The sequence below is a fragment of the Puma concolor genome, chromosome D2 (genome assembly GCF_028749965.1).
Source record: "Puma concolor isolate L17-30 chromosome D2, mPumCon1.1.hap2, whole genome shotgun sequence".
In the NCBI taxonomy this organism is placed as follows: domain Eukaryota; kingdom Metazoa; phylum Chordata; class Mammalia; order Carnivora; family Felidae; genus Puma; species Puma concolor.
Genome location: NC_141677.1, coordinates 947,988 through 1,092,166, shown reverse-complemented (window position 1 = coordinate 1,092,166; position 144,179 = coordinate 947,988). Strand labels below are relative to the sequence as shown.

The 144,179-nt window shown below is 42.3% G+C and overlaps 1 long non-coding RNA gene across 1 annotated transcript; it reads left to right on the top strand.

Annotated features, from left to right (window-relative positions):
- Positions 1-827: 827 nt before the first annotated feature.
- LOC147575733 (uncharacterized) lies at positions 828-6,800 on the top strand. The gene is made up of 3 exons (XR_015241957.1): positions 828-969; positions 4,672-4,821; positions 6,087-6,800. It is a non-coding gene; the product is annotated as an uncharacterized LOC147575733 (long non-coding RNA).
- Positions 6,801-144,179: the final 137,379 nt, after the last annotated feature.

Genomic DNA, 144,179 nt, shown 5'->3' with positions numbered 1-144,179 from the left:
ATTAGTGCTGGGGTGTGGGAGTGGGGAGTTGTCTGAATTAATCCAGTTACAAGTTGGACTGTGTGGGGCACCTGGGTGGCTCAGTTAATTAGGCGTCTGACTTCAGCTCAGGTCATGATCTCACCATTTGTGAGTTCGAGTCGTGCATTGGGCTCTGTGCTGACAGCTCAGAGCCTGGAGCCTGTTTCAGATTCTGTGTCTCCCTCTCTCTCTGCTCCTCCCCGCTCATGCTCTGTCTCTCTCTCTCTCAAAAATAAATATTAAAAAAAATTAAAAAAAAAGAAACAAAACAGATGGGCATAGGGGAAGGGATGGAAAAATAAGATAAAAACAGAGAGAGAGAGAGAGAGAGAGAAACCATAAGACTCTTAAATACAGAGAACAAACTGAGGGCTGATGGAGAGGTGTTGGGTGGGGGGATGGGCTAAATGGGTGATGGGCATGAAAGAGGACAGTTGTGATGAGCACTGGGTGTTACATGTAAGTGATGAATCACTAAATTCCATTTGGAAATCGTTATTACACAATATGTTAACTAACTTGGATTAAATGAATAAATAAATAGAGAAAAAATAAAAGCATATTTTAAAGGAAGATAGTGTGAGCATGGAGGATTTATTTGGAGGTAGCTCATAAGTACAAATTGGTGATGAAGATCATGACCACAACCATGATCAGGACGTCATTACTCTGTTTACCTTTTGTCACTTTCCCTGCTCTGTACTAAGTGCTTTACATACATGAATCTATTTCATTTTCAAGTCTATAATTATTTCCATTGAGCAGAAGAAGGAAATGAGTCATGGAGAACTTAGGTAACTTGGCCAAGGTCACACAGCTGGCAGGTGATGCGATCTGAAGCCAGAAGAGACCGGGTTCTGTGCGGTAAACCACAACGCGTCAGGAACAGTGAAGAAGGTCGGGACGATGAAAAGATAATTTCCCGGAAGACGGTAAATGGATATCAAGGTAAGCAGTCTGGCTTGGGGAGATATAACACCCTGATAAACCAGGACTAGCCCTGGACTTCCTTTTAGATATTTTTTTGGCAAGCCTGAAAGCCTCACTACTTAGGTATATACAACCTTAGGCAACTCATTCATCCACATTTGCCCTTTTCTGTTCATATTTGAAATGAGTTAGTTTGATATAATGATCACTAAATTATCCCCCGAATCTTAAATTTTGGAATTCAGAATCAGAAGCTTGCAAAACATTCTTACCCTAACACTGATTTTTTTAATTCATGGAGAATAGTGTAAGGAAATGTGGAATTATAATGAGTAAGTATGCAAAGGATTTATTGCCCTACATCCAGAAATACATTTTTAAGGAGCCATAAAACAAATATGTTTTCCTTTCTTGGTATAGTTACGTACCAGATAGTAAATTATTACGAGGACCCAACAAAAAGCTAATTTCCTCCAAATGCACCTACACTGTGACTTTAAAAAAAAAAGTCACAGCTGACGTTAATTAGTTCAGAACCACTAAAGCATGAGTTGAAATTTGGCTAATGATGATGCATTTTATTTAATTCAGCTATTCCAAGGTTAATTTACAATCATCTCTTTTAAACACAAGTGGTGTTTTGCTGGATTCTTCTAGGGAATTGCACTGAAGTCAGGAAGTCAGCACTAAACTGCTTTATGTCACCTGGGTCAGGTACTTATCTCAGAGCAGGCGTGATCAGACCAAGGGGACTGGATAACACAACTTCAAATGTTTAATATTCTATCAGTCAGCTTCTGAGGCCCTCCGAGCAGTAGAAAAACTCATTTCGGGTTGCTGACATGTTAATTCCAAGACAGCAGCTAAACCTTCTGAAAGCTGGATCTGGAAAACTCATATCTTAAAGCCACTTACACTGGATTAAACTCAAAGGGAGTTTTGAAAACAGGTGGTTGCTTATTAACAATGAGAAAAAAGATGCTACTCTCTCCTTGTTGTCTTCATTTTCTTTCATGATTGATTCCTCCATATGTTGCTACAATGCCATTGGCTGAAAAAATGCTTAAGAAAAGCAAACTCTGATATGAACTTCAGCTTTGTATCTGATCTGAAAGGGGCCACTTTTGGTCTTTCCTTCATGAATTTTACGGTACAAAGAAATGCATTTTGCGTATATTGCCGTGAGACACCACAGGATACCAACATCTATTGCTCTCCAACATACACCATGTGGTTTACAAAAGTTCAACTTTGTTGGGAACCTGCCCACTTCCTTTTAATTGGGCCAAGTACTTTAAATGGTCATTAAAAGGCAAAATTTTCTGTATTCTACTTTCACTGACAATCTAAGTATAATTTTCAGGAGAATGGTTCAGCATGTGAAATAGTGACGGGAATGTGACGAGTAAATAGAGTCTGAGCTATCACCTACATGAAACTTCTATTTTTTGGTAGTTAGGACCTTGGGCCAGGAGAGAAGAAATAAGCAGAACACGATGATCTAGGGATGCAATGGCAGAGATGGAACTCAGGACGGAGTCTCTGTCCTCCAAACCCAGAGATCATGTCCATCCCCTACATAACGGCTCATGTCAAAATGTCTAGAATGACACAGCAGAATTCCTAATGCAAATATCACTGGGTTAGTCATGTTGTGAACACAGAATGTGTTTTATTCACATTGACTGCTTGGCCTCCTCAACTGTGCGTTATGCCAAATCAGCCAGTCAGGTGACTACCCTCAGCCAGCCCCTAGTTCGGTAAAGCCAGAACTACTCACACAACAGGGAGGAGAATGAAGGAGACAGCTTGCTGGTAGCCATGGCAACACGTCCACATCCCTCCTGAGTCCCCGGAGTGGACTCCTGGTCATAGCCCCAGCACTGTCTGCGGTGGGCGCCCAGCTCGAGCTTACCTTGCAGCCACTGGGTTAAAGCATCTTTGGAGCATTTGTCAAACTGATACATGGCACGAAGACTGAGGAGTCCTCGGAGAATACACTAAGGCTCAGGAAGGGACTCTCCTTGTTTGAGAGGCTTCATTTATCTTTCAATTTACGTGGATGCTCAACAAGCATTTACTAAGCACCTACTATGTGCCAGGCACTTCCCAAAGAACTGGGGATGCTGTGGAAAAGAAATGCCTCTGTTCTTCTGGGCGATGGACAAGGCTCTTTATTGTTAAAATGCTGCATACTACTCTCCTGGGGGAATCTCCTACAAAACTAGCTTATGCTCAGTACCCGGGGTTATACGGCTTACTGAGAGTCCTTTGGAATGCACAGTAGATAAAAACTTGGTTACAAATATGTCTCTGTTTAGGGAAAAACAAGGTGACGAGGGGTTAGGATGATTGTAGTCGGAAGGACAGTATTAGTTTCCAGTATTTTCTTCCTTTCTTTTTTTTTTCCAAAGATGAGAAAAGTATCTGAATCGATCGAACAATATTTGAATATTGCATTTGGTTGATGTGTCCAAAACCAGCACAGTTATGGACTTATATTTGACAAACACTACATCAGCCGTACTCTGAAGTCCCTTCACTGTGGATTTGTTGGTGGCACGTTCAGGGGGTTATTTAACGTGCTCCCTTCCACCCCCCGCCCTGCATTTTCTGTGAACTAGATGTTAGATGAGGAGGCTTAGATTTAATTAATATCAATTTTCTGGCAACACATGAAAATCTCCAGAGAAGTTATTTATTTTAATAATAAAGAAACTTGCTCATTTCCAAGGCATTATTCATGAAGCCTAGACAATAAATATATATTTATGACTGTTTCTTATGCAGCTCAGCTCTTACTAAGCTTTTTCCCCCTGAAGATAATGCTGGCGGTTATAGTTTTTTAATATTAGGTATCCCCTCCAATGGAAAAACTTCTAACACAAACAAAACTGGAGTAAATAGACAACAAACCCTTATATACCCATTACCAAGTGACCAAAAAAATCCAGTCTTGTTTTATATTTCTAAAGTGGATTGTCTTGAAGTAAATTCTACAAATCCTAACACGTTTCTCTTGAATATGTATGTGCTTATTTTTAAAAGAAAAGACCCATTTCAAAAACATAAATTCAATAATATTTTAAAACTAAAGATAAAATATAAGTGATTAATACCATGAAATATGCTGCCTGAGTTCAGATTTTCCCAGTTGCGTCCAAAGAAATTTCATGCACCAACATCTGTTGATGAAATTCTGTTTTAACTTATTTGTTAAAGATCCTGGATCATCTCTCCTGTAGTGTCCCTATGTTCTGGATTTTGTCTATTACATCCCTGCAAGAAATCATTTATATGTTCTCCCAACTTTGCATTTTCTCTAAACTGGAAGTTACACTTTGTTCCTTTCTACTTTTCTCCCTTCCTTCCTTCCTCCCTCCCTCCCTTCCTTCCTGCTTCCCTTCCTTCACTCCCTCTCTCCCTCCCTCTTTCTTCCCCCCCTTCCTTCCTTCCTTCCTTCCTTCCTTCCTTCCTTCCTTCCTTCCTTCCTTCCTTCGTTCTTGATATACTGTGTCATTCTGATCCTGTATGTATCAATCAAGAGGTTAAGTATTATGTGTGTTTCATTTTTGTGATGCTAGGGCCCACTGAAGATCATTAGCTAGTTTCATTATTTCACTAGACATTGAAAATAGATTTGGTTCTAATTCTATTCATGCTAGTTTTATCCCAGCGGCAGAGAAAAAGCAGTGAAAATTGCATGCGCATCTCCCACAGGGTGTGCTCAGACTACAGCACCAATACCGACCAGAAAGGCTGGCCCTTGCCCTTCTCATGCTGTCAGGAAGTCACCACAGGCCCCCGGGACCTTGCTCGAGTCTATCCTGCACGGATGCCATCAGAACGTCGGGCAGTCGTTAATATGTAGTAAGTACTGAGTAGGACCCAAGCTCTCTGCTAGGTTGTCGGAATGCAGCAAGCAATCAGAGAGACAAAGTTCCTGCCCTCATGCACCCCATATCCTATTAAACGATTCCTGAAAAGGGGAAGGTAAATAACTTTCAGTCCATTAAACACGGAGAGAAAATGTTGAGTTACTGATCAGCTTTACAAAAGGTGATCTTGTCTTTCAAGATATGTTCTTGGACCTTGTCTTGGTTGCCCAAATCTCTCTGAAGTATCATGGGATCAGAATGGAAAATCTGGTGTTGGTTTGGAACAAGTCTAGACAGAAGGGCAGTAGCTGGTCTGGGTTTAGGATTAAAGCAGGACGTGTGGATGAATCAGTTATTTGTACCCGACTCGGATTGCTCACATCCACCAGCTATGCCTACGATTTTAGGAGCAGCGATGTTCTCACACAGCTTTCCAAAACTCCAGAATTCTAATAAACGTAATTAGATGGTAGATAAATAATGATTTAAGCCAGTAAGCTCTACTAGATCTAGTTATAACAGCAAAGCATATAAAATAACTAGATATGCTTTCGAAAAAAGTGTGTGTGCATGCATGTATGTGCACTTGCTTGTGTGTGTGTGTATGTGTGTGTGTGTGTGTACACATGCACAATGCTTGCAAGTAGGAGGACCCTCTCCCCCACACCAAAAACAGAAGTCGGGCCTTCTTTTCACTCCTTGCCCATCACTCAAAACCACTCAACCCTCCCAGAATCCATACACTGAGGGCAGGAAAAGGGCAGGTTGGGAAGTGAACTGAAGACTTTCGAGTCTATTTTTAAGAGTCAAAATGTTATCAGAGGGCCTTGAAAAATAATTGGGAAACTTCTTCTCATAACTCAGGTACTTGAAGCTCCATAAGTGCATGAGTCAGGGTTCTCCAGAAATACCAAACCAACAGGATGAATACAAGCGCAGACATGTGGAAGAGGGTGTTATTATAAGATTGAGTCCGGCGGTTATGGAGACTGAGAAGGGCACACTCCGCCCTCTGTGAGCTGGGGAGCGGGGAAGCCAGGTGCATTCAACCCCCGTCCAAAGGCCTGAGAACTGGGGGTGTGTGGGGAGAGTGGAAGCCCCAGGCCGAGTTCAAAAGCCCCAATTAGGAAGCCTGGTGTCCAGGAGCCGGAAGGATGCACGACTTATCAGGCAAAGGAAGAAGTCACCAGCCTCTGCCTTCCCGTTCTATTTGAGCTATCCACAGATCGGCTGATGGCTTTCTAATGTCTCTTCTAGACGCGCCCTCACACACACGCACAAGCCACGGTCTACCAGCTGTCTGAACATTCCTCAGCACAACCAAGTCAACACACGAAATTAACCATCACGGTAAGTATTCAGTCAGGAGATATTGGCTCTTTTTTCTGCTGAAGAGAGAAAATTCTTTCATTAATCTGTGTTAATGACACATTAATACGTGTTAATATGTGTTAATATGTGTTAATGACCAAATATGAAATATCTTCTTTTTATTATTAGCTTATACAAGACAGTGAGTAAGAGCAGAGGTTTGGTTTCATAAAAGCCTTTTCTGTTTGACCGTATGGTTCCAGGCGTATAATTTAGCAATTGTAGTTCCAAACATTTCATAAACATTCGGAGCACCTGCCCAACCTTGAGGGTCCCGGGTGAGTGAGAGTCCCTCGCTTATACCATGCCAACATGTCCCTGCCGTGAGGAACGAACTCTCACAGAGGAGCCAGTCCCGGAGAAAGTGACTTATGTGGGGAGCCCGCCTTGGGGCCTCTGGAGGAGCACAGAAACTGCACAGCACCTCCCTGTGCCTAAAACGCCCCCAGACGAATTAGCACAACCACGCCCATTTGCATATGGTAATGCTGACTCACACCCAGCAGCTGCAAGATAAGAGAATTCTGGAAGTTTCCTCAGTCTTTATGCCGCTGATATTTACTGCTTTAACTCTTGACATCCAAAGTATAAAACTCATCTGCAGGGACTTATTATTTTTTTTATTAAAGGAAAACTAGCTAACCATTTAGTTCCGTGGATTACTTTTCCTTTCTTTTGTTTTTTTCTGAGGTTTAAGAACACCACTGACGGTTGCTATAGTGATTAGTCCATGATTAGGAACATTATCTACAATACACCCTTTGGGTGTGTGCGGCGGAATGGTTTTCCTTTTTGTCCCTCAAATAGCCCTGAACGTCTCCTAATAAGAAACATAAAGAATAAACCTCTCTTCTGTCTTCAAAATAGTCAATGAGAGAAATACAGCATTTGGACTATAGTGTTAAAAAGAAGACAACAGGCCCACAGTAGAGTCACTTATGCTAAACCCAAGACCTTACTTTGGTTCTGGCTGTCCCAGAAATCGGATTTTAGGTTGCTTGACCAGCACTGGGTGACACGTCTGCCATGCCCTATTAGGACAGTGACCCTGCAATAACGAACCTGCTTTTCATTTGATTTGATTGTTTTGCCTAGTATAATTTCCTTGTTTCTGTTCCTGTCTGTCTATAAAACTCTTTCTTTTGTACAGCTCCTCGAAGCTCCTTTCTAGCTGCTAGACTGGATGCTGCCCAATTCAAGAATTGTTGGGTAAAACCAGCAAGATCTTTAAAATATATTCATTTGAATTTTGGGTTTTTTTAACAGTGTATATTTCGCTTAATAAGCACTTGCTATGGACTAAATTGTGTTCCCTCAAGAGTTCGTCTGTTGTAGCCCCAGCTCCCAGTGTAGGGGTATTTGGCGATTAGACCTTTGCCAGGTATTGAGTTTAGCTAAACTACTCTACAACATTGTCACCTCAGCATCACTCTGAGTGGCCTTGAACTGTCACTGGACCTCCACTCAGCTCATGCCCTGCATATGAGCAAACAGAGTGACAGGTGAATGTACGCTCCAGATATGAGCCCACCAACCACCATTGCGATAATCCCTCCCACCTCCTCCTGGGGCTCTTCCCTTATATGAGACCACTATGATGAACCTTAAGAAAACCCCTCTCTTTTTGGTTTCATTTGACCAGTTTGGCCTTAACCAGACTTCTCTATTTCAATTCCTTTGTGTTATTTTTTGAACCCTGGCACACCATCTGATACCCCAGGGCATTACCTAACAAATGCTAATTAAACAAAATCACAACAAGAGGTAATTGGGTCAGGAGGTGGAGCGCCATGGTGGAATTAGTATCCTCACAAGGAGAAACCAGAAAATGTGCTGTCTCTCTCTCCCTCTCGTCTTCCTTGTGAGGATATAAGAAGGCAGCCCTCTGCAAACCAGGAGGAGAGCTCTCGCCAGACCTTGACCCTGCAGACACTCTGATCTGGGATGTCCCAGCCTCTGGAGCTGTGATAAATACAGTCCCATTGTGTAAGCCTCCCAACCTATGAAATCTTGTCACAGCAGCCCCAGCTGACTATTACCTCACTCAGTCACCAGTGAGCCCAACCCGGAAGCCAATCATCATCTCCCCGAAGCTACACACATCCCACAGCACCTACGGGCCCTCTGGGGGCCAAACTGACCTCGTCAGGGGCTGGTCATGAGTTAGAGCCTGTGCAGTTTGGAGAGAGAGCCACGTCATTTCAGAGAATGTTTCCTCAAGGCATATTTTTAAAGTAATTTTGTCAGTTTTGTATCTTTGTCATTATACAAGTCATGTCTTCAAATACCCACTCAGTCACCTCCTCCTGAGAACTTAACCATCATATCACCCTGCCTACTAACACATTTCTCCATGTGAATCTCCTTGGTTTGCCCAACTCTACAGTGTCACATGTCTCAAAACTATGCCTCTCTGTCCCTTTTCACAGAACTCCCCCTTCCTCGCCTGGATTTACATTATTAGGAAGCAAATCATTTATAATGTGAGGCGCTCCTCCTGCCCAATTCTCTCAACCCTACCAGAGGCATTTTAATCCTAATTATAAGAATATATAAATAAATTTTACAACAGATGTTTGGAAAAAGTAGTTTTAAAACTATTTTTTAGCTTGGCAATTTTTTTATTCAAAAAATCTTACACAGAAATAAAACATACAAAATACATACAATCCAGGCTGATTGCTGAAGTGAGAGGGAAGACATCGGAGAGATGTCGTAGAGAACTTCTCAGGGGCCTGAGTTGTGTTGTCTCCCCGAGTACAGCCTCCTTTGTGGGGACAATGACTGAAGTCTGCCTAGTCAGTGAAGGAGAGGGGAGTAGGCAGAAGTTCTAATCACCACCCTGCATCCCGGAAAATGAGCTAAGATTTGCAAATACACGCACCCTATTCTCACCCACCATGGAAGTCCTTCGTGCCCACAGATGTTCTCTCAGGAGACAGAACCAAGAAGAGATCAGCATTAAAGGCCTTTCCATCTACTCGGTTTTTTATCTGAACTTTGATGCCTGAAGGATTTCTATGAATTTTTGACCTACTCCAAAAAAGAAGTCAAGAGCCACAAATAGACAAGGGCATTTTATGATATAAAATCCATCCAGCATCCAGCTGTATAAAACATTATCAAAAAGTTGCTTAGATGATGGAATAAATCAATTAGATTAAAAATGATACACGGAAAGTTTTTGGAAGTTTTCTTTTGAAATCCCCTTCAAAGAGCCTTTTGTTTTGAAGATCCGATGCCTTCAGTCATGCCAAATAGCTTTTCTTTCATTAGTTTTAAGTTGGGGAATACAGAAGTCACACATAATAAAACATAATGAATAAAGGAAACGCAAAAATACTGTTGCATTGTGGACCAGAGAAAAATTTGTCAGATGGCAAACAATACACTCCAGTACTAAGCTGTACAAAGTATAAAGTTTTTAAATAGTTAAAATAAATAATGAACATGTTTTGGATGTATGCCATTGTATCATTGTGATTTTCATAAATCAATTCTTGTGATTTTCACTACACTCATGTAATATTTACATTAACACTCTCAATTAAATGTTGTATATTGAGACACAGAGAGGTTAAGTAACTTGATGCAGTAACCCCAGTAAACCACCATTTATTAGATCCTTATGTGTATCGATTCTGGGCAGATGCTGTGACTCACTTTAGCCAGTATAATGCCCCAACAGAAAACAGACCCAGAGATAGTTCAGTTATAACATTCAAGAAGACCTAGCCGCTTCTGATTTTGCACTCTGGCGAGTCCTGCAACAGATGGGAGTGGTTCGGCTCTGCTACTGGAGACCCTACATGGAAAGACCGTGTGAAAAACCATCCTGAGAGAGGAAAGTCCAGTTGTCCCATGGACAAGCTAAGCCCAGGTTTTCAGCTATCCCATCAAGGTACCAGATGAGAGCAAAGCCATCTTTAATGTTATTCCTCCAACTGCCTTCTCACTAGACCTGGAAGGCACCCCAAACACAACCAGCAGAAAAAAAAAAAAAACACCTCAGCCATAGCCAACACACCAAATCATAAGAACTAATAAAATGCTTGCCATTTTAAGCCAGTAAGCTTTGGGGTGGTTTGCTACACAGAAGATCACCAAGGCACATACATATGGTCACTTAGCTAGTGATTGCAAATGGGATTAAAACCTAGGAAACATGGCTCCAAGTCCTGTGCTGTCACTCAGTAAAACATCCTGTGTCACGATAAACACATACTAGCACAGGCTTACACAGCACCAAAGAATGGTTGTGGGTTCAGATGCATGATGTCAGGAAGAGAGGAATGCCAAAATATCCTCATCTACCGGGGCGCCTGGGTGGCGCAGTCGGTTGAGCGTCCGACTTCAGCCAGGTCACGATCTTGCGGTCCGTGAGTTCGAGCCCCGCGTCGGGCTCTGGGCTGATGGCTCAGAGCCTGGAGCCTGTTTCCGATTCTGTGTCTCCCTCTCTCTCTGCCCCTCCCCCGTTCATGCTCTGTCTCTCTCTGTCCCAAAAATAAATAAACGCTGAAAAAAAAAAAATTAAAAAAAAAATAAATAAAATAAAAATAAAAAAAAAATATCCTCATCTACTGAATTTTCTACAGCATTAGACTTTCTTAGTCGTAAGTCAAAACACTGAATATTCTGAGCAATTGAATTCTGAATTCTGAACAATTCTCTAGAAAGGTGGACATATTTAAGTATTCTACTTATTATCCCTAATTTGATATCTAATAGCATAATCAACACTTAAAACCCTAATTCATTCTCTGCCAGCCCCGAAAATCTCCTTTCTTTGGAGTCTTCTTCATCTCAATCAATAGCGTCTTAACAATGCCAACTACTTTGGACAAACATTTGCAGTTATTCTTGATTTCTCTCCTCCTCACACCAATAATTCAATCTGTTAATAATTATTATTGGTTCATTCTTTGAAACGTATTCTAGAAGTATCTGTACCTCTCTATCACTGATCAAAACCACCAAGCCCTATGACCTGAACCACTTCAATGCCCATCTTGTACCCGACTTCTAATTGTCTCCTCTGTTGGTCTAATCTCAGTGGAAAAGACAGAGTGACACTTCCAGTATGGAAGTATAAATTCCCTGTAAACCAACACTGTACCAGATAACACTTATAGATTCTGGAGAAATCTGAGTATTCTAGAGAGTAAACAAAAGCAGGTTTTGGGGGGAGGGGAGTCAAACTGTGGAGAAGTAGTTAGCATGTCAATGATTTCTCCTCTGCTTTTTGGTCTTTGCCCAGAAAGCAGGCTGAAGCTATGTAGGATGTGACAAAGGTTGCTAAAACTCTGATAGAGCATCTGTTTTCTAGAATAGATTTTCTTCTTGGCTAGAAGTAAAGCCAAGCAAAGAAGCCCAGGCAGCTGTGGCTGGTTGCCAGAGTATAGGGAATGCTGGAGAGATAAAGCTAGAGAAGAATCCCTAAACTCTGTACATAAACACCCCACAAGTTTCTGGTTGGTCCTTGGACCATGTGCTTCACAAAGGCTTCCATGATTAAACTGAGGTTGGATTTCCATCCACAACAGTGGGAAAGATGGAGCTTCATACAAGTCTAGGCAATTACCTGCTAAGACGAAAACATCAACACTCTCCAAAACAATGAAACAAGATTTAGAATCTTCACAAAATGATATCCACAGCGCTAAGGATATAAATTCAAAATAACCTAACACAAAACAACAAAAAAATGTGACCCATTTCCAAAGAAAAGGGTCATCAACAAATGCCAATCAGATGCTATGTATTGGAATGATCAAGACAAGCCTTTCAAACTCTATCATGAATACGTTTAGTAAAGAAAGAAAAATGCTGTCAAAGCAAATAAAGATGTAAAACTTCTTCAGGGAAATAAGATGGAAAAAAAACTAAAATAAAATTTTAGGAATGAAAATTAAATATTGAAATAAAAATTGCAGCATATGGGCCACTAACAAATGGAAATAGTAGATGAAAGTCACTGAAGTAGCCGTAGGTCAACAGAACTTACAGGAAAAGAAAGAAAAAAAAGACACTAAAATAGGAAACAGAGGCTTGGAAATGCATGGAATGATAGCAAATGACTTAATGTCCAGATTAATAATTAATGAATCTCAGAAGAAAAGGAGAGTAAAAATGTAGCAGAAAAAAAATGTTAAAGAAATAATGGCCCGCCAATATTGACAAATATCTGAATATTTATGAAAAACATTTTCTTCTTTATTTAAAATATAAATGTTTACAAATAAAAATTATTCATTGTATTTTGCGCTTTAAAAGTATGTAGATACAGTGAAAGATGATGGGGTGATTAAAGGGACACATATGAGAAGTGGTTTCTGCTGTTTATAGAAGAACATTAGCTCTAAGAAGATTATGAAAGTTCAGGAAGCATATTTTAATAACTAAAATTCTAAAGACCAATATAATGATGTTCACACATACACATACAAACAATAGAAAAATTAAAATGAGTATTTTTTTTTTTAAATACTGAAATAAGTTAAAAAGAGTCAGGAAAGCATACAGCAAAAATTAGACAAAATGATAGAACTAAAAAGACACAATGGCAATTACATTAAACATTAATAGTCTAAATACAAAAATTACAAGTCATAGATGGTCAGGATGGATGAGAAAGCATCACCCAATGATCTGCTGCCTACGCTAGACAGACTTTAAAAAGTTACAAGTAGGGGCACCTGGGTGGGTCAGTCGGTTGAGCGTCTGACTTCAGCTCAGGTCATGATCTCACAGCTCATGAGTTTGAGCCCCACGTTGGGCTCTGTGCTGATAGCGCAGAGCCTGGAGCCTGATTCGGAGTCTGTGTCTCCCTCTCTCTCTGCCCCGAGCCACTTGTGTTCTGTCTCTTTCTCTCTCAAAAATAAATAAACATTAAAAAAAAAAGTTATAAGTAAAGGGATAAAAAAACATAAAAGGGATAAACAAACATGGAGAAGGCAGGAATGGCTATATTGATAAAACACACATTACAGTAATGAGACAAAGAAAGATTTGCCACAAAAATAAGATTATTTTCTACTCTGCCCAAAGCCTTACAGCTGCTCAAAGGACACGGTCTGAGTGATGGCTCACATAGTATGAAGTCTCTCCTGCTCTGTTATTTCTCCAACATGCTCCTTTCTGACCCTGGCCTCTCTGAGGCCAGCTTCGGTCACACTGCCATGTCACCGCTAGTCTAAGACATCATGCTTGCCTAGGGCCTTGTTGGGACCATGCTGTGTCTTAGTCAGGGTCAGCTACTCGGACAAAACACCACAGACCAGGCGGCTTAAGCAACCAGAACCCACCTTTCAGTTTTGGAGGCTGGGAGGCCCAAGGTATTTACAGATTAGGTTCCTGACAAGACAGTCCTCCTGGCCTGCAGAAGGCCATCTCCTCGCTGCACCCTCACAGTGCAGCGAAAGAGACAGTGCTGGTCTCTTCCTCTTACAAGGTTGTGAATCCCACCCCTCTCATGTCCTCACCTAAACCTAACTGTCTTCCAGAGGCCCTCCTTCCAAACATCATCACCCTGGGGTTTAGAGTTTCAACACAGGAATTTTGTTGGTACTCAAAGTTCTGGTCATATATCCCAACAGAAGATTAACATTGGAAACACCATCAGGTGTGGGTCGGTGCTGCTTTGAACACAAGGTCCCACTGCGGTCTTCTGTTCAGTACTGCATGGTATAGAATTCTATTTTGTCTTGAGGTTCACAACGGGACGAGACTGTGGAGGGTCCAGGGCTGTAAGTCACAGTGCTCTTTCAAGGCTCTTCTTTCCTTCTACCTGGCACACTTGAAGTGCATCACAACCACAAGATAGAATCCAAGTGGGTTTCTGTTATTTGCATTGCTTCATATTAAAGTGAAAGGTTTAAGCCCTACCCACAAAGTCGGTAGAGAAAAAAATCATTTTCTTAAGAGTTATGACTCCATATACATGTTGTATGATGATGTGGAATAAAATGCATGTTGCAGGACATTTTCTTAAAAAAAAATCATGCAGTCCATAACATGCTGTTTCTTCTGCCTGAGATTTACTTATCCCAGATACAATCATACCTGGTCCCCTCCCTCCTTCGGTACATTCTCAAGTCTCGTTCTACTGACAGTGACAATGCAAGTGCCTCACTCAACTCTCCCTTTCTTTCCACTGGGATCTAATTTTCCACGGATCATTTATAGTCTGGGGTACTACAGGTTTCCCTTGGGTTTTGTCCCTTGTTTGCTAGCAGAATGGAAGTGTGCTGATGGCAAGAATTTGTGTTGTGTTAACTCCCCTAGTCCCAGACGACAAGTTCAACGATCATTTGTTGAACACAGGAATGAGTGAGTGAAACACTGATGAACACCAGGTCTACCCCAGACACCCTACCACTCCTGGGACACAGGGTCATTTTGGGAGTCGGGGCCAAAGAACTGTCTGCTGGGCCCTCCAGGTGACCTAGGAGTGTGCTCAGAATCTTACTTTGGAGCCTCTCCTCCTCATTGGGCATCTCTGCTGTCCATTCATTCTTATGGGGCTCCGGGGTCTCAGAGTCCACAGGGTCCTGCTCAGGTAGGCCAGGCCAAGTGCAGTAACCCAGCCCTGGAAGGGAGTTGCTGAACCCACAGGGCAGTCACTTCACCGCTGGGGGCCCTGCTAGCGTGAAATGTCCCGAAATGCCTGTCTGAATACCAACACTGAATTTTCTTGTTTGCTCCTTCCCAGCTTTCCCCCTGCGTGCCGGGTGCCGGGAGATCTAATAATGACGGAGCAGGTGTCTAACCAGGAGTGTGCAGGTCATGGATGGGCAGGCTGATAACCACAGGAAGTGAGAGTGTGTCCCTGGGGCCCAACAAACGTGATTTTTAAAGCCTCCTCTGATTCCTTTCTGAATCTTCCGAGCACAAGGTCGGAATTTCCGAGCTATGGGGGAAATAGGAACCAACCTTTGGTGAGGACACAGGGTGTCAGACATGGGGAAAGTCCCTTATTAAAGCAGTAAACTTGGTTACTATGAGCTAACATTTCACTGTCCCTTAAAAATCAATGTTTCCCTTTGTAAGAAAATTTATTATTTAAATAGGTTATTATTTTACTGCATAGATAATGAAGGATTCGTAGGCCTATAGCTCCCACTGGTGGGCGTGTTGAAAGGGACACTTGAATTTAAAGGAACAGATTTCTCTGACTCACGGGATCAGCACAGGCATCTACTTCTCCTACCCAACATCCACTCCCAGTAGCGGAAACCCAGGATCAGACTCCCTAAGTGATGGACATTTCTTGAGATTGTATAACCCAGATCTGGGTCATTGCATAGACCCTACAAGAATCCTCAGGGAGGGGACTTCTCATTTTGGAGAAGGAATGGAGCTTTAGGGTGAGGGGCTTGAAGAAACGGTAGCTTAAGAGATATGTCCAAACTGAAGACAAAATTCAGGTGAGGATAAGGAAAATTGTCCTCAGGACTCAGATCAAAGAAAGGCCAAGTTAGCTAAAACCTTTGCCTTTAACTTCCTGCATTATATTCAGGTCTAAAGCTGTTCTAATCCTTCAGCAGAGAAATGTTGTTATTTCCAAGTATTATTTACACTTACCTTTACAAGTGCAGTCAAACCACATTGTCCAAATGAAGAAGGACAAGGGTTAAGCTCCACATTCAGCCAAAGCCGAGACTGAAGCAAAATATCGCCATCACAGAATGAACATCTGAGACACCAGAATGAACCAAAAATGTGTCTGAACACCATGAAGCGGTGTCACAGTGTCATTATTTCAAAGTGTGGTGGCGACATTTTAGAAGTTTGGTATTAAAGGCAGAGGAAGCACAGTCCAGCATCGTCTCTTGCTAATGACTTCTGCAGATGCCATCCTGAATGCTCACCGAACGGGAGCACAGGAAGAATTCCGGCCAGCCCAAGCTCTGTGGGTTCCTTGTTGCCCACACGCTCTCACTCCGATGAGGGCCACCAAGCTAAAGGTCAGAGTACAGCAAGCTCTGTGACTCCTGGTCAGAACTGACGTGCAGTTCCATCGAGGCGACCCCGAATACCGACCTCGTGCGTTTTAAGAAGATGCTTTCTATTTCCAGAAACAGTCTTGTCCTCACTACTTAATTTTTCTCACATTCTCCATGCATTCGCGGTTTCAAACAATTATTTGAAATTTTGTTCTTAAACCTCAGATCTGAATGGTGAGCATGCAGGCATCTGAATTTCCAATTGCACCTCAACTTCCCTTGCATGAATACCAATCTCAACCTTTTTCAGGTGCGGGATGGAGGCATCACGGGAAAGTCCCTGCACTCTCAAAATTGCCATCGTGGTGACACTTCAGCAGCTTTTGGAAGACAATCTCTATTCTTTAAAGCAACCAGCGGTTGTTAGTGTCTACGCTGGCACTGCTACATTATTTGGAATATCTATATCGGTATCTCTACCTGCAAAACATGGAAATAAAGTTTTCTTGAATTTTGAACGTCTTGCATAAATAAGTACGTGATGACGAGGAGGGTCCAAAATTCCTTGCGCATCATATGGTTTGCCCACGGCTGAAGAATGACGAGGGAGGCCCACCATCTTCCCTACCCCCACATGCTGTCTCGTGCCTGCTCTCCAAACACACGACTGAAATGCAGGACTAAGATGTGGCAGGACTCCTGTGTCACTTATACCCTCACCACCCCTGTTCTACTATCAGTGACACTTGTACAACGTTGAAGTATCCAGTCATTCATCTTGCCAAAGGCCAAGGCAGAAGGCACTGCAAGCTAGAGATTGTATTTTTACATACTGTCTATTCCTGGTGTATGCCTGCGTAGACACTGGGATGTTTCTCCAGTGGACATCAATGGGATTGACGTGCAAAGGGAGGGAGAGCTGGGCCACCTCATCTCCTAGGCCACAGCAGAGAGCAGTCTCTCACCTGACAAATATTTAGTGGTTCAGGTTCCCAGGCAGCAGCCAATCCTAGCAGCGGGGATCCACGGCTGAACCTACAACAGTACGCACACTGCTGAGAGGTGATTGTGGCTTTTGTAGCCATCCTGCACTATTTTCTCAAGGATATTTTTATAGCCAACATCCTTGAAAGACAGGGTAGCATCTCACCTTGGGTCAGAGAGCAGATTTATCTCCTGACCAGAATAATAAAAATGCTGTCTTCTTCAGGGACAAAAATTAAGCAGATCTGGGGAAGCTCATTGTAAGACTGGTGATTTGCTAACCTCAGTGATCTCAGCTATGATGCAGATCCAGTCTGCTGAACATTTACCTGAGCCTGTCTCCTTGTCAACTCCATAGGACCTGAGGGGCAAAGGGAAGCCATGGAAAGTTCAGGAGGTGTGCTATGCTAGTGAGTGATCGATTATCCAAGAGTTCTTTGTTTCCTTCTCAATTCAATTTATGAAAGTCTGACAGGTAACGCTAACAGTTCTGTTGTTGCTTAGGGATTCCTGGAGCACTTGGCATGCTCGATGGACATTCCAGGGTTACCCTGTCAAGAAAGAATGTAGGGGCAAACGTCCTGGTTGTATCCATAGGCCAGAGAGAGCTGTTTCCTCTATGAGGAAGAAAGAAAACAAGCTGGGTTTACTTTATTTAAGCTGTAAGTTCCCTGAAATTAATTGTCCTACCTATTGTTTATGGGTGTATGATAACAACTTTGCAATGAAAAGAAAGCAGAATATTGATACTAATGCCAAATAACTTCTCTTAAGCACTTTTTATTTTGGTACTGGAAAGAAAAAGAAAAAGAAAAAGAACGGTCAATTGAGCGTTTGACTCTTGATTTCGGCTCAGGTCATGATCCCAGGGGCACGAGATCCCCATGTTAGGCTTTGTGCTGAGCGTGGAGCCTGCTGGGGATTCCGCCTCCCCCTCTCCCCCTGCCCCTCCATCTAATGCCTCTTCTCTGGGCACGCGCACAAGTGCATCCTCGCTCTTACAACAAAAATGGCAGCTGAAATTGAATGTACTTAAATTTCATTTCTCCAGTGGTATTTACAGAATTGCTGTATACGTTTTCTTCACACAGATATGTATTGTTTCTTAAGCACATCACAAATAAATTCATTTTTATGATAGAGAATTTAGAAAATATTGACACCTAAAAAAGAAAGCTAAGTATCCTTCATAATCCCAGCACCGAAGTTAATCACTGTCAACATTTAGGACATATCTTTCCAGTTGTTACCTAAAAAAGAAAGCTAAGTATCTTTCATAATCCCGGCACTGAAGTTAATCACTGTTAACATTTAGGACATTATCTTTCCAGTTGTTATATCCATGATTTATAGCAAAATAGTGTATGGTTTATTTGAAATTCCATAATATTTTCTAAAATTAGCAACCTATCATTAATCTATTAACAATCATATTACTAATTTATTTCTATTTTTCGAACTCAATTTAATTGTTACATAAGTGTGCGGTGTGTGTTTAACAGTGGAATCATGTACATGTAAAGATGAATGGATCCAGAGTGTAGTAATGATCCAGGTAAAGTGTACCCTGAATGATGTGGTCATTCCTGTTCTTCTTACTGAAAGCTCCTGAATGTTTTCCCTGTCAATGGTAGAAGCTTCCAGTAGTCCTCTGCCGGAACTCTGCAGGGAGCTCCATGTGGTGGAATTGTGAGTTGGTGACGCCCATCACTCTCCTTGTTCGCTACCCTCCTCCTCTGTCGGGAGCAGAGCTATTGTAGCAACTCAGCATCCCAGCACCCAGTATGCGGGGACAAAACCGCCCAGCAGAGACGGAGTCTCTTAGCTGTTGGGTGTCCCCGTGGGACAGAACTGCATCGACAGACCCTTATCACTCACTTCAGTACTGTTTTGAAAGAGAAATGTGCCTCTTTGTTCTTTGTGCTGTATTAAATTGCATCCTTTTCTTACAGCAGCTTTACCTTAACCAGTACATTTCTTTTTTTTTTTTTTTTAATTTTTTTTTTTTTCCCAACGTTTATTTATTTTTGGGACAGAGAGAGACAGAGCATGAACGGGGGAGGGGCAGAGAGAGAGGGAGACACAGAATTGGAAACAGGCTCCAGGCTCTGAGCCATCAGCCCAGAGCCCGACGCGGGACTCGAACTCACGGACCGCGAGATCGTGACCTGGCTGAAGTCGGACGCTTAACCGACTGTGCCACCCAGGCGCCCCAACCAGTACATTTCTTACTTACAGAATTGTATATTTTTTGTAGTAATATTCTTGATTTCTTAGTTCCCTGCCCTGTAAATCAAGATACTTTTTTCATAATCACATAACTTTGGTGCATACTAGAAACCTGGAAATTTACAAAGGAAAAATATCTTCTACTTATAAAAACAGAAGCTTTTTTTTTTTTCAGAGTTGTCAGATTTGTCTGATATTACATAGGATGAGACTTCACTGTCAGAATGCTTAGTAAAATAATCTTACTAGTGACCTAATATAAAGTAGCAAGCAAGAGGAAGACATTTACCTTCAACCTCAACCATTATGACCTAAAATTCTTAATGGTCTCTGAAATTGTATTCTTCCCTCTTGTTACCTCTTCCTAAGGACTCTTGTACTAAACCGCATTTGACAGTCCAGATAGTCAATTGAGTTCTGCTAGACAGATTTATGCTCACTCATTTAGTCAAAATGGTTGTGTGCCTGAAATAATAGTGTGCTGCTTTTTCCAAAAACATGGATGAGAGAGGCTGAAATTTGTAGACAGCAATTTTCATATGGTGTGATCATTACAATGGGTCATATGTGATAGAGTGTAAAAAATAAGGCATTATAGGTTTTGTAATGACAGACTGTAGCCCAGTCTTAAAAACTGTAGAAAATTTCCTGGAGGAGGTAATGTCAACACTCAGTCCTGAAGAATAGGACATATCCAGATGAAGGAGGCAGGGGCATAGAAAAGACAGTAACCAGTGGTATAAGGGAAATCTAGGAGAGGACCCATATTGTCTTCCCCCTAATCCAATTACTATTCCAAGGAGCAAGATGGTACTTATCAGGATAATGGAAAAGTAAGTTTCTATTCTTTTTTTGTTCTTATTTACCTCATTCTAAGCTGGAAAAAAAAAACAACCTTCATTTCACATTTTTCTTCTACCATAACATTATCATTCTCTACAAACATGAAATACATATTTACTTATTTTTTTTTAAAGATTTTAATTTTTTAAGTAATCTCTGCACCCAACATGGGGCTTGAACTCACATACCCAAGATCAAGAGTCACATGCTCTCCCGGCTGAGGCAGCCAGGCATCCCGGAAATAACATATGGTCCAAATCTATGGGCTTTCACCCATGGAAGAGCAGGTTTTGACAGAGCTCTCGGTGGCTCCTTAGAGATGGATGGAACATTCAATCATTCATCTAAATTTGTGTGTTTAAAGCTAACGAAAGTAAATGGGCCTTTAGTGTGGTCTCTGGGTCACGTCAGCACATTATTTTTGCAGTCTCTCAGAGGGCTCTTGATTGATAGCACAGAGCAAATGACTTCAGATGCTGCTGGCCTCCCCCAGTAGGTGTTAAAATAGGTGTTCAGGTCTGTTGCATTTTATCAAATGTTTAAACAGTCACTAATGGGACTTATGTTCGAGGTTTTGTGATGAAATAACACGGTTGCTTATTTCATATGCCTTCAAATTTTCCATAAACTTTTAGAGTCATTTTATAGGAGTACAGGGTCATTAAATAAAGTACACTTGAAAATTCATACATACATAAAATACATAAAATGATGATATACAACATATATAGGAGGTCAGTACAAGGGAAACTTCCTTTAAAGGATCTATAAATCTGATATTGAAAGTCCGCTGAGGGCTTATTCTTTGGGATATTAGATTTTTGCTGCATTTTAATCTGACACAACAAATTTAAATCAATAGTTATTAGCCATAAACTGTGAGAAACTTCTATATATTTTCATCCTATTATTATATAAAATTATAGTAATTACAAGTGCAGTACAAAGGAAAAATACCCTGAACAGAGAGGAAGGAAATTGTAAAACACTCATTAGCGTTAGGAAAAAACTCCTATTTTGCATAATATGAAAGCAGAGATAAAAGAAAGTACATTTAGGTAATCCAATTTTAACATTAAAATTTGCAAAATATAAATCTTACATTTAAAATGCTCTATAATCCAAAGACGTAGCTAACATAATGATGGAGTTCTATGAGCAGACATTTTCTGTTTCATGAGAAATTATGAGTTTAAAAAAAAAATCTTGAAAAGGGTTAAAAAGTAAAGGCTTCTTTTTGTAAAAAAAAAAAAAAAAAAAAAAAAAAAGTGAGAAAAAATTGTGTCCTTTCCATGGCTGTGTCAGGTTACCTTTTCTATTGGGTTGTGCTTTTGCCTCAACTTAGTGCTGCCATTTGATCAAGGCACATTGTTATTTAGGAGCTTAACAGATTCACCATTTGTTAAAAAATTAACAAAATGGCAATAAACCACCATATATATTTTTTGTTTTGTGTATTAACGCATAAAAACAAGAAAGGCAAAAAATAATTGAGAAGTCTACTGTGTACTCTAATGTGTACTTTAGAGGTACTTTGACCCAGTCTGTCAAAGATTGCTCTCAACTAGTTTAAATTTTTTTATAATGTTATTTATTTATTTTTGCGACAGAGAGAGACAGAGCATGAGCAGGGGAGGGGCAGAGAGAGAGGGAGACACAGAATTGGAAGTAGGCTCCAGGCTCTGAGCTGTCAGCACAGAGCCCGATGCGGGGCTCAAACCCACAGACTGTGAGATCATGACCTGAGCCGAAGTCAGACGCTTAACCGACTGAGTCACCCAGGCGCCCCTGCTCTCAACTATTTTAAATGTCAAATCCAAATGTTGCAATTTAGGATTAATAAAATGTTGCTTCTATGTGATAAATTTACTCATTTACCTTTAGCCTCACCAGCCTAAGTCTCTCATTTTACCCAGTGACTGAAATGTAAGTGAATGCCATCCTCAGGATACGTGCTGGGGTATTTGAAGATCTCTACTTATATTCAGCCCTCCAGAAAGTTTCTCAATGGTTGAAACTCTGCAACGGTTAGGACAGACATTCCAGAATGAGTAGCCTCACTAAAAAAAATTCTGAGCACTCACTTAAAAAAAATTATCCATAAGCATTAGTGCAAAATTTATCCTTTATGAACTGTACGATTTATTGTAACTTTGTGATTAGAGTTATCCGATTTAGTAAATAAAAATATAAGACATCCAGTTAAACTTGAATTTCATATAACAAGTGAATATGTTTTTAGTATAAGTATGTCCTATGTAATATTAGAGATACATCTACCTACCTTTCTTTCTAATATCTGTCTATCATTTATCTATCTATCTATCATCTACCTATCATCTATTTATCATCTATCTATCTATCTGACCATTTATTACTTGTCTAAAATTTAAATACAACTGGGAATCTTGGATTTTATCTGGCAGTCTTCTGTGGGATGTTGTTTTAACCCAGGTCATTATGCAGCTTCTTGTTCTAACATCTGTCCTTTCTCCCAACTATATTTTTTTCTGCCCATTCTGGTCAGAGTCTCTGCTTACATTTCTACTCTTAACAACCATGTGGTACCTCTGGCCAGTTTGCTGGTTACCCAGAGTCAATTCTTTCTCTGTGAAACAGAATACTCTCCTAGGCTTAAGCCCCTCATCTGATTCATTCAGTAATCTCAGAACCAGCTTGTTTTCTGTTGTACAATCTTTTTGGAAGTTTGTCTCATTACGTATGGTTTTCCTGGTCTCTTTCTGCCCTTTAACAAGGAGCTAAATGATATCACTGTCTTAGAATGACATTTTTGACATGACAACATCTTGAGTAATTAAAGGAAAATAATTAGTTGTTACCATGTTCAGTTCTTAACCCAACTCCTAGAAGGAAGTATAGAGGAAAGGGTTCTTGACATCAGTCTTGACAATGATCTTTTGGATTTGACACCAAAGGCAAAGGCAAAAAAAGAAAAAAATAAAGAAGAGGCACTTCACCAAACTAGAAAAGCTTCTATACAGCAGACCAAACCACCAATAATAAGAAAAGGCAGCCTACTGGGTGGGAGAAAATATTTGCAAATCACCTGTCTGGTAAGTGGCTAATAAAACTCATACAACTCAGTGTCAAAAATAATAATGATAACCCTGTTTTTAACATGAGCAGAGAAACTGATTGGATATTTTTCCAAAGAAGACACACAAATGACCAACGGGGACATGAAACTGTGCTCGACTTCACTCACCATCAGGGAAGTGTAAATATCACCTCACGCCTGTCAGAATGGTACAAATAAAAAAGACAAGAAATAACAAGAGTTGGCCAGGGTGTGAAGAAAAGGAAACCCTTGGGCACCGTTATCGGGAATATAAATCAGTACAGCCTCTGCGGGAAACAGTGTGGAGGTGGAGGTTCCCAAAATGTTTAAAAATAGAGCTACCGTATGGCCCAGCGGTCCCCCTGATGGGTATTTGCCCAAAGAAAATGAAGACTGGAGATGAGAGAGTTCCCTGTACTCACATGCTCACTGCAGCACTGCTCACATGAGCCAGAATATGGAAACAACCGAAGTGTCTTAACAGATGAACGCACAAATAAGATGTGGTGTGTGTGTGCACGCGCGTGTGTAGTGGAATATTATTCAGTCATGAGAAAGAAGGAGCTCTTGCCCTTTACGACAAATAGGTGGACCTTCACGGTATTGGGAGAGAAAGACAAACACTGTATGATATCCATTATACCTGGGTTCTAAAAAAGCAGAACTCATAGAAAAGAGACCAGAATGGTGGTTACCATGAAGCAGGGGGAAGGGATGTTGCCAAATCTTCTCACCCTGTTATGTGACATGATGCAGGCTTTAGCTCACACTATGGCACTAATCATTTTATAATATATGTGTATTAAATCAACACATCGTCCGCTTAAACTTACACAGTGTTATATGTCAACTCTATTTCAATAAAGCTGGAAAAATTTAACTCAAATGTATTTTAGTATCTGGTAGAATTATTCTTCCCTGCCCCCTTAGAAGTTAGATGCGGTCATGTAACTTTCCCCTCATGAAATGTTAGCAGAGGTACCCCTTGTGAACAGTGAAAATTCAAAGCAAGACTTACCACCCCTCTTCCTACGGCTGCGTGGTTCTGGAAGGCATGTTTTTAAATGGAGTGTCTGAGTGACAGATTAGCAGAACCTCCTTGGTGACCCAGTTTGGACGCACAGCCCTGTAAGAAAGAAATGTCTTTCAAAACTTTAGGGTCATCAGTATATGGAATAAACCTACCTCATGCTGATGCACATAGCCACTATAGATAATCAGAATCACAGAATCAGGCAGGCTTATACATCTGAGAGGAACTATAACTAGTCAGTCACTGCCTCCTTTATTTCGAAGCACTGAACCAAAAATTAAAGTCGTCCATTTAATTTTAAAGAGAAACTACAGGATAATTTTTATTCATTTCAGCTGGAAAAATACATGAGATTTTATACTCCAGATCTCCATCTTCTCTAAAATAAGGACACAGCTTTTTTCATTTCACGCAGATCTAAGAGGACATAACTAATTTTAGAAGCATCACTCGACTTACTATCCCATGCACATTTGTGGCATTATCTGCTAACCACCTATAAATGAGTCTGTCTCTGATAAATTGCCTATATACTAATTTAAAATTAATAATCTACACAATTAATTATATTTTATTGGATGAAAGCCCTCAATTTCTATTTACACTAACAGTAATATGACATTCTAAATTACCATGGTTGTTATTAATAAAATGTTAGCGCACTCGTTTATGCACTTTAAGAAAAAAATTAATAGGCTTGTGACCAAATATCTAATATTCAGACCCTTTACAGCAGTCTACATTACATTTAACCAACATGATCCCTTTGAAACAGTCTCAATTTGTTTGACTTATTAATGGCTAGTGGAAAAACTCATTACAAGAAAGCATCACCTGTTGAACGTACTCACAGCAGGAAAAACACATTGAAATCCTCTGCTGTGCTTATACCTGTAACTTAGTTTCTCTACGTTGGGGTTTGGCACTTGGATCACCATTTCTGATGCCTGATGCCTGTCTCACTCATCTTGTTTTCTACTACGTATTTTTCTCTCTTAGGTTTCAGAGAATTTTCCTCGGTTTTCATAGTCTAATATAATCTCTCAAGTCCTGTTAGTATTTCTTATAGTTTCTCTGGGTTCCTTCTCAGTCGCTTTTAAAAATCTTAAAATACTAATATTTGAATGAAGGCAGTGAGGAGTCAGACATGCACAATATCCTTAAACACATATTTATGCCGTATGCAATCTTTAAAAACTGACACAGGTCTAAGTTTACAACTGGTAATCCTAACTTTCATCCAAAATGAACAACTGTGGAGAAATACAGGCAGTTTTTACATTCAGTCACTATCTCCCGCTCACCTCTCAACATTAACGGCTGTGGGATTCATGTGGTCATGTTATGCCCAGAATTTGTGATCCCCAAAGACCACTAGGGAGCCGAGTTCGATACAAAAGCAAAAGAGCCTTTATTCAAGCTAGCTTGAGCTCAATTCCCTACCTGCACCGACGCAGCGGTGAGATACCGGGGAGAGAGAGCCAGTTTCAAAAGCACAAAGGTTTGGGGCGCCTGGGTGGCTCAGTCGGTTGAGCGTCCGACTTCGGCTCAGGTCATGATCTCACAGTCTGTGAGTTCGAGCCCCGCGTCGGGCTCTGTGCTGACCGCTCAGAGCCTGGAGCCTGTTTCAGATTCTGTGACTCCCTCTCTCTCTGCCCCTCCCCCACTTGCATTCTGTCTCTCTCTGTCTCAAAAATAAATAAACACTTAAAAAAAAAAATTAAAAAAAAAAAAAAAAAAAAAAAAGCACAAAGGTTTTATTGGGGCCTAGGGGCAGTTGGTGAGGTAATGGCTGTGGCCTCAGCCGATTGGCTGGGGAAGGGTCGTGGCCTCAGCCGATTGGCTGGGGAAGGGTCGGAGTCCTGTTATGCAGGTCGCTGGGCGTGTTTTGATCAGGAAGTTTGAACGGGTGAGCGGGAGGTTACTCAAGGGGAGGAGGCGAGGTCTGAGGTTTCTGCGATTTTCCCGGAAAGGGGGTCATGTCGGAGACATAGTCACTCAAGATGGAGGACACAGAACAAGATGGAGTTGGCCGGCGTAGGCCCGCCCTTTCAATCACTGGAGGTATGTGTGCAATTTTTAACATATCAACTTTGCACACTTGAAATTATGTGAGTTTACATGCATCATCTTTTCAAGGGAAAGGAAAATCCCACATTCATTCCCGCATCCCTTGTATCAGAAACCAGTTGGGAAAACTCGGAAGTTTGATGAATGTGTTTTGAATGCACGTTTGCTTTGGTATCTCTGTTGTGCTTCAGTATAAATAGGCACAATACTTGAATTTAATGGAGGCGTACTTTGGCTCTTCATTTCCTGATTGTTTCCTTTTATTTTCACACTAGTTCTTGCATTTTGTGCAAACTCATTAATTCTAGCCTCTTTTCTCCTGCTTCTGTATAAGGCTGGGCCATATCTCCTGGGCTGGCTTGGGTCTACCCACTCACAGGGGGTATAAATCACCTTGCACCTGAAAACAATGTGTGAAAAGGGTGTCTGAGCCTCAGTTCCTGAGGCAGTTCATGAGGTATTTCTCCCTTTATGGAAACTTTCCAGTTACTATGCAATTCTAAAAGCAGGGCATGAACTATTTCTCTAGATGTTGAAATATTTAGAACATATAGGTGGTGAGAGTCACATATTCATTTATTTAGTTAGTCATCAAATATGTATTGAGTATTTACAATAAATAATTCAATATGTTCCTTAAAATGATTAAAGCATGGACCCTGCTGGAAATTAGCTCATCATTTATGAGGGAAAATAAGACAACTGGATATATAGAACAAAATTAGATGCTGATAAAAAAAAATACCAAGAGAACTAAGTCAGAGCAAAGAGAGGAAACAGGAAAGCCCGTTGAGGAAGGGCAACTCAGAAATGAAAGATGTGGCATTTGAAATAGACCCCCGGAGGTGGATATGACTCTCACAGGCAGAGATGAGTGAAGGGATCAGAGAAGTACATTCGAGGAAGAAAATAATAAATGTGGTCAAGCACGCAGAAAATTTGGGAAATGCTCTACTATATGAATGGAAACATGGCTGTAGATGCTGAGCCCAGAAGAGGTTGAATTTCAGTTGAAATTTTCTGAGATGTATTTATAAAGAATTGAGAAGTCACTGAAAGGGATTTGGTCAAGAGACTGGCATAATCAGCGCATGTTGTATTGTTGTAAATCTGTCGACAGTGACAGAGTAGGGGGAGGGAAGAGAGAAAGAGAAGTTGAGTGTTGCAGGGACTGGGCATTTATAATTTCCGAGGTGATGACAAATCAATAAGTAATGGTAATTAACAAATAATGAAGACTTGACATAAAGTAGTGGCAGTTTTACTCCAAAACTGTCGATAGATTTCGTTACACTAGGGTTTCATCCATACTGTTGTTTTATAGCCCAACTCACCTGACCTTCTGACAGAAACAATCCCTGAGTTGTTCATGTAAATGACTGATTAGATCGTTTTCATCTATAATCTTGATGCCACGGTTCAGACTCCATCTCCTCCCATCCCACCCCCCTCACCTCTTCCCTGGTGGACTCACTACTTATCAATATTCCCAAAACAACCCAGCCCCTCCTCTAACTCCTTTTCTTGCTTTGATATTTGATATGTGAATGTTTTCAATCTGAGTGTAGTTGGCACACAGTGTGACCTCAGTCTCAGGTGTACGACATAGTGATTCAACATCTCTCTGTGTTACGCTGAGCTCCCCACAAGCGTGGCTACCATGTCACCACACGTGACTGTCACAGTACCAGGGACCATAACTCCTCTTCTTAATTCATGCTATTCTCTTTCTTCTCCACTTGACTAGCTTCTACATCAGTGCATCAGTTTGGACATCTTAAGTTGTAGAAAACAGAAAACAATTTACCAGCTTAACCACTAATGGGAATTGATTGACTCTTAGAGCTGACAGGTAGGTTTCATGGCTGAGTTAATTTACAAGCTCTACGTGGACAGTAAGGACTGAGGTTTTTTTATTTTCTTTTTGTCCACCTAAGCAGAATCTGTAGCTATCAACATTATTCCAAATTCACTCCTGCCTTCTAAACAGGTTCTCTTTTTATTATCTCTCCAGTGTCCGCATTATCTCAACAGACTTACCTGATTTTTCAACACACCACCACTTAACATAACAACTTTAATAACAGATGCTCTATAATAACATCAGCAGTCACAAATAGACCATATTAATTAGGGGGAAGTCTAATATCTCATAAAACCTTTGAATCTTCCAATATCTGCCTTTCTTGTAAGCCCTCTAAGAATGAAAGCCATAAAGAGTAATTAAATATTTGAATAACATTTTTTCCTTCTGTTCTTTTTAGTGCCCCCTAGGCTTTTTTAGACGGTCCCGATGAGCTCTCAGCTCTCAAGCAGTCCCACTGACCACTTTATGTACCGCCATTTGCGAAGCAACATGCTTTGGTGGAAATCTGAGTCTTTGAATACCTAAGGGTGAGTGAAGTTCCTTGGACAATTTAGGATCAGGAACACCTTCTCCCTATTATTATTAGTTATGGGCACAGCTGCAACGGTGGAAAGAGACCAGAAGATTCAAAGGAAGCATGTGAATATTTTAATCTTTTGAAAACATCTCTCTGCGGTGGACTGCAGCGGGACGCTGCCCACACCCAGTGGTGCTTCATAGCACTTCCTAAGGCTCACTGGCCCCCAGTCTTGTTCATGCTCGACGCTTGCTCAGAAACTCCAAGGACCACAAGTGTTACAGAAGACCTCTGGGGCATGGGTCCCACTGTGATTTGTCCAGAGGCTTTATCTCCGGAGGCGGTCAGTTCAGCAGCGTGTATTTACTGTGTTTCTTTCTTCATACCGCTTGTGTGTGGGGTAGGGATTGTGACTCTCTCCCCTTTCCTGGTGACACAGCTGAGGTGTCTTAGGGCTGAGTCGTCAGCCCAAGTCAAAGAGCTAGTGAAATGAAGAGTGCGGGATTTGACCCTGATCTGTCTGAGCAGAGCTAACACTCACAGGCATAACCTTTTCATTCATTCATTTGATACTTGTGGATCATTCTCTGCATGACGGATGCTTCTATAGAAGACTTGGAATAAGTGATGGGTAAGAGAAACATGAACGTGACTCCAAGGATTGTACCGAGGCTGGCCTATAAATAAATAAATATGTACATACTTAAAAATACGGTGAAATAGTATATTGTGTGTGGAGAATAAGGCAGGATGATGTGCTAAGAGGGAGGAGACTCTGTGGGCAGGGAGCCAGGGAAGTCCTGTCTGTGAAAGGGTCGTTTTGACAGAGCTCGGAGTGGGAAGGAGTCAAACACCTGGAAACTAGGGATGAAAAATTCCAGTGGAAAGTACGACCTTGATCCGAACAAGAGGCTGAAAGTGAGATGGTGTGGCTGGAGCGGGGTGGGGTAAACAGGGACAGGAAGGCAGAAGCCTGAACAAGTTTGAGTTTCGTTCTAAATGCAGCAGGAAATCCCTGGTGCCTGTCGGCAGGATGGTGGACCCCAGGCTGCTGTGTGGAGCGGGTGGTGACGACGGGGTGGAGGCCCTGGGGGAGCAGCACCGTCCAGGGGGAGAGAACAGAGGCTGTGACAGGTGTTAGCAGAGCGGATGGAAGGAAGTAGATAAATTGGGAACGTGTTGGTAGTATTGAAAGGGCTATTTTACTGGCTCCCACCAAAATGGATATTCTACAGATCATCACAGGATACCAAGAAAACACTTGTCACTTGTGAAAACATATTTTAGTGACTTCACAAGTAGCTGCTATCCCATTATACTTATGCTTCAGGCTGTAGAAATCCCTCCTGTATGTGTTGTCATCATTAGGCCATTCAATGAGAGTGTCTGTAGTACTCACTCATTCTGGTGTAAATAAAATGAAAGAAAAGTGAAATTTTAAGATCCTTATTATAGCTGGAGAAATAGAATTCTTAAAATTTATAAGACCTCCATCTTATTGGATATACTTCATAAGGTACCCCCTCCACATTTCACTATATTATTTTAATTTTAATCATAGGATTAAAAAAGGAAGCTATTCTTTCTTAAAATTGAATGCAGAAGTATATTTTGATATATATATGTGTATGTTCTATAAATTCAATTAAGTGATTCATGTGAAGAACTATTCCAGAATTCTTGCTCTTCTTTCCTAAATGTTTAAAAATCTTGTTTTCCTTTATAGTCTCTCCATGGAGTTTAAGCAAATTGAGTCCCAAACAAAAGGATACATTTTCAGTACTATCATCTGAATTAGGGAATCAAATAGTTTCATATATCTCAGACAAAAATGCACCGTAGGCTCTGGGATATGATTTGACCTTATTTACAAGGTAATAAACTAGCTTAGTATAGTTTCATGGATGCTGGCAGAAGACACGAGGCTCCCGGGTCAGAGACCAAGGATGTTACTACTCATAGCAGGGTAAGTAGTGCATGCGTAACGTCTGCGTTGAGGCCCACTGATCCTCAAGCCCCATGGGAGTGATGCAGAGGGGCCCCGGTGGATGGTGCACTGGCACGGGGTGCGTGTATCATAGTTCACTCCTTTTTATTGCCAAGTGCTATTCATGGTATAAATGTACCAAACCTGGGAAACACTGAGATTGAGGACTCATCCCTTTTATAGTCATGGCTAAGAGAGTCTGCTGTTTGCATCAAGGAAAGGCATCATGTCACCCCTCAACTTTGCATGTTGCAAGTACAATCCTGAGAAATGACCTGGGAAAAGGTAGTCTGAGCCCTGCAGTCTTGATATAGTCAGCAAGAACATGGCTTAGGGCCCACAGCGGATGGCTTCTACCAGCAGCACATCCATACTTTACGTACCTAGGATTCAGTCTAACAGGAATATAAATAAACCATTTAAGTGAATATAATTAGTGAGAGCCAATAAATTGCAACATGATTTATAAGATTTCTAACTTATTTTTGTCATTACAAAAATTGATGAAATAGTGACAGTGTTTTTGCTCACCATAGCCTAGTATTCCCTGGAGTTTCTACCTCCTTGGTCTTAAATTTACTTCCACTGCAATGTCCTTCAAACTTTTCCCATTTATTTTGCTGAACCTGTGAGGTCTACAGTAATTAATCTTAAAAATTTCTGTGTTATAGTATCTCCACTGGCACCCCTGGATTGCAAATGCATGAAAGTAGCCTTGACCTTGTAATCCAGGTATTCAGTTTATAAAGACATATATCCAATATAGTTTTGATTTTTATTGATTTTTCTATTCATCTCTTTGCTTCTGAAAACTTGGGCAGTTTGGGGATATAGTCATAGACTTTGAGAAATTTAAACTGTAAGATATTTTAATATTGTTTGGTTTTGTTTTCAATTATTTCATATGACTCTGGGAAATCAAATGGTAAAATGATCCAAGTGACTTATAAAAAATAGAAATCTACTGTAGAGATTTGGCATTAACTGGTAGGGAAAATATTCAGGAAGACTGGGGACCAAAACCTGGCCCCTCAAAACCACAGCTATGGTCATTGGGCTACAGATGTAAGGGGAGTGCCAGGTGAACTCTGTTGGTCTACATAGGATATCCTCCGTCCTACGTTTCCTTGTATCATCTTCAACACATCTCTTCTAAGACATTTGTACAGTCTATTTTCCCTACTGCTGACACTGGAGTCATTGTAAGGCCCAAGTCCTTATAAAAGGCCAGCATTCTTCTTGTGTAACATTTCAACCATTTCCTTAGGAGTTGACCACTCAGCCTTTACTTAAGGATTTCCAGTAAAAATCACAATTGTATAATGGGCAGTCATTCATTTATCACATAAACTTGGGTTGAAAACTGAGACTAATCTGCCTCTCCAAAATTTTATTTTAATAAGTTATTTTTTATTTTGAAATAACTGCATATTTTCATGTAGTTATAAGAATGATACAGTAGAATCCTGTATACCCTGTCCCCAGTTTCCCCCTATGGTAGCTTCCTGCAAAACCATCTTACAACATGATGACTGAGATGTTGACCCTGGTCAGAAAATACAACCCTGTGTTCACCATACAGGCTTCCCTCACATACGCAACCCCTCTCTCACCTTGACAATCATCTGTTTTTCATTTCTGTAATTTTGTCACTTCAGGAATGTCGTATCAATGGAATCATATGTTACGCATTAACATATGAATTAGTTTTACTCACATGGTGTGTAAATCTGGGGATTCATCCAGACAGCTGTGTGTATCACGTTTAGTTCCTGCTTGTCCCTGAGCGCCATTCCATGGTATGGATGTAGTTTGTTTAACATTCACCCACTGAAAGGTTTCTGGATTGTTTCCAGTCTGGAGGCTGCTATGAGCGGCTTTGTACAGGATTCGGGGTGAACATAATTTTCATTTCTCTGGGACAAATGCCCAAGAACACAATTGCTGAGTCATATGTTGGTCGCACATTTAGATATGTTTTTCCTAGCGACTATGCCATTGCACATTTCCACCAGCAAAGAGAAGCGATACAGATTTTATGAGCACTTGGTGTCGTCAATAGATTTTGCTTTCCTCACTGTGCCGGTTGTGTAGTGATATCTTCTTGTGCATTTCCCTAGTGGCGGGTGATGGTGAACGTATTTTTATGCACTTATTTGCTAACCGTGTATCCTCTTGGGTGAAATGTCCATTCATGGATTTTGTCCATTTTCTAATTGGATTTAAAATTTTTTACTGTTGAGTTTTGGGGGCTCTTTATGTAGTTGAGGGATGAGTTCTTTTGGCTGAATGTGTGATTTGCAGATATGTTTCACCTGGTTTAGCTGGTCTATTTTAGCTCTTATCAGTCTTCTTCAGAGCAGAAGTTTTAGTTTTGATTAAGCCCAATTTAGAAAAATGTCCTTTATGGATCAGGCTAATGGCTAAGAAGTCTTTACCGAGCCCCCAGAAACTTGAGATTCTCTCCAACTTATTGTTTCATTCCCCAATTTTATGTTTTACTTTCCAGTCAGTGATCCATTTTGAATCAATCTTTGTATAGGATTTGGGACAGGTTGAAGCTTAATTTTCTGCCTATGGATGTCCAATTATTCCATTGCCTTCTGTTGAAAAGGCTATAACTCCTCCCTTGAATTGCATTTTACGTTTGTGAAAAGTCAGTTGGGCATATTTTTATGGGTTTATTTCTGGGCTTTCTATTCTGTTCCATTGACTGAAATCTTTTTTTGCCTCTGCCAATATCACAGAGTTTTGATTATTACAGTTATAAAATAAGTCCTGAAACCAGGTAGACCAAGTCCTCCCACTTTATTCCTCTGTTAAAAAATTGTTTAGCTATCCTGTCTCATAGTCTTTCCATATTAATGTTGCTGTGATTTTGATGGGAGTAGCGTTAAACCTGTACATCCAACATTGTACTGAATCTCTTTGATTCTGATGGCCAGATTGATTTTAGCTGCAATAGTCACACACACACACACACACACACGCACACACACACGCACACGCACACGCACAGAAATGATGGTCATACTTACAGATTAGCACAGCCCCTTAGTATGAGAACCTTAGGCCTTTAAATACCTTTAAAATCGACCCCAAGAACTGACAGATGGGAGTCTTTCTGTTCTTTTCTGAGGCGGTCCCTGTGCTTGGGAACCCGCCGACAGCTACCTGACAATTGTTTCTCCTTTGCACAGAGGAATGAGAACTTCTTTGTCTTCTAGACCTGCTGACTCCCTGATGGGAAGTTATTTCTGGAGGACCTGTGGTGGATCTTCTCTTCATGGCGCACTTGAGGCCACTCTCATGTATCTGAGGCAGGCCGTGCCTCCTCCCGCACCCTGACCAAGGTCAAAGCCAGGGATACACCAAAGTAGCAGTGCTAAGAGGTGGGTTTTTAGCTTGTGGAGACAGTGGTTTAAAGCCCCAGGCTTGCCTGGTCTCTCTGGACTCTGTTCCCCCTGCATCTTTCTTCTTTCTGGCTCTGCTTCTTAGTTTTCCATTGAAAGGCAGATCATACTACTCATCAGTCTTCACTTGCCTGTCATAACCCTGAAGAGACAACTGGGCGACTCAGAGAACCAGGCCTGAACGGGGAGCACGAGCTAATTTGCATTCAGGGCCAGCCCAAATCTGCTTTGAGCACACGAGGCAGAAAATGAGGACAGACTCTTGGATCATAACTGAGGCCACGTCACTTTTGTCCTAAAAAGCTAAACGCGTGGTGTGTACTATAAAGTATCCAATGTTCACAACAACCCTGAAAACACCTCATCCTCTTTGCAGAGTCTTTATTTACATTGAGGATCAGACGGTTTAAGCGTCTGCCCACCAACACGGCGCAGGAGGCTGACCTGGGATTTGGAACCTGCCTCTGTCTGGTGGATCTCCACGGTGACCACTGAGCCCCAAAGCACATGCTGGGCATCCACTCTGTGTCAGAGGATGTGCCAGGACCGGCCAAGGGGATGCGGTTACAGAGGACGCACCGTCCAGGAGAGCAGAGGAAATGCAAGCATCGTGTGTGTAAGCGCTGACGTCTTTCTGGCAGCGCCGTGGTGCATCAGGGACCTGGACAGAATGGAGGCTGGGGTTCAGGTAAGGGGCGCACCTTGGGGGGTTCAGAACCAAGACCCAGCGAGGAGGAGGGGTCCACGTGTCTGCACTTCCCACAGCGCTGGCTCATGTCTCTCCTCTCCCTCCGCCCAGAGGCAGCTGCAGGAACTACACAGATTGTGCCAGCTCTCGCTGCCTCACAGCAGAGGTGACTTTGCATCTCTCCTCCGCTACATCCACTTGTGTTTCAGGGAGAAAGACGTGCAGGGCTTCGGAAAGTATTCTGCAATGATGTGAGAAGGTCCACATGTCAAAGACAATGGGGTTCCGTGGAAAAGCCCAGGTGGAAGAGAAGAACGGAGCAGATTGAAAGGAACAGTGACTCCGTCCCAGCAGCAAGATGGGAAGGGAAGATGAGCCTTCCGGAGTGCTCCCTGTGAATGTGAATCCCAGCCGAGCTTCGCCTTAGGGATCTCGCTGCAGGATCAATGCATTTTGATGGGTACAGCTTTGGTTTATAGCCATTTTTTAAAACCAACTTGCTGAGAAGTTTGTATTTCCATGCACTTTGTTCCTGTGCTAATCTAAGATGTTACAAAAAAAGCCTGGAGGCATGAAATCAATCACTTGCCACTTACATTTAAGACGGATTTTATTTTAAAGCACGATTTGTTTTGGACACCAAAATGGTCACACAATGACAAACGCACACTCACGTGGGTAAGTCGGATACACCACAGGGCGGCCTGGGCCTCGGGAGAGTGGTGGTGTGTCAGGTGACCCAGGCCAGGGGGACACCGCCTGTGGTGTTTGAAGGTGCAGCGTGTCCATCGCACAGTGACCACGCATGTTTTAGTGCGTATCCTGTGTCTCCCAAGAGAAGGTTGAATCCAGCTGACAAGGCCTCCTGGCACCCACAGCCTGAGCTCCTGGCTGTAGCAGGTGTCTTTGGTTGGTTTGTTCATGTCCCTTCTTGGCCTTCTCCACGCAATTCCTTTCACCTTGAAGTTCCTTTCACCTTAGAGGCAGCTTGCTTCACGCACACTCTACCTCTCGCCACTTAGTTGACTCTCACTCATTCTTCATTTTCCAGTTTGGATGGTGTGGCCACTGGGACACTGCCTGGAGATGCCCACTGTGGACCCAGAGCCCTCCACCTCCTCCCTTGTACCAGTCCTCTCTCTCCAGTGCTCTCTCTCCCTCTATTAGTCTATCAACACTTGCAACTGGCCATCCACTGTTGGCCTCTCCATCTGGGAGGTGTGCTTTAGAAGGACCTGAGCACAGTCCCTCCTCTCCTCCTGGCTTCCTCCTCCCCTGCAGGCTCCCTCCTCCCCTACTCGTTCCCTCCTCCCCTGCAGGCTCCCTCCTTCCCTGCAGGCTCCCATGTCTCCAGAATCCAGCACAGTGCAGGCCAAGCTGTGGCTCTTCAATGAACATCTGTGAAATGAAAATGGAAGTCCCCCTCCTAGAATGAATTTATGCTCCATTTTAGGTTTTCATCTTCCCCCAACTACCAAGTTCAGTGTTTTGAACAATTTGTTGTATTAGGAGAATAATCGCGTATTTGTTTCATTTGATTTCCACGTTGCTTAGTTGATTTTCCTCACCTTTGGTACCAAGCATGTACCTAACTGAATGAGGGCCTCATCCATGTCTCCTGGATGCATCTGCTTTCTACCTCTCTCCAGGATATCCTATCGCTTAGGAGGAGGAACTACTCTTGGGGTCTAAAATATATTCTCAGTATATTTTTCTTTAAGCAAGTTTCTACAATCACCAAAATGATGATAGTGCCTATGAATTACTTTTTGAGAAGTCTTTCCTTGTGTATTATCATGGTTTGATACTAAGATTGTCAAATCATACTAATACATTCACTTAACCTGCATTTGAAATCATAAGTTGATTCCCCCAAAATGATGAAAATTAGCATACATATCTCCTCCACAAATTAGAAACCTCACCTCTCTCCCAGGTAGGCAATAACACCATAAGAAAGCTGTCTGGTGTATGGGACAGTAGGTAGACATCTAGGTTGAAATTCCAGGTGTCACCTAGAATCTACATATACTGGGACACATTGCTTTAAAAAAGTCAGTTTATTCATCTATGAAATGGAATAATAATGCTGACTTTAGAAGGTTTGGCATGAATTACAAATATCATGTACCAGTCACTCAGAACAACATTTGAGATCTTGTTAAGCACTCAGTAGGAGATAAAGTACGTGACTGATGCAGGTTAGGAGTAATATCTCACATTGTATTAATGACATGTGCCCAAAAATATTTCCTAAATAACAATTGTCTGTATTGAAAAAAATCCTTTAATAATACCGGCCATACTTGGAAACTTTTATCTCTGGGGGAGAACACTTTGGATATTTTCAAAAAGTGAAAACGTTTAAGGAGAAAAATACGATCGTTTTCAAATATAATAGAAAACGTTCAAGCCATGAGTGATAAATATGAAGAAGCTGATATTTATGACTTTTATTCCTGGCACGATAGCTTAAGGGTCAGAGTAACACACTCACAATTTAGCTCTAGAGGATCCACTGAACTGAAATATCACCTCCTCCCATGACCTAAGTAGGCGACACTATATGATTAGACCAACGTTCAACGGAACTATTTTCTATATGGCCAATGCATTTTAAAGGGCGCTATGGTAAGATAATTTTAAAAAGTAAACCATTCTAATCATTGAGAATGCCTTGCCGTGCTTTTAAGGTGCTGGTTTCTTTTTTTAGGACATAGATTTGGTCAAGGAATTGTTAGTGGATCTTTCTGACTGTACTACTCTCTGATTCTTTCATCTGATACCAGTGTGACAGGTTAGTAATCAGGAAGTTGCTCACCACATTTTGCCACAAAGCTAAGCGTTTCATGAAAACTAAAATAAAAATTATGTCCCAAGACAACTGTTCAGACAACATTAGTTGTCTGGAATGAAGGTAATCTCTATGGCCTAATCCATTTTATACCAACAAATCCAACGCTATTTGGGCAATTATTACCTATTTAGTTTTCCTGAACAGTATAGAAGCACACACATACATAACATGGATAATATGTCAATGAAGATTTAACAAATGAACAAGATTTTATTTCTTTGAAAGAATAACACTAGCTGAATTAGAATTATTTCATTGTCTTTCATATTCTTAAAGACAATACAACTGAAATAGAAAATAAATATCCTCATTACTGGGTAAATGCTTAACTCCACACGTCCTTTACAGCTTTCCACTGCAAGAGACCATAGAAATTTCCAGGTCAAAGACTTTGTCATTTGAAATAGGAACATGAGTCTCAGACAGATTAAGTGACTTGCCCAAGGTCACAACGTACTAAATAAACTCCTGACAGAACAGGGGCTGACTCCCAGATTCATGCCCCCCCACCCTGGGATCCTATGCAGCCTTCGGAGGTTTTTCGAGATTCTAGACCTAATAGTTTTCTGGGGTAATTATTTATTTTAGAAATAACACTTCATGTTTTGATCGGTTTATAAAAACTGCCTGCACCATAGGCTTCTTTTTTAGCCTACGCTGCAATTTAAACTAAAACTGATCTTTTAAAGAAGTAAGTGAGCTCATTTTACAAAACACTTTTAAAAACCTTCTCATCAATGCTCAGAAACAAAAATCAAAGCCTCCAAATAATCTGCACTTTGCAAATTAAAACACATATTAAAACATATGCATTTATGGGGCACCTGGGTGGCTCATTCAGTTAAGCGTCTGACTTCAGCTTGGGTCATGATCTTATGGTTCATGGGTTCAAGCCCCGCATTGGGCTCTGTGCTGACAGCTCAGAGCCTGGAGCCTGCTTTGGATTCTGTGTCTCCCTCTCTCTCTGCTCCTCTCCTGCACACACTCTCTCTCTCTCTTTCTCTCAAAAACAAAAAGAAAAAACATATGTATTTACTCAGCAAACCAAGATTTGTTAGTGTTCAATAAGCAAGGACAGATGCACATCCTTCCACTAATATGTGTGTCTTGAATGTAGCTTAGCCAAAGAGCAGGTCTCTATAACCTTCCAAAAATACTTTATAAAATCAGCATTATTTACATACTTAACAGCACTAAGTAAAAGGAAAAACAATTAATAATAATTTCTTTGGGCTTGTTGATCTAAGGAATCTAAGAGCTGTGCACGTTAATGTCTTTCATCCAATGTGCTTTCAAGGGGGAATCAGTTCAGAAGTAACAGCATACTTCAAGAGGGGTTACTGGTAGGATATTGTCACAGATCTTCCTTGAAAGGCAGTCAGGCCCGAAAGGACAGTAGAAGTGGGAAGCTTTTCTCTAATTTGACTTGAAGGTGCAACAGAAATGGTATTGTCTTTGTCGTTACAGGCCAGGGTTCAAATTTTAAGAAATTCCTGGTTTACCAGCTACGTGGCTTTAAGTCCATTATTTCAAACTTCTACATCCTAGTGCAGAAAGAGATACAGTGAGACCTACCAGTCGAGTAATTGGTATTGAATGAGGTAATAGGTAAAAACATGTACCATTGTTGAACATGAAGCGGCATGTTATTATGGACGCAGTTATTGTTGACGACGATAGTGACGGTACTGACAATGATGGTGGCAGTGAAAATGTAGTAATTAATGGTCTGGATGCTGATGATGGTGATTCACTTCACCACAGAGGCACACCACCACTTACTTTCCTCATAGCGGATGGACTTATGGGTAGACTCAAAACAAGAGGACGTTTTTCACAGACTCTCGGACCAACTCTTCTATTGGCACACAGTCTGTGATGATGGTGGACGCTGGCATATATTAACTGAAATTTTCAGGACCTAGAGGGCATTTTATCCTGAATTTAGGGAGACAATACCTTAGACTCCCACCTTTAGTGCTCAAAATAACCATCCTTCAAGAATGGTAGCGCCGAGTCTACCTGTTGGCCAAGTTCCTACACCTCTGGAACTGGCAAAGAGCCTTCGACAAAGTCTCAGGTGATTTTTCTGAAAAAGCAGCAAGGGCTTTGTTCACAGTGTTCATTGAGAGCCAGAGGTCCACCTGTGTTAGAGAGTAAAGAATAAATTGTTGATGCAATGGAGTAGAGGGGAAGAAAATACCTTACGATAAATGGTGAAAAAAGACCCTACTTTACCCTTTCCAAGTTTTGTCTTCAAAAAGTGTAGAATTATAGTGCTGATTTATGTCCCCCCTATTTCCTCTTGCTCTTGCTTTGTAGAGTTCTTTGATCTTACAAACAAAAGTCCCCAAAGAGCGAGCCCAAATCTGGTCATGTAAGTAATGAGAACTTTGTGCTTCAGAATCTCAGGTTTCTGGTTAACTGAAACAAGATAACATGTAAAATGCCTAGTTGCACAGTGACTGACATACAGTATCTGCTTACTAACTGCTTATTGTTTTTATCACTGTGGTTATCACAATAATAATCAATAACACTGTTGCGGTGATTAAAGAAGATGATCTTTTGTGAAGCATCTGGAAATGTGGGTCACAAGGGACTCAGAATGACTTAGCTCCTTGCTACGTTAAGAAAGTTTGAAGAAAATATCTCTTGGATCAGTGTCATGACCAGTTTGGCTGACTACAATCTTGGAGAACTCTTCCCAAGAAAAAATGGGAATCAAGTATGTGGTGCCTGGTGAGGTCTTATAAAATTATTTTACATTTGACCAACTTGCTATGGATTTTGTGCGGAATGAGTCGATGTAAACAGGTTTCATATAAACAGATGCAGAGCTCTTCGATGTGCAAACTGGGAGTCATAAATATGAATTTTATTGCAGTTGAAAGCAAGTGTTTTCTTTTGGCTCTTCCAGGCACAGAATTTCATAAACTGTGATTTTATCTTCCTGGTCAATGGAGAAATGATTCAGTACACCCCAATTTTAATAAAGTCCTCTGATTTAGAATAAAATTTCCTTTTAAAATCACTATGGAAGAAAGATTCTTACATACAAAAGAGGAACTTTATTATAAATATTTTATTTCTATCTAAAAAGAGAGAACAGGGGCGCCTGGGTGGCGCAGTCGGTTAAGCGTCCGACTTCAGCCAGGTCACAATCTCGTGGTCCGTGAGTTCGAGCCCCGCGTCAGGCTCTGGGCTGATGGCTCGGAGCCTGGAGCCCGTTTCCGATTCTGTGTCTCCCTCTCTCTCTGCCCCTCCCCCGTTCATGCTCTGTCTCTCTCTGTCCCAAAAATAAATAAACATTGAAAAAATAAAAATAAAAAAAATAAAAAGAGAGAACAGTTGAATAGCTGCAGAAAATAAATGAATTCCTTCTCTGTGGGATCTTCTGTCTTCCAAAACTGCCTTGTGTGGGATCATGGTTCCTCTGAGCAGGGGGAATAATGCAGGACGACCCCACTGAGGATCCTGGCTTCCAGCTGCTGGATCTGGACACGGTCAGGTGGCTTCCAGAATGCAAATTATTTGGTGGCTTGGATTTTTGCTTCTGAGCATTGATGAGAAGGTTTTCAAAAGTGTTTTGTAACATAAGCTCACTTACTTCTTTAAAAGATCAGTTTTAGTTTAAATTGCAGCGTAGGCTAAAAAAGAAGCCTATGGTGGAGGCAGTTTTTGTAAACCTATCTTCCAGCCCTCGCTGTGGAAAGTCTATAGAGAAGTGCTTTGACATTTTACAGCAATTAAGAGTGGTAATTGCTATAGGCCCCGCTTTGCCCACTTCCTTTCACATTGAGAAATGGGGGCTCACCTTGCCTCAGCCCCTGCAAAGTGTCTGAGGGCGACACTCCACTGACTCCAATTCGACAGAAGCTTCTCCTCTTGCCCTGCTGCTCTGGGCTACATCCTGTCAGACAGACAGATCCTAAATAACAGTCACTTCTAGAATTTCTGCTGGGGAGTGCGAGCCTCTGAAACAGAACTGGAGGGTCTAGTGCCTCTCCCACCCTGACGTAGGACAGCTGGGGTCTGAAACAAGACAGTCAACCCTTGTGCCTCTGCACTCACAAATTACTATTTCTTCAATATTGCTTCCAGTCCCACTTTGGGATATAAAGAGAGATGGTGAGATCTTGCAAGTAAAGCCTGTGATTTACTTTAATTTACAAATTTAAATGAAGGTGAAATAAATGATGGTATATTCAGAAAATAGGGGAGAGGATATATTTCAGCCCTGACAACCATGTTTGCAAGGGATTTTGCTGAACAAATCAGCACTCATAATATAACCACTGTTATTCTTGTGTGTGTTTTGTTTTTTATTTTACTTTGTCTTCTACACATTTAGAAGAAAGTGCACCAAAGTGATAATAATATTTACATCTGGTCATTTTTACTTTCTTTTTGCACTTTTCTGAACTTTCCAAATTTTTCACAGTGAATCAGTTGTTGGTATGAACAACCTAGGCATTTCTGCATGTGCGGGTCTCGAGATCTACACCTTTACAACGTCTTTGTCCTATGTCTTCACCTAAATTCTTACGTTCAAAACACAAACCCCCGGAGAATAATTTTCTTGGCTCTTTGACGTATGGAAGATCTGAACGCAATCATTTCTAGAAATATTAAAGAAAGAAAAGGTGCTTTTTTTCTTCGAAGAAACAGAGGAAAGATGTGAGCCGCTACAACACTTATTTGGAAAATACCACATCCTCCGACTGAATATTCAAGTTCCTTTGAGCTCTACGTGCAGCTCAGGCAAGGGCACTCACTGAGAAGACCTCATCACTTAAAATGTTACTTCAGAAAGGAACATTGTCTATCTCCACTAATTCCTACTTCTGAAAACTCTGTAAATGGAAGCTGAACCTGTTCCAGGTACATCTCCCAGCCTGATCAAGGTACCTCAGAACCTGTTCTGGATATGAGCTGACAAGCCAGAATATTGGACAATGTCCCGACAATATGGGAGAGAAGATTCCCTCCCCCGGGATTCCTCAAATTGTCCCACGAGAAACGGTGATGCAAGAACCAAGAGGCACATCCTGAAAGTGAGGGTTCCAAATCCAATTATTTGTGGAAACAAGAAAGCTAAGCGGGCTCCTTTCTTCCAGGCTTCCCAGCGCGGATATGACCAGCCGCAGTGCGGATGTAGAAAGGGGAGCATTCCTCAAAATTACTTCTGGAAAAGATTTACCCAAGGAACCTTCTCTGTTGGTCCCTACTCACTGGCCTTTAGCGTGCTTTGGGAAATGTTCTAAGGAACAGAACTGGATCCATTTGCAAGATTTGAAGGAGGCCTTTCATCTGGGTCATTTTGTGCCTTGCATTTCAGTGTGTTGTGTGTTTCTAGAATGAATCAGAGAGCCTGGCCAATGAGAGCTCACACAGAAGAAAATAGTCAGAGGTGACAGGACAGACAACAAGTCAGGGGTAAATAAAAGTCCTCTGCCTCTCCACAACTTTGTGTGTTCACAGCAGTTGGTGCTAATGAGGGAACTGAATGCCTGAAAGAAACCCTCCCACACGCCAGCCTCACGAGCTGACACGCTTGCCTCCTGACAGGGGGTCAGCGGCTAAAGAAGACCCTGTGATTTAGAGGTATGAGGACATCCAAGGGGATCCTGGACCTGGGTTGAAGTTCTGGTCCCACTGTGTGATAAGCAGAGTCATGGCGTCTGAGGTACTGTCCACGTCTCGATCCCAGAACTGGTGACTGCACTGTCACACAGCAGAGAAGTAGCAAGTGGATGGACAGCTGACCTTAGGACAGGTAGCCCACCCTGGATGATGGGAGTGGGGCCAGCGTGGTCACGGGGTCCATGAAGATGGAAGGACTAGCGGGCAGAGGGTAGAGACGAGCGGCCTGGGGACAGCCAGACAAAGGGCCAGGCCTGCTGTGGCCGTGAAAGCCCAGGAAGGGGGCCCAGTGGGGAGTGGACGTGGCTCTGGGGGCTGTGAATGGCAAGGAATGGCCCACCCGAGAGCCTGTTGAAGGATGCCCCTGCTGACACCCAAAAGTGCCTCGGAAGGTGTATGGGGACTGAATGATCTCACTCGGGGTGTGCAACACACTGCCTGTGACGCGAGAAAGTTCTCGCTGTCGTTCCGGGAAAACCACTGACCAGTCTAATCTCCCCAAACCTCAGGTGTCATGTGGTTAAATTAGGATGATTGTCCTCGGCTTCCTGCGTTTGCAGTGAGGAGCGACAGATACCGTCTGTGAAGCAGGTCTTGAGTTCCTGCAGCACAGATGGTGGTAGTAGAGGAGGACACTGTGAGGACGAAACGCAGCCGCCACCGAGCCCACGAGGGTGCGGACTTACAGATCTGTTGGAAGGGAGTGCAGTCAGCACGAGTCATCTCATAAAGCCCACGGCGTGCATCCCCACACGCTCAGAAATGCAGCGCTAACCAAATACGCTAGAGCGAGGCGCATCTATGTGTTTCAGGAGGCGGGCCCTCACACGTTCACAGTAGCAATTTCTGTATTACCAAGTGGAAAAAAATGTCCAATGACAAGAAAATTGATAAATGCGTTGTAGTGTAGCCAGATAATGGAAAACTCTGTCCCCACAAAAAGTAATAAAGTAATGCTTCACTCATACACATAAATGAGTCTAAAAACATAATGTTGAGCGGATAGTCATAAAAGCTTACGTAGTGTTCAACAGACACTTCAACAGAAAGAGAAGCGGAAGGCCAATAAGTACATGAAAACGTAATGTACAGCCTTAATCAAGAGGAAAAAAAATTAAAATCATAATTCAACATTGATACGCACTCATTAGATTGGTTAGTATTTTAAAAAATCCAGATATTAACAATATTTAAAATGTTGATTGGAAAGTGGAGGTGTTGGAACTGCCCTGTCTTGTTGGTGGATGTAAAATGCTACGATTGTTCTGAAAGACAGCTTGGCCTTTTTAAAGATTGTTAGGTGTGCTTCCTGTCCAATACAGAAATCTCACTTCTGGGCTTTTACCCAAAGAAAACGAAATCATATGTCCATAACCTGACTTGTACTAGAAAGTTCACAACAACTTAATCCATAAAAGCCCCAAACTGGGGACAACCGCAAGCAATTTGTGGCAGAATTATGCAATGTCATTCTCCTCATCAGTGAGAAGAAACTAAGGACTAGTCCACACAGTCGGATGCATGAATCTTAAAAGACGTCAGACACAGAAGACTGCACTGTGTGTAAGTCCGTTTGTACGAAGTTTCCAGAACAGGGAAAATTGGTCTATGGTGAAAGAAACAGAAGTGTTGTCTGGGGGGCTGAGTGGAGTGGGGGTGTGTCCCTGGTGGGTGCGACCACAGTAGGTGAGACCTGATGGGCCCCACCGTGGTGGGAGAGACTATGGGGGTGGGACTGTGGTGGGTGTGACCATAGTGGGTGTGACTGGTGGGTGAGGCCTTGGTGGGTGTGACAGTGACTGGGAAGGGCCAGAGGGCATCTCTGTGATGTCAGATGCTCTGCATTTTCACAGGGTTGAATGGCCTGCAGTGTTTGCATTTGTCAAAACCCATCAATCAACACGGAAAAGTCTTAGCATTTGTTAATCTGTAAATTGTAACTGAAAGAAACTTTGAAAAAACATATCTTACACCTGTGCACTTCCGCATCTGTCCGCCACTATTTCCTCCTTTGTGCTTCTCTCCTAACCCTCGTGTGACCACGTCATATCTGAAAGCTGAAAATTCATCTGCAACTTAGTCGATAAAGGCATTTGGAAAATGTTGTCACTGGCCTCAAAGGGAAAGTCGAGTACTCTGAGTGCTAACTGACCACTCACAGCAGTGTGTTTGCTCTCCCTGTGGACCAGGCGGGTTCCATGGCCGCTGTACCATAAATAAGGAAGCAGACCACATCGAGGAACACAGGCCACCCCTAAATAGGGCAGTTACACAGCTCCAGACAATTGCTGACATGCAGAAATTCAGATACAGGGTGCCAGATTTCAAGATTTTTCCAGAGAAAATAGACATCTGGGCTTTTAAGACGTGAAATCTCCAACTTCAAATATGAGCTCAAAATCTTAAGATCAATTTCAAGTCTGTTGAAGTTAATGGATAACAAACCCAGAGCATTGCATTGCAAGCAGGAAAATATATGGGAGCCACCTGTTTTTCATGTGTTCCCTGTGAACTTCCATGCTCTCCTGCCAAGGCAGATCAGGAACAGTCCTGCTGAAGGCACAAAAGTCAGGGAGTTCTCTTCCTATCAACTGTCCCCTTTCTAAATGGAAGGTTTTGGTGACAAGGCAACAGACACGGAAAGTGTTGGGAACTGCATGCTGACACATAGAAAGTAAGGACCTGAAGGTTTCCTACCCGCTTGTCACCTCCTCTTCTGCAGCACTTTGCAGTGTCGGCGGCTGCTCTGGCCATCCGGCCTCAGCCTGTGTCGTGACCCTCCTGACTGTCCCCATGGCCAAGGTGAGGCCCTAAGCACCTGCACACTGCCCACTCCTCTGTTCCCTCAGGCTCTCTTGACAGACTGCAATTTTTCAAGTGCAACAACAGCTCTATTCAGCTAATCCCCACCCCCAAACACCTGCTGATTTTCCAAATTATTTATTTGAGAAGATATTATCTTTGCTAGGCTACAATTGCCCCCCGTTTTGTCCATGCCATGTTAGCAGAGGGATTGCCTTCGTGGTGTCCTGTTGGGACATACGACCCTGCAGGGTAGAGACGGAGCCCTCTTGTTCACTGCTTCATCCTCGGCACTTACAACAGGGTCTGGCCCTGAGGAGGTCCTCAAAAAGATTTGTCGCATGTTTGAGCCAATGAAAGAACGAATGACTATACAAAAACTGGAGCTGGGCAGATGCTCATTTAATCTGGTCCAAAGAAGAAGTAGGTAAAAACTTAACTATTCCCAGGACAGTAAGGGAGTTTTAACCTCTCATATTCGCATTTGTTGGTGGTCTCCTCACTGCCAGGCTCTGCGTCAGGCTCTTGTAAGTTGTTAGCTCCCAACAACATCACACACAGTAGGTGTTTTTATCCCCATTTCACAGATCAGGACTCTAATATCCAGAGAGTTTACATAATAAACTCCATTTCAGAGAATTCTAACCTGATCCTTCCCAGCTCCAAAGTATATGCTCACCTTAATGCTACCTTTATGCCAAATTAAGCCCGATTTCCTTTCGATAAAGGCATCGTGGGGATTGGAAACAAAGGTGTTTTCCTGAGCCATGTGATCTAGCTGCACTTCATTTCCTTGTTTTCACTCACCTCTCTCCAGGTTGTTCTGAATTCTGCCTTCCCCCTCTCAAGGCCCTACCACCCCGACCGCCCACCCAGTTGACCACCCACACAACAGACCCAGCGGCTTGGTGAACTCGTCCTCCTGGCCCACACTCATCAACTCCTGCTGGATCCACCTCGAACGAATCCCCCAAATCACTCCATCTCTATTGCAGTGTTTCTAACATGAACCTGAATCAGTGTTGACTTCGATTCGTCCAAGAAACATTTTGTACTTTCTGCACATCTGGTAGCTTTTTCCTTCAGTTAAGCGTCTACTCTGACACGGTATGTGCCCTAAAATGCAGATACTGCCACGAAAGAAGGTGCTCAAAGCCTTTCATGGACCCCATTGCCAAAAGGACAGTGACAGTTTCCTTAGCAAGGAATAAAATGCCCTTCAGAGCCTGTACGCTGCCTTTGTTGATGGAGCGACTGTGGCCACTGCCTGCTGACAGCCCAGAAGCCCGGGATGTGATGAACGTGCCACACTCTTCTGCGTGTTCGTTGCTTTGCCGCTACTTGATTCTCCCTAGAATGTCCTCCCCTCCCAGCTATCCTCCAATGGAGTAAAATCCAGTACTTACACATCTGATTTAATAGACACAATCAATTAGCAAATAAAGATCTGTGTCACGCAAATGTGTTTGGCCAAAGAACTTACCACAGGCTACCTTTTCCTTGTATTTTTGCTGTTGCACAGAAGCTTTACTGAAGCTTAATTACATTCAATACATTCACTAAGTTTAATTACATAACTCTGTGAGTTTTGACACACGTATTCAGTCATGCACCCACCATTGCTATCTGGACCTCAAGCACACAAGAAGTTCCCTTGTGTCCCTTTGCACACATTCTCCCCCAGAAACCAGCAACCACTGACCAGCTTGGTCCCCATATGTCTTCCATTTTGCATTTTCTCCTCTTGTTTCTTTGAGTCATTGAGATCCACTTGCACAAGAGGCACCGTGTCAGGCCAGGATGGTCTCCAGTGTCCTTCACAGGAAAAGACTGCAATGCATCTTTTTTGAAAAAAAGTCATCCCTACTTCCTCCTCTAGGACATCCTCTCTTCCTCTCTGAGGGTGAATTTCCTGGGACATCCCATACGTAGTCTATTATTACTTTGTTTTGAAGCTTCCACTCACGAACATGCCCAGAGACATGTCATTTATTGCCCTGAGGCGAGAATGTTAGTGTTGTAAAAATATTTGCTCCAATAAAACCACCTTGTCTTCTTCTAATAATGAATAGCTTTGGGCATCAAATACAACCGATAGTAATTATTACATCTCTCTTAGCTGTCAGCAGCTTTTTCAGCTCTGTGCTGCAGTTGGCCCTGATTAGAACTGACATATGACTGTGAATGAAACATGCTCAGTAGGGACAATCCCAAATAAGAGGCAGCTCCCTATACCCACTTCTTTTAACGGAAAACAGAGTAAAGTAAGGAAGTGCGGAGATTCACAACTCTAGCAGCAAAGAGGGAGAGGTGAGGGAGGAGACTCCTTGGAGGCCATCACTTCAAATCAGTAGTCTTACCCGGGGCACCTGGGGGACTCAGTCAGTTAAATGTCTGACTCTTGGTTTCAGCTCAGGTCATGATCTCACAGTTCATGAGTTCAAGCCCCGTGTTGGGCTCTGTGCTGGTAGCATGGAGCCTGCTTGGGATTCTTTCTCTCTCTCTCTCCCTCTCTCTCTAACCCTCTCCTATGCATGCTCTCTCTCTCTCTCTCTCTTTCTCTCTCAAAAATAAATGAATAAATATTTTAAAAAATCAATACTCTTGCTAATGTGCTCTTGGGATAAACAGTCAAGGCATAAGCAACTACATGTGCATATTAAAATAAGATGATGTGTCATAAGCACAAATACCATTGACAGCCAGCTGGGATACAGAACAGGAATGAAGAACGGTTGCCAACCACATAAGCTGTTTTATCAAACAACAGGCAATTGCATAAATAATTACCAAACTGCTACACAGGTTTATGACACACTGGGTGCTAAGGATTTAAAAATTAAATTTAAAAACCACACTAAGTCTCCCTGCTTCCACACACGGTGTTACTCCAAGGCACTGTGGAATCTACTGGAGAAAAGGAAGACCTGACAATGTGGCCTCCTTCCAATACCACTAAGCAGGTCATCTACCAGTGATGGGTAAATAAATACGCAAACAAATACAAAAGAAAAAAAGATAGTTTCATCCTGAGATAGAACAAAAAAACAGAGGAGTAATCAAAAACAATAGAAATGACAACGCCAACAATAACAACAAAAACAGGGTCACCTTAATGATTTTTGGTTTCAAAGTAACAAAACCTTAAATATGTTCCATAAACCGGGACTCTGGCAGAGACAAGCCCTGATGATTCTGGCTTTGCAGCTGTCTAGAGACCCTTGGAATGACCTCTGTGACTATGACCCACATGTTGCAGCCACTGGGTCCCAACTGGAACAGACAATCTGGTGACCTTAGCAACATTTCCATTTTTTTTTTCAAATACTTGTAATTTTAACCTGGCCAGCCAGTCTACCTGTAGGCTGACTCACATGCTTTACACGTAAACTTTTAATGTTTTAATAAACATTTTAAAAAGCTAAATGCCTCTGTGTCTGAGATGCTCTTTGGTACCTCACTGAGCAACATCACCTCCTTCTTTCAACTCGGCCCCTGTCCTGTTTCCAAACTCCCTCATGTCTTATATACAGAGTAACACCATGGTTATGAGGCTAGGCTCTCGAACTAGACTGCTTGAGTTTCAGTCACACTCCAACACTTCACGGTTATTGGCACAAACTAATAGTGATGATAGCTACCATTTACTTAGCACTTACTATGCTGTCTAATTCCTAAACAACTCTATGAGACGGGTACCCTCATTATTCCTATCAAGAAGCAGGAAGAAAATTCACATCTGCATATGAGGCCCAGAAGAGCTAAGTGACCGGCCTGAATTCACTTACTAATAAGCAGCCAACTGAAGATCTGACGTGGGTTTACTGGACTTCAAATCTGTGCCCTTAATCCACCTCTCGGTGTGAATAAAGTGGTGGAAGTCTTTGAAACTGCTTGGATGGCAAGACAGTATGCTTATCTTCCCAAGAGCGTGTAGATAGCAGTAGCTGTGCACAAGTGTTTTTCAGAGAAATAGAGCTTTCTCCGTTTCCTTTTCCAGTGCAAATCAACTCTAATGGTAGGGTGTTAAATATTAAACTGAGGCCTTTGGTAAGAAGAATAGAAGATACTGTTGAAGAAAAACATATTTTCCTTAAGTGTGTGTGTGTGTGTGTGTGTGTGTGTGTGTGTGTGTGTGTTTAATTCTCTGGAGCGTTTTGTAAAACATCATCTAAATACCAGGACAGCTGTGAATTATCTCCTGGTGGTAAACTACTGAGTGTAAAATGCCACTCGGTGGAGCCCGGCCTATTAGCAAGGTTCTTACTGGAACATCCCTTCAGAGTTTTTGAGTATGGTCTCTGTGAGACCGCTGGAGAGGCAGTGGCTGAGTTGCAGAGTCAAGTGCTCCCAAGAGTATTAAGCAAGGAGCAAACTGGACATGGGACCTCTTCCCACATCATCACTAGTTATTATTTTGTGCAAATTCCTGCCTCTGACCAGTGTTTCTCTCCTCTCTTTTCTGGGAGGCAGAAGAGATTCTCACAGTCTCTCTCCAACTGAGGAGTCTCTGAACTAACCACCCACACCACTTCATGTGTCGTATGTACAAAAATAGGACGATGAGGGAAGAAGCTTCTTTCCATGTCTTCCCACATTCTTGATCGGCACACTCTGTGACTCTTGGCAACCATAGTGGGTCTGTGGATTGGTAAAGACTCAAAGATCAGTTAACATGTGAAAGGGAAAACTGACTGCAGATATGCTGATGTTTCATCACCCAGATGGAGCCAGGTTCTAAGTAAAGCGCAGGGCTGAGACTTGCATGAAGAAGGAGGGAGTGAAGGCAGGGCTGAGAAGTACTTTCCTGAGGGGATGGTGGTGGCGAGGGGAATCTGCCTCCTTTCTTCCTCTCCACCAGGCCCCCGCGCTGCATTTCACCGAGCACGGCCCTGAGGGGAGGCAGGCAGTGTGGAGTTTGTGGGCACTGTGTGGGCACTGGGGCCACGGACAGCTGGACGCTTGCCCCAAGGGTCTCCGGAGCCTGCTCACCCTTCTGGAGCACACACACATGGAGGACGGAGCAACCCTCTGAAGTTCACCCTGAGTCCAGACTGGCTTCAGACTCATCTGAGACCGTCAACGGTAACCACCCCAGGTCAACACGCCCTTTTTAAGGGCATAGATTTCCCTTTACTTCTAATTAGATGACTGGTTTTTAGTTGTACTCCCGGTATTGGGGGTAGTGCCTCATGTTTCAATCACAAATATGAGAGAAGTGGCCCCTGGCTCAAAGACAGAATAGTCCAGGGCTGAGCCATGTGGCCCCTCACCTGAGACGACACAGGCAAGCCCCACGAGACCAGCAAGAAGGTCCCCTCTGTGCCAATGGTCCAGGTCCAGCTTTTTGATACCATCCACCTGATCTATAAGGATAGTTTTTATTATTCCTTGCTCATCACAGGTCTGCCATAAAGTTTGGTATTTTGAATTGGCTTTATGAAGTTACAATCATTAAATAAGTAATTGTTCCCAGGCTTAAGCAAAATTGTTATGGAATTTACAAGAAACGTAAATTTTAAAATTAGAATTGCCGATGTCCATAGAATGTTTGAGTTTCTAGAGGCCAAGAGAAGATTTAGTGGAACCCATTTATTTTATATATACAGAATGCAGGTCCCACATCTATTGAAACTTGGCTTCTTAAATCTGCATTTTAACAATTTATTCATGTGAATAATCTACTGCAACATTTTTGAAAACTGCTCTTATAGCACTATTTTTCTGTATTTTCAAAAATATTCAATCTTACTTGCAATAAAGATTTGCCCTTGAGGAAGCAAATGCATTTTAATACAATAACAAGCAGCTAGGTATCTGAGCTAAGTTATTAATAAGTAAGTTATTCCAATAAATCTTTGTCCACACTTTCTGGTCCCTCAGCTTGTTTATTTCATTAGCAGTATTGAGCAGTGAAGACAGAAAAGAAGGAATACAATACACGAATACACATATATAAAAATTTACAGTCCTCCTAAAATACCTTTCTCAGACGATGGCATTAAACAGCTTCTACAAGGGAGAAAGAATTCAGCAGTATAAAAAGGATTCTCATTAGTTAGGAATAACTTTGCAAATCATTTTCCCTAAATGTAAAAACACAGGAAAAGTTTGTTAGTTGCCAAAGGAAAAGTCAGTGGTGAAATAGAGAAAGGAAGTGCTATGGGTTAGCAAGTACTTGGCTTCTGGAATCCCAAGGAATTCAATTAAAATTCAAATGCAGTTGTGAGTGCTTTGTTTCACTAATGTGCTTCTGGTAAATGATTATTTCTGATACCACCTAATATATTCATTGAAAGGGAAACCTTACATTAGAAGGAACTGTTTTGCTTATCAATTTATCATTATCACCACCTCTGTTTGCTTGGGTAGAACATATATGCTATTACTTGTTCAGTAGGGAAGTCTTTGAAAATAAGCATTTATAAGTTAATTACCAGAACAATTACAGTAAATGACTCCTTAGGAATTCTTACAGTACAGCACAGTCATTTTTTTGAGAAATTGCTAAGAAAATTAATTTTATATATATGCTAACATGGAATGAAATAAACAAGCTATATTATAAGATAAAATAATTTGTAATAAAAAACTTATTACAAAATATTTGCCTCATCAACTTTAGCTCTGACTTAACAAATTATTTCTTGTGGTCATTAAAAGCACAGAAGTACATCAAGCAAAATTAGATTATCTTTATTGATTTTTGTCAATAAATTCAATATTAGAAGCCTAATTTCTGCTCAGTCAGAAATAATTTTATTTTTATAATTAACTCATTTGGAGAGGGAATCAGGGCTATAAAGAACTGATCTAAATGGATGATATCATTACTGTGATTTATGGCCATTTATTAGAAAACTTTGTTGATTGAAAACTTTTTGTGTGGGGAAATCAAACCGAATAAATTTCTCTCTCCCCTCTCCCTGTCAAGAAGAAATGGAGAGAGAAAGAAAAGCTCAAAGGCTATTGTTATGCAACTTTCCTGTGGTTTGCTGTCAGCTAATAAGTGGGTACTGAGCCCCTGGGTATAGTTACTCCTTGGCTGGGATCTTCTCTGAAAAGATTTCCTTTTCCCTTATTTGTGTATTTATACTATGACCACGAGCTCAGTGGAGCTGTGTTCTCCTGTATTCAGCAGGTTGCACCGTGACCTTGTCGTTGTCCTGATGCTCACGCTGTGCTAGATTTGTTCAGGGTGAGCCCTTTTAGGATGGCTTCTCCATGCCTCTTGGATACATTCCCATCTTTTTTGTTTTTTGGTTGTTTTTTTTTTTTTTTAAGTATTCACGTCCACCACAAGATTTTCCAGGTTCACCTTGCACTTTCCACGTTCATCCCTGGAATCAAACATTTCTCCAAGGAGACTTGAATTCGTCCAGTAGAGTTGTGTTTCTTACTCCTCAGTCATGAAATGGAAATGGCCACAGTGGCTCTACTGCACCCCTCCTGACACCTGCAGTGTCCTTCCATCTGCCTTCCTGCCTCCATTCACCTCTCACCCTGTACCAACCAGTTATTCTTGTAACAGCCAGAGAATCTTTACAAAAGTGCATCAGAGCATTTCATTCACCTCCTTACACTCTCTACGTTCTTGGTTTTGTACTTTACTTTTAGAAAGGAAGGGAAGGAGGGAAGGAAGGAAGGAGGGGAGGAAGGAAGGAGGGAAGGAGAGAGGGAAGGGAGAAAGGAGGAAGGAGGCATGGAGGGAAGGAGGGAGGGAAGAAAAGGACAGAAGGAGGGAAGGAGGGAGGGAGGGAAAGAAGGAAGGAAGGAAGGAAGGAAGGAAAGAAAAGCTATTCTGCAAGACCCTCTGTGAATCCTCCATCTGGGATTGTATCTCCTGTGATTCTCCATCTGTCCCTGTGCTGTAGCCACACTGATCCTCCTTCCTTTCTGCAAACACCACACACAGCCCCGCAGCCTCTGTCTTTGCTGCTCCCTCTGTCTGGTCTCCACAGGTTTACTCCAGTCTGCCTGTTTCCATCATTCAGGTCTCAGCTCCAAAGTCAGCTCTCAGAGAAGCCTTCCCAATTCTCCTTATCTAACATTGAGAAGCTAATATAACACACACACACACACACACACACACACACACACACACACACACACGAGATTTATTCCACATGTGCAAGACTGTTTCAACATCTAAAAACCAATCAATGCAATTCACCAAATCAACAGATTATGGGCCAACAATCATATAATCCTATCAACAGATGCAGAAAATAACAAAATCAATACCTGTTCATGATAAAAAGTCTTGGCAAATAAGGAGTACAGGACGACTTCCTCACCTAAAAGAAAACAAAAACTATAGCTAACATAAGTAAGTGTGGGAGATAGAATGATCTCTCTGTTAGATGAAGAGCAAGGCAAGGACCTGTCTCCCTGCTCTTGGTCAGCATAGTGGCGGATGTGGAGTCAAAGCAAGGAATACATAAAAGGCACACAAATTAGGAAGGAAAACACAAAACTCTTTATTTCCAGATGAAATGGTTGCCTGTGTAGAAAATTCCAAGTAATCTACAAAAAAACTCATAGAATTAATGAGTGAGTCCAGCAAACTGATAGAATACAAGATCCACACACAAAAATCAGTTGGATTTCTGTATTAACGATGAACATGTGGACACTGAATTATAGTCAGTACTGTACATGCTCAGAAACACAAAAGAAGGTTCCAATAAGCTAAAATACTTACAGATGGAAAGACAATATTAGAAAGATTGTGGTCCTCCCCAAACTTATCTAAGATTGCAATTCCAGTCAAAAATCTCTATGGCATTTCCGACAGAAGTGGGTATGTGCAAAAATAGTGAAGACAATGGTCAAATTATTGTATTATAAATCACAGTAATGAAAGTAATGTGACACTGGGATAAAGTCGGATAAATAGAAGGACCAGGTTACATGGTTTGGGTGTGAACGTGGGTGTGTGCGGCTACACTGTGATTTTCGTACACAGTGACTCTTAGCTTCCATTTAGTGGAAACAGTGGACAGCTCAGGAATGGTGTGGGAAGACTGTTTATCTATTCACTAACATAAATTTGAGACTGACTAAGAAGTGCGTGTGTGTGCCTGCATTGCACACATTCACCCCGAGAGGTATTTATGCACCTGCACAAAGAGGTGTGTAGAGGAAAATTCATCTCATGATTATTTATAATAATGAAAACCGAGAAACAAAGTAACTGTCAGAGCTGGGATCCGGTAACAAATTATGGCATATCCAGACATGAAATGCTATGTAACAGAAGAATAAGGTGAACTATATATACTGACGTTGAAAAATTTCAGAGGTATATTGTTGGGAATACAAATTAAGTTGTAGAAAATATTTAATAAAAAATTACTACTTGTAAATTTCTTTAAAAGAGCCAAACACCCACACATTGCTACCAAAAAATGATTTTCAGGAAGTCTCAGAGCGTCTGTCTCTCGACTGTCTCTGGGTTCAACCGTGACCTCTTCGACAAACTTCCATCCAAGATTCTCTCTCTTAAAACAACATGTTTCAGAACAAGATAGAAAATGTTCTTCCACATCGGAGTCACTCCATTCTGAGGGAGCTGCTTTGAAAGATGTCAGGGTAGATGTTCATCATCACGGCCCCCTCTGAATAATAGAAAAGAGGCATAGTTTCTACAAAGTTAGCAGCTCTTTTGAAATATTGTCGAGGGATTCTGTCCCTTGTAAGACTAAAATTAAATAATGAATGTTCCCTAACATATTTAGGCAAGTAGGATATATGAGAGAGACAGAAGAGACAATAGCTGGGATCCTGAGCAATGATTTCTGACTTCCTTTATCACACCTGTTTGAGCCTGCCCGACAGGATAGGCTGGGAAGATAAAAACCCTGGGTCCCTAGAGATTGCCCTGTTCTTTACCAGATTGGGATAGATAAAGGCCCTTTATTTCGGGGGTTAAACTCTGGGGAGAACAGTGATTATTCTTACTTGTTTTGCAGGGTGTAATTTCTAGCTTCATTTACTAACTAACACCTCCGCGTGACATTCATCCTCTCTCTCGACCTCAAAGCAAGAGTTACAAAGGGGCAGGTCCTGTCCTGCCAGGTCTCCAAAGACCAGACATGGGACCATCATGACCGTCCTAAGTCCCGTGGCCGAGGACAATACCTACTGGTGTTCTTCCATAGAACAGCTCCTTCCCTTCAGGAATATGGCTCCAGGCTTTGCTGGAGTGAGGGGCGTACCCCCCCCCCCGCCCCCACTGCCACCACCATTGAGTCCTGTCTGGAGACCCAGCCAGCCAAGCTCTGTGTCCCCCCACCCCACCACTGTGCTCACGGGACCCAAGCTGGGCCAGCGTCCCACTCCTGCTGCTTGTGAACCTTGAACGCAGACACCAAGGGGACAGAGCAAAGTGAGTAAACCCATCCCAAAAGTGTTTCAGTGCCGAGACTGAGGACGAGCTTTCACCGTCCTGGGGTCGGTCAACCGCCCTGCCCTTCTGAGTCTTGTGTTTGCTTCCCTCAGTGAAACACGTCCAAAATCCCCCATTTCCTTTCAGGGGGGAGAATCCGTCTCCACTGCCCGTAGCCCATGAACACCCACAGAGACGGAGGGCCTGTCTGAGCTCCACGAGCACCGTGTCCCCACTGACAGAAGAGCTGCACAAGGACTCGCGGCCTCCCCCGTGTCTCTCCATCACAACCCTGCTTCTGGAAGAAACTGGCGGAGTTGTTCACACGAGTATGTCCGAGAGCAGTTGGCCTCTTCCATCCAGCATGTCTCATTCATATCCGGCCACACGCGTGGGGTTGTCCTAACACTGTGGGTGCAGGAGGGCACAAATCAGACCTGTCCCCGAGCCGTGGGCCTGACAATCTGCCAAACCCCAAACCTCCCTAAAGACAGGACTCCAGATCCAGAGCAAGAGACGCTCGGGGGATGAAGGGGCCTCTTTCCCAGTCTGAGTCAGGTCAGATCTGAACGCGGAAGCCTTTCTGGAGGACCCTGTTTAGGGAATAAAACCACGCGTAGCTCAACAGTGATGAAAACACCAGTGGCAGGATGCCCGCTTCTCCACGTAGCGTCAGACACCGGCCGCTCTGCCCTTTCCCTGCCCTGTATCCCCCACCCCACCCCCCCATGGCCCTGCGGGACCCTCTCCCCCCATGCACAGCAGAAAATGCTGCCGGACTTAAAGCAGCCTTCACTGGGGACACTGCTCTCTGAAACACTCTAGCTAAAAAATGAAATGTCTAAAAGTATCATTTACTTTATTACTGTAATCATTTTAACAAGTAACTTTAGAAACATTAGTACATTTAAATAAGCAAAAATAAGGTAAAACACACACACACACACACACACACACACACACACACACACACACACACACCCACCATCCTACAAAGGGACCACCACTCCTAATAGGTCAGCCTCTGTGTTCTCAGCCTTTGTGCATCTGCGTCCTGAATGGCACAGCTTCTTCAGAGACGTCAGCGTTCAGAAAATAGGGGTTGTGTTTTACCTGTCTGTGACTCGTGAGGGACAGTGTGTCTGAACCAGAACAGACAGCCCACAGAGCAGAATGATAGGGAGAGTCACAGAGGTGGAAAGGTCTCTCACTGGCCTCCCGACCCCTCGGGACTAGCCACAGAGGCTCAGCTCTCCCAGCCAGACCTGAACCTGCCGGCCACTATCAACTCCCGCCATTCCAAGGCCATGAGGAAAACACCTTCAAATAATAGTAAGAAGTAAAATAATGATGATAAAAAGCTTAGCGCCCCACAACAGGCTAAAGATGTGAGCTGATTGCTCACCCCTAATAAACCACCCAGTATCTAAATTCCCGGGGAATGAGCACTTTTCTTAGCACGAAAAGCAAATGCAAGGTGTTTTATAAATGCACGGGATTGGAATGAATTTTTGAGACCGTAGCATCTTTTCCACAACGCCTAAGACTTTACTGAGATGCCCCTCCACTGCACATACCAGCCTTCAGAGACTCCCAGCCCCTGCGCCAATCCAGCCCTTTGGACTCCCCCGCTCCTACCCCTGTAACAGCCCTGAGAAGGAGCCTCCACATTAAAAGCAAAAAAGTTCAAAGTTTGACTCTAACACAAGCATGAACATCTTATTTACTGACTAGAGAATATTATCTTATTTTCAAGTGACCAGAATTTGATAGACCAGAGGAAGAAAAACTCAACAGAGAGAATTTTAAAAGTCTCTCGTATATCCCTCCGTGTGCCATGCTTCTCCAAAGACGCACTTATGAAATACGTCATACAGAGAAAGGCAGATACCATATGTCTTCACTCTTAAGTGGATCCTGAGAAACTTAACAGAAGACCATGGGGGAGGGGAAGGGGGAAAAAGTGACAGAGAGGGAAGAAGGCAGACCATGAGAGACTCTTAAAAACTGAGAATAAACCGAGGGTTGATGCGGGGTGGGAGGGAGGGGAAAGTGGGTGATGGGCATTGAGGAGGGCACCTGTTGGGACGAGCACTGGGTGTTGTATGGAAACCAATTTGACAATAGATTTCATATTAAACAAACAAACAAATGAAAAAACCAAAGACGCACTTATACACAGACTAGAGGAGCATTAGTGAATTTTATCACCACTTTCCCCGTGTTAGCACCCTGCACATGGGGGGTGCTTATCCATTCACTGGGCCAGATATTTATTGAGCAACTGGTGAGCCGCTCTGTTTCATCCCTGGGGTTGCAGAGGCAGCAGCGAAGTCCCGTCCTCCATGAACACCCAAGTGCAAAGGGTTAAGTGACAAGAGACATGAGCACTGCGTGAGCATGAAGTCCTCCCTGGGGTGGGCCGTCTGCCAGGTGTCACTGGACGGAGATGAAGTGGGGCCCCCATGTGCGGGGATCTCTCGAGCTCCTCACGGCATCACTTTTTCCACTCTCTGTTGCTACCTTGCGAAAGCATCTGAGTCCAGAGGAGACAATTGCTTTGGGGAGAGCTGAGCAGCGCGGCACAGGTCAAGGACGCCAGCTTCCCATTGCGAGGGGCCAGGCGGCTCTGGAAGGAAGATGTCACGGCCCTGCTGGCTCCCAATGCATCATCCCAGCGGGGTCCTGGACCCCATCATCGTCAGGCCTCCTCCTGGACCCTGAGACCCCTCCCCACCCGCCTCACTGTGGCCTCGGATACTTCAGGGGCCATTACTCCTTCGTCCATCCTGAGGTTCTCTCCTGTCAGCATGAAAGCATCCTTGGAGAGGAAGGAGTCTAGGGACTCGTTCTCCTATTTCCTCAGGACCTGCTGTAGAGACAGGGAGGGGAGCGTAGGAGTTCCCGGGGTACCGAGGGAACTGGGTTCACCAGGTCTGGTAGGAAATGGACAGGAGATCCAGGACAGGGGCTGGACACAAATTCTCCTGACGCATTACCTTGCTCGGTTCTACTAACTTCTTTCTTCCAATTTCTACTACTGCTTTCTTTTGAAATTGCCCCATCAGTGACCATCTGTCCCCTTCCCTCCACATTTGTAAATTCCCAAGCCTCCCCTCCAGAAAAAAAAAAATCGATTTAAGATGTAAGAAGCTCTTCTAATGATTTTAGTTTTCCTGCTGAGATCAGTTACTGGGCGGTCAAAACCAAACCACAAACACCAACCCTCAAAGTACCCATGGTGCGCATCGGCCCCTTCCGCTCAGAAGGGAGCTCGTGTGCACCGAACAGGGGCGCATCAGCAAGCATCTCGGCTCAAAGGAGACACTGCGCATGACACATGCTACGTCCCCTGCACGCTTTGGAAGCAATTACATCTAGTCTTGTAGATCCCTGGGCTTTGTTAAGAGGCCAGAAGTTCTCCGTTTCCATCACAGAAGTCTCCATGCCAGAGAATTCACAGCTATCCTCCCTGACGACATCCAAGGGGCTGGTAGCCAAAGTCCCCTCCACAGGCAAACAATACATGAACACGTTCCTTTACTCAAAATACATTTCCTGGGTGCCAGGAAATGCACTTGGCAATGGGGATAAAGTGAGGGGTGAAACAGTGCCAGCGTTCAGGGATCCCAAAACATTATTATTTAAAAGGGATGGATGGGACTTCTACGTTTTCAAACAGGGCCCTATAGACTTACTGGAAAGGAAATTATTCACCTGGCTAGGCAATGTGTCCTTCCAAAAAGTGTGAACTATTCCTTGCCAAAATCTCAACAGAAGAAATTGTCAGCAGTGTGATGCCTTTAAATAGCCCTCTGTGTAAAGTCCTCTGGTGGCAGGTGTTTCTGTGAATCCCAGAATGGGCTCTCCAGTGGTGGTTTCCATTCCCCAAAGCACAAAGGAAGCTGTATCTTCACATCAGGCCCAGTGTCCAAGCCTAGGCCACGTGGTTGGGAAGACAGCTGTGGCGCAGCTGTGGCTCCCAGGGACAGTCCAATCTGAGCATGTGTGTGAGCATGCCACATTTGCTCAACAGTGAGGATAATGATGAATTAAATCCATTAAGGCCTACTATATGCCTGGCACTGCTTTAAGCTATTTCTTATAGTATTAACATTATTAGATCTGTGAGGCTCCTAACATTAGTCTAATAATATTAGTTGCGCCCCCAAGGTATCGATGAAGTACAGAGAGGTTTACCTACTTGCATCCAAACTTGCCCCACTTATTTTTTTAAATTTTTTATGTTTATTTATTTTTGAGAGAGAGAGAGAGAGAGAGAGAGAGAGAGAGAGAGAGTGTGATCAGGGGAGGGGCAGAGAGAGACAGAGAGAGAGAGAGACAGATCTGAAGCAGGCTCCAGGCTCTGAGCTGTCAGCTACAGAGCCTGACGTGGGGCTCGAACTCACAAACCGTGAGATGATGACCTGAGCTGAAGTCAGATGTTTAACCGACTGAGCCACCCAGGCGCCCCAAAGTTGCCCCACTTATTAAGGGCAGAACTAAGAAATGAGGCCAGCCAATGTGGTTACATATATGCACATACTTATACATGTACCACTTAAGAAACTAAAATCAGAAAGCAAATCTCTATATGATAAGAGTTGGCTCTGCCAAGCACAGTATTAGGTGGATGGATGTTTCTGTGAAGAAATACCCAGTCTGTTTCCACATATGCTAAGTCTATGTCCAATCAATGACTGGCCACATCTTAACAACCTATTGATATCCAAGGCATTAAGTAGACCACAGGGATGAAGCCATTTTTTTTTCAAAAGAAAGAAGAATAAAAGTTAAATAATAAAATCTCTCCATTGTAAACACTTTGGAACTAGTAAATCTCCCTCAATATCCAAGTTAAATGTCAGCATCCAGAAGCAAATAAAGAATCAGTGAATCTTTTCCTAATTCTTCCCAAACCCTGAGATTTCTTAAAGATCAGTGTACTTTGCACTTACCATATGGATTATGGAATTCATGAGCTACCGATAAGTGTTGGGTCAACCGGGCAGAAGACAACTCAGCAGAAAGCTCCAGAAAACGGCGGCATGACTCAGCGCACCGGACTGTGCCGTGGAAACCCCATTAGGTGGATTGCACTTGGATGCCTGACTCAAGCGCAAAGTTATCTCAGGAGTCTTGTAACGCTTCTGAATGCTTCTGCACCCACGGCTCTCCAATTTAGCATGACTAGCGTTTGGAAGGGGTGTGGCTTGACCTGGCCTATGTCACGATGTTCCATCAAAACCCACTTTATAAGAAATGACCATTCCCAGTCTTTAGTTGTCCTCTGACAACTATCTAAGTGCATGTTCATCTGGTAACACAAGCATCTCTGAGGCAAAGTGTCACCTTTGTGTGAAACTTTCAACCCTAAAAAGGCAAAGTATCTCTGCCCTTGGGCAGGTGTTGGTGAAGCATCCATGTGGCCTGTTCGTGCTCAGCAGGTAGGGACCTGTGGCACACTGTGGTGATCATAAATCCCTGGGAAGCCTCCACCGTTCATTTTTTCTTATTTTATTTTCAGATCAAGGGAGCTATAGACTCATTTTGGGGAAGAGAGTCAGGTGATCTGTGAGTTCACTTACTGCAAAGCATAAGTTTCATTTACAAGAGGAACTGAAAGCTGCTTATTTGTGTGACCGCGAAGTGAGTTTTGAATGAGCAAAAAATGCTGCAGGTTGCAAGACTTTACTAAAGAACTTGTTTCATTAATCTTCCATTAAATCCTGGCAATTTTAACAACATAGCGAAGTTCCTACTAGCACATGAATTTTGGGAATTCGTAAGATTTTAGGAAAACTTCTCATCAATACATTTTGAGTGTTTTCTTGAGACTTTCATGGTTTCACTGTGGTTTTTCTTTTTAATTATAGATGACTATTAGTTTACATCTACCATTGTCAACATTGTTTCTAGCAGGTATATGGATTAATTCTACAAGAGTTGTGATACATATTTACATCAGTATATTTTTTAAATTGTTTTAATGTTTTTTTTTTATTTTTGAGACAGAGAGAGCAGGGGCAGGGGGTGCAGAGAGAGAGGGAAACACAGAATCAGAAGCAGGCTCCAGGCTCCAAGCTGTCAGCACAGAGCCCGACACAGGATTTGAACCCATGAACTGTAAGATCATGACCTGAGCTGAAGTCGGACACTTAACTGACTGAGCCACCCAGGTGCCCCCATCAGTAGTTTTGGTCTATAATTTTCCACCTCCGCTTGTATGAATTATGTCCCATAAACCTGTGGATCACCACAGGCTTGCAGTTGAAGCGCATATATTTACAATCCTCCAGGCCATGTTTGACAGTGTGATCCATCGCTCACCTCTACGGACCTCCCAGGTGAGACTAGATGGGACCTGGATGGGGGAGGGGTGAACACTACGGTGTGAATGAATGGCAGCGAAATATCACAGCAACTTGCTTGGAACAAGTTGGCAGACGCTGACTCCCACAGAAAAGAGAAGTCTGTCGATGTTCTCTAAGAACAAGTTATACTGGTGAAATAATTTGGGGTCAAGGTAAAATCAAGCTTCAAATAAACGTGTGCAAGTATTCTCAGGACCTTTTGTATGTCACCATGCATTATGAACCTCATGGAATGAGATATTTCATGTAAAATTTCTCAAACATATTTTACTGTGAAATAACTATTAACCTTTCCAAGGACACAGGTTGGGAAACAATTGCTTAGAATAATATTATCGAATTCTAATATTATCATGAATCTCATCTGTGAGAAAGTAAAGGTTATGACCCCGAGGCTACTCTGATCCTATGGACGTCACTGATAGAAGCTGCATGTCCACTGGGCTAAAGCTTTAAAAAGCCAAAGCCACGAACTGCCTTGGCCAAAATGCTGTTTTATTTTGTGGATGCTGTCATCCAAAGACCAGCAGGAAGGCATATGTGGGCAACAAAGTTAGTTTTATGAGTTGGTGCAGCGAGAAAGACCACACACCATGGGGACCTCTATAAATATCAGACGTGGGAGGTTGAGTGCCTATGTGATGTGGGGTCAGAGTTTAGCCCAGGATGATCTTGGCAAAGGATGATCAGAACTCGTGCACTGGACACAGGCTAGAAGAGGCCAGTGACCTTGATTTCAGAATATGTATGTCCAAGCAGAGTCACCGTTAGATCAGACCTCTGTGGTCCCATCGTGGACCACACGGGTCTGACTGAACCCTTCTCAGAGGGCTTGAGCTTTGATCTTGTGTGGTGCACATCATGGCTTGGTCTGGCACAGTTTATTTGGGAGGGCAAGTTTTCATTCTATCGACCTTTTTGGGAAATGGATCCCTGTGGCATTGGACCAGACAGCCTGTCCTTTCTTTGAGAAAGCAAGGGTTCCTTGAAGGAGCTGATTTGCTTCCCTTCCTAGGGAGTGTGGAGGCGAGGACACAGATCTCTGGTCAGGGACTCAGGATGGTGACCTTAGGAAGAGCTCACACACCCGGGAGAGGAGACACTCTGCACTTCACTTGTCCTACCATGTCTTTCAATTTCACGGCACAAAAAGATGCCATTTTAGTGGCACATTAGGAGCACTGGTTTGTCTCCAGGTCAGTGGGGACGGCGGTGTTTGAAGGGGAGAGTCTGTGGGTGACGGGGCACAACTTTTCACTGCGGGGCAGAGGGCAGTGCCATCCTGGCTCAGGTGGCACTGAGACGATGAGGGCCAGCCTGACAGCGAAGGCCCGCGGGAAGCCACGGCTGGAGTCATACGCGTTAGTGCCCCCCACCCTCTCCACATATGCAGGTCACTTGGTCAAGCTCCAGGTCGAGGGGAGGAGAGTACTGTCCCCACCTGGAGGCCAGGCAGGCACAGGGTCGTGGATCTCACACCCGCTCGGCTCTCTCCATCCAGTCACAGGGAATGTGGATACTTGATTCTTTCTCTACATTTACGGATTGGGAAACTGAGCCTCTCAGAAGTTATAACTTTCCAAAGTTACATTAACTTCGAAGCCAATTTTTTTTCATTAAAAGATTACCATGTAATTACAACCAAAATAAAGCAAACGATTCCAACTGGCCAAAATCAACACTTGTACTTCAGAAAAGACAGGTATAAGATTGAGCAATTCAGCAGTGATATCTTGATTTTTTTTGCCATAAATGAAAGGTATTGTGTAATATCTAAGACATAGAGCATTTTATTATCAAGTCCTTACCATTTATTTCAAACGTGTATTTTATCAAGTAAGTAATTCCCAGTACAATTTCCTAATACACTTCTTGCACCTGTCATAACACACATCGCTGATACTTCACGTAAATTTGCTGTTATTTGGTAAGATTTCCTTGTGATTCTTCCTCAACATTAAAAAAGAAAGAAGAAAAGAAGCACAAGAAATTGACAAAACAATAGAAAGGAATGCTGAGTGCACCTAACCTAAAAATTCTGACAAAAATCAGAATTTAGATTGTTTTATTTTTCTTTTTTGTCTTTGATTCTTGTTTCGCTATATGTCTTTTACTGAAGAAATACTGGCTATCGAGCTTCTGATTTATTCCAAATCATGACAATGTATTCAGACAACTTTAGCACATTTTCTGCCTCCGTGGTCATCTTTTAATTGATCTCGAGTGCCAGCAGTTCAACCGCAGAGCTCGCACCTGACTGCTCACCAGCACCAGCACCGTGAGTCACAGATCAGGCGCAGGAAAGATGGGCTAGAGCCCGTGCTTCGGGAAACCCTCTGACTACAGAATATGAGATTTCGAAATGAAAGCTCCAGTGACCAACTCCTTAGAGTGTCATGGCTCGAACTCAGATGTGTGTTGGTGTAGAGCCCCGAACTGCCAAATGGCTGCTTTTAATCCCAGTTCTTTCTTAGGTGAAATGGGACAAGACCTACATGGAAATATTTGTTTACAAATGAATGCATACTAAGTGATGAATTTTTATACCATATGTATGTCTATATACCCACATTAATATCAAATGTATAAATATACAGACATGTATGCTTAGGAAAGCTGTCTCCGAATGGTGGAATGATGGCTCAGTTACTTTTTCAACAGAGAAATAAAACTATTTCCACTTCATAAGTAGGCAGATTCAGGAGCCGCTGGATTACTATCTTCCCATGCTCAAAAGTCAGAGATGAGCAGAGGGAAAAATCATTGAATCTATAAATGTAGAAAGCACCAGAATATTATGAATATTATTTTTATTTCTGAAAACTCTGAAGAAACCAGTCTTTCCTCAGCCATCAGTGAATGGAATTATGTGTCAGCTTGTGCACTAGGGCAGCCCCTCTTAGAAATTAGCTTCCCACAGACAGTGTTGCTCGCACAGGGAAGCCCTTCCCTGCCAGCATCCCAGTCCTTCCTTGCCAGCATCACAGCACTGTGTGTTCCTCTCCTGGTTCTGCTGTTTATTCCAAGGACCCCCCCCCCCCCCCCCCCCCACCGCTCCTTCTCTACCATGTTCCGTATTCCAAGAAACTGACAGTACACATGTCAACAGGCTTCACTGCCCTCTGGCTTCTCTTGGGTTTAGCCAATAGGAACATCTGGGGAAAGACTTGAGAGAGGGAGAAGAGTAAGAGTGGGCTGTGTATCTCCTGGCTCCCTGCCTGCAGCATCGACATGGGTCAGCTGCATCCCCGCAGCACCTACATGGAGCCTTATCCACGCAGGGGCCATTCCCAGGATTCAAGTGTTTTCCTGCTCCCATCAAAGCCTAGAGTACGCATGTCTCTCTCCTCCCTAATTCTAGGTCACCATTATTCCTTCCCCAGTGTTGTTTCCATGTCTTTGTACAGACTCCCTTTATTAAGTTCTCCTCACATCATGCAATCTGTTTCTTGCCGGTTTCCTGGATGGCACAGATACCTTTCTTTTATTCTTTCTTATAGATTGTGCATGTGTAGAAAATTACCTATGATATTTCATTACTTTTTTTCTTTTTTCACCTAATCTCTTCCATAAACCTTAACCGAGCGCCCACTATGATGCTGAGCTAAATCCTGAGGATACAGGGGTGGGTGAGGCATTGGCTTCGTTGTGAAGGAAGTTCACCAAGTGGGAGCACTGGACATATAAGTAGTGTGACCATATAACTTATCACTGAAATTGGGATACTTTGGGGTAAGAAGGGAATTACTCTTAATAAGTGTACTACAAAACTGGCCAACGCTGTCACTGTTGGGCAAACCAAAGATGAAGAGATCATTGTTTGATGCTGTAATGAACACCGAGGTATGAACAGATTCACTGGACGCCATCTATATGACTGGGGTCGGAGACACAATGACAAAAAGTTCTTGCCCTCTGTGAGGTTAAAGTCCAGTCCAGTGGAACCAAACAAGTGACTTCAACCAATGTGATGAGAGTGTGATGAGAGGTAAACAGACATCCCAATAGGCTGGCCAGCCGACAGACGGAAGTAGTCCTTATGGCCACCCGGGCACTGACTCTGCTTTCCCCGGGGAGAAATGAGAAGGGCGCTGTACGAGGTTATGTTTCACGATCAGGAACGCTACAACATTCCTGCAAACTGAAGAAGATGGATTGCCAGAGGAATGGAGACGTAAAGTCCAAGGAAGAAGAGACCGTGTGTGGCAAGGTCTGCAGACTTGGCAAAGCCCCACTCGCTCAGCGTCCCCGGTACTTACTGTCTGACTGGCCTAGAACTCGCACGTCTTAGCTGAGACGCCGCACAGGCAGCCGACCCGAGAGCACCGTCTGCTGAGGGGACAGGACGCGTATCCACTTCTTCCGATAGACTCGATAACTGCTCGCTTACAAAGCCATACAGTGTGGAAGACAAGCTGATACCTGGGGAGTTAATTAGTCCCCAGTCTAGTAATTATAGGAAGCGCAGGTGCAGAACTGACAGAGAGGTGGCAGTGGTAGGGAGTGCCGTGAACGCGCAACACAGTCCAGGCGACTCCCTTTTCCTTAACGGTCATTTTGAAGCTTCCATAAAAAGGAAAAGCGGTAACTAAGTGATTATTTCCCTTTTTCCCAAAGATCTTCAATGAGGCCCGATGTTTTGCTGACCCGTTCAGAAGCCTTCATCTCACGTTACACCGTGTTCATCAAGTTTACCTGAAACGTAGGCAGTGGCCAACGGAGATCGGACTGTATTTTAAATATTTCCTACCACCCAGGCGTTCCGGGTTTCACCCCACAGCCGCCGATTCGTACACATGCAGAGTCCGTTCTCAGTAAAAGCGACAGTGGCCACGTGCTCCAGCTGGACCAGCAAACCGGCCAGGAGACGCGTGTCTGAGAATGTTCTGTCCTTCACCCCAACATATCTGGACCTGAGCCTCGAGGAGGAATGCCCCAAATCAAGACGAGCTATTGACTTGAATTTAGCGGTTTCTCTCCCTTTTTCATGTGAAAGAAAAAAATCTGCTCTCAGCTTTTTGTTTTTTCTGCTTTGTGTTGTTTTTCTAAGCAGCCTCACCAGTCACCTGGTGAACTGAGAGACCCTGCAGAGGGAGACAGGGTCTGGAATGAGGGGGCAGCACAAACAGGTTGGCACGGATTCTCCCAGTGAGCACAGCTCAGGGCAGGGCGTCCACGCCCCGGAATAGCTGCAGCTCATCTATAACCCCCGGGATGCGGCAAAGGGAAGGCCTTTACAGCCACAGCGAAAGGGGAAGGGAGGGATTGATTGCATCCCTGCCTTTAGCTCACTTTTCATGCCTCACATCATCTTAGCAAAATGGTCTTCTGAATATTCTGAGAGCTCAGCTCAAATTGATCAAATTATCGTGAATTTGAAAATAATGGGACATTATCAGCCTAATGTAAAATTCTGACTTCTGAACCGGTTTCGCTAGCAAGCAATATCATCAGCCAAAATGTGTATGGTGTATGGTATTGTCCCCACACACATAGATTTATCAGAATGAAACACAAAAATGTATCAGCTTTAAAGAAGAACTAATCTGTGGTCATAAATTCATTGGAGGCAAAAACCATTAAAGTGCCATGTGCAACTAGAAACATTTTTAGGAACTTAATCACAGGCTAATGTAAAGGCTAGACATAAAAATAATTGACACATAGAAAAAAAACACATCTTAATTAATCTTTGGAAAAAAAGGCGAAGATACGGGGTATTTTGTTCAAATAAAATTATGGTGTAATCAATTCAACATTAATTATTGATAATATAACTCAAAGAGGAATGAAAAGGAAACAAGGAGGGAATTCTTAACCTGATACCAGGTATATTACCTCCTAGGGGCAACACGCAGAATAGTGAAATACTGGAGAGTCCCTAGGAAGACATTGCCAATGGCTCCACTCAGCCTGGGGACAGAGATCTTAACTAGCGAGTCAGAACAAGGAGGAGAATGAAAGGAAAGTTTTAAGGAATGGGGGAGAGGCATGGCTTGTGAAGATGATGCGACTACCTATGTAGAAAAGCCAAGAGATTGTGCAACTGGAAATGAAAAGAGAGGTCTGCAAGTTTGCTGGACCCAAAGTCAACAGCATTTCTATAAAGACTAAATATATTATTAAAAATAGAAAAGGTGACAAAAAAGAAGGGAGGAAAGGGAAGAGCAAAGTACCTAGAAATAAATGCAGTGACAGATTTGCCAGATGTTTAAGGACAAAAGGGCAAACCATCACAGAAGGACTGAACCTACACACGTAGAAATACACGTGTTCATGCATCTTAGGGCTTGCCATCTCAAGGGTGTAACTCGTCCCCAACTGAATCTACAAAGTTGTGCAATTCCAGCTGCGATCCCAACATGACCTTTTGCGGAACTAAACTCTTCTAAGACGCGCGTGCTACTAAGGGGCTGATGACAGATCCCAAGATAACACTGAAGAGGAAGGTCCGTGTTTGCCCTCCCACAATGAGGACTTACTGAGAAGTAACAATAATATAACTATATACTCACAGTGCGAAATTTCCCAAAGGGAACAACAGCAGAAGATCCAGGATGAATATACAAACGTATGCATATACGAAAACGCCATGTATTTGTGACAGTGCAATCAGGAGGAGCCTGATGTGAAAAGTGCCTTGGGAGATGTTTGTGTGGTAGATGCTGCAAGCTGTCCCCTCTGTCCAGGAGACTGACGTTACTTTCAAGGTGCCTGCAAGTCGCTCCAGCCATGTGAGTGCGTGTGGCTCGTGCGAGGAGCCGCGGGGTCCAAAAGACACCGTTGCATAACAGCACAACCCACCAGCCTCAGCCTGCACCTGACTTGTGGGCAGGACCTGCCCCTGACCCGGGGCACATACACTTATCAAGAAGTGCACTTGCCTGGTCAACCGCATTTGGGAGCTCCTTTGTTCCCATGGCAAAACCAGCCCATCCTGATGGGTACAATCACTCACATTAGATAAAACTGACCCGGGGCGCCTGGGTGGCTCAGTTAAGCGTCGGACTCTTGGTTTTGGCTCAGGTCATGATCTCACGGTTCATGAGTTCAAGCCCTGCTTTGGACTCTGTCCTGACTGCGCAGAGCCTGCTTGGGATTCTCTCTCTCCCTGTCTCTCTGCCCCTCCCTTGCTCTCTCACTCTCTCTCAAAATAGATAAACATTAAAAAAATTTTAAAAAGAGCAGACTAACCCTATATTTATATATAAAAATGGTTCTAAGTAGATTCAAATCCTAATTATAGAAAAACAAAACATAAAATATGGAAGATACTTTCATGACCTCAGAGCATAGGAAAATTTGTCAAATAAGACTTATTAAAAAAAAAAAGAAAGAGGAAAACAATTTATAAATCTGGAAGCACTTCTATTTTGGGTTCCTGGACCCAATCCTAACGTGTGTGCATGCGCTGGATGCTTCCCATTCGCTACCAGCCAGATCTCAGGACACCAGCAGGTGTGGAAGAATTGGATGGGATTCTGCCCACCCAGGGGCGGCATCAGATCCCACCGGCTGGGCTGCTCCGCCCTTTGCTTCAGACACCTGTCACCACCCCCCAGTTGTCACCTGTGCTCTGACCAACTGGCAGGAGATCAGAGGTTCCCCGGGCCCCCTCCGGGTCCCCTCCCTGGGTCTGAGTAGTTTGCTAGAGCAGCACAGAGAGCTCAGGGAGTCTCACTTACTCCATCCCGGGTTCGTTGTCAAGGAAGTAAGCTGGGGAAAACCAGACGGGAGACATGCTCAGGAAGAGGTGTGGGGAGGGACAGTGTGCTTCCGAGTCTCCCCTTCCTCACCAGCCATCTGAGCTCACCCTTCTGAGAGTCTCTGGAGGCTTCGCTACTCCAGCATAATGATTAAGTCATTTACCTGATGCTTGAACTCAGTCTGCAGCTCCTGCCCCTCCCCCCTCCCCTGCGGTCAGGGGTGAGAGAGCCAAGCCTCTAATCCCAGGGTCGGTGTCCCTGGCAACCAGCCCCCATGTCAGGTGCCTCCCAGTGTCACCTGAGTAACAGGACAAAAGGCACCTCACAGCTCTCATCACTTTAGGAGCTCTGTGCCACAGAGGGGACAAAGACCAAATCTGTACTTCTTATAAATCACAACATCACAACTTCTCTACAACAAAACGTACCATAAGTATGCACATATATTTTCTCATTAATTAGTTAATAAGGAAAACAATCCAGTAAAAATATCTGATAAGAATGAGGAAGACAGAGAAGATAAAACATAGATACATATCAAACACACTCATTAATAGGGAACCGCAAACTAAGCCAGTAACGAAATTCTCTTCTGCATCCATCAGATTGGCAAAAATTCAGGTGTCTGACACTCTGGAATGTTGGGGAAGGACCAGAGTGACCTTTGCTGCAGACTGTGTGTTTGTATGTATTTGAATCCCTCCCTGGCCCTAGCAAAACCATTGATATGTTGATGGTATTTGGAGGTGGGGTGATGGCATATGGAGGTGAAGGCTTTGGGAGGTGATCAGATCAACAGGGTGGAGCCTCATGCATAGGACTGTGTCCTTATAAAAGAGACTGGGGTGATCCCTTGCCCCTTCTGTTCCCCTCCCCCCAATGAGGACATAGGAGAATCCAGCCATCCATGAACCAAGAAGAGGCAGGGCTGAGAGCACAGGGCTCCCCTGGGGGGACACACGGCCCTGTTCTGGGGCGGCTGGCAGGACTTCTTGTCCTTCCCCCAGAGCCCAGGGGACCCACAGGCCGCCCCCTCTGAGCGCGGTACCCTAGCAGGGGTGGTCCCAGAACGTGCCCAGATCCTTGGTTCCCCCAGCCTGTGCGCACCCCTCGCTCTGTGCACCTGGTTCCTACCCCCACCTGTCCCTCCCACCTCCACCTGTCTGTCCCTCCCCCTTCTGTCCAGCACACACACACCAACTAGTTGAGGGGTCTGGGTGCCGGGCTGAGACGTGTCGCAGGCGTCCTGAGGTGAAGGTCAGTGCTCAGGAAAACAAACACAGGGAGCCCTGCCATGATATTGAAAAGAATTACGACAAAGTTGTAATGTTGGATCTAATTCCAATGTTAATTTCAGAGATAGAATTTTGCACAAGTCTGGATGACCGTTGGAAAATGTCCCCTCTGAAATATGTATCTATGACTTGTTAGGCAGCACCTATCATACCATCTACTCCCCAGCAGACAGAGGTAGAGCCCTATACATTCTATCTGTCCCTTCTATTGTCTGTCATAGTTTATTTTTTATTTTTTTTGCATTTACTACTAGAGGAGAGAGGAAATTAATATTTGTTGACAACTTTCTGTATGCTCCTTTTATGAATTATGTTTCATTTATTTCTCATAGAAAAAATGTATTTCTCATAGCAAAAACCGAATATAGGTAAGGAAACATGTGCAGCAAGTTTCAATGATGTGCCCGAGGTCCCAGGTGGTGACTGGGAGGGTCCGCGTTCAAATGCGTGCTCTCAGCTGCACCACCTGGGGCCCCAAATTCTGATCGTCTTCCTTTCTGAGGCACATTTTAGGGTCAACTACAGTGGGTCTGCCTCAGTAGTCAGGAATCGTCTATTTTCATTTCAACTAACTCGTAGCCTTAATTCCCTCACTGCAGGGCCATTATTTCCCAATGGCAGTGTGTCCTCATAGTCACATTCACAGGGATCGGGGTACGGGGTGCCCTGGGGGTCATAACTCTGCTTGCTGCACCCTCCCCCAGAGATCGACCCCTGGTCAACAGGAGATTCTCAAAGTCGCTGCTACATTGGTCCATTTCCTCCATGTGCCAGCCATGATTTCCCAAACTTTATTGTGTACTGCACACAATACAAATAGCGTCAGTCCCTGCTGGCAGGATGCTTTCCTTGCGTGTTGGTCTCTTGGCACAAAGGTAGACAGTGGCGGGAGACACCTGAGGTTTAATGAATGCTTGCTGTGTCCCCTTGTGGGAGGGCCTCCTCTGGAACGAGGACCTCTAGGCACTGGAGTCCAGAGTTGCAGACTTGGGAAGCATGGATCCCTCAGTGGGTCCCTAGAAGCAATGGTGAGCAAGGTCACTCCTGCATTCACCCTTGGCTCTTGGGCTTTGGGGTTCTACCTGCTGGACAACAACAGCCTCTGTTGTGAGCGTGTCTGTTCAGTCTCAGAGAATGGAGTCCCATCCTTGGAAGGACTCATTTCCAAGCTGTCACCTCAGCTAAACCCTCACAAGGGCATGCCCCTGCTGTGTCGTGTGCGCACAGCTAATACTCCATGCAGCTGCATTTTCCTTTCCTTAAAATGGGCCCCTTGCCCTGGTTTAATATGGAGTCATATGTTGATAGAAAACACTTTTCCAGTAGGTATAACCGAGAGTCTGAAAACAAAAGGCAAAATATTCAGAATACGTGTCCATCCCAGTCAAGGTAAATGGCCTCCCTTTCCAGGACAGAAAATGTCTGATAAAATTAACCTGTGTCCCGGTAACCGATTGGCCCAAGTAAGGGAGGTGCTATCCTGAACTTGGTGTCGACCTGTGTCACCATCAGTGGACATCCAGCAGCTGTAGAAGTTGATCAACTTTGGGGATGGAAAGCCACCTTCTGGGGTCCCTGCAGGCCTCCATTTTGTCAAGGCTTCCGAGCACCTGTGATTCTCCCTGACCGGTGTGCGTCCCTTACGGAGCTACTCCATCCCAGTTCAGTCCAGGTAAATGCCACCAGTCTACCAGCGCGGCAAGCCGAGGCTTTCAGGACCTCGAATTTGATTGATATCTTCCTCAATCCAGCTCCAAAATCCCACTGTCGGTCTGCTTCCTTGCACCACTGTTGACACCCACAGCCTAGTGTGGGTCCCTCAGGAAACAGACTCTTAAGAGTTTATAGGTAGGACTTCTATAGGGGGGGTTCTCAGGAACAAAGCTTGTGGAAGGAATTGAGGGAAACAGCTCGGGCGGGCAAAGAGGGAGACTGAAATGTGACACTATCGAATGAAGTTCTCAAGAGGAGATCTGGGACTCCCACTGCCCAGCTCAGTGTCCCCGATCAGGACGGGGCACCAGGCTCCGGGTTCCTCTCCTTATTCTAACCCCTCGCTGGCTTCCGACTGCTCCCGGAAGGCGGTTCCCCTGGGCACTGGGGGCTACCTATTGCTGTGGTGGTTCCCGGAGGGAAGTCCAACTCTGGGCCTTCAGCAGCCGCTCCCCTTGTTGCTGGAGAATAAGATCCTTAGTCTGGATGGAAACCTGGGCAGCAAGGCACACTATCCCTCAGAGTCCGGAAAAAGGAGAGAAACTATGGAGGTCTGGGAATCTGGGAGGTGTCTGTGCTACTCTGTGTACTGGTTTTCACTGCCACCCCATCACCTTGGGCGTGTGTGGATTTGCGCACAGTGGGGCTGCAAGCTGACTTGTAAAGGGCCAGGCAGGAAATGCTTCAGGCTTCTCTGGCCACATACAGTTTCTGTCTTGTATTCTTGGTCTTCTTTGCCGCGACTCTCACGAATGCATCACACTCATTCTTAGCTTTCAGACCTGGAGACTGGCCACAGCCAGACCTGTCCCCAGGCCATAGTTTGCCGACTCTGCTCCCTGGACCTTGCAGACCAGCCAGCAGGAGCCCCCATCTCCTCTGGCTTCCCCACGTGGCCTCCTCCTGTAATGTGGTCGGCTAGCACCGTGGCTTTTGTGAGCCTAGACACGGTTTTAGGTGTGCTAACCTGCACGCTTCGTGGGGTAAGAGGTGCTCCTGTCCCCGTGTGTGCGCGAGGGGCTGAACCACGGAGGGACTGGCGAGATTGCAGGCCAGGCAGCAGGCGGCAGCGGGAGGACCTCGGCGTCCGCGGGCGGATCCCACACAACGTTACTATGTCCCACATCCTGCCGCTTGTCAGAGGAGGGAGCCCGGGCTCCTCGACAGGCATGATCCACGAGGCTGTATAACTCGGAGCCCCCAGACTTGGGGACAGCTCTCCTTCGGAGTTCAGCTCTCTACAGGCAGACAGACGTGCTCCTTCCTGCTTCTTCGCCCCCCCACGCTCCACCCCACACCCCTGCTCCCTGTGCACGTGCGAAGAATCAGCACAACACAGCGTTTCTGAAGGATCCTCCTGATGGTCCCACTCTGACACGACCCTTGTCGTCCGGGAGGCACTTTGTGCGTTCCACGAGGGCACACGCTGACACTTTGTAAGTACTCGTGCCCTCATCAGCCTCCCTTTCTAGTCTAGGGATTTTCACGCTGAAGGTTGCATCCGTTACATCCATCAGTGTGGTGTTAAATTAATTCAGTGGGTTATAAAAAGAATTTTTTAAAAATGGAACACAACAGAAAGTATCACGTAGGTTAGGTGAACGTATCTCTGAATCTTTCATTTGCGTTTGTGTGGGTGTGTGCATTTTAAACATGGAGTTAGTTCCCAACAATTAGATCCCTACACTCTTCAGGTATATACTGGCCCAAGCCAACAAAGACTGAAAAGTGTGATCACTGCATCCAATATAATGATTCCTAACCATTTTTGTAAATTGTAGGTTTTTCTGTTTTCAACTATAACTCCAATTAGGTTGTTCCAAACCTAAATGCTGGCATGCAATGCACTTTGGTGAACATTTTAAGCAAAAGCAGTGAAAAATTAGGTAATTTTTCCAAATATCTTAGAGTGCTTGAAAGAATTATAGAGCATTGGGTAAAATCAGATCTGAAAATTGTGGATCATCATCGTTAGTTATCTTGTAACTAAAATGTAACCAACTGTTCTCTGGGTCCTGTGATCATAGAAGGAAAAGAAAATTAGGGGTTCCTGGCGGGCTCAGTTGGTTAAGCTTCTGACTCTTGACTTTGGCTCAGGTCTTGATCTCATGGCTTCATGAGTTAAAGACCCCCATCCGGCTCTGTGCTGACAGTGCGGAGCCTGCTTGGGATTTTCTTTCCATCTCTCTGCCCTACCCCTGCTCATGTTCTCTCTTTCAAAAATAAGTAAACACTAAAAAAATAGGCTTTTTAGTAGTTATAGAATATAAATTAGTGCTTTTACTCAATTTGGTGTGGGGGAACTGCAAGTCATTAATTTTTTCAATAGTGTTTGTTAGAATCATCTAGAATCCTAGGTCATTGTTATGGCCACAGCCTTGTTTTGACCATATTTTTAAAATTCTTGTTACAATAATATACTTGATACAATAATAATCAACTTTTTCTAATGGGAAGTACATTTACATATGTTAGAGGTCTGGAAAACACTAATACCATCTCTGGACCCATCACTATGACAGGGAGAAATTGGGCACATTCATAAGGTGCTGGATTTTTGAATGAGAATGTGACAACAAAAATTAATGACATTTTAGAAACAATCTAACTCAACTACCTTATTTTATAAATGAGACTTTATAAATGAGACTACTTTATTTTCATCTCATCGAGGCCAAACAGCTAATAAGAAAACACCAGATAAGGGTCCAAAACAAAATAAGAAATTCTTGATTTTTCATGTTTACTAATTAATTAATTTACTCTCTAATTTATTTAGTTATCTTCCTATGAAAAGATCTTCCCATCCACCCACCCAAGGAAAAGCATACAATTGAATTATAGGTTAATTGTCTTTATAGATTTACATGTGGTTTTAAATGGTCATGGTGCTCAAAACATTTTGTTGTCGTTAATGTCCCCTTAAGGGGAGACTATTCTGGTTCTGCAGACACAGAAAGACGTCTTCTTAGAAGCTGGGCACCTCAGGGCTGGAGGGGGTCAGCTACCTGGCACTGCCCTTCACAACTTGTAGGATGGGTGAACCTACAGGGAGAAAGGCTTGGTTTCTGGACCATTACCTATAGCCTTAACCTTTCTTTCTCTTTTTCTCAAGAAAGTATATCTGAATGCAACCAGTGCAAGTGAAATTATTAAAAGTTAGCCTTTAATTCACTGTATTACAATAATATATAATTCCCAACCTTTACTATGTTCACTCTTATTTATAATGAAATACTTTAGACAACCGATCACAGCACACCAGAATGCTCCTGGTCACGTCCCACACATTCACGGCTCCCTGTGACTTGTAAGGGGGAGAAGAACTCTAAGACCCATCTCCATGGCTCAAATCAGAACTGAAATTTTGCCCTTTGAATCCATTTAAGTCATTTTATGCGGGACAGCTGAAGACTCGGATTCGCTTAAGCAATTCTGCTCGTAGCTCTGGCTCTGGAGGCTGATAAAGTGAATCGTTCAGGCTGCCGTACAAACAGAATACTTGCTTAGTGCACCAAGGTTAGGACGTCACACAATATCCTGTGTCAGGGCATAGATCTCGGGCAGGACAGAAAGAGGATCAGCCCTGTGGTATTGCCATTAAGAGACTCAGATTTATTATTAAACCCTCCTTGGATGGAAAGACCAATGGTGAATTTGTCAGGAAGCCCGCAAGCGTTCTTGAAGTGAGTGATTTCTCTGCATCTCCAGCAAGAGTCTCAGGTAGGTGTTAAAGTTAGCCAAGATAAAATGCAGAAAATATAAGCATGAGGGATTTAGACGTGCAAGTCAGTGATGTCATTAGCCTGAAAAGATGTCCTTGTACTTAAGATGACCTTCTAACCAGATGGTTTTCCTGACCTAGATTTGTCACCTTAATAGTGACATTTGCTTCCTACCTAAATGCTGATTTGGTTTTCATTCATATATGCCAGAAAATAAATCTGAGAAGAGCATTTCGTACCTTTCAGACATCATCAACAAAGTTGTAAGAAATGTTCCCTTCTGCCAGTAAAGACTTCGATGAACTCTCCTTAGGAAGAAACTAGAAAGTCACACAAGACAGCTAGTGTCTAAACAACACCTTGAAGAGGGTTAAGACTCTTGCTAAGTAATTAGTTTTAGAGAGTGGGTTTGAGGACTGAACTAAGACTAGTCACTCTCCCTTCTCACCTAGAAGGGTCTTAGACAGTGCTGAGGGTCTAGCCAAGGGGACTCAGGTCAGCGTGTTGGTGGCTGCAGTGATGCTGATTTGGTAAGTGGAAGGACCAAGAGCCAGACAAGGTAAAGATAGGATGTGAATAGGGCTGGGGACCAAGCACAATGGGCTATAGGCAACCAATTACAATGAAAATAAAAGGACCTGAGCTCAGGAAATGCATCAAGCTGGATTAAAGGTATAAGGAAGGCAAGTAAAACCCTAAAGGTATTGTTAATGTTTTACTCAGGATACACAGTGACTTCACATATAAAATAATGTCAGTAGTCTAACAAGTGTCAGTCATAATTTGTATGAAATCTACCTACACATACCTTATTCAGTGTGGCCTCCATATGGTTCATTAAAAATGTGAGCTCTTGGGGCTCCTGGATGGCTCAGTGGCTTAAGTGCCCGACTCCTGATTTCAGCTCAGGTAATGATCTTGGGGTTCTGGAAATTGAGCCCCATGTCGGGCTCTGTGCTGATAGCACAGAATCTACTTGGGATTCTCTCCCTCTCTCTCTGCCCTTCCTCTGCTCATGCTATTCCTCACTATCTCAGAATAAATAAATAAACATTAAAAAATTGGTTCTTGGGAGCCCCTGGGTGGCTCAGTTGGTTGAACATCTAACTTCACTCAGATTGTCATCTTGCAGTTCGTGAGTTAGAGCCCTGTGTCGGGCTCTGTGCTGACAGCTCAGAGCCTGGGTTTGGCTTCAGGTTCTGTGTCTCCCCCTCTCCCTGCCCCTCCCCTGCTTGTGCTCTCTCTCTCTCTTTCAAAAATAAATAAATATAAAAAGTTAAAAAATAAAAAATAAAATGAGATTACCTTTAAAAAATTGGCTCTGGATCATTTGTTTTTTGGGTGTTGAGTTTGATAAGTTCTTTATAGATTTTGGATACTAACCCTTTCTCTGATATATCATTTGCCAATATCTTCTCCCATTCTGTCGGTTGCCTTTTAGTTTTGCTGATTGTTTCCTTCGCTGTGAAGAAGCTTTTTATTTGGATGAGGTCCCAGGAGTTCATTTTTGCTTTTGCTTCTCTTGCCTCCAGAGACGTGTTGAGTAAGAAGTTGCAGCGGGCAAGATCAAAGACGTTTTTGCCTGCTGTCTCCTCGAGGATTTTGATGACTTCCTGTCTTACGTTTAGGTCTTTATCCATTTTGAGTTTATTTTTGTGTGTGGTGGAAGAAGTGGTCCAGGTTCATTCTTCTGCATGTCGCTGTCCAGTTTTCCCAGCACCACTTGCTGAAGAGACTGTCTTTATTCCATTGGATAGTCTTTCCTGCTTTGACAAATAATCCAGTGAAGAAATGGGCAAAAGACATGAATAGAAACTTCTCCAAAGAAGACATCCAGATGGCCAACCGACACATGAAAAAATGCTCAACATCACTCATCATCAGGGAAATACAAATCAAAACCACAATGAGATACCACCTCACACCTGTCAGAACGGCTCACATTAACAACTCAGGCAACAACAGGTGTTGGCGAGGATGAGGAGAGAGAGGATCTATTTTGCATTGTTGGTGGGAATGCAAGCTGGTACAGCCACTCTGGAAAACAGTATGGAGGGTCCTCAAAAAACTAAAAATAGAACTACCCTATGACCCAGCAACTGCACTACTAGGTATTTATCCACAGGATACAGGTATGCTGTTTTGAAGGGACGCATGCACCCCCATGTTTATTTTTTATTTATTTATTTTTTTTAAATATTTTTTTTCAACGTTTTTTATTTATTTTTGGGACAGAGAGAGACAGAGCATGAACGGGGGAGGGGCAGAGAGAGAGGGAGACACAGAATCCGAAACAGGCTCCAGGCTCTGAGCCATCAGCCCAGAGCCCGATGTGGGGCTCGAACTCACAGACCGCGAGATCGTGACCTGGCTGAGGTCGGACGCTTAACCGACTGCGCCACCCAGGCGCCCCTCACCCCCATGTTTATAGCAGCACTATCAACAATAGCCCAAGTATGGAAAGAGCCCAAATGTCCATTGAAGGATGAATGGATAAAGAAGATGTGGTATACACACACACACACACACACACACACACACACACACACACGGGAGTATTACTCAGCAACCAACAAGAATGAAATCTTGCCATTTGCAACTACGTGGATGGAACTGGAGGGTATTATGCTAAGTGAAATTAGTCAGTCAAAGAAAGACAAATATCATATGACTTCACTCATATGAGGACTTTAAGATACAAAACAGATGAACATAAGGGAAGGAAAACAAAAATTATATAAAAACAGGGAGGGGGAAAAACAGAAGAGACTCATAAATATGGAGAACAAACTGAGGGTTACTGGAGGGATTTGGGGGGGGGATGGTGGGGGGATGGGAAAAATGGGTAAAGGGCATTAAGGAATCTACTCCTGAAATCATTGTTTCAGTATATCCTAACTAATTTGGATGTAAATTAAAAAAAAATAGGGGCGCCTGGGTGGCGCAGTCGGTTAAGCGTCCGACTTCAGCCAGGTCACGATCTCGCGGTCCGTGAGTTCGAGCCCCGCGTCGGGCTCTGGGCTGATGGCTCAGAGCCTGGAGCCTGTTTCCGATTCTGTGTCTCCCTCTCTCTCTGCCCCTCCCCCGTTCATGCTCTGTCTCTCTCTGTCCCAAAAATAAATAAAAACGTTGAAAAAAAATTAAAAAAAAAAAAATAAATAAAAAGTAAAATTAAAAAAATAAATAAAAGGCAAAAAAAATTGGCTCTTAAAATTCTGTATCAGTTTTTTCTGTTTTCTAAATGAATATTTTTATTGTTTCTCTCTCTCTCTCTCTCTCTCTCTCTCTCTCTCTCCATCTCTCTTTCTGTTGTTATAAGAATCTGAACTCTCTGGGACATTGGAGAGGTGGAGGGAGACTATTGTTTAGGGTTCCTTGGGCATGACAGTATAAAAATATTCCAGTATAGAGCCTGAATATAAAAGAACATTATTTCACAGTTTTTTCTCAACTGTTTTACGTTCCTACATGTGTAGATAGTGTCTTTAATATCCTCACATATTAGAGACAAAGCAAAGAAACAAAATGTACCAAGATAATTCTGTCTGTATTCTGTGACCATCTCAAACTTTTAAAGTAACTTATCCTTATATCAGCAACTTGTAAAAGCAAATGATTATGTGTTTATCCATTTATAATCAGTTCATAATCAAACCCAAATCTTTAGTGCCTTTCCCATCGTCTTTAACTGAATATTCAATTCTTCCTTTTCCCTTCTTCTTAAATAATGCTTAACACGGTTAGATGTCCTCTGTGCACAGCTTTTCATATGGATCTTGGGTTTATATTGTGAGTCAGTTTCATTACTTTTATTTCTATATTATCTTTTATTTCATCTCCAATGAGAGAAGAGAGAGAGAGACAAGAAGAGAGATTCATTATTTGGATTTTTAAACTAGTTTCTATTATCAATTTTTAATTGTATTGCAGAACAGACAGAAAATGACCCAAAGCCTCTGATAATGTCTTCAGGAATAGGATTCACCTCTGGTAACCCAATTGTATGAGGGGAAGCAGAGGCGGCCCCCATTCATGACTGTCTGGAGTCTTCCTCTCCCCTGAGCACCCCTGACACCCCACCCTGCAGCTCTGGGGGAAAACAGGTGGGCCACGGATAAGGTAGGAAGGGAGTCAGGTGGCTCACTGAGCAAATGTCAACTAAAATGAGGCTGGACCGGTTCTATTAATACCAGAGAAGGCAAAAATCTAGGGAGCAAATGGCTAAGCAGATATAAAGGGTACTTAATTATGATTAAGGGGAAAATTCATAACTCATAATCTACCAAAATTATAGCATCAATAAAAGCCTAACCTTTAGTCTGCCCAAGGGAAAGCACAGGAGTGTAGGATATTGAACTGGCCCCTCTCAGCTCTTGTGGGTGCGGAATGAGGTAAACACAGACTCTACAGCTTGGACCTGGCCGCTGTGACCCCCATCCTAAGGCCTCAGCCCTCACTGCATCCTTCCTTCCACCCGATGCCACACACCGTCCAACACGCGGGTGTCTGGAATAGTGTCATGGCTTCCAACCTGCTGTTCCAACTTTCCACCTGGGCCCTGCCCTTCCTTCTGTTTGGAGCTCAGCTTCTGTCTCCTTCCTCCAGAGCCCAAACCACTCTTTTACGTGAGAGGTGATACTTCGGGAGAAGTAAGAGTACGGGCTCTGGGGTCAGACCTGGTGAAGACCCCTGTTACAGAATGACATTGGAAATACTGTTTAGCCTGCTGTGTCTCACTGTCCTCATGTGTGGCCGCAGCATAATATCTCCCTAAGTCGCAAAGTCACAGCAAGAATTAAACGAGAGAATGTACTGGGAGACATGCGATCACGGAATCAGAAATATTAGACGGTTGGGTGTTGTTTTCAAGACACTAGAAAACACCTTAGAAATTGTATTACCTAAAATCGCACACACAAGCACATAACAGAAAATATTTTAAATTTTACTGTTTGTAATCTTTCTTGGCTAATTAAAGGTCAGAAAAGGTGAATAAGATAGTCTTGTTCTTCCTAATAGATCTTTCCATATGATGATAAAGGGTACAGTGGCCTGGAAAAGAATAAATATGTTCTAAACAAGTATTTTTCTAGGTATACACATTCCTTTTGTCTTTCCCACAGAAACCTAATTTGCAACTCAGAGAAGTAATCAGACAGCTGGTCCTGCTCTGCAGTGTGAGGGAACCATTCTTTCCTTGTCCAGCTGAGCCTGTGTTTCCGTCCTCCCTCAGCTCAGGCTTGTGGGGCCTGACTCCCCCGTCTGCCTTCACTTCCAGATCTAACAGGAAATACATGTAACTTAGGGTCAATGAGAAATTTCATTGGACTTCACATTACTTCTGATGTTTTCTAAAAAGAGTGTGTGTGTGTGTGTGTGTGTGTGTGTGTATCCCAGAGAGTTTTGCATTGAAATGTTACTTATGTCTGCATAATGTTTTTCATATTTTTCTTGATGAGCTCTATATTCTGAATGTTCATAGAAAGTACGTATTACTATAACAAATCGTTATTTTTAACAAAATGCAAGTTACATTTTGATCAAATGGAAGAAATACCTCTGCCAAGTGCCTGGTTTATCTGATGCTATTCCTAACACTAATGAAAAACTGAGTTTCATTAGCTATTTGCCCCTAAAAGTAAATAAGCTACATTTCTAAATTAAAGATCTTATTTGTGGGGCACCTGGGGAAATGAGGCGTCTTGACTCTTGATTTCATCTCAGGTCATGATCTCATGGTTCCCAAGTCTGAGCCCCATGTCGGGGTTCCGTGCTGACAGCACGGAGCCTGTTTGGGATTCTTTATCTCTCCTCCTCTCTCTGCCCCTCTCCTTCCCTCCCTCCCTCTCTCTCTCTCTCAATAAATAAATAAACAACAAAAAAAGATACTACTTGAAAGGGAATTTTCAAGGTTTGTTACTGTTGTTTCTTTGTTTATTGTTTAAAGCAATCTAACAGGCTATAGACAATAAATCACCATCTGGGGTAAAGAGCATTTAGCTAATCACGGCGACAGTCTTCAGCAATGCAGGCTTTTATTTTCATTCATTCGTTTTCTCCATGGACAGTCTTTGTGATAGAACAACTCCAACAAGCAATCAAAAAGATGATTTGTTCTTTCTCGCGTCCGTACCTATTCATGTGTTTTCTTCTCCACACCCTTCAGGCACCTGGGCCTCCTTAACTTACACTGCCGATGTTGTCATGTTTTCTTATTTACCTCGTCCTGTGTAACGTGTTGAAGTATGTAGGAGATAAAACAAAGATCTCCAACGCAAGGATAGATTCATAGACTATCACAGCTAAAGGATCCTCAGGAATCCCGTTAGGCACCGAAGAACACTGAGGACCACGGAGGGAGAATGCCAGTTAGAGTCCTGGCCAGCTAATGTCTTTCTCACGGGTTTGTTACAATCACCATTGCCGCCGGTACCAAAAAGTTACGCATTGTGAAATCCACAGACATGAGGGGAGTAAGTCAAATGCTCAGATCTCTTCCAGAAGACTGCCAGCTTCACATGGTGTCCTGGCAGTAGAGAGGGCAAGGGTGTGGTCAGCATACTGCAGCCAGACAGCTCTGGGAGCCCACGGCCCTGACCTTCCGCAGTGGATCCTTGGGAACTTCTCAGCTGATGTGGGGCTTTCCCAGAGACTCACTGACTCGTGTTCACTGAGCTCCTCCCTGCGCAAGTGCCTCACGCGGCCCTGAGGAATGGGCAGAAGGGGAACCGTCACAAAGGTCCCTGATGGCCGGGAGTTTATGCTCTGATTGTGGGGAGGCCAGGAAACAAATTCGCACAAAATTAAAAGATGAGATGAGTGTGATGAAGAATGTGGGTATCACCATTTTGATGAAAGGGTGAAGGAAGGAATTTCAGAGAAAGGAAAATTTAAGCTGAGGCCTTTTTTAGGAAAAGTTAGAATGAAAGTCATCATTTTTCCAATCATAGCTTTTTAAAAAAATTTTAATGCCATCGGTTGATAGATTTACAACCAAAAGCTCATTAAGTCAAGTTTATTGTCCTGCTTGCTCTGTTTTCTACCAAAGCAGCGTTTGCTGAAATTTGCCAACTCATTTCCAACAGCCCCTGCCACTCAGGTGATTTTCCATCTCTGACTGATGTGCAGACACGGGGAATTATCACAGAGATAATGGTGGAGACTAAGCATGTTCTCTCTTTGAGAGCTTCTCTCAAGGACAGTCATCTGAGCATACCTGAATATTGACATTCAGAGGAGAAACAGTTCTCCACCCCCCAGTCTCTGTTGTTCTTTGTTTCTCGGGATAAAAAGCTGCCCCTGTCCTACTCAAAACAGAAAAACAAAAAAAGAAAACCTGTTTTATTAGGAGTCTCAATAAGATGAGTTTCGCTCCCTCAAGTCTACTGCTTTTCTCTTACAAAATGGAATAAATTAAAATTTCAAAAAAGATATTTATAAATTTATCAATAATTCCCAATCAGATGCCCATTGTGTTGGTCATTTAAAAAAAAAAAATCTTGAGTTGGTCCACACTAAGGTAAATCTCAAATAGCATTAATAAATGTCATTCACAAGAGAAAGATATACAGTTACATTAATCCTCATCCAAATCAACTGACAAAACCCCAGCCTCAAGCACAATTCTGTTTGCAACTGATCTTTTGTATTTAACAACTGATAAAGCGGTATCTTACTGTAAGTGAGATTGCCATTTTTTTCCGGAGGCTTAGAGAATAATGAAGCTGTTTATACTGATTAACCCACTAGGAAATGACATCTTGACCTTCAAGCATCTGTTTGACTCCTGACATGTTTGCCATGAGTCTAACCTAGACTCTGCAGACAGGAACAACCTCATCCAGCCATGTTCCTTGTTACTCTTATTACCTGGAGGAAAGACGGCCGATTTCTAGGAGGATGGTTAGCACTCTTCACACAAAATGTGCTGTGGTCGCAAAGCCCCTGGAATGAAAGCACTTAGGAAAAGTGTTGCTTGCTCACAAAATGATGAGCTGGATGAAATTGAAAAGGGCACAGTGTGCACCGTGGTTCCACTGGCAAGACATTGGGATAAAATGAGATTCATAGTTTATTTATTTAAAGTGTTTAAAACTCTAAGGATAAATTCAAGGAAGCAAAGAGAGAAGACAACAGGTTCTCTGGATACCGAGTAGAAAGTTCCACTGAATTTTGGGTTATGCCTTGGCATCTCACCTTCATCAAATACAGCAAAGGGCAGGCCATTAAAACTCCAATGCATGGCCTGCATCACAATGCGATTGTGTCCATTTCAAAGAAATTCATGGGGGGCACCTGCGGGGCACAGTCTGTTGAGCTGCCAACCTTGGCTCAGGTCATGATCTCATGGTTCCTGAGTTCCAGCCGTGCATCGGGCTCTGTGCTTACAGCTTAGAGCCTGGAGCCTGCTGCAGATTCTGTGTCTCCCTCTCTCTGCCCCTCCCCCATTCATACACACTCTCTCTCAAAAGTAAATAAACATTAAAAAAATTAAAAAAAAAAAGAAATGAATAGGATTGTAGGAGTGGGGAGGAGGGAGAGGAACAGAAGTAATTCAGTTTTTATTTTTATTTTTAAAAAATTTTAATGTTTATATATTTTTGAGAGAGAGAAAGAGACAGAGAGAGATTGGTTGGAGAAGGGGGAGAGAGAGGGAGACACAGAATCCGAAGCTGGCTCCAGGCTCTGAACTGTCAGCACAGAGCCTGATGTGGGGCTTGAACTCACAGACCGCGAGATCATGACCTGAGCCGAAGTCAGACACTTAGCCAGCTGAGCCACCCAGGTGCCTCTCTGTGAAGGTATTTTTTTTAGATGAAAGTAACATTTAAACCAGTAGACTCTGCAAAAACTATATTACAGTCCATAATGTGGGTGGGCCCCACCTAGTTGAAGGTCTTACTGGAAAAAGACTGACCTATAAGGAAGAGGGGGGAATTCTTCCGGAAGACTCCCTGTGGACTCAGTGGCACCTCTACCTGGGTCTCCAGCCAGCTGCCTCCCCTGCGGACTGTGGCTTCCGAAGCCTCCACAATCCCGTGAGCCAACTCCCTGAAACAATTCTTTCTCTTACTCTCATTCTCTCTCTCTCTGTCTCTCTCCTTCTTTCCCTCCCTCCCCCAAACCCTAATATGTTGTGCTGTGGTGAGGATTTAATAAAATACTGTGCAGAAAGTGACTAGCGCATAGTAAGTGATCCTGAGTAGATTAATATCTAGTATCTAGTTATTAGATTAATATCTAGTTAGTGGATTAATATCTAGTATCTAGTTTTTGATATTTAGACTTTACTCTTTTCAGATGCAAATAGCGTTATAATTCGGCAAGTTGGTTTGCAGGTAGCATGGGGGAGGGAAGAACTTTGGGCCTGACGGAGCTCTTGAAGGGTCTCACTCTGTACTGAACAGTGTATCCCTTTCTATGACCCCGCTGCAGCACTGTCATTTTAGAGAAGGAAGCCGGGACCCAGAAAGACTAAACGCCATGTCCAGAGCCATGGGAGGTAAATATTAGTAAATCCAGGTGGGCGGACCCCAGGGCCAATGCTCTGAAACTGTGCAGCACAGCCCTTCAAGATGAAACACAGTCGAACAAAATTCAAGTCAAAAAATAAAAAGGGGATTAACTTTGCTCTTCTGTGTGATGTGGCCTTGGGTTTAGCCTCAAAAAGGCTCCAGGGACAACAGCAGAGGCCTCGAGGGACTGACTGCCCCCTCATCCCCCACAGGCTCAGGTGCAGAGATAGGGCCACACTGTCACCTGTGAAGAGGGACCCCTCCCCTCCGCGCAAGGGGGAGGCGCTCACCACGGATGACACCGCCACCCGCGGATTTGCATTTGTTCAAGGGTGAACTGTCACAAATAACTATAAGCATCCGTTCTTTGTTCCTCTTTGGCTGCAGGAAAATACATGGAAATAACGATCTCCCTTCGGAGGGTTGGGGAGGGGTGGAAGACTGTGGAAACGACGCTGTGGACTCTGGTGGCTCCTACAGATGCGTCCACTGTTCCCATGCAGACCAGCGGGGCCACTTTCCCAAATCTCCCAATCTTCCAAGAGAAGCCAGAAGTATGAAGATTTATAAGAAATGCCTAAATTTTAAGTATTGGGACTGGGCAGTAATGTGAAAAAGCACATTTTTTCTGTATTCAGAGGGTCAGCATATGTGAGCAGATTACATCGTGGGGCAGTTCTGACACTGGGATGCCCAACTTACAGACACTGGAATTCACAGGATGGCTAAAAACACTGAGAAAAAAAATACTCTGATTTCACTTCAAAAACAAGTCACGGATCAATTCTCAGAACATATTTGTGCTGAGATTTAATAGAGACTGAAGGAAAAAAAAGAGATCTATTCACTATTTATCCTCAACCTTTCTGGTTGAGTTAGTAATCTTCTCTTTTCCAAAGAGAAGTGCCTGCTGGCCTGATCACCATGGCTCAAAACGACCAAGTGATGCCATTAACCTGGATAATCCATAGTGAGCAGGGTGTTCATATCGGATTCAGGACACTCCCCTGGCATTTTTAGTTCAAAATAGGTAAATTGATGCGTTGGTAAACCAGATAAAGACTGTTCATAATTATCAAGCAAAACCATAGAGTCAACATGCAAATACCTCAAACTTGTTTTTTTTAATCAAATGTAGCATTTCAATTAATCTTTGAAAACACCTTTTGCTTAGCAGAGGAGTCTAACTGAGGACTCAGTAAAGCAAAACTCCCTATTCAATCAATTATCATGTAATCCCCACACCATCTTACTTAGAACTGCGTCGTCACTGAAAATCAAAACCACGAGAAATCTGGGGTTTTTCTTCCTTGAAAATGTAAAGGTTTGATTTTAAATGAAGCTGTGTCACCCTACGCGCGCGATACTCGAGGAACCCACGACTGCAAAGCCTGTCATGAGTTCAGACTTGTAGTTACTACGTTCTCCCAACAAGCACAGGGCTGCGCCTGATCACGTTAAAAGAAGCCAGACATTTAAATCTGCACATTATGATTCCTGCAGCATCCAATGAGCATCTGAGTGATGTTCTCTTTCCAGAACAGCAGAAATCCTAAATCCTGTTTCTTGTGAATAAAAGAAATGAAAGCATGCAACGTAACCTGGAAAACAAAAGGGTCCGTTGCCAAAATTGTCTCTGAGCTAAGCTTTAAGAGAATGTGTTCGCACCTGTGGAATATTCAAGACACTTTGCCTCGAGAAATAGTTACACTCTCCATAAATTCCTGTACTGAACAGTCGAGTTTGGGAAATGCAAGTTGGTCTTTATTTGCTAATTTTTTTTACTTTACATAACTTCCAAATGATAAGACACCAATCAGTGATAGAAAGGCCCTAAGAATTACTCTCTCCCATCAAGCACCCTGAGCAGCAGACCAGGCGAAGCTTAAAGAATCTGGCTGACCTGAATGCGTGTTCATCTGCCTTGGAGGAAGACCACACCCATACATTGTATTCTTACTTTTATTATGCAGAAGATGGGATAAAGGTTGGAAAGTAAACAAGGCTGTGTTTTGAGAACAACCAGGTGGGCAGCCAGAGGACATTGGAGGATATCGAATGTCACCAACACAAAGAGACTTTGGCCAACACTCCCCCGGGGTGCAGTAAAGAATGCATTACTGGATACTCTCCAGAGAAAGGTGCTAGTGCCACGCAATGAAACAGTAAGGGGTGGGGAGCTAATTCAGAGCTAACAGAAAGGAGATTTTCCCCCAAATGGAAAAATTTGCTCTGTGTGGGTATTTTTCCATACCTGTCTGGCAGGGTCTGCTTGGCAGTGAAATGAGAACGTGTGTACTTGAAGTTACTTCTGACTGGAGGGCTTCTGTACCCCCCCCCCACCCCGTCTCCACAGAATAAATCTACTGATTTTGTTCATTGAACTGGCTCATTGTCGGATGCAGTTGTCTTACATTGACTGGTAATTCAGCCTACACCTATGTAACACTGAAATACGGTGCCCCCCTTGTCTGTGGAGGACACCTTCTAAGACACCTTCGAAGACCCCCAGTGGACCCTGACCCTGCAGATAGTACAAACCCTACAAAGTCACCATGTGTTTTCCTGTATGGACGCCTATAATAAGGTATCTCAAAATACCCGGTACTGAGCTCAACCTTCTTGCGAGGCCGTGACCTGAGGCGAAGTGAGCAGCGAGGGCCAGTACAGACCTTTGGCTGATAGCTAAGAGGATGCGCATCGGCCTCTGGTTAGCCACGGGGAACCAAGAGCAGGAAAGCATAACCCTGGACAAGGGGGAACCCCTGTAGCCAACCAACTCAGAGGAATAAATAACAGTCAAGCATATTGGATTCCCGCGCATGTAGCTGATCGACAGAACTTCCCGCCTTTCACTCCACCCTTTGTGTGTTGGAGTCAGCAGGCTCAGCTCAGTAGCGATCGCCAGACCCCACAATCCAGGCACGGGGAACGCCTGGCTCCCCTGCCAGTCATGGAGTCCCGGCCTCTCTGTGTTTCCCTCTGCGGAATAACTATTACATTCCCTCCTCCGCAAAGAAGTGAGCATGCCAGCTCAAGGCGAGATAATAAAGTCAAGCCTGCTTCAGGGTGCTTCAAATCATCTAATCGAGAAGCACAAAGTGCTTAGAAATAGAATATCTCCACCATGCTTGCAGTCTCCTGACACTGTGGACAATGTGTGAGTTTCTGGACCGCACCGTCATGGATCCCATCTCTCCCCAAAGCACTCATCTCCCCAAGTTCCCCTCAGTGGGATAATGCCACGAACTACTCACAGGTTGCAAAACCATGAGCTATCAATGCATTACATGTCACATAACTGTGGCAAACTTGGTGGGCTTTGGCCCAGCAATGGTGGCCGGGGAGGGCATTCCCAGGATGCCTATTAGGCTGGAGGAGGCAAGGGAAGTGGAAACCCTGGGTCTCTTCCGGGCTCCTGAATCAGCAGGTCATGAGAGTTAGCGCACCAGAGGCTGATCCCGAAGACCTTGCTTACTTCATGCCTGAGAAGTTGCAAACGTCACTGCAAGGATAGAAATCTGCAGCTTCTCAAAGTTAAGAGATGCTCGACTTGTCCCCACCTCCAGTGATTCCACCTCTGGACCCAGAACACCTTTACTTCTTGAAATCTGTGTGGACAACTTCAACACTGTGTCACTGGATTCTGGTTCTTAGACGCGTCCCCAAAACCTCAAAAAGATTAGCTAAGTGAAGGAAGCAGTCACCAAAGATGACTTTTAGATCACCAAAGATCCCATTTATGCTGAGGGTCCAGAACTGACAAGCGGACAGACAGGCTGTGGGTGAGTGATGGTGGGGCCGGAGGGGCGCAGGGGGCGAGGACGGTGCTGGTAGCTAAATGGAACAAGATGTCTTTTTGAAGGGATGAAAATATCCTAAAAATGACTGTGGTGATGTTTGTGCATATCTATAAATATAGGAAAGACCATTGACTGGTACATGTTGAATGGGTGAATTTTATGGTATATTAATTTTATTTCAATAAAGTGGTTATAAAAATTGTATATGATATTGCAGCGAAATTGAGAGAGAAAAGTATATCAGTCCCTGAAAACTTATAATGAGTTTCAGCACCAAAAATGCTGTCGGGATTTTAAATGCAGAGTTCATTTTTCATGTAACTCTCACCTTTGATGGCTCGGTGGTTGAAATGCTATAGAGGCTCGATTCCATTACAGAAATGAAGTGAGAGGGCCGAGCCATCGATAATGTGGGAGGAAGTTCCCTGTGGACGGCAGAGTTCACATCTCCTTTGACGACAGCATGCTGTCCATTCTTAGGGACGGATGATTATTTAATTAAAAGAGCACATGCCTTCTCTAAGGGCAAAGTGGTTCCCTGGCCAGTCACCCAGTGTTAACAAGAGCTCTCTGCCATCCACTATTCAAAGCCAACCCAAAAATCTGTTGGCTTTGACAGAGAAGCGGCCACTCGCGCGGGCAGAATTAAGGTTTTACTTTCCACAGCCCTAGTCCCTTCAACGGTGCTTGACGCAATCAAGAGACCAGTGAAAAAGTGTGTGATCCTCAAAATATGTTTCATTTCTTTTTTTTTAAGTTTGTTTGTTTTGAGAGAGAGGGAAAGAGAGAACCCCAAGCAGGCTCCGTGCTGCCAGCGCAGAGCCCGGCGCCCGGCTCAAACTCACAGACCGTGAGATCATGACCTGAGCCGAAACCAAGAGTCAGATGCTTAACCGACTGAGCTCCCCAGGCACCCCAGTGCCAATTAATTCTTATAAATATTCATTAAGATTTACGGCTGAACCCATACCCCAAAAATCTTTAGATGTCAGATCAGGACATGTTTTAACTATTTTGTCAACACAAAGTTTCCCTTTACTAAACTTAGATTCAGTACACGTATTTTTCTTGGAAGGAAACAGTGAAGCCTCTCATTTTCTTTTTTTTTTTTTTTTTTTTTTTTTTTTAAATTTTTTTTTTTTTTCAACATTTATTTATTTTGGGGACAGAGAGAGACAGAGCATGAACAGGGGAGGGGCAGAGAGAGAGGGAGACACAGAATCGGAAACAGGCTCCAGGCTCTGAGCCATCAGCCCAGAGCCCGACGCGGGGCTCGAACTCCCGGACTGCGAGATCGTGACCTGGCTGAAGTCGGACGCTTAACCGACTGCGCCACCCAGGCGCCCCAATCATTTTCTACATAAGAAAATGAAGGCCAGAGACCTGAAGTCACTTGTTCAGTGTCACATAGCCAGGAGGTGGCAATGCTGGGCCCAGATCCAGAGTGTAGAGTGGAACCCTCACTGGAGATACAGATCCTGCCCAGACCCCAAAGCACCACTCACAGTCTGTTCTGCCTCATTGCTCGGCAGGCCGAGAGGACAGAAGACCAGAGACTGGGGGCTGAAACAACAGAAATTCATTCCTCCTGGTGCTGGACCCTGCAAAGTCCAAGATCAAGGTGTTAGCTGGTAAGGTTACTGGTGAGGACCCTCTCCTCCCGCTGGCAGATGGGACCCCTTCTCCCTCCGTCTTCACGTGGCCTTTCCTCCACGGGCGTGTACTTGCGTGATTGTGCACACACAACCCTGTATCCTAACTTTTTAAGAATAACTTGATGGCCAGTCACCTTACGCTGCAGGGACACGTGCTCTTGACACGCTATCGTTCCCACAGTGTGGATTGTGAGGCATTGTTGTGCACAGAATCAATGCCAGCTACTCTGAAATCAATGTTAGAGAACACTCACACTGCTCTGCATGTCAGTTTTCTTTATGCAAAGTCCATTTGCACTGCAGGTAGAAATGGAAAGATAGGGGTTTTTTTTGTCGCTTTTCAAACTTTTCAGGTGTGTTTCTGTTTGAACAGAATCACTTTTTTTTTTTTTTTTTTACAGAGCCAGGTAAAGTAGTAATCCATCCTTCCAGAATGGATAACACTATCTTTTAATATCTCCCACCCCATGGAAAATGCCGAGCACATTCCTGGCTGGCAGTGAGAGAAGAAAGAAGAATTTCACACGGGGAAACAACAACAATTCCAAAACAGAACCAATTAAGAACCTTCCTCCTGTGTTTCCAAGAAACTCTCTTACCAGCAATTAGCTACGTAAAATCAACTATCATCAGGTTCAATTTTGCCAAATTGAAACTGATGATAACACACAAAATAGTTGGTTTACCTTTTCCTGTTTACAGAAAACAAAAATTATTGAGAAAATCAAGAACCTTGTCAAGCATATGCGGGGGAGGCTTTTCTTTTTTTTTTTTTTTTTAATTTTTTTAAATTTTTTTCCAACGTTTTTATTTATTTTTGGGACAGAGAGAGACAGAGCATGAACGGGGGAGGGGCAGAGAGAGAGGGAGACACAGAATCGGAAACAGGCTCCAGGCTCCGAGCCATCAGCCCAGAGCCTGACGCGGGGCTCGAACTCACGGACCGCGAGATCGTGACCTGGCTGAAGTCGGACGCTTAACCGACTGCGCCACCCAGGCGCCCCTTCTTTTTTTTTTTTAAGGAAAAATAACATTCAAGCATTTAAAAGTTTTTGAAAAAATTTGTCTTCATTTAAGAAGCAAACATTTCTGTCCATTCTGTGTTCTGTTTTCATTAGTAGAGGTGGACAATTCAGGGCAAACGGTTCCTGTGGCCACAGTGAACCCTCTTGCACTCTGTCGTCACTGAGCACAGGGCTCATCTGAAAGGACTTAGAACCTGGACACAGAGTAAAATGAAGTGACCTGCACAGACGTGATCTGCGACGGTGACAGCACGCAGTCCCACATGGTTCTAAAATCCATCTACTTCCCTTCTAAAAGTGTCTGTTTACTTTTCACTGCTTTTCACAAGTGTGATAGTAAAACTTGTAGACTGATTACTGGATGCTGACTATTTCTATCTATTCATTAAAATAAGCCCTAATGGGAGCTCTGAATGTAAGTAGGCATGTGAAAGAAATTTATAAAACCCACCTTTTCCCCAAATATTATCTTAGTCAAAATTTCCTTCAAATTTGCATTGATTCAGTTAATCTTAATTAACAACATCACAATGGCTTTAAATTTTGCATCATGTGACCAGCTGACCCTCTATAAAATGCTTTACATTAATGAGATGTATTATCCTGGATGTTTTATCACATTTCTTTAGACTAATAATGGTCATTCTTCACCCCCAGCTAATATTTTTAAATAATTGTTACTATAAAAGATAATGCACAAAATCACATACCCTGCAAGGGTATCGATTTGATCATACGGTGGGACTTCACTACTGTATGTTACTAACAAGAATCTCTGGTTTGGCCCCTTAGGGTCAATTTTCCACTATAATTTCAAACATTTGGAAGTCATATTCTTTCACCAAGTTGCAAAATTATTCTTTTCTTGCATCAAAAATTGATTCTTCTGAGTGTTTTCTATTTTTGCACAAATAATTTATTGGTAGATGCCTTTATGAGACAGTAGGAAATATGCTTACCTCTTCAATATCCTTTTAACAGAAAATGGACTGGAACCTATCAGGAATATTTAATCACATCAGGAGGGAGAAAATTTGACTACCTTGTTATTTTCTTATGAAAGTGTTGAGAAGGAGTACTTTCTAAATCAGTTCCGATCTTTGTTAAATCTCTCTCCCTAGAGAGAATGTCGATCCTTAACTGAAGAGACAAGGAAAATGTATCTTCTCTTTATACTTTCTCTGCATGGTTTGCACAGAAAAGCACAGTAAAGAGAGAAAACGTTAGAAACTCTGTTGTGACCAGTGCTATAGTGCTGCGTGTGCAGTGACCTCTACTTTGTCAGTTATTGAAGGACATAAAAGCAGCATCCTTACTATTCCTAATGACCTTGCTGTAGGACTCTTTGAAAGCAATGATTAAGGAATTGGGAAACCTGTGCTCTCCTTAATTACAAGGTGTTTAAACAATCATTTGTTTCAGATGAACCTTGAAGATCACCTTCTGTCCACTCATTCCATCATTGTACAGATGAAGATCGGGAAGGGTGCGTCAGCCTGGGCTCAGCAGGGAAACAGCCAGTAGGACATATACATCAAGGGTGGTCATGGATTGAGTGGTGTCACCCAGGGAATGATGAAATCCTAACCCCCAGGACCTGTGAATGAGACCTTGTTTGGAAGCCTTTGTGGATGTAATGAATTTAAAGATCTAGAGATGAGATTATCCTGATTACCTGGGCACACTCTAAACCCAAGGACAAATGTCCATGGAAGAGACACAGGGAGAAGAAAAGCCATGTGAAGATGGAGGCAGAGACGGGTAAGCAAACACAGCTGGGCTAATCACACTGGCCCACCTCCACTCGTGTCCTCTAGGGTTTTCCACCTGCTCACCCCAGAGCCCAAAGGCTCTCTTTCAGTTTGTTTTGGTGGAGTTGAGTTTAATCTCTCTCCCCTCCTGCAACAGTCTTGAAAAAGTCTTCAACTGTTTAGCACAATTTTTATTTGACAGTTCACCTACATCAGGGCTTCTTGATCACATGCACCGGCATGAAGAGTCCTGCACACGAATCAGGGACATGATGAAATCCTGATACCCTCAGCATTCAGAGCAGCCAATGGAGCCAATGTGCCCAGAGCCCCGGCTAGTGACCTCTGGGCAAGGAACCTCTTCCATTTGCCTATATCCATTTACATCAATACCGTTTTCCTTGTGAACTCTTAGAGATGGGAGATCATTGGTACAGATGATAGAGAGCACTGATTCCTTACTTGATATGCATTTCTGGAATTCTTCCTATGCACAAATATTGCATTCAAATCTGAAGTGTAGTGAAGAGTAGGAAGGATAGGAAGAACTAAAGTGCCCATAAGGAACTAGAATATAACATCACGTAATAAAAATAACAAAAGGAATAGTTCATAGAACATAAGGACAAGCTACACAACAGTCCAAATAAAGACAAAAAAGAACTGCATAACTTAAATTGGAAAATAAAAGGATGTCAGGTAAAGTAGACGTAGCATACTATGGAGGGAGTGAGGGCAAGATCGAGTTAAGGGAACACAGTTGGGTGAGTTGTGAACAGTGTTGTTCTGGGAAAGCTTCACAAAGAATGCGACTTCTCCAAATCTGATCTTTGCTGTGGGGTGAAATATAAAATGTACCTGCAAACTTCCATTTGCCCCCGAGGGGAAAGCAGACCGGCTACTGAAGGTTTCTGTGTTGACCCAGAATTGCAGCCATGGAATCTTCAAGGGACTGGCTCCATCAGAGAAGAGGCTAGGTCCTGCCTGCGGAGGTGTTGTCCTGGCGTGCAATGCTTCCCGACCTGTCCTGCCCTGAAAGCTTTCCCTGAAATACCCCTCTGCTCTGCTCTGTAGGCTGCAGGCTGAATGCTTCTGAACATTTCCTGCATCTCAGGTTGGGGGAAGTTGGGGTTAACCTGGATTTCCAGACTTGTGACCATCATTACCTACCTTATAGCCTGAATTCTGAAGACCCTGATGCTATTTTCTAGGTGAAGAAAGACAGCTGCCCCTTCCCTCACCTCTGGCTCACCCATGGCCACTCCAGTTATTTTGTATTAGAACCTCTTGTTCTGTAGTCAAGCTAACTGAATCTGGAGGTCTCACACAGACCACACAAGCGCTGGATGGCAGAGATATTCAGGCGGCCCCTGCCTCCCTCTCCTTTATTCAGCAACTACATGCACGGGGCCCCTGCTGCGGGCCAGGCACCGGGCTCAGCCCAGGGTGCAGTTATGAAAACACCTGCTTTTTCAGATTTGAAAGTCTATCGGGGAGACCCAAAATATGCATGGAAGTGATGCAGGAAGGACCATGGGCTTCTGGGAAAAGCAGGCGGCAGCCAAACCAGGTCCGAAGGAAGGAGAGGCTTCTCAGAAGTGACGTGTCAGCTGTCGACACTGAGCAGGGATTGGCAGCTGACTGTCTTCTCACCCCCAGGTGTCCACACCCTGCATTTCCCAGCTCCCGAAGGGTCCCCAGCCTGGTGCCTCATCCTAGCTTTCCTTTCCCAGGAGACACTGCATTTCCCCTGTCACTCCATGCTCAGCCCCCAAATGAAGGAAGCAAGCCCCTGTGTCATGTTGTCTTCAGTCCTTTGTAAATCGTGGTCACAGTCACGTCATCATTCTGACTCCACCACGAACAAGCTTTGTAAGCCATGGAAGCCACATTTTTCTTTGTGAGTTCCACATCCCTCAACTGTAAATGGGATAATGCATGACTGTCCTGACTGCTTTACAGAGTGAAAAGTGGGTAAATAGTATTTTATACATTAAATACATTAAATAGTATTTTACACATTAAAATCACATTTTAAAGGAGGAATATTACAAATTTCTGTTAGGCAATTTGCGTTCAAAATGCCCAATCCTTCCATGTCTATCCTTGATAACAACCTGCGCCCCCCATCTCCATTATCATTCCAGGTAATGTGATTGCTGATATGGTGAGTGCACATAGAGATCTTGTAGAAATATTGTAGAAAGTCACTTAACCTGCCCAACAATTCTATGATATCAGTGTTACTATATCCCAAGTTTGCAAATAAAGAAATGAGTCAGGAGGAGATTAAACATCTTGCCAAAGGTCCAGAGCATTTGTGCCTGTCAGCACATCACATTTATCCTCCCTCATCCCCCGACTATTTGCTTCTAGACCCTCCCTCACTGTGCCCTGGAACTGTTTTCTGTGGTCCACAGGGAAAGGCAGAAGCAGGTTGTCCCATCCTTTTCTTGATGGCACCACAGCAGGGCTATCTTTTACATGCTGCACGCACAGAAAATTTCCAGCCACTTCTTCAACAGGCAGGCACACAGAGTTACAGAGCCCTGTTCTAAGTCACCACCGGAAGAGTGATTTCATTGAGTGGCTCAGAAGCGGCAGATGAAATGGAAGCCTCCTGCCGAAAGTGCTAGATGTCCTTTTAAACAACAGCATCAACCTGTCTTTACAGACAGCAGCAGGTGAATCCATCAAGCCTCATGACTCACTGCCTCTATTCCAGTTTCTGGATTAGTTTCAGAGAAGCAAATAGAGAAAATATGATACTATCAGAGAACCTTGTGTCTTTCCGTTACCCTGGGAAGTTTTCACTACTGGTTATCGCCATAGATGCGTAAGATAACCATGAGCTATGTGCTCATTCTCTCAGTTGAAATTCATGGGAAACTTCCTTTGAAACAGACAAGAAATGGCGATTCCTGGGTGGTATAAGCTTTGGCTCGCTCTGTCTTGTGCATTTTCAAAGGAAAACTGAATCTGTTACCTTTTGGGGCACACCTGTAATATTCTGTACACAGTAAAGTAATAATAGAAAAATTAAGATTATGAAATCATGAGCCAAAAAACCCCCAAATTATTCAAATAATGTAGTCATCTCAGGAAGCTGTATATTTATAGAGAAAAAGTCAAATCACTGATTTGTTGAATGACGCTGGGTCCTGCCTGTCTTGCCCACTGCATGGTGTAGCATGAGTTAGCTCAGCACCTGGAGCGTGGTGAAGCGACAGGGTACGGAGTGACGAGCCCACAGTGGTGCCAGCAGAGAAAACCCTAAGGTGCTGACATCTGGGCTTTGAATATTCCATCTTCCTAGAAAGGCTACTTATTTTTTTTTTAATGTTTTTATTTATTTTTGAAACAGAGAGAGACAGAGCATGAGCAAGGGAGGGGCAGAGAGAGGGGGAGACACAGAATCTGGAGCAGGCTCCAGGCTCCGAGCTGTCAGCATAGAGCCTGACGTGGGGCTCGAACTCACGGACCGCGAGATTGTGACCTGAGCTGAAGTCGGACGCTCAACCGACCAAGCCACCCAGGCGCCCCTATGTTTGTTTATTCTTAAGAGAGAGAGACAGAGCATGAGCAAGGGAGGGGCAGAGAGAGGGGGAGACACAGAATCGGAAGCAGGCTCCAGGCTCTGAGCTGTCTGCACAGAGCCCGATGTGGGGCTCGAACTCACAGACCGCAAGATCATGACCTGAGCTGAAGTCGGACGCTCATCCGACTGAGCCACCCAGACGCCCCAAAAGGTTACTTCTTATAAACAGAAAGTTTCTGTTGCTGCAGTATTAGCCCCATGATTTCCTTCCATAATCTCAATAAATGTATTAAGTAGTGGAGTTCGGAGTGTGGAACCTCTGGGAGAACTTTCCGTGGTACATCGAGTCATGCCTAAGTACCGATCTTTATTGGACCATAAGAGCCCCAGGAGCACTGGGTGTCCACGGGGGGAAATAATACTGGTTTGACAGGAAATGCAGGTGTGTGTGGCAGTGAGTTGAATTTAGCAGAGGGTTCAATGAATGGGTGCCTTGTGTCAACTCTTTGCTTGGAGTCTTCTCTAATAAACCTTCACTTATGCTTGGCCGTGTGAGTTGACCCTTAATTGACATGCCTTACTGATTTGACATGCCTCATGTAATTTATTAATTTCTCAGTCTATAAATTGGAATATAACTTCATGCAAGTTCATGTAAGAATTAAATAAGAGGGTGCATGGGTGGCTCAGTCGGTTAAGCGTCCGACTTTGGCTCAGGTCATGATCTCACGGTTCGTGAGTTGGAGCCCCGTGTCGGGCTCTGTGCCGACAGCTCGGAGCCTGGAGCCTGCTTCAGATTCTGTGTCTCCCTCTCTGTCTGCTCCTCCCCTGCTCACGCTCTGTCTCTCTCTGTCTCTCAAAAATGAATAAACAGGGGCGCCTGGGTGGCGCAGTCGGTTAAGCGTCCGACTTCAGCCAGGTCACGATCTCGCGGTTCGTGAGTTCGAGCCCCGCGTCGGGCTCTGGGCTGATGGCTCAGAGCCTGGAGCCTGTTTCCGATTCTGTGTCTCCCTCTCTCTCTGCCCCTCCCCTGTTCATGCTCTGTCTCTCTCTGTCCCAAAAATAAATAAACGTTGAAAAAAAAATGAATAAACATTAACAAAATTTTTTTAAAAAAAGAATTAAATAAGGAAATGAATGTAAAATACTTAACACCATGACTAGGCCTAAGCTTGTACTCAACTAATACCAGAGCTGTCTGTCCATGCAGTGTTTGGCCAAAGACCTCGTCCACCGCTGCTCTCAAAATGGAAGATGTTGTTCTTCCTCATTTCCACAATGACTACCCCTGCCTTTAGCTTTTTTCCCTAATTAACAGACCTAACTCCAACCACATATTAGTTGTTTGCGGAAATTATACCGTGTCTCGTGGACCAAAATTTATCAGTTAAAAGTATGGTTCCAAAATGGCACTGACTCTGGAGACAAGTGCAAACCAGCAGCTCTCAGAAGCCACTGGGCAATGGAAGCCTCATTCACTGAAAGATTTTGACGATGATAGGGATCTTGTTGTCTGAGTTTTGTCTTGTTTGGATGCAATTACTGAGATGTCAGATAATAGTCAATCATGTCTGGTCTCTTATCTCAGTTTAATTCTATTAACAGTTGTTAGGCAACAGCTCTCATCAGAACACAGTGCTGGGTGCTACAGACAGAACAAAACTCAGTAAGTTTCATAAAGTCGTGGGGGAGTTATAAAAAATAAAAGCGTCCAACTTTGACTCAGGTCATGATCTCGAGGTTGTGGGTTCAAGCCCCGCATCAGGCCCTGTGCTGACAGCTCAGAGCCTGGAGCCTGCTTCGGATTCTGTGTCTCCCATGCATACTCCCTCTCTCTTGCGCTCTCTCAAGAATAAATAAACATTAAAAAAAAAAAAACCCTATAGGATGTATTAGTTAGGATTATCTTAGGAGTGAGGACTGAAACCGTGGCTGAGTGGGAGGCTCACCCACAGGGAGGGAGGCAACAATAGTACAACTGAAAGTAAGAGCACTTTAAACAACATAAGAGTTTATTTCTCTCTTATAGTCAAATCTTAGACTGACTTAGCCCCCAACTGGCAAGAAATATGACAACAAAAGAAAGCTAGGCTCCTGTGTCTGATTGCTCCAACATGTTTTTTATTCCCAAAAGTACAACGTGGTGTATGATAGCTGCGGGGGCTCCAGCCATTACATCACAGTCCCACACGTAATAGGACATACACGCTTGTAGAAGAAGCCCCTCCCCTTTAAGGATATGTCCTGGGAGTTGCACATACAAGTTCCAGTTGCATTCCATTGGCCATAACTGGCATGGCAGCATCCAGGCAAAAGAGGCTGACGTGTGCAGTCTTTGGTGTATGCAGCTAAGACTTGGAGGTACAGTACTGTGAGAAAAGGAAGGATGGGATTTGGGGATAATAAGTCTTCACCAAACACATGGAAATAAATAAATGTAAGATAAGTGCTGTGCAGACACTAGAAAATTATGGGTTTGTTTTTCCTTTCCGGAAGGCTAAGAAGCTCTAAAATCAAACCAGCTCCTTGATAACACTGCCAAATTACGCAAATGCTGACCCTTCTATACACTAAGATAATGCCAAATAATGATAAAAATGAAATTCTGGCAGCTAGATGCTTCAGGCACATCGTGAACTTATCCTGGAAGATCCATCAGGGGCAATTTTCTGAGACTGTAATGACATAAATTCTTAGCCTTGGGATTTTGGCATTTTCGATCTTCCATGTGAAAATAGTAACAAACAGTTATCATGACAATTGAAGAATGAAATTCAGGGGGCGCCTGGGTGGCTCAGTCAGTTAAGTGTCCGACTCTTGATTTCAGCTCAGGTCTTGACCTCACGGTTGGTGGGATGGAGCCCCGTGTTGGTCTCTGTGCTCACAGCACAGAGCCTGCTTGGGATTCTCTCTCTCTCTCTCTCTCTCTCTCTCTCTCTCTCTTTCTCTCTCTGTCTCTGTCTCCCTGTCTGTCCCTACCCCATGTGCTCTCTCTCTCTCTCTGTCTAGCTCAGAAAAGTGAAGAAATAAACTTAAAAAAACACAACGAAATTCAGGAAATGATGCCTCTATTCTATTACTAAGAAATGAAAGTCACAGGCCCAGATGACTTAGTCCAGATTACAGTGAAAAACAGACCCCAAACGAAGGAAATGACATTTATTGAGCACATAGTCTAGCACAGGGCACAGGACACTAGTTTTTCTGCCCCACACGGGCTCTGGCACCTACTCAATTCTGCTGTTGTGGCACGAGAGCACCAGACACAGCACAGAAACAAATGACGGTGGATGTGCATCAATAAACTTTGACTATGGACGCTGGAATTTTAATTTAATAGAAACCCCCGTCACAAAATATTCTTTTAAAAATTTTTTTCAACCACTTAAAGAAGTAAACACGTATTAGCTCACAGGCCATGGAAAAACAGGCAGCCGCAGACTCGGCTGACTCCTGGGAATGCACAGTGAAATACATACTCTCTAGTCCTGAATTTAAGATCTGCAGTTTTATGGCTCCAGGATACATTTCTGTCTTATTGTCCGCATAGTCCCTACATCACTAGTCCTATGTCAAAACCAGGTTGTCCATCCTGAATATTCACCCACTTTCCTATTTACATCTCTTGATATGCTACTTAGCCTAGTGGAAAGTTAACACAGACACTACGATCTGTTGATATTTACCCTTTCCTTTCCAACAGTGTGATTAACACCAAGGACAGATGTCATAGACTCTGGGTCTGGAGTTCTTTCTTGTCCAGCAAGAAAGTGGGACGCAGGATTAAAATGCGGGAGATGGCTAATGTCTGGGAAAAGACAAGAGCTCCAATTAAGGGTGCTTGCTCTGTTTTTATTAGGATCAGAAGGGTTACAAACATGGTGATGGACGTGCACAAAGGGACTGTGAATTGGTGAACATTAACTCATGGGCTGAGGGAAAGGGGGTTTTGAAGACACGCAGGGTTAGGGGTTTGGTTAAATACAAAACAAAATCCTGGCGCTGGGCTGAAGGCTGTTTACAGCAGACCTGAGGCTCCACCTCTGTTTACCTAAACTGGTCTAGGGGACAATACAGACAGAGCATGCTACCACAGGGTCAAGGAGGCACCTTTCTTTTGCTAATTAGCTCCACTCTGGGCAACTTTGCCCTGCAGTGGTCTATAGCCCTATTTACCTGTTTACCTAATTTTGTCCTTCCTTCCTGTGAAAGCAGCTTTCTGCTATAGTACTAAGTTGGGGGACTTTTCTGCCCTGAATACCTAATCTTGTTTACCTCATATACCTTTGTATTGGGGGCCTTTGCCCCTTCTTCTCTATACTGGGACCTTGGTCTCTACCCTCTCTATACTGGGGCCTTGGCCCCACCCTCTCTATACCTATTTACCTAATCTTGTTTACCCAAACTTGGGTGTGTGCATCCTTGCATTCTATGGCTTTGTAATTCTTTATGCCTTGTTAATCCATCAGTGCAGGCTCAGGGAATTCCTAAGCTTATTCCCCTCAGAGAGAGAATAAATAACTAAATCTAAATCTTCCCCATTAAAATGAGAATGTGCTTATTCCCAAACTCCAAAATACGTGAGGAAATCTAACAAAAATCTAAAATCTAAAAAATCTAAAATAGTATCCTTAAAAATTAACTTAAGATAATAGTTTGACAACAATCAAAATAGGGATGTTTAGAATGGCATGTAAAAATTAAGTAGGAGCATTGTTAAAACAAAAACTGAATTCACCAATTCCAGAAACCTAATATACTCTCTCAGAAATGGACAGAGGAAGCAATGATACAGACCCAGCAAAGATAACTAAAATGTGAACAATTCAGTAAATTGTCACCATCTATTCCATATCAACAAAACTAAGCAAAGCACATGTAATATGGTAATGAACATCAATGAAGCGATTGAAAACGTGTGGCAAAACTTTCTCTTCATTTTTAAAAGTCTGATGAGAAGGGATTTTTAAGATAAAAAGTGTGAGAATTTCAACTGTTTTCACCATATTTGGTGAGATCTGGGCATTGATATAAAAGCCATACCTTAGAACCCCAAATCAAGTCAAACTGGTCAAAAATTAGGTTTTAAACAGTTGAAACCTCAAATTAAGCCATTGTTTTAAATCTTTTTTCAAACCAAATGTAAATACATGCTAATTCCAGGAACATCTCCAAATAGTTTTAAATTATTTTTAATTGGTACTCTTATAATTAGAACTAAAGAAAACTTATATCTAAATATAACAATAGATAATCACTACATATATATATATACGTATATATATATATATATATATATATACGTATATATATATTTACATATTATGAAAACTCAACTTGTCTTTTGGCTTCTAGGGATAAAAATATTTGATTCTTTAACTTAATTTACATCACATAAAATATATGTCATGAAATTCATTTCATGCTACCCCCGTCACAATGTACTCACTTGCAAATTTGATTTTAGTTTTTTAAATATCTTGAATGATTAATTTCTAGTTCTTAAATAAACAGTGCTTGAAAAACTCATAGAATATTTGAGAGTCTAATGTTTTCAGTAAAAGAATATATCCAGGGGAAAAAAGTCAATCTACATTAAATTGTAATAAATTTCTTGTATCTCTGATATGGAATTTTTCTAAGTAACAAAGACAGAAGGTTAATTTCAGAGTGATCTAGACCCTATGAAAGTATGAATCACCACGAAGGTATAGTGTGTTTCACAACATTCACTAATATTCAACATTACTCTTTATTCTTATCCAAATCCTGAAAATAGCTATTCAGCAATACATCTCTACAACATGGAGACAGATAAAAACTCAACAAAAATTTTTATTTTTTTAAATTATTTTTTAAAGTTTATTTATTTATTTTGAGAGAGAGAAAGAGAGCACGAGCAGGGGAGGGGCAGAAAGAGAGGGAGAGAGGGAATCCTAAGCAGGCTCTATACCATCAGCAGAAGTTGGACCCGGGGCTCAGTTCCATGACCCTGGGATCATGACCTGAGCCCAAATCAAGAGTTGGACACTTAACCCACTGATCCACCCAGGCACCCTTACAACAAAATATTTTAAAATCTTACTAAAGGAGTTAGAAGAACAGTTTCAGTGCTCTGTTGTAGAAGCTGGAGCTAAAAAGCCTAAGTTATAGAGTTAACACTTTTTTACAAAGCAGTAAACGTATATGTTATTTTTCTTTATGAATGAAATATTTTCTTGCAAAATACTTTCTTGTGGCAACAGTAACTCATTATCCAGCCCTTTGTTAACACCCTTCTCATTCCTCCCCTTTCTCTTCCATCTCTTCCCTTTCTTCCTCTGTTGCCCTTTCCCTCTCTTCCCCTCCCTCCCTCCTCCTCCCCCTCCTCACCTCCCTCCCCCTCTTCCTCTGCTTCCCCCTCTTCTTCCTAGTCCTTCCATCTTGTCTTTAGTTCAGTTACATATATACATAGTTTTGTAAATAAAAGGAAAATTTTGGTTTTGAATGCAACAGTTCTAAATCATTTCACCAAGTAGTACTTCTGATGTATATACTGGTCTGAACTTTACATTAAATTATGAACCTAACAGTACTTTATTGCTAATGTAGATTTTTAAAAGCTTCATAATAGTCAAATGCAATATTAAAAAACATGAGCTTATGGTTTCAGGATATTGATAACTCACTAGTTTGCCTACGCTTATGTTCAAGATCTTTATTGATAAATTGACTAAAGAAAGCTAACTTAATCTTTAAATACTGAATAATGGTTTTATTTTGCTTAGGCTAGACAGATGGTCCATCCATGTGATATCATTTTCCATGTTTAATTCCTGAATTCCTTCAATCTTCATAGTTTCCTAATAAACTACTAATTCATTTTACTGAATAAAATTATAAAAATTCAACCTTTTATTGAAAGTGTAAAAAAAGTATATTATAGAATCAAAAATAAGGCATTTACATAACGTTTCAAGTGTAGATGTATTTATTCTGGCTCTTCAACATTATTCAAGATGAAAACAGCAAACAAATAAATTGTCTAAAATGTTCCCAGTCTAACAAATGAATGCTCCATGCCATCAACATGCCCTGATCTTATGTTGCTAAGGAACATGGAAGCAAAACGCATCAATCGTGCATTTGTTTCTGAATTCTGTTAGTTCCCAGCTGGAAGGTGCTAGAACGTGTTTTCCATTTTGGAAAGTGCATTTCCATTTCCATTTCCTGTGACATGCTTTTGCACACATTGTCTTGTTCCATATTTTCAACTTTCAGTGAAATATGACTGTGACACTTTTTTAAAAACATCGTTTTCTATGCTAAGTATACAGTGCTCACAGCTTTGTCTAGCAGGTCCTTTATGTTGTATTCTTTGTGGAATTGAGGATGTCAGAGTTATTACTGTACTCTTACATTGCTGTGCCTGACAGCTGTTCTTTAAAAAAAAGTTCTCTGCTAAGATTTTGTCATTCAATTTTGTTCTGGTTAGCTAAGGTGAACTTTTATAAACAGTAAGAAACTTGCATAAAAGTTAAGCTGCCCCCAGGTCTAAAACTCTTGCAGAAGTTTCTCTATCTTCTAAATTCTGGTAGGAACATTGTCTTGTCTCAAGAAGATCCAGTGAGTAAAGAAAGCAAATACACACCTATCAGCGTGGCCCAAATCTGGAACACTTACAACAGCAAGTACTGGTGAGGCTGTGAAGAAACAGGATGAGAAAGGAATGCAGTACAGGCAGTTCTGAAGACAGTCTGGGGGTTCTTAGAGAGCTGAACACCCTCTGACCATAGGATCAGCTATTGGACTCCTGGCTATTTGCCCAAAGGAGATGACAACTTCTGTCCACACAAAAACCTGCACACAAATGTTTATAGAAGCTTCATTCATAATTGTCAGCACTTGGGGACAACCAAGATTGCCTTCAGCAGGTGATGGATAAAGAAAAGGTGGTCCATGCAAACAATGGAATATTACTCAGCTTTAAAAGGAAATGAGCTATCAAGCCATGAAAACACATGGAGAAGATATAAATGCATATTACTAAGTGAAGAAGTCAGTCTGAAAAGGCTACATATGAAGAGTAGGATCCTAACAATATGACATTTTGGAAGAGGCAAAACCATGAAGATAGTAGAAAGGTCAGCAGTTGCCAGGGGTTGGGGAAAGGGAGAGAGCACACGTTTTTTTTCAGTGCAGTGAAACTCTTGTGCATGATATAATGTTGGCTTCCTGCCTAAACCCATAGAATGTACAACATCAGGAGTGAACAGAATGTAGACTCTGGACATTGGATGATAATGATGGGTCAGTGTAGTTATGAGAACTGCTCACTGAAGAGAAGTGAAGATGCAATCTGTAAATACAGCAGTGTTTGCCTCGTTTTGAATAAAATTTTAGAACTAGCATCTTAAGGCTGCTAAGGTTGGCTTTCATATCTTTGTTACCATTCCTGTTGAGATACTTCTGAGGGACTGTTTTCTGGACTGAGAGTATCAATAAAACACATCCCGTACCATTTGGATCTGCCTTCTCCCCTGCAATAACATTGGTATCAATCCAGGATATAGACCAGATAAGTCAACAAGCAAGAAGGAACTCACTTCTTGAATTAACAGTTTATATATTGACACACTCAGTGTTCCTTTAAAAAAAAAATCTATATACCTTCAATATATTTATTTTATATATATATATATATGTATATATATATATATGTATATATACATACATATATATATATATACATATATATATATATATATATATATAGTTTTTATTATGGGGCATCCCCAATTCACCTATAACTTTTTGTTAAGTTATAATTGTAGCATGAGAAAAACAGGTTATGAGTTTAATAGTAATTTTCTATATTAATCATTGATACACTTTCAATGAACAGTGTGCATAAATTTAGAATTGTTTTTTTTTTTCCAATAATCATGGTTTTGCTTATATTTATTAAAATGTATTTCATATCTGTTTAATGTGCATTTAAAATGCACTTGTCTTTTGTATATCTTTTTTTCTTTCTTCCAGTAACTTATATTTCTTGTAGTTTTACCAAGTCTGGACAAAACTGAAGAAAAGTGGAAGTCCCTTTACTGTGGGTAATTTTACAAATCTAGTCTAGAATTTACTACTATTTCTCTGTCCTTGGTCCTGAGCTGGTAAGTATGGTAACCAGTCTCTACAATGGCACCGTGATCCCTGCCTTCTGGCATTCACTCTCGGGTCATCTTCTGCCCGTGACTGTGGCTTGGACTGACTCATCTCCTTCACTTTCGGGTCATCTTCTGCCCGTGACTGTGGCTTGGACTGACTCATCTCCTTCCCTCTCCGGCTTCCTCTAGGGAAAGCCAGCACCATGTTGTGAGGTATCCCATTGAGAGGCTCTGGCAGGAACGGACTTCTTGGGCTGGGGCAAGTGTCAAGCCTGTCCACGGTCACGTGGGCAGCTCTGGAAGAGCACCCCTCACCCCAGGTGGAGTCTGGAGAAGATGCAGATACGGGCTCCCCTTTTTCAACCTCGAGAAAGACCCAGAGCCAGAGGTGCTCAACTAAGTGCACCTGGGATCCTGACACACGGAAACTCTGAGGTAATAAAGGTTTCTTGTTTCGAGCAGTTAAGTTTCGGTGCTAATTTGTACATCAACAGCTAAAACTAATATAAGAAACCTGACTAAACTTCTGGAGAGACAGTGCAGGAAAGGGGTTGGGATCTTTGCGCCAAAGTGTGACCTCTGCAACACTGAAGGTTGTCTGCCCTTGACAGCGTGCACATGCCCCTTACTGATAGGGAACCTGAAGGGACCATGAAGGACTGGTTTCCCTGCCTCGGTTCCCACCAGGACCTGCGCCTCACCTGAATGTATGTCCTCTGTGGAAAGGCCAAGGCGTTAATGACGCCTTTGGAGTGTTCCGGCACAACAGAAACATCTCAGGAGTGACCTGTGAGGTCCTCATGACGTTTCCCAAGATTGCTGACTCTAGACACCCTGACACCGAGGGTCCAGGGCTTAAATGACGGGCGGAGGCCACACTTCTCTTTGTTCTGACCACTTCCCGGATGCCTGGGAGGACACTGTCCTCAGTAGGAGCCCCAGACCGCAAGCAAAGATGAGACCCCCCCCCTTTTCTTTGAAGTTTCCCAGACTCTCTGCCTCTGCTGGCTCATATCTTCAATAAACTCGGCCCTCACTTCGTCTCTGCTGGCATTTGATTTCTATCCAGCCCTAGTCCCCGGCTGGTCCTGAAGATCCCCCCTGGGGCCTCCACAGGCCAGCCTCCGTGATCACCACCCAAAGGAAGATCCAGAGCAGGGGGGATGTGTGGTGGGGGTGAGGAGTGGAGCATTGCAAGACCCTGCAAAAAAGCATCAAGAGAATATATCATATTTAATATTTAAGTAAACAGGTTTCCTGGAAAGAGGGGCAATAAGTCAAAGGTCAGAACAGCTGCCTGGATTTCTGGCTTCAGTGTACCTCACTGCTGGGTCAGTAACAAGAGGAAAGCATACTGGAGCCAGAGGGAAAGGAAAAATCAATAACCCGGGTGGATTCTTTACATACAAATTTGATATTCTGTGCATCAAGTTTTTTTGTACTGATTTTGGCTTTTCAATAATGCATTAAAGTATTAGTACTCTTAATTACTAAATATTATTCCTTTAATGTTTGTGCCCGAGGCCAGTGCCTTTCCCACGTCACCAGGCCTCCTGTCCATAGATTGTCACCCGTGCAACAGGTCAGCAGAGACAGGGTAGGTCCGGGCCCGGGGTCACTGGGCCTGAGGGTCCCCGTCTCCTCGAACCTGCACCCCCCACCTCCCCAATTCAGTGGTGGAGGTGACTTTGAGGAATGCAGTCTGTGGCCAACGCGGTGAGCACCACAGCCAGATGGGCGGATTTTTGTCAATGATTCAGACTGAGGTGCTAGGAGAGGGACCGCGGGCCCCGGGTGGGGATGCGCCCAGGTCTCCAAGGGAGGCCTGGGACCCCGCTTCCTGCGCGGAGGCTCGGGCGGGGGGGAGGGGGGCTCGGTGGGCTCTGGCGAGGGAGGCGGGACCCGGGCCCTTTGGGGACTTGATCATGGAAGGCACCACCGCCGGACCCGGCTCCGCCCTCTGCAAGGCGGGTGAAGGGCACTCTTGGCGGAGCGGACCCTGCGCCCGAGCCGCACGTCCCGCCTCCGGAGACCAAGCCCAGGTCACGCGGAGCCTGGTGCCCGAAGCTATGAGCGAGGGGATCCCCGCGCCCGCTGCCTCCACTCGGTCTGCGGGGCAGAGACGAGCGAGGTCGGAGGCTGGGGCACGGGAGCTGTGGCCTGGGCGAGAGGGGTCTTCCCGGGGGCGGGGGGCGCATCCCGGGACCCCAGACTAGCGGGATCCTCCCGGGGGGGGGGGCGCATTCCGGGGCCCCGGACTAGCGAGGTCCCTATGGGGGCGCATTCCGGGGCGGGGGTGAGGGGGGAAGTGGAAGGCGAACGGGGTCTCCCGGGGAGGGGAAGGGGGGGGAGGGACGAGCACAGCGGGAGGGCGCCCCCAGAGGCGCAGGGCTAGCGGGGAACTGAGGTCTAGACGCAGCGCGCTGCTGTCGGGGTCTCGGGTGGGCCGGGCGTCCGGAGGGGACGACGCGGGAAGGGGGCAGGTTCCGCGGCATTCCGAGGCCCTTCGCCCCACTTGTACCCGGAGCCCACCCTCCGCGTCGGACTCCCTCCAGAGCTCGCTGTCACTATGACCCCTGCCCGGCAGCCTGCAGCCCGCCCTGCGACACGACCGACGGTCAGGTGGCGCCCTCCGGCCAGGAGCGGGGCGCGTCCCGGTCACCATTCCCAGGCCCTGGGGATCACTTGTCCCCGTGGTCGCGCTGATGGTCAGTCAGGGTGCAGCTGCCTTCCCAAGCCCCTGTTCGTTCTGGCGCCTCCGCGTCTGGGAGCGACAAGTCGGGGACAGAGGACTGTGCTGTGAGGGAACCGGGGTGCTCATGTCTGGGTGCCTGGTTCACACCCCACTCCAAGTGCCCTGCACTCGGAAGTGGCTACGTGCGCGATGCCCGGGCCGCCGAGGAGGAGGAAGCATGCCAGGAAAACTGCCGCAATTTGACCCAGACTTTTCTGGAAAACCGCTCGCACAGGAAAACATCCGTTAAGGAGAGTCATCCCTCCATAAAGTAAAGCCAAATCAGGAGGGAAAACCCTGGCTTTTGCATGGATGAGACACTGAAAAGTGAATTCTGCTCTCGTGTCAGACCATCCACGGGCACGGAGGGCCCCTCTCTGCCTCGCACTCAGCATCCCCCACCCCTACGATGGATGCAAGGAAAACACGACAGACACACAATAGACCAAGCAGCGCCTTGTATCCCGGCCGCCGCGCACTGAGGAGTCTTTGTCACTTCCAGTCCCTTGTTTGACATCGGTTTGCTTTTTACCTTATTCAAAAAACAGAAAAAAAGAGCAATAGCTATTCTGTATTTATTGTGAAATATTTCTAGTCCGTTTTGACGTGTTGACAGGAATAAAAATCAGTTCATGCAGAAGTAAGGGGACTTTCTCTCTCTCTCTCTCTTTAACCTTGAGTAAGACGGTGCGATTGCGGGGTCACTTGTTTTCACTCTGCAGACAGTGCCCTGCAATCCACGCTAGATCTAGGTGGAGAGGATGAGATGCTTCATTCATTTTGGACACTTGCACTATCAGGCAGATGGCCCCAAGACTTCCTGCCCTCTCCGCCTTCCTGCTGTGTGTCCCAGGGCACCCGTGTCCTCACACTGTTCCTCCTATGTGCACCCTTCATTTTCTTCTTAAAACAGAAGATTTAGGGGTGACAGCGCCTTGCCTACTTCCTACGTGGTTATGAATGGAAAGGGGGGGAAAGACATGTGAGAAGACCCTTGAAGTAACCACAAGAGTGCTTCTGAAAGATTTGCTTCGGGGAAAAATAAGATACGGCTTCTGTAACTTTCTCAAACACACGAGACAAAATTTAAAAGTTAGAAAACACTGCTTGTTATTGCTATATTGCTGTATTACTTTTCCAGAAATTCATCTGGCAAACATCTTTGTCTCTTACACAAAAGGAGAGCTTCTCTTCCTATCCTGAATGTATATGAGTTAACCCTCAGGGATAGTGGTGACCTTTGGTATTCTTGTTTCTTTTACTGGAAGGAAAAGAAAAAGAGAAAGGGAGAAAGAAAAAAAGAAAGACAGGTAGGAAGGAAGGAAGATGAAAAGAAACTTTTGTAGTTTAGGATAAAAGACATTTGATATACAAAAAATGAAAATACTAATATGATAATAAAGAAAGTATTTCAAACTTTATTTCTTCAACAATGACTAGACAATTGGACCAACTTGGGAATAAGTTAGAGACTTAAGGAATCTCTAAATAACATAGTTTTTATTCTTCTTTAAAAGTTCTTACATGAATTCTTTTTAGCCAAATAAGGTAGATTATATCTGATATTTGCATAATTACAATTGATCGCATTGGAAAGTATACTCAATAGTTGTTTTCACATTTACATATATTTTTGGTATTTTCCATATGATAAGCCATTTACTTTGGTAATGTTTTATAAATTGAACTTAAAAAATGTGACTTTAATTCTCCCAATGTATCAGCAAAGCCAATAAATTAGAATTTGATTCTCCTAAGAGTTTAAGATTCCAAAATAAGCTCGCTTTTGCCATTGTAGAACTGTCAGAATTCTCTGTATATTTTACAGTTTTTTTTGTAAGTATTCAAGAAAGGGAGTTAGCTTAAGTTAGTATTAATCTAACTTTTATAGGCTTACATGTAGTTAAGAAAGTTAGTGAGAACCACGGCAGAAACAGCTTCCTGTGTTTCATGCTTGGGCATGAAACAGAGGTCACGTATCAGCTGTATTCTCCTGCTCCATCCGAGGGCTTTTCCATGATACATTGTACAGGTATAGGAATATGGCCTACATTCTTTCATTTTCAAATATTTCCTTTGGTTCACAGCCCAATTCAAATAACTTCAAGAACAAATTTACCCCGTTACTTCAAACGGCATGCATCTGGGTCTGTGTGTTCTTTTTTTTTAAATTTTTTTTTCTTTTTTTTTCAACGTTTTATTTATTTTTGGGACAGAGAGAGACAGAGCATGAACGGGCGAGGGGCAGAGAGAGAGGGAGACACAGAATCGGAAACAGGCTCCAGGCTCTGAGCCATCAGCCCAGAGCCCGACGCGGGGCTCGAACTCACGGACCGCGAGATCATGACCTGGCTGAAGTCGGACGCTCAACCGACTGCGCCACCCAGGCGCCCCTGGGTCTGTGTGTTCTTAAGTTCAATGGTGCCAGTCTGAAGATAAGCAGTTCCAGAGTCAGAATATCATGCTCCCTTCATGTATTAATTTATTCTTTCATTTAACTTACATTTGTGGAGCACGAATCCATATTCTTTCAAATGAGAGTACTTGTTTCATGAAGGATTCAGAAATAAATAATTCACTAAAGGGAAGATTTGATTCATGAATTTTAAAGTATAAGTGAGTCTTCTAAGACATTTGCTAATCCTGATGAACTATGACCTTGATAATGAAACACTGGTTCATAAATATCTACTATGTAGGTAGCGCTGTGCTTCATATGAATTAGTAAAAAAATAAATGATCTATTTGTGAATATTTCAATGCTTTCAGAATGGAGAAAACCTAGAAGTCATACAATACCAAAAATTATAAAAACCATAATTTTAGTATACATATATATATATGCTAATTATTATATATATATAGTATAGTATAAATATAGTATAGTTTAGTATATATACACTAATATAAATTTATATAATATAAATATATATACTAATATATATGAATATATATATATATATATTTATTTATTTTTTGCCAGAGTTCAAGCCGAATCTTAGAGGCTTTTTTATTAATCCCCTGTGAAATACCAGTATGGCAAGAGACCATGGGATGGAAACTCAGAAGAGTCAGCTAATGTACTTTAAAGGTCAGTGGGTCTTTCAACATAGGATTTCTAGTTGATATAAAATGTGAACTCAAGAACAAATTCCTGCTTTCAAACCCGGAAAGGCCAGGAACCTGATCCTTACTACTGATTCAACTACAGTGAAATTTGTAATGAAAAAAGTTGAGGTCAGTTATCCCTGGCTAAAATATCTAAAGATCATTACATGGCACTATATCTCCAAAGTCTTTCAAAATGTCTGCCAGTCAATTAAAAAGGATTCTTTCTGAAATCCACAACTCTGATGACCTTTCAATTTTGGTTTAGTTCATAGCCAAAAAAATCAGAAGAAACAAAATGCGTTTTAATAGTCCTTAGAAATATTGTGCGATGTTAACTTTATTTTAGGTGAACAATAATTTGTTATCCCTTTTGATAAACATATAGATTTCATGTCTCTCAGGAGTTTTTAGAGTGGATCATTGATTGATTAAATATGGGGGTTGTATGGATTTCTATCAAATATAGAATTAGGAAAATAAAAAAACCACAATGCAATACCACTACACCTCCCTTTAAAGTAACTCCCTTTAGAATGAGGGGCGCCTGGGGGCGCCTGGGTGGCGCAGTCGGTTAAGCGTCCGACTTCAGCCAGGTCACGATCTCGCGGTCCCGGAGTTCGAGCCCCGCGTCGGCCTCTGGGCTGGTGGCTCGGAGCCTGGAGCCTGTTTCCGATTCTGTGTCTCCCTCTCTCTCTGCCCCTCCCCCGTTCATGCTCTGTCTCTCTCTGTCCCAAAAATAAATCAAAAACGTTGAAAAAAATTAAAAAAAAAAAAAAAAAGAATGAGGGGCGCCTGGGGGGCTCAGTTAGTTGAGCATCTGACTTCAGCTCAGGTCATGATCTCACAGTTCGTGGGTTCAGGCCCCGTGTCGGGCTCTGTGCTGACTGACAGCTCAGAGCCTGGAGCCTGCTTCAGATTCTGTGTCTCCCTCTCTCTCTGCCTCTCCCCTGCTTGTGCTCTGTCTCTCTCAACAATAAATAAAAACATTAAAAAAATTTTAAATAGCTAAAATGAAAAAAAAAAAGGAAAAGAGCATGTGTTGAAAAGCCTATGAATGAACTGAACTCTCATAAAGTGTTTGGTCTAAATTGGTACAACCAATTTGGAAAATTATAATGTAATGATCCAGCAATTCCATTTCTTGGTGTATACACCAAAATGCACATATATTCACTAAAATACATACTCTAGAATTTTTGTAGCAAAAATCTTCACAGTGACTCCAAACAGGAAGAACTCCAAATGTGGATAAAGAGTAGGATGAATAAAGAAACTTGGAGATACTCAGGCATATATTACTATATTGCATTGAAAATGAATAAACAACTACAGACAATACCATGGATGAATCTCACAAAATTTTGAGCAAAATGAGTCAGATATAACAGTTTCTCTTTGATCTTATATAATATAAACTGCAAAAATAATACAATTTGTGGTATGAAAAGTCAGGATAGTAGTTATGTTGGGCGCTAGTGAGTAGAAGGAGAGCTGAGAGGGCACTTCTGTGTCCTGATTCACATGCAGGTTAATAAATTCTCCTTGAATTTGTGGAAATGTAGCAAACTGCACGCACATGATTTGTTGCAATTCTCTTTGCATTTATCCTTAACTTACCATTTGAAAAAGAAGATGATAGTTAAACATTGGAAAGGAAACAGATCTGCTTCTGTTATAGTTTTTAGATATCATTTCAAATAATAAGAACTTTTAAATCATTTCAAATAACAAAAACTTTTAAAGACATTATGCATCGAAAGAGAAACTTTGCCTAAACTTATTCATTAATTGCACTGATTATAGATTTGTACAACAACCTTTTCCAGTAACAACCAAAGAATTTTATAAATCCAACCTATGGAAAATTACCTTGATGATTTTCTGAATCTGCAAATACATGGAATGTTCTCCATAACTTTATCCCAGAGAATGAGTCTGTAAATGACCAGAGTCATGTAAATTAGAGGTCGCGCATAATCTAGTCTTAATCTACTATTCTCTGGCATAAAGTCAGTAAGTCAAGAACATAGCCAAATACATAACTCAAGAATACTCCAGGATATACCCCAAAACATAGCCAAATAACTTACTAAATTTTGTATACTGGCTAAATAAAAAGTATTTTAGAATCTTACTGGTAATTCTGGTAATTTTTAATGATAAACTCTCTTTATATGTAAATTGATGGGTGCTTATAGAAATAGATGTCGACTTAAATTGTCTTTTCCTTATCTTCACTTATTTGTAATACACATTTTTAGGGGAAATATAAATTTACTATAAAGATATTTGTCAAATTGCTGAAATATTTGATAACCTAATATTTCTTTTTAAAAATAAAACTATTAACCTGTCAGGAGTTTTGAGTTTACTATGGCAATTAAAAAAAATGCATTCATAGATTGTCACTTTCATATATTATGAAGTTTTAAAAGGAAATCAGATACAACTAAAATGACCAATATAAAGCTACTGAAAAGGTAGACTTAATCATGTAAAGTCTTTCACAGGTACTTAGTTGGCTCTATTTTTCTTTGCCATAAAATGTGCCAAGTGGGATTTTCATACCAAGATATACATTAACAGCCTGTCTCCTGCGTCAGGCTCTACCTCGGTTCCCCCCGGGACTGCTGCCCGAGTCCTTTTTCCAATATCCACCTCAGGAGAAGACTCTTCCCTCCTTTCTCCTCGCCTTCCCAAACATTTTGCCATCCCTTCTCCACCAGAACACCCAGAACTGACTTTTCAAAAATTGCAGGGTTTTATCACAGACAAAAGGAACTATTAACTTGTCTACTTTTATTTTCTAGAAAAAAAATATAGTTAATTCCTTCCTTAGTCAAGGGAACACAACTGGGTCTGATTAAATGTTGGAAATGGTGGGAAGAGGCACATATATGGAAAACACACAAACACTCCCTGCTAAAATAAAATATCCTTCAAAATAATTATGTAGAGGGTTTGGGCTCCCAGTATTACCAGGGAGCTAGTTTTAAAAGCTAGAATTGTGGGAAAACATGGAAATTGGTTTCAGTAAACAGAGTTCAAAAGACATTTTATTTCTTCAGATATCTGGAAAGCCAAGGTCAAGCCCTTGGACTTACTGATCTTTCCATCTCTCTGGCACAGTGTTCTTACACTCTTGTGTGTGCATGTGAATATATGTGTGTAAATGTACCCACTTACATGAGAGAAAGCAGGGGAAGGAGAAAGAGAAAATGAATCAATTTCATTTTGATCAGTTAAAGGGATTACAGTTAGCGGCACTCACAGTTTTATAGCAGACAAATTTAGATCTGAATTTTATTTCATCGAATATACAGATATATTTTGAAGTAGAGATTCCTATTTGGTAAAATAGGAATTCACTTAGGGTTTGCCTTGGAGAATATTTTTTATGTTCTCCTACTGTGATCTAAGTCAATATTTAGTCTGTTTTTAGTTTCAATTGATTCCAAATTTTTCATTAGGCTTTTTTTATTGTTGTTTTATTTCTTTGGTTTGTTTATCTTGGTGGAAAAGTTCAGAGTTACCAGGATAGAGAAACTTGTTTCATGTTTAATTTAATGGATTATTTTGTGTGGCATCCTTGAATTTAAAAAGAACTACAGAGGAATACGGAAAGGTTTATATGTCTTTCCCTTGGACCCAGACAATTTGTATTCAAGAAAGTTCAGAAATGGTCTGATTGATAAGATTAAGCTTTAAATTGGTTTTGCTTTTCCTACTTAGTCCCATAAGAGCTTTCCCACCATGAGACTCCAGGGCTCCTTGGAGAAATGGTAAATTCTAGGACTGGGATGAGGAATACATAATAAGGCACTGAGGAAACACTATTGGGTCACATTAATAGTAAACATAAGAAAATGTAATTTCAGATTAGAGAATTTCAACATTAAAAATAATAATGAATGCAACTAATTAAAACACATCACATGAATAAAAACCATGTGTTTATAATGATACTCAGGAAATCTTCATTTTTTTTTACAACCTTAAGTTTTTTCAAAATTTGTATTACAACAAAAGCAAGAGATCACGTTTAATTTTACATTCTCTCTGCAAACTGTATTTCAGGACAACCAAATAGTTGATGGGGAAAGTTTATTCTTTGTAAAAGTATTCCCCATAGTACAACATCCATTCATGATAAAAACCCTCAACAATGTAGGTTTCGAGGGAACTTACCTCAACATCATAAAGATCATATGTGAAAAATCCATGGCTAATATCATTTTCAGTGGAGAAAAACTGAGAGCCTTTCCCTTAAGGTCGGGAACAAGACAGGGACGTCCACTCTCACCACTTTTATACAACATATTACTGGAAATCCTAGCCACAGCAATCAGACAACAAAAGAAATAAAAGGTATACAAATTGGCAAGGATGAAGTAAAATTTTCACTATTTGCAGGTGACATGATACTCTATGCAGAAAACCCTGAAGATTCCATCGAACAACTACTAGAACTAGTAAATGAATTCAGTAAGTGCAGAATACAAAGTCAATGTTTAGAAATCTTTTGCATTTCTAGACACCAATAATGAAGCAGCAGAAAGAGAGATTAACGAAATAATTGCATTTACAACCGATTAAATGGGAATCCATTAAATGAGAATTGATCCCATTTGCAATTGCACCAAAATAATAACATACCTAAGAATAAACTTAACCAAAGAGGTGAAAGACCTGTATTCTGACAACTATAAAACACTGTTGAAAGAAATTGATGACAGAAACAAATGGAAAGACATTCCATGCTCATGGATTGGAAGAACAAGGATTGTTAACATGTCTATACCACCCAAAGCAATCTACATATTCAATGGAATCCCTATCAAAATACCAACAGCATTTTTCACAGAGCTAGAACAAACAATCCTAAAATTTGTATGGAACCACAAAAGACCCTGAAGAACTTATACAACTCAACACCCACAGAACAAATAATCCAATTTAAAAATGGGCAGAAGACATGACTAAACATTTCTCCAAAGAAGACCTCCAGATGTCCAATAAATACATGAAAAGATGATCAACATTGCTCATCACTGGGGAAATGCAAATCAAAACTACAATAAGATATCACTTCACATCTGTCATAATGGCTAAAATCAACACTACAACAAAGTACAGGTGTTGGCGAGGATGGGGAGAAACGGGGACACTTTTTCACTGTTGGTGGGAATGCAAACTGGTGCAGCCATTCTGGAAAACAGTATGGAGTTTCCTCAAATGATAAAGATAGAGCTACCCTATAATCCAGTAATCACAGTACTAGGTATTTACCCAAAAAAGACAAAAACACTCATTCAAAGTGATATATGGTCTCTATGTTTATAGCAGAATTATTTATAATAGCCAAATTACGGAAACAGCCCAAGTGTCCACTGACTGATGAAGGGATAAAGAAGATATTGTGTGTATACACAATGGAATATTACTCAGCCAGAAAATGGAATGGTATCTTTCCATTTATAATAACATGGATGGAGCTGCAGAGTATAATGCTAAGCAAAGTAAATTTCAGTAGGTGTTGGGGATGAAGGAGGGCACGTGTTGTGATGAGTACCGGGTGTCGTATGGAAGTGTTGAGTGACTATATTGTATGCCTGGAACTAATATTACACTGTATGTTAACTACACTGGAATTAAAATAAAAAAAAGAAAAGTATTCCTGCTAATAAATGCAGAAAGTATGATAAAATTAGAAAACATAGATAAAGCAAGATTTTACCAACTGGGAAAGAAAACTTGGTCTATATTGCAGCTCCTTACGGAATAATGGATCTGGGTCCTGAAACATGACCTAATGCCAGAGCCACATGGGATACGGTTGATGGGCTCCTCTATGACACAGACCTGTGTGAGCGTCAGAGGGACTGAAAGTTGGACAACCAGATTCTGTGTCTCTCATGTTCTGATGCAGTACGTACATCACCTAAAACTGAGCCTGTGTCTAATCATGTCTTTAGTTCTAACTACAAGATTACTGTATATATATATAGTAATCTTGTAGTTAGATTACTATACACACACACATCATATATACATATATATATATATATATATATATATATATATATATATATATATATGAACTGGATAAGTGGCATTACTCATTAACCAAATACAGAGTGACATTTTCTAAATGATTCAGTTTATCAAACAAATCATTGTCATAGCAAAAGAAAAAAACAGAAGGAGGGACTGTTACTGAATAGAAGAGAGTCATGCATCACCCAAATCCGTATAAAATGATGGGTTTAATGCACATGAGTAGTGGTTATTTAAAAAAAAATTTTTTTTTAATGTTATTTATTTCTGAGACAGAGAGGGACAGAGCATGAGTGGGGGAGGGGCCGAGAGAGAGGGAGACACAGAATCCGAAGCAGGCTCTAGGCTCTGAGCTGTTAGCACAGAGCCTGATGCCGGGATCAAACTCACAAACGGTGAGATCATGACCTGAGCTGAAGTCGGTCGCTCAACCGACTGAGCTACCCAGGTGCCCCGAGTACTGGTTATTTCTAAATTTTACTTCAGCTCTGAAATAGTACAGATTTGGGAAAACAATAGGTTGAGTGAAGGATCCTTCTTTCTCTCAAATTTCTGCTGTGGCACAATCACTCAGCTGATTCTCACTGTTTGTGGAGAAGAATAGGGGTGCACCTGCGGTCTTGATGCTTTAGGGTGCAAGGCGTAGATTCAGAGATTTTTGCCTGGGATGAACCTGAGAACCCACATTTGGGGAGGACATTTGCCTCCTGGGGAGCTGGACTTAGCTCTGCAGAGGCTTGAGGGGAGTCCTGCTCTCTTCCAGGGAATCCCCGGTGGAGTGGAGAGGTCGAGTGCCTTGGTCAGATGGCTGTCCCCAGGAGCATCACTGGAAGAGGCTGAGGTGGTCTCACATATTTGCACTTGACAAATTAGAGGTTTCCCTCAGCAGGAGGAAAACCCCAGCCTGCTAATTCAACCACTGCCAGCTCAGTGTACTAACTCGTCTGTCCCCCTATTGTTAGAGAGAACTCAGCCACTGAGATTGCACGGGTGCTCGATCCCATACCTGCCGAGGCAGCAGGCAAAGAAAGGTCATCACAAGTCACCTAAAGAGCACAACTGCATGAAGACAGGGTCAAACAAATTATTGCTCTTGCCAAGCATTTGAAATAGGGATACCTCTGGTCAGTGATTGCATAGATAAAGCAAGATTTCATGCCTCAGAAGAACTATCTAGGGCTCAAAGGTGAGGCTAGCCTAGACGTGCTATTCATAAAGTCAAATAATGCAAGATAAGCCTCCACACATGGAAACATTCCTAAGTAATTACTGTCTGTGCTGCCTGGAGACACCGGACTGAAAACATGGCCAGACCTGAGGACAGACCGAGTCAGTGAAGACAAAGTCAAGGATGGAGGGCTCCAAAGTGCCGTGCTGATGCTGTGGAAAAGTTAAGCTGGTTACTTGTCCAGTGTGAAGTCCTGATTTTTCCCTCTGTGTACACAAACACTGATACACGTAAATGTCATACAGGACGATTATTTAATCACTCATATTATGAATAAGTCAGGCCAACTTCTAGGTAACTAAAAAGAGAAGGAGAGTGTGTAGGTGAGGGAGAAATATAGTTTATCCAACGTAATTACCAAATCAGGACAATCTTATTATTTTGGCTAGAGTTTAAAATCATCATGAAATGGATTTGGGCATGGAGACCAGGTAACTCCACAATGTCAGTCAGTACAAACAGGTTTGAGGGACAGCCATCCTCTTCTGTAAGCCTGAGCTTGAACGTGGCGATAAGGAAGATCGAGACTGGAATAAATGACATTGGGACAGGGCTGACGATCCTACTCCCTTTCCTTCAGGAGTTAGATGGACTTACACGCAAAATATACATCACACATGTGCAAGTGCATAGATAGAAAGTATGGGCCTCTGAGGAGAAAGTCACACTGGCCAACACACTGTATCCATCTGGCTATGAGCACAGGGGGGTGAAGCATGCACTAGGCAAATATAAACATGGTTGAAAAACAAACATGCCCCTAAACATTTTGGTTATTTTAATCTTGAAATAAGTATAGCTATTTGCATTTTTTTTGGAATACAAATTTTAATACCTTTGTTGAAGATGAAGAACACTTAAAGGTAGGTCTGGAAAATTTTTTAGAAATGAAGAGTAATTGTTCACTAAACCATAATGGAATTGGATACTTATTAATAATGTTGTGATAACCTTGTCATCAAGCAAACAATAGAATAGTTTTAAATAGTGAACAATCTGCAAGTATAAAGAATCATATTTGTAAAGACAACAAACACAGTATGAAGCTGATTTGTTAAAAACAGAGGCGCTTGGGTGGCTCAGTCCGTTAAGCATCCAACTTCAGGTCAGGTCACGATCTTGCACTTTGTGGCATCGAGCTCCGTATTGGCTCTCTGCCGACAGCTCGGAGCCTGGAGCCTGCTTCGGATTCTGTGTCTCCCTCTCTCTGCCCCTCCCGCTCATGCTCTGTCTCTCTCTGTCTCTCTCTCAAAAATAAATAAACATTAAAAACAAAATCCCAAGGCTGAGCAGTTAAACACGGAAAGCTCAGTGGTTGAAGCTGTGCCTCTACTTTTCCCACCCACTGTTGCATGGGTGAGTATCCCATGGAGTCAGTGCTGCTGTGCGGGTGCAGGAGTCTGCTTGGCTGGAAGATGGCCTCGATTCTCTCCTGCATCTGGAGTTACTGTAATCGTTTACATAATCCTGAGGTCTGTGCATATAAATATTCTCCTATTTTGGAAACAGGAAGAGGTAAAGTGGCCAGAAAATGTGGCCAGCCCTAGTTGTTGTTATTCTATAAGGATAATGATGAGGAAGGTGTTAGAAATGGAGATGTCACAGTATCTGCTCAGATAGCTCGGGATGCTAACTGGATATTCTGCAAAGCACTTAATTACAAGTAGATTGATGGCTATAGGATCATTTACTTCAAATATGCAGTTCAGCCCAAATCTAAAGCATTGATTAATGGCAATATATATCCATATATATATAAAACCAATCAAAATATGTGACATCTTGAACAAGATAATGATCGCCTTTTATGCTGCTGTATAAAAAACTAATGCATCCAAGGAGAAAAGTTTAAATCAGAATTCTGAAGGTTCACACGAATGACTACCTGGACAGTTCTCCTTGGATTCCTTGGATGCATTAACTTTATACATAGTGGTGACCTTCAGAAATGTAGCTGCTGTGGGTTAACACAGGATACAAACGTTTCATTTACAATAAGGGATTAGAATTAGGATCAAGGGATAGAATGTGGGAGCTGCTCAGGAACAGAGACTTAAACAGAATAGTTGCCAAGAATGAGCTGAGACTCTGCATGCCTGACAGGGGCTGGGAGGACAGACTCAGCTTCTTAAACTGGACTTGAACCCAGCATACCGCTGGATTAGTAACAGGGTTTATGATGTCCTCATTATGAGCAGAAACCAGGGAACCCTCACTGCTGTTAGAGGAGCTTGTCCTGGACCGCAGGGGGTGAAAACAATAATAGGGGAGCCTGGGTACCTCAGTCAGTTCAGTGTGGAACTCTTGATCTGGGCTCAGGTCATGATCTCATGGTTTGTGAGTTCAAGCCCTGTGTGGGGCTCTGTGCTGACAGTACGGAGCCTGCTTGGGATTCTCTCTCTCTCCCTCTCTCTCTGCCCCTCCCTGCTCTCTCTCTCTCTCTCTCTCAAAATAAATAAATAAACTAAAAAAAAATTTTTTTTAAACATAACAATAATAACAATTTAAAATTCCCCAAGAGAGAAACCCAAGCTCCGAGGGAGGAAGAAAACAAAAGCAAACCCACAAAAATGGTGTCTACAGACCCAAATTCTAAATCGAGATATGACATCTGGTTCCATGAAAGACATTCACAAAATAAACAGGATACATTAACTCTCAGCAGTTATTAACAGTTAACGCTGATGAATTTACTTTATGACGGACCTAGAACAATTTGTCATATTTATGGATTTACCAGAATCCTTAGAAGTTGCTAAAGTTATAAATTGTTAATTAATAAAAAGCAAATAATTACAAAGTTGGGGATGTAGCTAGAGATGAGGTCATCGTGGTCGAATTGTTGGGCGCGTGTCCAGCAGGGCCCCACACACCGACAGCACCGCAGGGTCCACACTGAGGGCACCAGGGAAGCATCCAGAGTGACCTGGGGATCTGTGCTGAGTTACGCATGCGGGATCCATGGGGCGCCCTTCTCTCCACGCTGCTGCTGCTGTTAGGCGCAGCCTGTTTTATTTCAGTTTTCATTTCCCTTCAGGTTAAGGTACTGATTCTGCCTCTGTTATGCCTTTTCTAAGTACTTATCCAGCCAGCAATTTGCCTTTTAACTTTACTTACGCTAGATTTGGCTGAAGATGTTTTTATAGCCAAGTACTCAGTATTTGGTTTATTTTGTTTTCTGAGTTTATTTTCTTATTTAGGAACATCTATAGATATTCACCGAAGTTTTCTTCTAACATTTTACTTTTAAGATCCAAGTCTTGGGCTTTTTGTTGTTGTTGTTGTTGTTGATTTTTTTTTTTTTTTTTTAATTTTTTTTTTTTCAACGTTTATTTATTTTTGGGACAGAGAGAGACAGAGCATGAACGGGGGAGGGGCAGAGAGAGAGGGAGACACAGAATCGGAAACAGGCTCCAGGTTCTGAGCCATCAGCCCAGAGCCTGACGCGGGGCTCGAACTCACGGACTGCGAGATCGTGACCTGGCTGAAGTCGGACGCTTAACTGACTGCGCCACCCAGGCGCCCCTGTTGTTGATTTATTTTTGAGAGAGAGAGAGAGACAGAGTGTGAGTAGGGGAGGGGCAGAAAGAGAGGGAGACACAGACGCTGAAGCAGGCTCCAGGCTCTGAGCTGTCAGCACAGAGCCAACACGGGGCTTGATCCCACAAAGTGCAAGATCATGACCTGAGCTGAAGTTGGATGTTTAACCGACTGAGCCACCCAAGCGCCCCAGAGATTCATGTATTTAATGTATGCATATGTTTTAGGTTGTAAGGTAATAATGTAGACACTTTTGACAATTCCATGTTTAAAATTTTTTTTTCTCAGCTTAATTTTTTAAGTATTCAGTTTCCCTATTCACTTATGTCTATTTAGGGGTTTTTAAAATGTTTTGTAAATGCTGTATCATTTGTAGTAAAACAAATCAATTATAATATTTTACCATTAATTTAACACAGAAGTAGCTACAATGATGTGAAATAGCATATTGATATAAAAAGAACATGTAATATGAGAGTTTTTACAACATAGAATTGGCAGTATTTTATGACTATTTGAACCTGGTGGGTAAAGGAGTAACATATAGAGTAATTCTGAATTGTAAAGCCTCTGCTACAAAATTTACAATAGTGTATTGACCAAAATACTACGACATGGACAGGTGGCAGGGAAGAGATGGAAGGACTAGCTTCAGACACGGTGCATTTGAAATGTCTGACAGATACAGGCCAACAGGTCACCTTATACAGGAGTGTGGCTTTCATGTAGATATTCTAATATAAAGACATAAATGACAGAAGTTACCCCTATGGGGTGTGGGAGAAGATAAAGAAACTGAGGGAACACATCTAAGTGAAAATAAAAGATGATTAATATTAAAAACGTTGACACGGTCACATTTAAGAAATAGCAGGTGCTGTGCAGAGTGGGGCAGGGGGACCAGAAGGCCCAGAGATTGTGAAAGTGCCTGTAACACTGACACAAAGACACCACTTTAAACAAAGCGCCCTTATTTGATAAAAGTCCATCTCCTTAAAACATCCCTTCACTGTCAAGGAGCCTTAATTATAGCTGTTCTCTATGTTCACAGGATAATAAACTTCATCGTAAAGTATGAGAAGTTCTGAAGGAATGAACCGTCACCTCGAGTCTCCTTTGGTCCTGGGAGGAGCCACTTTGGTAGATCTTCCTGGAATTGCAAACTCAGAGAAGGACCAACATTGGTTCCTGGGTAAGAGTTTTGCTTTCAGGGGCCAGAGGATGTCCTGACTATCCTGATGGTGAGAAGTCAGTCCCTGCTATCTGCTAGCTTGCTTGCAGCTCATTGTGGACACTGGCAAAGGACTTTCAAGTGGAGGTGGGTCTCATGGGCTTCAAGAGTAGCCACTATTGGGCATGGGAATATTATCCAGTAGAGAACATTACTGAGGCCCCAAAGAAACAGTCAGCCATCATGACCAGGAATAGGATTATACTCTTAAAAGAGGAGCATTTTTCATCATCAGTAGCAGAAACTTGAAGGCAGTCAGTCATGAGTTCATGACAGATAAATTACAGGAAAGTAGATACACGTAGCTGATTGAGGGGCAGTGGGCTAACAGAAAAAATCTGTGCATGTATGTGAGAAGCCACAGCGGTGAAAATGTGAATTTCCTGCAACTGTCCTTAATTGGGTTTCTGTCCCAGCAATCTGGATATATAGGAGACATGTGACTGAGTTTACAGATGCAGTCTGGCCAGCCTGGAGATGACATGCGATAATTGTCAGATGTCATGTTCAGCTTGCATCCATATACGTAAGAGGAGCCAGGTTATAGATCTGATTTATTGAATACATAAGATATGTTATTATTGGGGAGGATTCAATGAGAGTTACACCAGACACAATTTTTAGGAAATTTAACTTTTGGGGCTCATACTAAACTCACTTTTTGCAGAGTAGATGTGTTCTTTAGTTAACAACAAAATCAATTTGGGACAAATATCAAATCACTGACTGAATATATCATTTTTCTCCAGATTACCACCATCTGATATCAATTTTTTTTCATCAAACTTTATTTCCATATGGGGAAAATTGCTACTTTTCTTTATTTCACAATTCACATTCATATCATTATTCCTTTTTGTTTCTAATATGACTTCAAATAAAAAGGAGCTGGAAGAGATATATTTGTCTTATATAATTCTGAGAAAGATCTCTTCTGGGACATTCTCTGTGTATCTATTTTTACCTAAATAGAAGGTAGAAGAAGATGCCCATATTAAAAGTTAATAAAATTTCATAGCAACTAAAGGGGTAAAGTAAGAGTATTTATATAATGAGATTTCTGTGTGATGTGTTTAATTTTTATGAAAGATCCCTCCTCAAATTTCCATAGGAGACAAACTAGCACCCAGTGGCTCAAGATACAGCCAGTCTCTAACTTTGTTGAACTTTTGCTTCTAGTGCAACAGAAAAGTTCTTTTATTTTAAAATCTGAAAAGAATCTTCTGAGTGACATAAAAAATGATTGTGACCTTTGCAAAGGAGGGAGTTAATTCTGTGGTCTGAAGGATCTCGGTGTCAACATTATTGATATGTAGCGTTTGGGAAGTGCTCACCTAAACTGGCCTTTTCCGTGAGATTACCTACAACAGGAAAGGCGTAAATCTTGGTTGTATGTGGAGAGAGACTCTGATCTTTACCAGGACTACAATTATGACACAAGTCTGGAGAGAGCGGGGGGTGGGGGGAGAGTTGGGGGGAGCTCCTGGAATGAGAGGCTGTGAGGCTGGGGACCAGCCTGTGGAACAGCCACCCTTCTTTCCCTGCTTACAGGAAACACAAAATCTTCACTTCACAAGCTTACTCTCGCAATTTTACATTATACTCGTGAGGTTTTTCCTTCCACGTCATTTTCTGCAATTGTGGGAACCCTCTGTTTGCAGAATAGGGGAGGGCCGAGGGCTTGAAATACTGCCTCTGAGTGTGACAAGGAAATGAATTCTTTATTTTATTTAATTTTAATTAACCTAAATGTAGATCGTCATAGGTGGCTAGTGGGTGCTCTATTCAACAGTACAGTTTGGGATTGTTCCTTGCTAAGAAAGCGCAATCAGATTTGTTCTCTAAATCAAGTAATTCTTGAAAAGACATAGTCACAGATCTCGGATGTATGTCTTTGTCTAATGGTGGAAATATCCAGCATACCTACTTAGTAGATGAGGAGCTTCTCATAGAATGATCTAATCAAACCACATAAATGATATGGCCTGGCCGTCATAATACGATGATGCTTATTTAGAATATGACTGGGATGGTTAAAGCCTGGAATTGCCTTCATTCGTTTCAAGAGCAGTAAGGGGTGTCTGAGAGTGAATGAATAATTAATTAATTAATTCAACACACAAGTAAGTGCCTACAAGTCACATACTCCCCAGACTGTAGTTAGTGCAAAGAGAAATACAACACTGTTCATCCACCAACAATATGATAAATGCCCTCACACGGCTGTGTCTATGCACTACTCGAACCAGACTGTCTTTCCCTGTTGGGACATTTCTAAGGGTTAAGCTGATGCTGGAAATACAAACTAGATAAGAGTATAAAGATCTTTGTCCACATAAAAATCACTGTAAAATATCGAGTGTCAATGAACTTTCCTAAGAAAGGACATGATATAATCCCATTTCCATTGTATCATGAGCCCTTTGGGGTCAGTGATGGATGTTGTATTTGCATAGGGAACAAGGTGGTGCTGGACACAGTCCAGGCACTAGGCCACCAGGATCTCAACAAAAGCAGTGCAAATACAAGGCAGAGGGAAGGAAAGATTCAGGAAAAATGCCAGAGGTAGATTCTAGAGAATTTGATAATGGGAAAAAAAGTGTAATGTGAAGCTTTCATAGATTAGAGAATTACGTGATGGTCTGGAACTTTCTGTCTTCAGTGAATGGTAACGATGTAAAGATAAGTAATACAGACACAGGGAGATGCTTAAAAGGGAGTTATGTTCAATTACACACAAATTATATCTGGGGACATTAGCACACAGATGACTGGAGTAAGGTAAACACATACCCTTCCATAACGTGGGCCTACATGTATTTCTTTTTACTGCATGCAATTTAGTAACACTTGAGTTAAGAGGTGGACACTCTCCCCCTCATCTCACTGCCCTAAAATATTAATCGGGAGAGGATATGCCATGCTTCAGTGTCATAGAAAAATAAGATTTTACTTTGTATTTGCATAAGGCCTTATACTGACCAGGCAGCCGATGAAGGAAACTTTCAACTCTGAAAGAAGACCTCTACTTTCACCAAAGTCAGAAAGACTTCACCAAGCTTCAGAGCATGGGATGTGTTTCTACCCTGAGCACACACCGTCCATCTGCTTCCCTAGCAAAGAACATAAAGGAAACATCTCAAACTAAAGAGCAGAAGTCTCCCTGAGTTCCGATCCCACACCTCTGAGGCCTGGGACCTTGCACACACTAAAAGCATACGATAAAGTTGGTGATTGTCTGAAAGTCCCTCTTCATAATGATTTCTACATCCTGATGTAACAAAAAACACATAGAACCCTGTATGACACATTCCTTCTCCGGAGCCTTCATTTCTTCGTGAAGATTGTGTGCCCAGGCAGCTGCCCTCACCTGGGCTTGAGTAAAACTCCCTTCCTAAAATTTTTACTTAAAACACTAAAATATCTGTTCATTGTAAGTTGACACAGCCTTCCTGCATCTTGTGGTTATGCTGTCAGAACACATCACCTCCAGGGGTATTTCCGAACAGGTGAACAGGCCCAGGCCATTCTCATGGCACTTCAGCCCCATCCCATTGGGCAGAGCCGCGTTCTGCAGCCCTGAGCCTTCCCGGGTGCCCAGGAAGAGAGACCGGTGTGCCCATATGTCACCTCCAACACATCCGCAACAGCTATTCCTAAATGTGTGCATATACCATTCCAGAGAGCTGTAGTTTTTGATTCTGTATAAAAATTGAAGTGAACATGATCATTCGATACACACTGTTGTTTTATTTTGTTGAACTACATAATACCACATTCAGAAATCTTTCTAGAAGGAATTATGTAGATTATCTAATTATTTTAAATGACAGCAGTTACCCTTTAAATAAACTTAGTTTAACCAACATGAAAGTTGAGTGAAAGGGATGCTTTTTATTGTGCAATTGAGGAGCTGTTTTTAAATGTATTAAAGCAGAGATATCTAGGAAAATAGATTTAAAAAGATGGTAGAGGTCAAAACTTTACTTTGTACATATGAATTCTAAGATGCCTGTCAAAGCACACATATTAAATGGATGATTACATATACTAGCATGGGACTTGTCAAATTGATTGCTCTAGAATATTTAACCCTTGTTAATAAGATGCTCTAATTCACTACTAAATTAAAATGCCAACTTCAACACATACTAAATTCCAAGATATAAAGTGTGTTTCTGCTGTTTTGTTTCATTGGTTGGATTCCCTTACTGTATCATCTCATTATGTTCAGTTATCATAGCTTTACATCCTATTTTGATACCTGGGATGTTTTTTCATTCCTCATTCTTTTTTTAAAAATGTTATTTATTTTTAGAGGGAGAGAGAGACAGAGCATGAGCAGAAGAGGGGCAGAGAGAGAGAGGGAGACACAGAATCCAAAGCAGGCTCCAGGCTCTGAGCTTTCAGCACAGAGCTCGATGTGGGGCTCGAACCCACAAACCCACGAACCGTGAGATCATGACCTGAGCTGAAGCTGGACACTCAACTGACTGAGCCACCCAGGCGTCCCTTTCATTCCTCATTCTAATGCATCCAATCTTCTCAATAATCTACACAACCAATTCTTCAGGAAACCACCCCCAATTGTTCACACACACACACACACACACACACGCACAAACACACATGCCCTGTGCACACACACCTACTGTTTGTGTGTGTGATTAGCATGATTGACTTGCTTTGAAGTCTATGCTTGCTCACTGGTCCCACGTGCACGAACTGCTAATCATCATTTCCCACCACTCTGTTTTTGCGAAGGGGAAGTCTTACATAGACCCCCTCCTTCTGCAAGTTTACTCCATCCTCAACCCTTAACAGTGTTATTTGGAGGAGGATGAAATGTGGGAAAACCTATCAATATAAAACCATTCATTGTTTAAAACTAAACATTATAATTGACTCAGATGGAATCAGACCACTACTTGTGGACATTGGTCTGTGAGGTTCTATACATTTAGGACTTCCCTCATTCCTAACAAGTGCAAACTAATATGCATAAGAACTTGACCATGAGGAAAAACAGAAAATTGGAGCAAATTTGCAGAGGCAAAGAGGTCATGCTGCCCCAGAAGAGATGAAACCTTGAGCAATTTTTAACTTGCTACCTTCAGTTCTTATGTAAACACCCATAGCCTGCCGGTGGATGTGTGAGATTGAATAACACAAGAATAAATATCTGATCTAGTAAATAAACAGGCAAGAAGGAAATACATCTTGGAAAAATATGTAAATACTCCTGGGGATCTTCCTCTCACACTTTCCATGTGAGGGAGGGTCATAATACATTCCTTCCTAACCCAGTATTATTGCCAGGGAAGGGATGAATGGCTGGCTTCTGGGGATTTACCTTCTGAACCCCACACACACCCCCTCCCTCCTCCTTCTACATGGACGCCTCACTGTGGTCAGACATGGGCCTGGACCCCCTCACTGGCCACAGATCCGAGCCCCAGGGTGTGCTATTTCTTTTCCCTTTTATATTTTCCAAAGGAGTTTGTGTAAGATTGGAAATATTTCTTTTTTAAAATTTCTGAGAGAGAACCCAGAGGGGCCTGATATGTTGTTCTTTGGTATAATTTTTTTTCTTAAAAGCTTTCCATATTTTCTGTTTCTTATTATTTTTCATGGAATATGTCTATTTCTCTAGGTGTCAAACTTACTAGTAAATGTTGTTTGTAACATTCTGTCCTGACCTGTGTATTCTGTATGGTCTCTAGCTGTAACCTTTCTTTTATTTCTGGTGCAGATGACTGTTTTCCCAGTTTCCTTCATCAGCCTCAATAGGCATTTTCAAGTTTGTCTTTTTGAAGAAACGACTTTAGCGTAAATAATTCCCATGCCTGATTCCCTGTTTTCTTCCCCTGTTTTTACCATTTCACTTCCTTCTTTTAATGACTGCCAGTTCAATTTGCTCTGTTCCTCCTAGAGCAAATTGGAACCTAAGCACTGAATTATAACTTGTCTTTCTAATATAAGCCTTGAAATTTCCGTCATTTGCTTGACCTGCACATGATAACTTTTGATATATTGGGCTTTCATTATTATTACCAAAAAATTATTTCTCATTTTCCTTCAGTTTTTTCCAACCCATGAGTTTGATAGATGAATGTTTTTATAATATTGTGAAATCTTCTAGCAATCTTGTTATTGATCTCTGCTTTCACACTATTGTGTTCAGAAACACTCCTCTGTATGATTCCCGTCTCTGACATTTAGTGACAAATGGCCCAGCTGAAGGCCTGTTCGGGAATGTGCTCTGAACACAAAGCAGCGTGGGTATTATGCGGTTGTCAAATGTCACATTTTGTACGCATGGATCGATAATTTCCTCAGATGGTCTACTTCCTTACATACACTTCCCACCTTTCCTTCTAATTTCTGATGCAGAGATGTTGAAACTTCCACTAAGATTGTTGTCTTTTTCTCCCTTTATGCCTTTCAGTTTTGCCTCATGTAGATTGAAGCTCTGTAATTAAGTTTGAGGTTTTATGGTTAAATTAAATGTTTTATTATCACGAATGTCTCCCTGCATGGCTATTAACTTTTTTTCTTGAGTTTTACTTTTTCTGACATTAATAATAGCGTGCAGTCTTTCTTAGTCATATATTTTGTGAAATATATCTTTTTCCATCCTGGTATTTCCAATGATTGATAATGGTATTTATAATTTTTTTAATGCTTATTTATTTTTGAGACAGAGAGAGACAGAGCGTGAGTGGGGAAAGGGCAGAGAGAGAGAGGGAGACACAGAATCTGAAGCAGGCTCCAGGGTCTGAGCTGTCGGCACAGAGCCCAACATGGGGTTTGAACCCACAAGTCATGAGATCATGACCTGAGCTGAGGTTGGATGCTTAACCAACTGAGCCACTCAGGCACCCCGATTTATAATGGTATTTAAAGTATATCTGGTTCCAGAACTTCAATGACAGTATGTTTGGTCACCTGATACTATGCATAAATATGTCATGGTAGCTATATTAACTTCCTTCCCTACTAACTCCAGTATCTCAGTCATGTTAACATCTATTTCTCTTGGCCTATTTTTTTCTTGAATATACGTTATATTAATATATATATATATTGCAATATATATATATATTGTTAATAATATATATATATTGCAGTCTTGCCATTTATGACTGTATACCAAATATCACAAAAATGACGACTATAGGTAAGAAATAAATTTCTCACCATAAGACATTATTTTATAATTAGCATCACCCAGATATTTCAGACTATGTGACTTACTAATGTATTACCTATATAATGGAAATTATCAGTGGAATGACATTTCAAATCTTTATGTTTTTTCTTTTTTTCTTGTTTTTTAAATGTTTTTATTTATTTTTGAGACAGAGAGAGACAGAGCATGAGTAGAGGAGGGGCAGAGAGAGAGGGAGACAGAGAATCAGAAGCAGGCTCCAGGCTCTGAGCTGTCAGCACAGAGCCCAACACGGGGCTCAAACTCACAGACTGTGAGATCATGACCTGAGCTGCAGTCAGATGCTTAACCGACTGAGCCACCCAGGTGCCCCTCTTTATGTTTTTTCTAACAAGCAACTGCTGATCACCTTTACCATGTCCATATTCAGAGCAGAGAAAGGTGGAAAGTGGATCTGTAAGGGCAGACAGAAGGTATTCAGTGTACCAATCAATTATTGTAATGAAACAACTCTGAGTTACACAGGAAGAAATTTATTCACTAGGTCAAATTGTGCTCTATGGAGAATCAGACCAACTCTTGGAGGCAGAGCTTCTGAACCCATTATCTCTGTAGTGTTGCCTCATGTGTAAATTTATGATTCTTATCTTTAGGATAAATACTGGATAGCCACTCATTATTTAATTCCAAGGTGATGGAACATTAACAATTTTCTTTAGTGAGAATGAATTTTAGACCATTGACTTAAGGACACAAGATGATAAAGATTTTTTTAAACTTACTATAACTTGGCTAAAGTTCTAAATTCTAATGCTATAATACAAGCCTTGAAAAAAAACTTGTGACATCTGAGTAATTAATTTTGCTACCAAAGCTCATGGATAATTGTAATAGGATGCATATCTGGTCCCCCTGACAGTGACCTGTTCTCCCCCCATTAACAACTTGCTACCTTGTGATTTCCGGACACTATAACACAAACCTCACATATTAGGATTGGGGATAGCATATTTGTCTTTTATGATAAATTAAATAAACTCATATAAATTAATGAAATTTTTATTAGATAAAACTTACTCAAGGGCTACCTTTTAAATTCATAGGATTAATATAAGTTTGCTCAAGAGTTGAACAAATATTAGTTAGCTCTATGGTTCATACAAGCACTGTCATACCTCATGGCCTGCATATAGTTCATCAGCCAATGTGTAGGTCAGAACAAAAAGCTACACTGGGGAATATACATGTATATATCCTTCAATATTATGTACATATAGATGTTTCAATTATAAAATTGTAATACACACACATACACACACACACACACAAAACTGCTTGGTGATTGAATTTCTTGCTAAACTTTAATGATCTGACATTTTCACATAAAAACCAGAAATACAGTTTCTCTTGCAAAACCATTTGGCCTATATTTTTGCAGGGCAGCTGCAGCCTGACTGGTGGACTTTCCATCTTGCTTCACTCATTTATGTTGCCTTCCTGGCCACGAGAGCAACTAGGGTTTGCAAGCAGCCACTTAAAAAGACTAACCAATTTGAGGGGTGCCTGGGTGGCTCAGTCTGTTATGCGTCTGACTTTGGCTCAGGTCATGATCTCATCATGGTTTGTGAGTTTGAGCCCCATGTCAGGCTCTGTGCTGACAGCCCAGAGCCTGGAGCCTGCTTCGGATTCTGTGTCTCCCTCTCTCTCTGCACCTCCCCTGCTCATACTCTATCCCCCTCTCTCTCTAAAAAATAAATAAACATTTAAAAAATTAAATTTAAGGAGGAGCCAAGATGGTGGAACAGCTTGGAAATTTTTTGTGTGTCTCATGTCCATGAAATACAGCCAGACCAACACTAAATCATCCTGCACACCTAGAAAACTGATCTGAGGATTAACACAACAATCTGCACAGCCTGAACCATGGAATTCAGCAGGTATACGGCGTGGAGAGGTGAATTTGGGGAGAGAGAAGCCGCAGAGGGCAGGGAGCCACTTTTGTGTGCAGAGAGAGGACAGAGATGGGGTGGGGGAGAGAATATGGGAAAAGCACCCCTCCCCAAAAGCAGCTGGAGAGAAAGTGGAAAATTGGAAACAGGTGCAGGGACTGAACTATAAAGGGAGAAAGGAGAGGGTTTAAATTCCATTAAGACTGTAAACAGAAGGAGTGCAGAGTCTGAAATTCTGCAGCTCGATAACTGGCAGCGCTCTGATGGGAAGAGCGAATCCCCAGGAGCAGAGAGGGGTCTGGGAGGCTCTCGGGCCACATGGGGAGAAGTGGTTCCACTACTGGAAGGACATTTGGTAGAGGCTGTGAGGCCACCTGGGCCCAACAGACCCAGAGAATGGCCACACTAACTGGTGCTGAAACAATGTCGTTGGGAGTGAAGCCTGGTACCAGATGTGTGTTGTGATTTTCCATCATCCCTGAGGCACTGCTGCTACACTGTCTGGCAAACTTTTTCTGGGGTGGGCTGGCACATGGCCACAGTCTTTGGGCATTGGCGGCAGCACGGTCCCTTGAACTTTCCTGGGTGTGGCCAGCATCTGGCCATTGCTCGGTGAGACCCTCCACAGAGGGGCGGAGTGGGTCAAAGCCACAGTCCCTCAGAAGTGAGGGGCTGGGGAAGGCAACCGCATCTGAGACAAAACTCAGGAGGGAGGTGCTGCTTGGAGCTTGGTCACAGACAGTGCAGAAGTGGGGAGTAGATGGAAGCTGAAGATGAAGGCCACTTGTGCAATTGCTGATTGGGGAGAACGGAGTTCTAGTACTGGAGACTGGGTAGCTGGGTGATGCCATTTTAACCATTCCCATGCATGTGCATATGCACATATGAGCACCACAACATTCCACCCCAGTAGGCTAGCAATGCCATCTAGTGGAGATTGGGGCTGTTATACTAAGCCCCGCCCAACTGGGTCAACCTCACTCTTTAAGAACAAGTTTTACCACCTGATTAGTTTATGGACTATAAGCTTCATGGTTTGATTTCTAGGGGAAACAAAATAATTTAAGTATTATTTCAGTCTGTTAGCCAGTCCATCTATTTAATTTTCTTTCTTACTTTTCTTCTCTGTTTTGTTTCTTTTCTTTTTCTTGAATACAGAAAGAGAAAAGAAAAAATTCATTTTTATTTTAAATTTTTATTAAAAATATTTTTCTTTAGTTTTTTCTATATTTTTGAATTTTGTGTAAATTTTTTTCAAATTCTATTTTACTCCCATTATTTCATTTTAGTCTACTTCAGTGTATTCATTTTTTCAAGTTTTCAAATGATTTTTTTTTTATTTTTCCCCCCTTTTTACTCTGATCCATCAAGGCACTTTCAACACCCAGGCCAAAACACACCTAGGATCTAGCATCATTTATTCAATTTTTTTTTTGTGAATGTGTCTGTTTTTAATTTATAAATTTTAATATTTCTTAATTTGAATTTTTTTAATTGTAATTTTTCCTACCTCATTAATTCCTTTTCTCCCTTCAAAATGGTGAAACGAAAGAATTCACCCCAAAAGAAAGTATAGGAAGAAACGACAGCCAGAGACTTAACCAACACAGATACAAGCAAGATGTCTCAACCAGAATTTAGAATCATGATAATAAGAATACTAACTGGTGTTGAAAATAGATTAGAATCACTTTCTGCAGAGATAAAAGAAGTAAAAGCTAGTCAGGATGAAATAAAAAAATGCTTTAGCTGAGCTGCAATCTCGAATGGATGCCGCAGCGGCAAGGATGGATGAGGCAGAACAGAGAATCAGCAATATAGAGGACAAACTTAGGGAGAATTATGAAGCAGCAAAAAAGACAGAGACTAAGGCAAAGAGCACGATTTAAGAATTGGAGAAATCAGTGACTCATTAAAAAGGAACAACATCAGAATCATAGGGGTCCCAGAAGAGGAAGAGAGAGAAATAGGGTAGAAGGGTTATGTGAGCAAATCATAGTGGAAAACTTTCCTAACCTGGGGAAAGACACAGATATCAAAATCCAGGAAACACAGGGGACCCCCATTAGGTCCAACAAAAACCGACCATCAACAAGGCATATCATAGTCAAATTCACAAAATACTCAGGCAAGGAGAGAATCATGAAAGCAGCACGGGAAAAAAAGTCCTTAACCTACAAGGGAAGACAATCAGATTTGCAGCAGACCTATCCACAGAAACTTGGCAGGCCAGAAAGGAGTGGCAGGATATATTCAATGTGCTGAATCAGAAAAATATGCAGCCAAGAATTCTTTATCCAGCAAAGCTGTCCTTCAAAATAGAAGGAGAGATAAAAAGTTTCCCAGACAAACAAAAATTAAAGGAGTTTGTGATCTCTAAACCAGCCCTGCAAGAAATTTTAAGGAGGACTCTCTGAGGGAAGAAAAGATGAAAAAAAAATTACCAAAAGCAACAAAGATTAGAAAGGACCAGATAACACCACTAGAAACTCCAACTCTACAAGCAACATAATGGCAATAAATTCATATCTTTCAGTACTCACTCTAAATGTCAATGGACTAAATGCTCCAATCAAAAGACATAGGGTAACAGAATGGATAAGAAAACAAGATCCATCTATATGCTGTTTACAAAAGACCCACTTTAGACCTAAAGACAACTTCACATTGAAAGTAAGGGGATGGACGGGGTGCCTGGGTGGCTCAGTTGGTTGAGTGTCCATCTTCAGCTCAGGTCATGATCTTGCAATTCGTGAGTTTGAGCCCTGCGTCTGGCTCTGTGCTGACAGCTCAGAGCCTGGAACCTGCTTCAGGTTCTGTGTCTCCCTCTCTCTGCCCCTTCCTCACTCATGCTCTGTCTCTCAAAATGAATAAACGTTAAAAAAATTAAAAAAAAAAAAAAAGAAAGTAAAGGGATGGAGAACCATCTATAATGCTAATGGTCAACAAAGGAAAGCCAGAGTAGCCATACTTATATCTGGAAATCTAGACTTAAAATTATTTTTTTATGTTTCTATTTATTTTTGAGACAGATACAGAGCATGAGTAGGGGAGGGGCAGAGTGAGGGGGAGACACAGAATCTGAAGAGGGCTCTAAGCTCTGAGCTGTCAGCACAGAGCCTGACACGGGGCTTGAACTCATGGAGTGTGAGATCATGACCTGGGCTGAAGTCAGATGCTCAACCGACTGAGCCACCCAGGCGCCCCAGACAATCTAGACTTTAAAATAAAGACTGTATCAAGAGATGAAGAAGGGCATTATACCATAATTAAGGGGTCTATCCACCAAGAAGACCTAACAATTGTAAACATTTATGTGCCAAATGTGAAGCACCCAAATATATAAATCAATTACACAAATATTAAGAAACTCATTGATAGTAATACCATAATAGTAGGAGACTTCAACACCCCACTCACAGCAATGGACAGATCATCTAATCAAAAAATTAACAAGGAAACAATGGCTTTGGATGACACACTGGATTAGATGGACTTAATAAATATATTCAGAACATTCATCCTAAAACAGCACAATATACATTCTTCTCCAGTGTACATGGAACGTTTTCCAGAATAGACCACATACTGAGACACAAATCAGCCCTCAGCAAGTACAAAAAGATCGAGATCATACCATGAATATTTTCAGACAACAACGCTATGAAACTTGAAATCAACCACAAGAAAAAATTTGGAAAGGTAACAAATACTTGGAGACTAAAGAACATCCTACTGAGGAATTAATGGGCCAACCAAGAAATTAAAGAGGAAATTAAAAACTACATAGAAGCCAATTAAATGATAACACCACAACCCAAAACCTCTGGGACACAGCAAAGGTGGTCATAAGAGGAAAGTACATAGCAATCCAGGACTTCCTAAAGAAGAAAGGACTCAGATACACAACTTAACCTTACACCTTAAAGAGCTGGAAAAAGAACAGCAAATAAAACCCAAAGACAGCAGAAGACAGGAAATAATAAAGATTAGAGCAGAAATTAATGCTATGGAAACCAAAAACAAACAAACAAACAAACAAACAACCAGTAGAACAGATCAAGGACACTAGAAACTGGTTCTTGGAAAGAATAAACAAAACTGATAAACCACTAGCAAGTTTGATCAAAAAGAAAAAGGAAAGGACCCAAAAAAATAAAATCAAGAATGAAAGAGGAGAGATCATAACAAACACAGCAGAAATACAAACAATAATTAGAGAGTATTATGAGCAATTATATACCAATAACATGGGCAATCTGGAAGAAATGGAGAAATTCCTAGAGTCATATACACTACCAAAACTGAAACAGGAAGAGATAGAAAATTTGAACAGACCCATAAACCAGTAAAGAAATCGAATTAGTAATCAAAAATCACCAAAAAAACAAGAGTCCAGGGCCAGATGGCTTTCCAGGGGAATTCTACCAAACATTTAAAGAAGAGTTGACACTTTTCTTCTCTTGAAGCTGTTACAAAAAATAGAAATGGAAGGAAAACTTGCAAACTCTTTCTACGAGGCCACCATTACCTTGATTCCAAAGCCATACAGAGACCCCACTAAAAAGAACTATAGAACAATTTCCCTGATGAACATGGATGCAAAAATCCTCAACAAGATATTACCCAACCAGATCCAACAGTACATTAAAAAAATTATTGACCACGACCAAATGGGATTTATACCTGGGATGCAGGGTTGTTTCAATATCTGTAAAACAATTAATGTGATTCATCACATCAATAAAAGAAAGGACAAGAACCACATGATCCTCTCAATAGAGGCAGAGAAAGCATTTGATAAAATACAATATCGTTTCTTCATAAAAACCCTCAAGAAGGTAGGGATAGAAGGATCATACTTTGAAATCATAAAAGCCATATATGAACGACCCAATGCCAATATCATCCTCAATGGGGAAAAACTGAGAGCTTTTCCCCTAAGGTCAGGAACAAGGCAGGGATGTCCACTCTCGCCACTGTTATTCAACATAGTATTGCAAGTCTTATCCTTAGCAAGCAGAAAACACAAAGAAATAAAAGGCATCCAAATTGGCCAGGAGGAGGTCAAACTTTCACTCTTCACAGACGACATGATACTCTATATGGAAAACCCAAAAGATTCCACCAAAAACTGCTAGAACTGATTCATGAATTCAGCAAAGTTGCAGGATATAAAATCAACACACAGAAATCGGTTGCATTCCTATACACCAACAATGAAGCAACAGAAAGAGAAATCAAGGAATCGATCCCATTTACAGTTGCACCAAAAACCACAAAATACCTAGGAATAAATCTAACCAAAGAGGTGAAAAATCTATACACTGAAAACTATAGAAAACTTATGAAAGAAACTGAAGAAGACACAAAAAATGGGAAAAGATTCCACGCTCCTGGATAGGAAGAACAAATATTTTTAAAATGTTGATGCTACCCAAAGCAATCTACATATTCAGTGCAATCCCTCTCAAAATAACACCAGCATTCTTCAAAGAGCTAGAACAAATAGTCCTAAAATTTGTATGGAACCAGAAAAGACCCTGAGTAGCCAAAGCAATCTTGAAAAAGAAAACCAAAGCAGGAGGCATCACAATCCTGGACTTCAAGCTGTCTTACAAAGCTGTAATCTTCAAGACAGTATGGTACTGGCACAAGAACAGACACTCTGATCAATGGAATAGAATACAGAACCCAGAAATGGATCCACAAACGTACGGCCAACTAATCTTTGACAAAGCAGGGAAAGAATATCAAATGGAATAAAGACAATCTCCTCAGCAAGTGGTGCTGGGAAAACTGGACAGCTACATGCAGAAGAATGAACCTGGACCACTTTCTTACACCAGACACAAAAATAAACTCAAAATGGATTAAAGACCTAAATGTAAGACAGGAAGCCATCAACATCCTCGAGAAGAAAGCAGGCAAAAACCTCTTTGATCTTGGCGGCAGCAACTTCTTACTCAACACGTCTCTGGAGGCAAGGGAAACAAAAGCAAAAATGAACTATGGGGACCTCATCCAAATAAAAAGCTTCTGCACAGCAAAGGAAACAATCAGCAAAACTAAAAGGCAACTGACAGAATGGGAGAAGATATTTGCAAATGACATATCAGATAAATGGTTAGTATCCAAAATCTATAAAGATCTTATCAAACTCAACATCCAAAAAACCAATAATTCAGTGAAGAATGGCAAAAGGCATGAATAGACACTTCTCCAAAGAAGACATCCAGATGGCCAACCGACACATGAAAAAATGCTCAACATCACTCATCATCAGGGAAATAAAAATCAAAACCACACTGAGCTACCACCTCACACCTGTCAGAATGGCTAACATTAACAACTCAGGCAACAACAGATGTTGGCGAGGATGCAGAGGAAGAGGATCTCTTTTGCATTGTCGGTGGGAATGCAAGCTGGTACAGCCACTCTGGAAAACAGTATGGAGGTTCCTCAAAAGATTAAAAATAGAACTACCCTAAGACCCAGCAATTTCACTACTAGCTATTTATGCAAGGGATTCAGGTGTACTGTTTCAAAGGACACATGCACCCCAATATTTATAGCATCACTATCAACAATAGCCAAAGTATGGAAAGAGCCCAAATCCATCCACTGATGGATGAGTGGATAAAGAAGATGTGGTATATATATATAATGGAGTATTATTTGGCAATCAAAAAGAATGAAATCTTGCCATTTGCAACTACGTGGATGGAACTGGAGGGTATTATGCTAAGTGAAATTAGTTAGAGAAAGACAAAAATCATATGACTTCACTCATATGAGGTCTTTAAGAGACAAAAAAGATGAACATAAGGGAAGGGAAACAAAAATAATATAAAAACAGAGAGGGGGAGAAAACATAAGAGAATCTTAAATATGGGGAACAAATAGAGGGTTACTGGAGGAGTTTTGTTATGGGGGATGGGCTAAAGGGGTAAGGGGCATTAAGGAATCTATTCCTGAAATCATTGTTGTACTATATACTAACTAATTTGGATGTAAATTAAAAAAAAATAAATTAAAAAAAATAAAAAAAAGAATTTGTAAGCCAATGTAAAATAGAAAAATTAAGAAAATGCAAATTTATATTAGATAAGACTTCTATTGTACATTCATGAAGTACCTGGATAAAATCCTTTGGAATATCTCCAAACTATGCCCAAATTTCATGGAAGAATGGAAGAAAATAAAAACACAAAATGTACTAAAAATACAAACGAGATTGTTCTATGGAAAGATGTTTACAGATATGTATATATCTGAGAGGGTTGGGCAACTGCTATTATAATAATAGGGGATTATTATTCCAAAAAATAAATTACACATTATTGTTCAAAAAACTAAATTTAAAGACTAACCAATCTGAATGATTAGCACATCAACTGAAAGGTTTAGAGAGAGCCTTTTAGAAAATCTGTATGCTTCTCTGCTTGACTATTATAAATAAGCTGGGAAGAAATCAGATTCTATCAAAACGACTCACACAAATTAAACTCTTATGAGAATTACTACATACATGAAATTCTAGTTTATTCATTTACAGTGGAGATTACAAAATTTCAAACATTATCCTACTGGTTAACTCTACTTGAAAAATGATTTAGGGATATGAAGTCTGTGTAGCGGAAAAGGGGAAAAAAAGGAGTTTTTATTTATTGTCAGCCATGAGCTAGATAATTTGTCTACACAAGAGAAACATTTAAAAATATACATCCCAAGGAATAATAATCAACAATTAAAAGGAATAAATGATTGATGGAGACAACAGTGTAGATGAATCACAAACATTATCATGAGTCAAAGAAGTCAGGGAAAATAGTCCATATTGTGTGGTTGCATTTATATAGAGTTCTAGAAAATGCAAACTGATCTCTAATGAAAGAAAGTAGGAGGTTCAATGGGCTGGGTGGCCGGGGTCTCCCGGGAGTGTGAGGAGGCCTGTTAGGTGTGATAGCACTTTCATTATCTTTATCATGATGATGGTTTCATGGGTGTAGACATTTGTCAAAACTTATTAAATTGTGTACTCTAAATATGGTAGTTTTGTGTGCTAATTACATCTCAATAAGAGTTATGTCAATTCACTGAAGTCACACAACTGATACCCAAAGCATATTCAACATTGTATTATATTTAATAGCTGAGCAATTATTATGCCCTTCCCAAATCATTCTTGACCTGTGTTATGTTTCATACCCTTCTGTATACCTTAACCCAGGTTTTGCACATAGTAGTAGTTGTTACAATAGTTTTTGAATAAATTAAATCATTGACTGAAAAGCTATTACTATTTAAAATATTCTCAAGTTATTATTCCATAGTAGTAAATACTTTTGCTTTAACATTCTTATCTCACAAAGCCAGGTGAAAATATGAATTCTGTGGGTCTTCCTATTGTTTCAGTGTTTTGCTTTTGGACCCTTCCTCCTATTGGTCATTTCATGCTCCTGCACTTGGGGCACGTGCTCCCTGACATTTGCTTCAGTGAACAGACAAAGATTCACTGGACAGGCCGCCACTTCTGACAGAAGGTCACACAGACAAATATCACCCTTGATTGGCTATTTTCTTTAGAGATAAAAGGAGCAAAGTGGTCCAGATAACTTGTCACCAAAGGAATGTAGGCATACTTAATGCATATCATCTAGGAATAATTACCGTCTTGAAAAGTTTGCTGTTTTGGGATGCCTCCTTCTTACTCTGTGGTTTCACAAGCTGCTATCTGACCAGCACATATCCATTGCTCTACCCAAACTGAGCAATCAACTCTGACAGCTTCAACGTTTTTTTCTTCAATTACGTGCCTGGGATTCAGCAAAATATGCATTACTTTCCCCACGTGGCAGTAATCTCTATAAACTCAAGACAGCAACCCTCTATTTTAATGACAACTGAGCTGTCCACGGCACACACATTTGATATAAAATTGTGAACTCACAACGGGAAACCAAAGACATGGACTACAGAAATGCCTGTGACAGAATATTTGTGTAAAAAAAATCTGATAATGGATATAAACATTAGAATAATTTTAATTTGTCTCAAATATTTGCATAAACATATTGCTCACAATCCTTCATCTGGAGAGAAAAGGGCAGGGGCCTTTAAAAAATATCTTCAGTAAAATACAAACCTGGGATTGTTAGTGGTAGGGAAGGCTTTGCAAAGAAACCACTTAGTTTTAGAACCGCGTGTTCTGTGTCAGAGACGGGAGAAGGGAAGTGAAATACTTCAGTGATGATCATGATACCTTCCACGAGAGAGCACGCGATGGAAGAAAGTGTGTTTAAATTCTAGTGGCCACTTTCACGGAGACCACAGGCAAGCAGCTTAACTGCTTTGTAGTTT